The following is a 144179-nucleotide window of genomic DNA, read 5'->3' as shown; positions in this document are numbered from 1 at the left end:
GATAAGATGAATTGCAATTGATTGCAAAGTCCCTCTTTGCCATGCAAATGAACTGAATCCCTAAAAAACATTTCCATTGCATTTCAGCCCTGCCACAAAAGGACCAGCTGACATCATGTCAGTGATTCTCTCGTTAACACAGGTGTGAGTGTTGACGAGGACAAGGCTGGAGATCACTCTGTCATGCTGATTGAGTTCGAATAACAGACTGGAAGCTTCAAAAGGAGGGTCATCGAGAACTTCAAGGAGAGCGGTTCAATTGTTGTGAAGAAGGCTTCAGGGCACCCAAGAAAGTCCAGCAAGCGCCAGGACCGTCTCCAAAAGTTGATTCAGCTGCAGGATCGGGGCCCACCAGAACAGAGCTTGCTCAGGAATGGCAGCAGGCAGGTGTGAGTGCATCTGCACGCACAGTGAGGCAAATACTTTTGGAGGATGGCCTGGTCTCAAGAAGGGCAGCAAAGAAGCCACTTCTCTCCAGGAAAAACATCAGGGACAGACTGATATTCTACAAAAGGTACAGGGTTTGGACTGCTGAGGACTGGGGTAAAGTCATTTTCTCTGATGAATCCCCTTTCCGATTGTTTGGGGCATCCGGAAAAAAGCTTGTTCGGAGAAGACAAGGTGAGCGCTACCTTCAGTCCTGTGTCATGCCAACAGTAAAGCATCCTGAGACCATTCATGTGTGGGGTTGCTTCTCAGCCAAGGGAGTGGGCTCACTCACAATTTTGCTTAAGAACACAGCAATGAATAAAGAATGGTACCAACACATCCTCCGAGAGCAACCTCTCCCCCATCCAGGTACAGTTTGGTGACGAACAATGCCTTTTCCAGCATGATGGAGCACCTTGCCATAAGGCAAAAGTGATAACTAAGTGGCTCGGGGAACAACACATCGATATTTTGGGTCCATGGCCAGGAAACTCCCCAGACCTTAATCCCATTGAGAACGTGTGGTCAATCCTCAAGAGGCGGGTGGACAAACAAAACCCCACATATTCTGACAAACTCCAAGCATCGATTATGCAAGAATGGGCTGCCATCAGTCAGGATGTGGCCCAGAAGTTAATTGACAGCATGCCAGGGCAGATTGCAGAGATCTTGAAAAAGAAGGGTCAACACTGCAAATATTGACTATATGCATCAACTTCATGTAATTGTCAATAAAAGCCTTTGACAATTATCAAATGCTTGTAATTATACTTCAGGATTCCATAGTAACATCTGACAAAAATATCTAAAGACACTGAAGCAGCAAACTTTGTGAAAATTAATATTTGTGTCATTCTCAAATCTTTTGGCCACGACTGTATTGTTAACCTGGACCAGTATCGCTGGACACAATTCGTAACATATTGTATGTTTAGCAAATAGGCAACATTTAATACTAATTGTAATTTGGAACATATCATACTAAATGGGTGATGGATATCCACAAATGAATACATACCATACAAAACATAACATATTATACTACTTGTAGTGCCTCGGCTTTATGTACAGAATAATACTAAATTATTTGAGAGCAGTCTGCAGCCCTCCACATTCTCACCCCTACTCTCCCCCCATTTTATGCACGTGATGGAGTGATAGCAACCGCACAGCGCGAATTCTCGGAGACTTTACTCGCGCATGGCATCTCAATCCGTATAAAAAGCGCAGACTAGACGAGTGATGCAACTCTTTCAGAAACAAGTCGGACTTGAACAAGCACATTCAAATGAAACGAAAAAACGGTGAATATTTACGAACAATGACTGTTTCCTAAAACACAAAATGTGTATTCTTACAAAAACGGTGCGGTTGGAATTTGGATATGTTGAGTTTACTCAACTCGAAATCTTTGTACCATTACTTCACACTTTGGGTGATGTGAGACCCTGTTTTCATGCGTTGTGTTCTGCTGAATGTTAGAGAAGAACCATGCATCAGAATAACAGCAGTTTGCGCCACCTGGGTCTGAGTGGGCGTGTAGGGGATCAGGAGGACGTGGAGAACCCAGAGCAGGCTAACCTGTCCGGAGAATCGCTCCACAACCTCTCGCTGGACTGCTGGCTCCATCTCCTCTCCAGAGACTCTGCTCCGGAGCTGTATGGGGACAGCGCGAACATGACGGTGGGTGTGTGTTCTGAATATCCTCCAAAAGTCCTAACCATTAGGGTGACAAACGCAAAACTAAGTTTAGATCAGGTGTAACTTCATCCTACTTCATAGTAGCCCTGCTAGCCCATAGAGAAGTGATGCTCAGGGATCTGCAACTCTGGACCTAGAGAGCTACTACTGGTTGTGCAGGCTTTTCTTCCAGACTAGCACTAACTAATCTTTTGCAAGAAGTCTGACCAAGACACATTATTTTACCTCATTGGCATGGGGAAATGGTGCCACTGGCCGCCCCACCGAACTGAGGAGTGTAGCTCAGCATGTTAGTTGTTTTCAGTGACTTCTTTGTTGTTGTAATATCGCGAATGGACATGTCAGTTTCCCCATTAAAGATGCACTCTGCATAAATTGCTCAATTTCCTGGTTGCTAAAATTCGAATAATTTGCTTAAGTTTTGTTTGTGACAAAACACGCAAGTATAGTGTAGAGAATCGTTGTACCAGCTAAACCTCTGAAATATATTTTTCATAACCACTAATATTGTATTTAGATTGAAGCTGGTGTACAAAACTGAAAATAAAAGATGCAAAAACGAAATTTAAGAACTGGAAGCATATAAATAGCACACCTACAACAGATCTACCGCTTCTTAGACTTGCTTTCAATGAGAATGACAGATTGAACTCACTTTCAATGAGAATGATATATTGAACTCACTTTCAATGAGAATGACAGATTGAACTCACTTTCAATGAGAATGACAGACTATAACTCACATCTATTTTAATTTAGCGGGGTCACCCAAAAAGTTACATATTTTAAGTTTAAAGATCCCAGCTTTAAAGTCCTAAAGGTAGATTATCTTGATATAAAATATATTTTTGTTGTTGTGGGTTAGGATAAATCAATTTAAGATGAACTTTATTAGTTTAATTTTTGATTATTATTAATTAATGACTGTACCAAACCATTATGTATCAGGATTTGACTCTTGACTGTGTTTCCTTCTTCCAGATGCGTGTGGTCATTGCTCTGGTCTACCTGGTGGTGTGTGCTCTGGGGCTGGTGGGAAACCTCCTGGCGCTGTTCCTTCTCCACTCCCGCCACCAGTTGCACCACTCATCTATTGACTTCTTTGTGAGGAGCCTGGCCGTGACTGACCTCCAGTTCGTCCTCACCCTGCCCTTCTGGGCTGTGGACACTGCCCTGGACTTCCGCTGGCCCTTCGGCAGGGTCATGTGTAAGATTGTCAGCTCTGTGACCACCATGAACATGTACGCTAGCGTCTTCTTCTTGACAGCCATGAGCGTGGCTCGCTACTGCTCCCTCGCCTCCTCACTGAGGATAAGCAGCCCCAACATGGCTGCGGCTCGTGCCAAGTGGGCCAGTTTAGCCATCTGGGTGGTGTCACTGGCGGTCACGATGCCCCACGCCATCTACTCCACCACAGTCCAGGTTTGTTTGACTGATTTTATTTGCCAATTTAAGAATGCATGTAAGGCTGTTGGTGTGTACATCGAGACAAAACGCATCAGTTGATGTCAAACATTTAATTCCATTGTAGTGTTTTTGATGTTTCTAGGTGTCTGCGGATGATGAGCTGTGTCTCGTCCGGTTTTCTGGATCTGCCTCGGGTCACTGGGACTCTCAGGTTCTACTGGGCCTCTACCAGACACAGAAGGTACTGCTGGGATTTGTGGTTCCCTTGGTAGTGATCAGCGTGTGCTACCTCCTCCTGAGCCGGCGAGTCAGTGGCGTAGTTGGCAGCGTTGGGGTCATGGAGAGTTCAGAGAGGTCCCATCAACGGCGCCGCTCCAAAGTGACCCGCTCGGTGACCATCTTGGTGCTCTCCTTCTTCCTCTGCTGGCTGCCCAACCAGGCTCTGACACTATGGGGAGTGCTGATAAAATTTGACCTGGTGCCCTTTAGTAAGGCCTTCTACAATGCCCAGGCCTATGCTTTCCCTCTGACTGTTTGCTTGGCTCACACCAACAGCTGCCTGAACCCCGTGCTGTACTGCCTGATGCGACAGGAGTACAGGGCCGGACTCAAGAAGCTGCTGCTCCGAGTCTCGCTGTCCATCAGGAACTTTCTCACCCTGGCTCTGAGGGGGAAGAGAGTGGAGGAGGCACCGCCTAGCAGGGTGGTTACACACAGGGATGTCAACGTGTGACTGACTGGAGGGCCATAAGGATGTTAAGGATGCATTTCATTTACAAGTGTCTCATAGTGGAGGCTGCTGTACAGGTCAGGAACAGTCAAGTTGGAAAGTAGCCTACATGAGTAATTGATTAAATGTTTTCAGCTCGAGACCCAAATGAGAAATATACCGTCCTCCGGCGACTCAAATTAAGAAGAAACAGTGTGTGAATATAGATGTATTCTCTTAACTAGCGACCCACATGCCCAGGGCCCACTTTGGGTCCTGACCGATAGTTTAAGAAACCCCAATTAATATACTGACATATGCATTTTCTTGATTCATTGGACACACACATTAGTAAGGTATTGTTGGAATGGAGTGGAGATATCAGTGTGAGACTACTAAATGGGCAGTGCAGTTAAAATGTGATTTCCGTGTTTTTTGTGTAAGAGCTGTTTGAAAATTCTCCTGAAATGTCATCCTGTTCAGGTGGGATGGGACTTTGGGCCCCACATCATGACTTCACAATAAGATCTGACTATAATAGACCAATAACTGTTCATCTGGGCAAGGGGGTGGGCTCAAGAACATCCTATCAGCTAATCAGGGCTGTGTATGTCAATATTTTCACATTTGTTTCCTAACGCCCACATGATCAGACTGAGCATTTTAAGGGCCAAAGAAGGCTCAGGTAAATTAATCTAAAAAATATTTATTTTGGAGTTATTTTCATTAAATGAACACATACAATGATTTATTAGACATACAGTGATAACCAGTGGAAGCAAAATAACCCCATAACATCAAAGATCCACCACTATATTTTACAGTAGGTACAGTGCCTTGCAAAAGTATTCACCCCCTTGACGTTTATCCTATTTTGTTGCATTACAACCTGTAATTTAAATGTATTTTTATTTAGAGTTCATGTAATGGATATGCACAAAATAGTCCAAATTGGTGAAGTGAAATTTAAAAAATGATTTGTTTAAAATAAATTCTAAAAAAAATCACAAAGGGAAAAGTGGTGCGTACATAAGTATTCACCCCTTTGCTATGAAACCCCAAATAAGATCTGGTGCAACCAATTACCTTCAGAAGTCACATAATTAGTTAAATAAAGTCCACTTGTGTGTAATCTAAGTGTCACATGATCTGTCACAGGCTCTCAGTATATCTGTTCTGAAAGGCCCCAGAGTCTGCAACACCAGTTAGCAAGGGGCACCACCAAGCAACCAGCTCTATGAAGACCAAGGAACTCTCCAAACAGCTCAGGGACAAAGTTGTGGAAAAGTACAGACCAGGGTTGGGTTATAAAAAAATATCAGAAACTTTGAACATCCCATGGAGCACCATTAAATCCATTATTAAAAAATGGAAAGAATATGGCACCACAACAAACCTGCCAAGAGAGGGCCAGTAACCAAAACTCACTTACCAGGCAAGGAGGGCAGTAATCAGAGAGGCAACAAAAAGACCAAAGATAACCCTGAAGGAGCTGCAAAGCTCCACAGCGGAGATTGGAGTATCTCCATAGGACCACTTTAAGCTGTACATTCCACAGAGTTTTACGAAAGAGTGGCAAGAAAAAATAAGCAAACATGTTTGGTGTTCACCAAAAGGCATGTGGGAGACTCCCCAAACATAAAAAAACTGGAAGAAGGTACTCTGGTCAGATGAAACTAAAATTGAGCTTTTTGGCCATCAAGGAAAACGCTATGTCTGGCACAAACCCAATACCTCTCATCACCCCGAGAACAACATCCCCATGCTGTGGGGATATTTTTCATCAGCAGGGACTGGGAAACTGGTCAGAATTGAAGGAATGATGGATGGCGCTAAATACAGGGAAATTCTTGAAGGAAAGCTGTTTCAGTCTTCCAGAGATTTGAGACTGTGATGGAGGTTCACCTTCCAGCAGGACCATGACCCTAAGCATGCTGCTAAAGCAACACTCGAGTGGTTTATGGGGAAACTTGTAAATGTCTTGGAATGGCCTAATCAAAGCCCAGACCTCAATCAAATTGAGAATCTGTGGTATGACTTAAAGATTGCTGTACATCAGTGGAACCCATCCAACTTGATGGAGCTGGAGCAGTTTTGCCTTGAAGAATGGGCAAAAATCCCAGTGGCTAGATGTGCCAAGCTTATAGAGACATACCCCAAGAGACTTGCAGCTGTAATTGCTGCAAAAGGTAGCTCTACAAAGTATTGACTTTGGGGGGGGTGAATAGTTATGCACGCTCAAGTTTTCTAATTTCTTGTTTGTTTCACAAGAAAAACAAATTTGCATCTTCAAAGTGGTAGGCATGTTGTGTAAATCAAATGATACAAACCTCCCAAAAATGCATTTTAATTCCAGGTTGTAAGGCAACAAAATAGGAAAAATGCCAAAGGAGGTGAATTACAAGCCATTGTATGGGGTTATTTTCTGCGTGTGGCCAAAGAGCTTTTCATGTCATCTGACCAAAGCACTGATCCTAAGATGAGTCTGCTAAAGGGCTTGGCACTTGGATTGGAACCAGTGCTTTGGTCACATGTCATGAAAATCAAACTCTTTTCCCACGCACACCAGTGGTGGGTTTGTCGTCGAAATGAGAACGCAGAAAGGAACCACATACCTACTGTAAAATATGGTGGTGTATCTTTGATGTTATGGGGCTATTTTGCTTCCATTGGTCCTGGGGCCCGTGTTAAGGTCAACGGCATCATGAACTTTACCCAGTACCAGGACATTTTAGCCAAAAACCTAATTGCCTCTGCCAGGAGGTTGAAACTTGGCTGCAAGTGTATCTTCCAGCAAGACAATAACCCCAAGCACACACGAATACCCACAATCAAACGGTTAATTCAACGGGTATCTCCGTCTCCGGACTTGAAACCCATTGAAAACCTGGGGTTTGAATTTCAAAGGGAAGTCCATAAGTGCAGATTAAGGATATCAAGGATTTGGAAGGATTCTGTGTGGAGGAATAGTCTAAGATCCCTCCCAATGTGTTCTAAAACATTTTAGAAAAAGTCTCAGTGCCATTATTCTCCCAATGTCAGGTATTGAAAACAAGGGTGCCAATAATTTTGACCCCTACCTTTTTGAGAAAAAAATGTATTATATTATTTTATACTAATACAATAGCTCAGAGAAAAATATTTAGTTTAACAAATAATTTCAACCAAAAAATGGCATATTTTATATAGTAATTTTTGCTCGTATTTATCAAGGGTGTCGATCATTTCAGACCCCACTGTATATTCAGGATCAAAGTTTGTCATCTGCGGTAACTGAGCTGGCATAGTCTGTGATATTTTGAAGTGGGTCAGGGGAAGGGGGCAGAGATGAAAAGTTATGTGATGAGTGAGTTACCCCCATGCAATGTAAAGCGCTTTCAGTTTTAGAAAAACACCATAAATGATCATATAACCACAGATGGTTCATCATCAATACATCCTCATTATGCTTGTTTGATTCAATAAATTTTCATCACATCATTTTGAATGTACATTTTTATCTTTTAAAATGAACCTTATTTGTTTATTTTTCTGCTCCAGGAATAGCAGCAAATCACAAACATATTGATGAGATTGTTGTGGGTTGTCAGGTCATCTTAGCCAAAAATGCTAAAATACCTCCAGTAACTATGAATGTGAAACAATTATTTGAAAACTATTTTTAAAGTATAAAGTAAACTATACAGTTAAACAACTATTCACCTACAAAATTGCCATCAGGCTTGCAAAATAACCCATTGACATCTTAATGAAGGGGCATCAGTTGATGTTGGTGATCTGTTTTGCTGTACATACAATGCTTTGATGTATGTTAAGGACTGTGAATGTAAATAAAGAGTGGCAAACTGATTTTCACATGCTAGAATAGTCTTTATATACACCATCTATCTATACACCATACACCATCTATCTATACACCATACACAATCTATACACCTTACACAATCTATACACCATGCACCATCTATCTATACACCATGCACCATCTATCTATACACCATACACAATCTATACACCATACACCATCTATCTATACACCATACACCATCTATCTATACACCATACACCATCTATCTGTACACCATACACAATCTATACACCTTACACAATCTATACACCATACACCATCTATCTATACACCATACACAATCTATACACCATACACCATCTATCTATACACCATACACAATCTATACACCATGCACCGTCTATCTATACACCTTACACAATCTATACACCATGCACAATCTATACACCATACACCATTTATCTATACACCATACACCATCTATCTATACACCATACACAATCTATACACCATGCACCATCTATACACCATACACCATTTATCTATACACCATACACCATCTATCTATACACCATACACAATCTATACATCATACATAATCTATACACCATCCAATGAAATTCTTACTTGCAGGTTCCTTCTGGACAATGCAACAGCAATAAGAAATAATAAAAGATAAGAATAGGAACACAAAGTAAATAGATCAGTAGAAAATAAACATTTTAGCGTAACCATAATACAGGAAGGCACAATTTATAGTCCAATATTTACACATTTTGGGGATTGGGGGGGCAAGTGTTTAAATTGTGCAGTATTTAGTAATCATAATAAGAGTCTGGTAGCATAAGTTGTGAAGTGTGTGTAGCATGAATGTGTGTGTGTGTGTGTATGTGTGTGTATATATCTGGGTAGGTGAGTCAGTGCACCTGGTCAGTCCAGTTCAAGTGTTTAGAAGTCTGATGCCTTGTAGATAGAAACAGTCTCTGAGCCTGTTGGTATCAGACCTCATGCTCCGATACCATCTGCCTGACGGTAACAGGGTGAACAGCTCGTGGCTGCGGTGTTTGGGGTCCTTGATGATGCTGCAGGCCTTCCTCAGGCACCGTTTCCAGTAGATATCCTGGATGTATGGGAGCACGGTCCCAGTGATGTACTGAGCCGTCTTCACCAGTCGCTGGAGGGCTTTGCGGTCGTGGATGGAGCAATTCCTGTACCAGGCCGTGATGCAACTGGTCAGATCGCTCTCGATGGTGCAACGGGAGAATTTGGAGGGGACCCGGGGTGGCATGCTGAATTTCTTCAGCCATCTTAGGAAGAAAAGAAGCTGTTGCGTCCTCTTGACACGAGTGGTGGTGTTGTTGGTCCATGTCAAGTCCTCGTGGTGTGGACGAGGAGGAACTTAAAATGGCTGACTCCTTGGGGACCCTTTCTCTGAGTCAAGGCTCTGTACATGGAAATGACAAAGAGTAGGAAATTGAGACCCAGTCTTGACAGACGTTTGCCTCCATAGTTCCTCTATGACCTTTTATTCACAATAACAACATGGCCAGGGTCTGAATACCCAACACCACACACATCCAGGCTCTGTATCGGCAAGCTCATGGCTCTAGGGCTAATTAACAGTCAGATAACATCAGCCCAGCTCCAGCTAGATTATATTTCCACATAACCCCTGTGTCTGTCAGAGTCCACACCTGCTGCCAGAGACTAGGTCAAAAATGTAAGATAGTGTCAATGTAATATTATAATATATTATATTATTATCTCGGGACCAGAACAAAAACAGATACTCTATTTACTGTTCAGGCTTTCACAAGACTTTAGTTGTAACAATCGAAAGAAAGTGGTGAAAAAGCTGTGATTTGATTCTAAACAGGTTATCTGCTTGCCAAGTCACATAACCCATATTTTCTATTCCATTATTACTATTATCCATGTATCATTTCTGCCTGTGTGTATCATTACTGCCTGTGTGTATCATTACTGCCTGCGTGTATCATTTCTGCCTGTGTGTATCATTACTGCCTGTGTGTATCATTGCTACCTGTGTGTATCATTTCTGCCTGTGTGTATCATTACTGCCTGTGTGTATCATTACTGCCTGTGTGTATCATTACTGCCTGTGTGTATCATTTCTGCCTGTGTGTATCATTACTGCCTGTGTGTATCATTTCTGCCTGTGTGTATCATTACTACCTGTGTGTATCATTACTGCCTGTGTGTATCATTACTGCCTGCGTGTATCATTACTACCTGTGTGTATCATTACTGACTGTGTGTATCATTACTGCCTGTGTGTATCATTACTGCTTGTGTGTATCATTGCTACCTGTGTGTATCATTGCTACCTGTGTGTATCATTACTACCTGTGTGTATCATTACTACCTGTATGTATCATTACTGCCTGTGTGTATCATTACTGCCTGTGTGGCCCTACTTTCTTACTTACCACTTTGCTACCTGCTGAGCATTCAGACACAACAAGACTGTATTATGTTGGATGGTAACAGGCTATCCTATTTCCCCCACCTTATCTCAGGTTGAGCACCTAGGCCAATAACAAGGTGGTGAAGCTGTATGACTAACCACTAGTGTGTGTGTGTGTGTGTTCACTTCCGTGTTCATGCTCTGTTCTTTGACTCTTCTTTTGATTATTCATTGTATTTAACAATGTAAAATATGTTAATATAAATATGTTCATATAATATGTTTATATATACAGGATTGTGAAGCACGCTCTATCCCTAAACTGTGTGTCTGTGTGTTTGTTCAGTGTACTTAACAATGGAAATGAGGGTTTCAGGACCCTAAGGAAAACATGTTTTAGAGAAAATAATAGGACATTAGCTGAATATCATCCATGGGCTGCATGTACATATAAAGTGAGGAGAACAAGTATTTGATACACTGCCGATTTTGCAGGTTTTCCTACTTACAAAGCATGTAGAGGTCTGTAATTTTTATCATAGGTACACTTTAACTGTGAGAGACGGAATCTAAAAACAAAAATCCAGAAAATCACATTGTATGATTTTTAAGTAATTCATTTGCAGTTTATTGCATGACATAAGTATTTCATCACCTACCAACCAGTAAGAATTCCGGCTCTCACAGACCCGTTAGTTTTTCTTTATGAAGCCCTCCTGTTCTCCACTCATTACCTGTATTAACTGCACCTGTTTGAACTCGTTACCTGTATAAAAGACACCTGTCCACACACTCAATCAAACAGACTCCAACCTCTCCACAATAACCAAGACCAGAGAGCTGTGTAAGGACATCAGGAATAAAATTGTAGAACTGCACAAGCTGGGACGGGCTACAGGACAATAGGCAAGCAGCTTGGTGAGTAGGCAACAACTGTTGGCGCAATTATTAGAAAATGGAAGAAGTTCAAGATGACGGTCAATCACCCTAGGTCTGGGGCTCGATGCAAGATCTCACCTCGTGGGGCATCAATGAACATGAGGAAGGTGAGGGATCAGCCCAGAACTACCTGGTCAATGACCTGAAGAGAGCTGGGACCACAGTCTCAAAGAAAACCATTGGTAACACACATGGATTAAAATCCTGCAGCGCACGCAAGGTCCCCCTGCTCAAGCCAGCGCATGTCCAGGCCCGTCTGAAGTTTGCCAATGACCATCTGGATGATCCAGAGGAGGAATGGGAGAAGGTCATGTGGTCTGATGAGACAAAAATTGAGATTTTTGGTCTAAACTCCACTCGCTGTGTTTGGAGGAAGAAGAAGGATGAGTACAACCCCAAGAACACCATCCCCACCGTGAAGCATGGAGGTGGGAACCTCATTCTTTGGGGATGCTTTTCTGCAAAGGGGACAGGACGACTGCACCGTATTGAGGGGAGGATGGATGGGGCCATGTATCGCGAGATCTTGGCCAACAACCTCCTTCCCTCAGTAAGAGCATTGAAGATGGGTCGTGGCTGGGTCTTCCAGCATGACAACAACCCGAGACACACAGCCAGGGCAACTAAGGAGTGGCTCCGTAAGAAGCATCTCAAGGTCCTGGAGTGGCCTAGCCAGTCTCCAGACCTGAACCCAATAGAAAATCTTTGGAGGGAGCTGAAAGTCCGTATTGCCCAGCGACAGCCCCGAAACCTGAAGGATCTGGAGAAGGTCTGTATGGAGGAGTGGGCCAAAATCCCTGCTGCAGTGTGTGCAAATCTGGTCAAGAACTACAGGAAACGTATGATCTCTGTAATTGCAAACAAAGGTTTCTGTACCAAATATTAAGTTCTGCTTTTCTGATGTATCAAATACTTATGTCATGCAATAAATTGCAAATTAATTACTTAAAAATCATACAATGTGATTTTCTGGATTTTTTTCGTCTCTCACAGTTGAAGTGTACCTATGATAAAAATTACAGGCCTCTACATGCTTTGTAAGTAGGAAAACCTGCAACATTGGCAGTGTATCAAATACTTGTTCTCCCCACTGTTTAGTAGCCTAACAAAAAGTCATTAAAGAGGCTGTTGTTGGTGTAAAATGGTTGGCATTCAAAGGCCATTCAAAAGCCATTTGAATGCAATGAAAATTCTAAATGTATTATGTACAGTATATGTAAATGTACAAGTCAATTATTCATGTAATGTAAATGTTATGCAATATAAATATTTATGTAATGTGAATGTTATTTACAAGTAATGGAGAGCGGAGCTGTCCATTCAGCACCATGCCCAGCTCCTTCTCCCTAATGCCTGCAGAGAGCACTCCACTGGTTATCACTGCCCTGAAGAACTACAGAGGGCAGACTTTTGTTCCAGCCCAGCACTAACACACCTGACATAACTTGGTATTTATAAATAAGCTGAGTCAACAAGATAAGTTGAATCAGGTTTGGGGCAATACTTCCAAGACAAAGGATAAATGGAAACCGTATGATATATCTATTATGTCCTCTGAAGATGCATGCACAGAGGACTCTTGTATTGTGATGATGTGCAGTCAAGTAAACACTACTCTAAACTCTAATTCCACAACACATCTCATCTTGAGGTTACCGTGACGCTTGCAGGGAGGGCCAGTATTGACTTGGGCCTAATTGTGTAGTGCTGCCACCTGTGACTAATGTTTATCAACTATGAATCATACATAATAACACACAATGGAAGCAGAGCGGTAGTGGGAGAGTCACACCTTCGCTGGTATTTCATGCATGAGAAAGCTCAATTCAAAAGCAGATAATTAAAACATGATTTGACTGGTAGTGTTTGTGTGATGATTACATGTCAGTGCTTTCACCACATGGCCCCCTCCCAGTTAGGGGGAGTGATGAGCTCTACAGCAGAGTCTCACAACTCAATCGCTGGTTGAAAACTGTTTTCTGCCCCTCCCAAAAGATAGAATTTGTAGATAATTGGCCCTCTTTCTGGGACTCACCCACAAACAGGACCAAGCCTGACCTGCTGAGGAGTGACGGACTCCATCCTAGCTGGAGGGGTGCTCTCATTTTATCTACCAACATAGACAGGGCTCTAACTCCTCTAGCTCCACAATGAAATAGGGTGCAGGCCAGGCAGCAGGCTGTTAGCCAGCCTGCCAGCATAGTGGAGTCTGCCACTAGCACAGTCAGTGTAGTCAGCTCAGCTATCACCATTGAGACCGTGTCTGTGCCTCGACCTGGGTTGGGCAAAACTAAACATGGCGGTGTTCGCCTTAGCAATCTCACTAGGATAAAGACCACCTCCATTCCTGTCATTATTGAAAGAGATCATGATACCTCACATCTCAAAATAGGGCTACTTAATGTTAGATCCCTTACTTCAAAGGCAATTATAGTCAATGAACTAATCACTGATCATAATCTTGATGTGATTGGCCTGACTGAAACATGGCTTAAGCCTGATGAATTTACTGTGTTAAATGAGGCCTCACCTCCTGGCTACACTAGTGACCATATCCCCCGTGCATCCCGCAAAGGCGGAGGTGTTGCTAACATTTACGATAGCAAATTTCAATTTACAAAAAAAAAATGACGTTTTCGTCTTTTGAGCTTCTAGTCATGAAATCTATGCAGCCTACTCAATCACTTTTTATAGCTACTGTTTACAGGCCTCCTGGGCCATATACAGCGTTCCTCACTGAGTTCCCTGAATTCCTATCGGACCTTGTAGTCGTAGCGGATAATATTCTAATCTTTGGTGACTTTAATATTCACATGGAAAAGTCCACAGACCCACTCCAAAAGGCTTTCGGAGCCATCATCGACTCAGTGGGTTTTGTCCAACATGTCTCTGGACCCACTCACTGTCACAGTCATACGCTGGACCTAGTTTTGTCCCATGGAATAAATGTTGTGGATCTTAATGTTTTTCCTCATAATCCTGGACTATCGGACCACCATTTTATTACGTTTGCAATTGCAACAAATAATCTGCTCAGACCCCAACCAAGGATCATCAAAAGTCGTGCTATAAATTCACAGACAACACAAAGATTCCTTGATGTCCTTCCAGATTCCCTCTGTCTACCCAAGGACGCCAGAGGACAAAAATCAGTTAACCACCTAACTGAGGAACTCAACTTAACCTTGCGCAATACCCTAGATGCAGTTGCACCCCTAAAAACTAAAAACATTTCTCATAAGAAACTAGCTCCCTGGTACACAGAAAATACCCGAGCTCTGAAGCAAGCTTCCAGAAAATTGGAACGGAAATGGCGCCACACCAAACTGGAAGTCTTCCGACTAGCTTGGAAAGACAGTACTGTGCAGTACCGAAGAGCCCTTACTGCTGCTCGATCATCCTATTTTTCTAACTTAATTGAGGAAAATAAGAACAATCCGAAATTCCTTTTTGATACTGTCGCAAAGCTAACTAAAAAGCAGCATTCCCCAAGAGAGGATGACTTTCACTTTAGCAGTGATAAATTCATGAACTTCTTTGAGGAAAAGATTATGATTATTAGAAAGCAAATTACGGACTCCTCCTTAAATCTGCGTATTCCTTCAAAGCTCAGTTGTCCTGAGTCTGCACAACTCTGCCAGGACCTAGGATCAAGAGAGACGCTCAAGTGTTTTAGTACTATATCTCTTGACACAATGATGAAAATAATCATGGCTTCTAAACCTTCAAGCTGCATACTGGACCCTATTCCAACTAAACTACTGAAAGAGCTGCTTCCTGTGCTTGGCCCTCCTATGTTGAACATAATAAACGGCTCTCTATCCACCGGATGTGTACCAAACTCACTAAAAGTGGCAGTAATAAAGCCTCTCTTGAAAAAGCCAAACCTTGACCCAGAAAATATAAAAAACTATCGGCCTATATCGAATCTTCCATTCCTCTCAAAAATTTTAGAAAAGGCTGTTGCGCAACAACTCACTGCCTTCCTGAAGACAAACAATGTATACGAAATGCTTCAGTCTGGTTTTAGACCCCATCATAGCACTGAGACGGCACTTGTGAAGGTGGTAAATTACATTTTAATGGCATCGGACCGAGGCTCTGCATCTGTCCTCGTGCTCCTAGACCTTAGTGCTGCTTTTGATACCATCGATCACCACATTCTTTTGGAGAGATTGGAAACCCAAATTGGTCTACACGGACAAGTTCTGGCCTGGTTTAGATCTTATCTGTCGGAAAGATATCAGTTTGTCTCTGTGAATGGTTTGTCCTCTGACAAATCAACTGTAAATTTCGGTGTTCCTCAAGGTTCCGTTTTAGGACCACTATTGTTTTCACTATATATTTTACCTCTTGGGGATGTTATTCGAAAACATAATGTTAACTTTCACTGCTATGCGGATGACACACAGCTGTACATTTCAATTAAACATGGTGAAGCCCCAAAATTGCCCTTGCTAGAAGAATGTGTTTCAGACATAAGGAAGTGGATGGCTGCAAACTTTCTACTTTTAAACTCGGACAAAACAGAGATGCTTGTTCTAGGTCCCAAGAAACAAAGAGATCTTCTGTTGAATCTGACAATTAATCTTAATGGTTGTACAGTCGTCTCAAATAAAACTGTGAAGGACCTCGGCGTTACTCTGGACCCCGATCTCTCTTTTGAAGAACATATCAAGACCATTTCAAGGACAGCTTTTTTCCATCTACGTAACATTGCAAAAATCAGAAACTTTCTGTCCAAAAATGATGCAGAAAAATTAATCCATGCTTTTGTCACTTCCAGGTTAGACTACTGCAATGCTCTACTTTCCGGCTACCCGGATAAAGCACTAAATAAACTTCAGTTAGTGCTAAATACGGCTGCTAGAATCCTGACTAGAACCAAAAAATTTGATCATATTACTCCAGTGCTAGCCTCTCTACACTGGCTTCCTGTCAAAGCAAGGGCTGATTTCAAGGTTTTACTGCTAACCTACAAAGCATTACATGGGCTTGCTCCTACCTATCTCTCTGATTTGGTCCTGCCGTACATACCTACACGTACGCTACGGTCACAAGACGCAGGCCTCCTAATTGTCCCTAGAATTTTTAAGCAAACAGCTGGAGGCAGGGCTTTCTCCTATAGAGCTCCATTTTTATGGAACGGTCTGCCTACCCATGTCAGAGACGCAAACTCGGTCTCAACCTTTAAGTCTCTACTGAAGACTCATCTCTTCAGTGGGTCATATGATTGAGTGTAGTCTGGCCCAGGAGTGGGAGGGTGAACGGAAAGGCTCTGGAGCAACGAACCGCCCTTGCTGTCTCTGCCTGGCCGGTTCCCCTCTTTCCACTGGGATTCTCTGCATCTAACCCTATTACAGGGGCTGAGTCACTGGCTTTACTGGGGCTCTCTCATGCCGTCCCTGGAGGGGGTGCGTCACCTGAGTGGGTTGAGTCACTGATGTGGTCATCCTGTCTGGGTTGGCGCCCCCCCCTTGGGTTGTGCCGTGGCGGAGGTCTTTGTGGGCTATACTCAGCCTTGTCTCAGGATGGTAAGTTGGTGGTTGAAGATATCCCTCTAGTGGTGTGGGGGCTGTGCTTTGGCAAAGTGGGTGGGGTTATATCCTTCCTGTTTGGCCCTGTCCGGGGGTGTCCTCGGAGTGGGCCACAGTGTCTCCTGACCCCTCCTGTCTCAGCCTCCAGTATTTATGCTGCAGTAGTTTATGTGTCGGGGGGCTAGGGTCAGTTTGTTATATCTGGAGTACTTCTCCTGTCCTATTCGGTGTCCTGTGTGAATCTAAGTGTGCGTTCTCTAATTCTCTCCTTCTCTCTTTCTCTCTCTCGGAGGACCTGAGCCCTAGGACCATGCCCCAGGAATACCTGACATGATGACTCCTTGCTGTCCCCAGTCCACCTGACTGTGCTGCTGCTCCAGTTTCAACTGTTCTGCCTTATTATTATTCGACCATGCTGGTCATTTATGAACATTTAAACATCTTGGCCATGTTCTGTTATAATCTCCACCCGGCACAGCCAGAAGAGGACTGGCCATCCCACATATGCTCTCTCTAATTCTCTCTTTCTTTCTCTCTCTCGGAGGACCTGAGCCCTAGGACCATGCCCCAGGAATACCTGACATGATGACTCCTTGCTGTCCCCAGTCCACCTGACTGTGCTGCTGCTCCAGTTTCAACTATTCTGCCTTATTATTATTATTCGACCATGCTGGTCATCTATGAACATTTGAACATCTTGACCATGTTTTGTTATAATCTCCACCCGGCACAGCCAGAAGAGGACTGGCCACCCCACATAGCCTGGTTCCTCTCTAGGTTTCTTCCTAGGTTTTGGCCTTTCTAGGGAGTTTTTCCTAGCCACCGTGCTTCTACACCTGCATTGCTTGCTGTTTGGGGTTTTAGGCTGGGTTTCTGTACAGCACTTTGAGATATCAGCTGATGTACGAAGGGCTATATAAATAAATTTGATTTGATTTGATCTCAGTCAGACCGTAAATTGATTTGTGTCTGAAATCCCCAAAATGTCTCCCTAAAAGCAACCTTGGATATCTAACAGACAGCCACTCTACGTCTCTGCACTGTTCTCACCTGAAAACAACAACCACTGTGTGGAAATATGTCCCATATCCACACTGCTCTAGACAATGGCATAGTCCCTGTATAATCACTACCGAGTCACAATGACACAAAGCCATATTTCCTGGAACAGAATAGGCAGAAGTGCATGTGTCCTTATAAGGTGAATAAAAGTGCAGTAACATCTATAACCTACATGGTGATCCTTCCTACTAAAGAGGCTTTCAGAACCTCTATCCTTTATTCCAGAGAGGGAGAAAATATGGAGTATGGTTTTTGCTTGTGGTAAATATTGAAGGCTTATCAACTCCTGTTCTTGAGGGCCACAAATTCTGTTGGTTTGGATTCATCCCTGGCACTAAATTGATCAACGAATGGTAAGTCAAGGATAAAGCAGACGCCGCACCCCTCAGGAATCAGAGCTAAGACCCCATGCTTTATCCCTGAATCTGGTGTAACAATATTCTTGCCATATAACAAGCCAACTCAATTGTGTAAACCTCTCTCCTTTTCTAGATCACAGCAGCAGCCTTATACAGTCAACTGATTGTACCTCCACTCACAGTGGGCCATTGTCAGTCTGGCAGATTTGAGTCTGGGCTTACGTTCATTAATGGGGTCGGATGTGAATGACATTTGTATGAGCACCAGCGGACGGACGTATTAGAGGGGACAGGATATGGACCTGTGGTGGCTAAGGCTTATTCAGCATTTTCTATTTGTTCTCTTTGTTGTGAAAACCCCATTAGACATACATCCATAGACAGATAATGCATTTCCTTTAGAGGAAAAACAATTATGTTGATGACACTGTATAAAGATTTTTAAAAACAATGCCATGCTCAGAGAGGTAATCTTACAGATCCGTGCACATGAATTATAAACAGGTGATTATTATCGTTTTAAGATAGCAACTATGGACGCTACATCAATTTTACTTGACTAATAAATGAATGATATACAGTACCAGTCAAAAGTTGACACCTACTAATGCAAGGGTTTGTCTTTATTTTGACTATTTTCTACATTGTAGAATAATAGTGAATACATCACAACTATGAAATAACACACATGGACTCATGTAGTAAACAAAAAAGGTTAAACAAATCAAAATACATTTTAGATTTGAGATTCTTCAAAGTAGCCGTCCTTTGCCTTGATGACAGCTTTGCACACTCTTGGCATGTGTCCAAACGTTTGACTGATATGGTGGACCCATTGATTCTTGAAGAATATCATTTATAAATACCTCATGATCTTAGTTCAACTGTCCTACCCCAATAGAACCCCAAATATCAGCTTGTTTTACTGCAATGTTTGTAAACAACATAAATGTAAACAAACACGGTATAGCATCAAAACATGGTTATAACTATACATTTGATATTATGGATGGTCTGTCCTTGCATCCATAGCTCTGTCTATTATTTTCAGCCCCATCCCTTAGCTTTTTAGTGAACCAGGGGTGTGGAGATGCACAGAAAACAATCACTCAATCATAGTAGTGTCGTGTCTTTGGCTATGCCGGATTAAGTGATATGACATGCTATTCTATAAAATAATTTCCCCGTAATTAATATTACCTGATTGAGCTAATCATGTAAATGTAATTAACTAGAGAGTCGGGGCACCACGAAATAATATTTATAGAGCTGTTATCTTCCGAATAAACTCTCAAAGACCTAGTAATATTTTACATCAATAGCAGTCAATATTAATCGTCATCTTAATTCAGTCTCATCTGAAAATTGTAAATTCTTGGTTATCTGCACGAACCCTGGCTAACAAGTTGAATCAGCAATACAAAATTGGGTTTAAACTGTAGAGTTTATGTCATCTTATCAGTGATGAGAATGTCTCAGATGACAACCGAACTGACATCATATTAATTAAGTACCACCGCATATGTTCAATTGGTCGGATTACCAGAATATAGTTCATTTCCCCCCCACCTTCTGATGTTCCTAGAATCTCTATGTTAACCAAGGGGTTTTGCAAATGTAACCTCAGTAGGGTAGAGAGAGGAAAAAGGGGGGAAGAGGTATTTATGACTGTCATAAACTTACCCCCCAGGCCAACTTCATGACAGTAGTGATTGATATTCCATTGTTATTAAACATTGTTTTGGCTGAGATGTTACCATTTCAATGCATGGACAAAAACAAAATTCATTGAAATGAACGTTTGTGTCTCATTAATGAATTGTCATGTAAGAACAACAGAAACAATGGCCCGTGCAGTGACAATTGTATATCCATTTGAGTTTGAATGAAAACAGCATCCGGAAATCTTACGGCCAAAAGACATGGCAGCAGTTATTGTAGTAGAATGTCCTTTGACTAACGGTACTTTAACTTGAGTACCGCACATACTCTAATCTCCTCAGCTCTCATAGAAGCCTTATGTTCCACATAGGAATGAAGAGGCCTGAGAAAGTTAGGACAAAAATGGTTTACAGGTGCTCTTTACAATGTACCCTAGTGAACGGTAAGTGGGGTCGACCTGCTTTCACAAGCTACCACTTCTGCTAACTATCATTGATTATCATCACTCAAAGACAGAAACTTCCAAAGTAGTCTAATAAAAAACTGTTCTGATTCAGATTACAATTACCTATAGTGAGATGTCAATCACTTCCAAATTGAGTACTTAGAATATGGCAGGAGCAATGCACTACAAAGAAACAGGTGTAGGATCTTCATTTGATCACAATTTTTCAGGAAATGCAAATTTGTAGTGTATTTGAGGATTAAGAAGGCTTCTAAAGTTTGCAATTTACACTTTAAAATGTCAGACTTGATTTGCCCTAACTGAAAATGTATCAACCCCTACAAAAAATGTCCATTAATTATAATCCACATAATTCACATTTCCTGTTGCGGCCAGATTATTTTCCTGCTGTGAAAAACTGGCTCAAATAAAGATTCCTACAACTGTAGCTCAATTATAGGTCCTTTGTTCCCTTCCTTACGAAATTATACAGAACAAAATACGTAATTGTAATTTAAGTACACCTGTAGAGGAAATCTATTTAACATGTAAGTCTCTCTACCTCTCTCCCACTCCCTTGTCCTCCATCTCTACCATTCTCTGTGCATGAATACACCTGCATGAGTACTAACCACAACAGAATAATCAACACACTGAAGCCCAGGCTTTAGTTGCGCAGCGAGTCTAGCACTCGTCTCTGCACAGCAGGATAGTTGGATCAGGGTGCCTTCAGCTGCTCACCCTTTTCCTTCCTACAGTTACACAGAAACTGTTCCTTCGCAGATGTCTCTTTAAACTGGTTAGAGTATCTCTGGGAAGCAGTCTGGGAAACCGCTATATACCATTAGTCATCTAAACAACAGCAAGAACTGCAAGAGGAGCTCTGGAAAGGACACAAGTGTGGAGAGGCATCTCATCTCTCCTCCACCCACTAAATGAGTTGAGGAGTCAGAGCACACGCTTCCCATCAATGTACCTGCTTATACAATTGTCTTGAGAGATGGACAGAGAGCTGCTTATAATTAGTCTTTCATCCCTTAAAGTTTCAAGTTATTATCATGTGCACAAGTACAGTGAAAATTGGTGTGTGTGTGTGAACACAGTGAAATCATAGCATTCTTAATAGATGATTGCTTTGGAGCTCCCTGGGGGAGCCCCGACTCCCTACCCAATATGGTGTATCTAGTCCCCAACCCCTACCACATAGACCAGGCCTGGTCAATTATTTTCCATGGAGGGCCACATTAGAATATATTTTTTGCCATCACGGGCCAGAATCTTATTACAGGATTATACATCATGTGTATGACTGTGTTGACATATATACAGTGCCTTGCGAAAGTATTCGGCCCCCTTGAACTTTGCGACCTTTTGCCACATTTCAGGCTTCAAACATAAAGATATAAAACTGTATTTTTTTGTGAAGAATCAACAACAAGTGGGACACAATCATGAAGTGGAACAACATTTATTGGATATTTCAAACTTTTTTAACAAATCAAAAACTGAAAAATTGTGCGTGCAAAATTATTCAGCCCCTTTACTTTCAGTGCAGCAAACTCTCTCCAGAAGTTCAGTGAGGATCTCTGAATGATCCAATGTTGACCTAAATGACTAATGATGATAAATACAATCCACCTGTGTGTAATCAAGTCTCCGTATAAATGCGCCTGCACTGTGATAGTCTCAGAGGTCCGTTAAAAGCGCAGAGAGCATCATGAAGAACAAGGAACACACCAGGCAGGTCCGAGATACTGTTGTGAAGAAGTTTAAAGCCGGATTTGGATACAAAAAGATTTCCCAAGCTTTAAACATCCCAAGGAGCACTGTGCAAGCGATAATATTGAAATGGAAGGAGTATCAGACCACTGCAAATCTACCAAGATCTGGCCGTCCCTCTAAACTTTCAGCTCATACAAGGAGAAGACTGATCAGAGATGCAGCCAAGAGGCCCATGATCACTCTGGATGAACTGCAGAGATCTACAGCTGAGGTGGGAGACTCTGTCCATAGGACAACAATCAGTCGTATATTGCACAAATCTGGCCTTTATGGAAGAGTGGCAAGAAGAAAGCCATTTCTTAAAGATATCCATAAAAAGTGTCATTTAAAGTTTGCCACAAGCCACCTGGGAGACACACCAAACATGTGGAAGAAGGTGCTCTGGTCAGATGAAACCAAAATTTAACTTTTTGGCAACAATGCAAAACGTTATGTTTGGCGTAAAAGCAACACAGCTCATCACCCTGAACACACCATGCCCACTGTCAAACATGGTGGTGGCAGCATCATGGTTTGGGCCTGCTTTTCTTCAGCAGGGACAGGGAAGATGGTTAAAATTGATGGGAAGATGGATGGAGCCAAATACAGGACCATTCTGGAAGAAAACCTGATGGAGTCTGCAAAAGACCTGAGACTGGGACAGAGATTTGTCTTCCAACAAGACAATGATCCAAAACATAAAGCAAAATCTACAATGGAATGGTTCAAAAATAAACATATCCAGGTGTTAGAATGGCCAAGTCAAAGTCCAGACCTGAATCCAATCGAGAATCTGTGGAAAGAACTGAAAACTGCTGTTCACAAATGCTCTCCATCCAACCTCACTGAGCTTGAGCTGTTTTGCAAGGAGGAATGGGAAAAAATGTCAGTCTCTCGATGTGCAAAACCGATAGAGACATACCCCAAGCGACTTACAGCTGTAATCGCAGCAAAAGGTGGCGCTACAAAGTATTAACTTAAGGGGGCTGAATAATTTTGCACGCCCAATTTTTCAGTTTTTGATTTGTTAAAAAAGTTTGAAATATCCAATAAATGTCGTTCCACTTCATGATTGTGTCCCACTTGTTGTTTATTCTTCACAAAAAAATACAGTTTTATATCTTTATGTTTGAAGCCTGAAATGTGGCAAAAGGTCGCAAAGTTCAAGGGGGCCGAATACTTTCGCAAGGCACTGTATCTACTGTAAATCATGTCCAGATATGCTACTTATTTTACTTTTTAACATGCACAGAAATAAACCACATCCATATTCTCCTTTTGGTAGGTATTTTCATTATTAAACATGCACGGAGGGAAAGGTACACTGTGCATTCAGCACCACTGACAGAACTCTGGTTAACGGGGTAGTTATGCACAAAAAACACAAGAAAGAGAGAGAGCTCAACATTACATTTAAACTACTCAATCAGTGTGAGGAGTGAAGTCTGATGGGCATTGACTAGAGCAGTGAAGTCAGATATAGTTACTGACGTCGCTATGCACACGATTGCCTAGAGTCAGTAAGAGATGATCTGTGCCTTGACTTGTAATATTTCATCACTGAAAATGTCTGTTCACATACATAGGTTGACCCAAACAGTACAAAACATCTTCTGAGCATGACTCCTAATCTTTGGAAAGTTTTGATCATTGAGAGATGCACGGAACCTCTTCAGTGACATTGTTTTGAATCGTTCTCCAATCACTGCATCAGACTGAAGATCGATAAGTTGCAGGTCAGTGAGAGTGCAATCTACATTGAAGGTGAACGGAGAGGAAACCAACAGCATGTCATTTTCCAACACTTTGAAATCCTCAAAATGACAAGAAAACACACCATTCAAAGCAGCAGTGATGTATACTTCTCCCGTTGGTCATCTGATAGGGAACAGACTAGTAGTGTCATCTGATAGGGAACAGACTGGTAGTGTCATCTGATAGGGAACAGACTAGTAGTGTCATCTGATAGGGAACAGACTAGTAGTGTCATCTGATAGGGAACAGACTAGTAGTGTCATCTGATAGGGAACAGACTAGTAGTGTCATCTGATAGGGAACAGACTAGTAGTGTCATCTGATAGGGAACAGACTGGTAGTGTCATCTGATAGGGAACAGACTGGTAGTGTCATCTGATAGGGAACAGACTAGTAGTGTCATCTGATAGGGAACAGACTGGTAGTGTCATCTGATAGGGAACAGACTAGTAGTGTCATCTGATAGGGAACAGACTAGTAGTGTCATCTGATAGGGAACAGACTAGTAGTGTCATCTGATAGGGAACAGACTAGTAGTGTCATCTGATAGGGAACAGACTAGTAGTGTCATCTGATAGGGAACAGACTAGTAGTGTCATCTGATAGGGAACAGACTAGTAGTGTCATCTGATAGGGAACAGACTAGTAGTGTCATCTGATAGGGAACAGACTAGTAGTGTCATCTGATAGGGAACAGACTGGTAGTGTCATCTGATAGGGAACAGACTAGTAGTGTCATCTGATAGGGAACAGACTAGTAGTGTCATCTGATAGGGAACAGACTAGTAGTGTCATCTGATAGGGAACAGACTAGTAGTGTCATCTGATAGGGAACAGACTAGTAGTGTCATCTGATAGGGAACAGACTAGTAGTGTCATCTGATAGGGAACAGACTAGTAGTGTCATCTGATAGGGAACAGACTAGTAGTGTCATCTGATAGGGAACAGACTAGTAGTGTCATCTGATAGGGAACAGACTAGTAGTGTCATCTGATAGGGAACAGACTAGTAGTGTCATCTGATAGGGAACAGACTAGTAGTGTCATCTGATAGGGAACAGACTAGTAGTGTCATCTGATAGGGAACAGACTAGTAGTGTCATCTGATAGGGAACAGACTAGTAGTGTCATCTGATAGGGAACAGACTAGTAGTGTCATCTGATAGGGAACAGACTAGTAGTGTCATCTGATAGGGAACAGACTAGTAGTGTCATCTGATAGGGAACAGACTAGTGGTGTCATCTGATAGGGAACAGACTAGTAGTGTCATCTGATAGGGAACAGACTAGTAGTGTCATCTGATAGGGAACAGACTAGTAGTGTCATCTGATAGGGAACAGACTAGTAGTGTCATCTGATAGGGAACAGACTAGTAGTGTCATCTGATAGGGAACAGACTAGTAGTGTCATCTGATAGGGAACAGACTAGTAGTGTCATCTGATAGGGAACAGACTAGTAGTGTCATCTGATAGGGAACAGACTAGTAGTGTCATCTGATAGGGAACAGACTAGTAGTGTCATCTGATAGGGAACAGACTAGTAGTGTCATCTGATAGGGAACAGACTAGTAGTGTTGGAAGGTCATCTGATAGGGAACAGACTAGTAGTGTCATCTGATAGGGAACAGACTAGTAGTGTTGGAAGGTCATCTGATAGGGAACAGACTGGTAGTGTCATCTGATAGGGAACAGACTAGTAGTGTCATCTGATAGGGAACAGACTAGTAGTGTCATCTGATAGGGAACAGACTAGTAGTGTCATCTGATAGGGAACAGACTAGTAGTGTCATCTGATATGGAACAGACTAGTAGTGTCATCTGATAGGGAACAGACTAGTAGTGTCATCTGATAGGGAACAGACTAGTAGTGTCATCTGATAGGGAACAGACTAGTAGTGTCATCTGATAGGGAACAGACTAGTAGTGTCATCTGATAGGGAACAGACTAGTAGTGTCATCTGATAGGGAACAGACTAGTAGTGTCATCTGATAGGGAACAGACTAGTAGTGTTGGAAGGTCATCTGATAGGGAACAGACTAGTAGTGTCATCTGATAGGGAACAGACTAGTAGTGTTGGAAGGTCATCTGATAGGGAACAGACTGGTAGTGTCATCTGATATGGAACAGACTAGTAGTGTCATCTGATAGGGAACAGACTAGTAGTGTCATCTGATAGGGAACAGACTAGTAGTGTCATCTGATAGGGAACAGACTAGTAGTGTCATCTGATAGGGAACAGACTGGTAGTGTCATCTGATAGGGAACAGACTAGTAGTGTCATCTGATAGGGAACAGACTAGTAGTGTCATCTGATAGGGAACAGACTGGTAGTGTCATCTGATAGGGAACAGACTAGTAGTGTCATCTGATAGGGAACAGACTGGTAGTGTCATCTGATAGGGAACAGACTAGTAGTGTTGGAAGGTCATCTGATAGGGAACAGACTAGTAGTGTCATCTGATAGGGAACAGACTAGTAGTGTCATCTGATAGGGAACAGACTAGTAGTGTCATCTGATAGGGAACAGACTAGTAGTGTCATCTGATAGGGAACAGACTAGTAGTGTCATCTGATAGGGAACAGACTAGTAGTGTCATCTGATAGGGAACAGACTAGTAGTGTCATCTGATAGGGAACAGACTGGTAGTGTCATCTGATAGGGAACAGACTGGTAGTGTCATCTGATAGGGAACAGACTAGTAGTGTCATCTGATAGGGAACAGACTAGTAGTGTCATCTGATAGGGAACAGACTAGTAGTGTCATCTGATAGGGAACAGACTGGTAGTGTCATCTGATAGGGAACAGACTAGTAGTGTCATCTGATAGGGAACAGACTGGTAGTGTCATCTGATAGGGAACAGACTAGTAGTGTTGGAAGGTCATCTGATAGGGAACAGACTAGTAGTGTCATCTGATAGGGAACAGACTGGTAGTGTCATCTGATAGGGAACAGACTAGTAGTGTCATCTGATAGGGAACAGACTAGTAGTGTCATCTGATAGGGAACAGACTGGTAGTGTCATCTGATAGGGAACAGACTAGTAGTGTCATCTGATAGGGAACAGACTAGTAGTGTCATCTGATAGGGAACAGACTGGTAGTGTCATCTGATAGGGAACAGACTAGTAGTGTCATCTGATAGGGAACAGACTAGTAGTGTCATCTGATAGGGAACAGACTAGTAGTGTCATCTGATAGGGAACAGACTAGTAGTGTCATCTGATAGGGAACAGACTAGTAGTGTCATCTGATAGGGAACAGACTAGTAGTGTCATCTGATAGGGAACAGACTAGTAGTGTCATCTGATAGGGAACAGACTAGTAGTGTCATCTGATAGGGAACAGACTAGTAGTGTCATCTGATAGGGAACAGACTAGTAGTGTCATCTGATAGGGAACAGACTAGTAGTGTCATCTGATAGGGAACAGACTAGTAGTGTCATCTGATAGGGAACAGACTGGTAGTGTCATCTGATAGGGAACAGACTAGTAGTGTCATCTGATAGGGAACAGACTAGTAGTGTCATCTGATAGGGAACAGACTGGTAGTGTCATCTGATAGGGAACAGACTAGTAGTGTCATCTGATAGGGAACAGACTAGTAGTGTCATCTGATAGGGAACAGACTGGTAGTGTCATCTGATAGGGAACAGACTAGTAGTGTCATCTGATAGGGAACAGACTAGTAGTGTCATCTGATAGGGAACAGACTAGTAGTGTCATCTGATAGGGAACAGACTAGTAGTGTCATCTGATAGGGAACAGACTAGTAGTGTCATCTGATAGGGAACAGACTAGTAGTGTCATCTGATAGGGAACAGACTTGTAGTGTCATCTGATAGGGAACAGACTAGTAGTGTCATCTGATAGGGAACAGACTAGTAGTGTCATCTGATAGGGAACAGACTAGTAGTGTCATCTGATAGGGAACAGACTAGTAGTGTCAGAAGGTCATCTGATAGGGAACAGACTAGTAGTGTCAGAAGGTCATCTGATAGGGAACAGACTAGTAGTGTTGGAAGGTGGGTTGAGATTTTTGGCTTCTACTTGGTGGGTCAGGAGGAATAATTTCCCTTGAAGGCTTTAACAAGGCTTTACATCTGATGTGCAAAAAGGTCCTTCCCTTGTAGTTTGGAATTCAGTTAATTCATGAGGGCCATGATGTCCACGGTGAAGGTAAAATCAGACAACCATTCTTTATCTTGCAGTTCAGGGAAATCCACATATTTTCCTTCCATTTACAAAAACTCAGCCATCTCCGACTTCAGGTCCCACAACCTTTTAAGCACCTTCCCCAAACTCAGCCATCTGTGTGGTAGGGGAGATCTGCATGACCCAACTCTGTCTCTTTCAGTAGTGAGACAAACTGCCTGTGCTTTAAAGATTTTTGCTCTTATGACGTTTACCACTTTAATAACTGTATCCACCTCATGGCTCATTTTCAGAAACACATTTACAGAGCACCTCCTGATGAATAATGCAATGCAGGAAAATACTTTTCGGATCTGGGTTCAGCTCAGCTACTTGATCTTGTATCCTTTTCAAAAGGCCAAGGTTTTTTCTGTCAAGTTTGGTCACCCATCAGTGGTCACACTAGATAACTTTTCAAAACTCAGTCCCAGCTTTGCCACACACTTATTAACCTCCTCCAATAAATATTTCCCTGTGGTTGTGCCCTTCGTTGACTGCACTGAAGCAAGCTCCTATGTAATTTAAAAGTTTGGGGTTATGCCTCATAAGAATATCAACAACTGTGCCGTGTCACGTTCATCACTGTTCTCATCCAGGGCCAAGGAGAAATAGGTGAAATCCTTTACCTTGTCTTTCAACTGTTGTTCCATATTCTCTGTGATGTCCTCAACACGCCGTGTCACTGTTCATCTTGACAGGGAAACATTTTCAAACAGCTCTTCCTTGTCAATTAAACATTCTTCAATGAATTCGCCCTCAGCGAATGGCTTGCTATGTTTAGCAATTTTATGGGACAGTACATAGCTAGCTCTCACAATTCTGTTGTTCGCTGAATGCAGTTTTGTGAAAAGTCATTGCTGCTTTTGCAACTGAGAAAGCAACTCTTTCGATGCACTTTCCCTCTGCTCAGAAGACATATTCCTATATTTCTCTGCATGCTTCATCTGCAAGTGTCGGGACAAGTTGTAGTCTTTGAAGACAGCGATGCTCTCTTTGCACGTTAAGCACACATCACTCTCTGATACCTCAATAAAGACATGTCGATGTCCACTCTCACTGGAACACCCTACATTCACTGTCTACTTTCCGTTTCTTTGAAAACTTTGAAAAGCACATTTTTGCGCAATTTGTAACTGTGATTTATTTATACGTGCCTTAAAAATAAATGTCCCACAAGCGGTGGGAGTTAAATCATTACACAAAGGCGAGTATTCATTGGGCTTTTAATTTGAATAACTTTAAAACTTTACTATGGCAAATTCTTAATGTGACCTGAGCATGATTCCGCGGGCCGTGTTGAATCAGGTCGCGGGCCACATACGGCCCGGGACCTTTGCCCAGGCCTGCTCTAGACACTACTCCTAAATTTGGGGTGGCAGGTAGCCTAGTGGTTAAGAGCATTGGTCCAGTAACCGAAAGGTCGCTGGTTCAAATCTCCTAGATGACTAGGTGAAAAACCAGTCGTTGTGCCCTTGAGCAAGGCACTTGACCCTAATTGCTCCTGTAAGTGGCTCTGGATAAGAGTGTCTGCTAAATGACTAAAATGTAAATCTGAACATGCATTTACAACAAGGGTACTGGGCTTGTAGAACACTTGAACATAATGGACCAAGCACAGACGTAGTGTCTTATGCCCCCAAAAAACTGGCAGAGATAAAGAAACTTGCAACAACCATGGGCACTGTTAGATTTAGTGTTAATTTAAAACATGTACAGGTTACAACAAACATCATTCTTAAAAATAAATAAGAAGTTCAAGAGAAAGTAAACTAGGACAGTGGGCTTGACAGGGAGCAGAGAATATGCAATGATGACAGAACATTTTGATTTACTTACTGGCAAAGAAAGGAGTTACCCATTTGCAAGGCAAAGAAAAATTCTAGAATGTCTGCAAAATTAGGCTGCATTAGAAATCCCAGTGTTATGACCGTCACCCCAATGAAGTGTCATTACTCTCAATAATATTATATTTGTCATTTAGTAGACACTTTTGTCTATAGAGACTTATAGTCATGCATGTACACCTTTTCAGTATTGTTGATGTGTGGTGTTGGGTTGCCTTGCTCTGGCTCGTGAACTGGTCTTTCCTGGTCAGATTCCTATTATATTAAAGGTGCTTCTTTCCCTTTCCTAGATCTGTATTTCTGAGAAATGTCCACTAGAGAGCCATGGTTGTGCTGGTTCTAGTCTCTTCCTGGTACTTAATCGTCCATCCCTACTGTATGTTCTGTCAGAGGTAAACATTCTCACCTAAACATAGGTCTTTGCATTGGTCCCAGGCAGCCGGCTACTGTAACCACTGTTCTGGATCAGTATGTATAACAACTGAGGGGTTGCGGGACACTAGTAAGATACTAATGGTTGTATCTTTGCTATAGGGGGCTGTCTGCACTGTTAGAGGTAGAGGGATGGGGAGCTGGCCCTCTCACTCTGGTCTCCTCCCCCTCTGGGTGGATCCTGGTTCTGTGTTGAGACTGGACCAGTGTTTATTACAGGCCTGGAGGTCATTCTCATCCTCCTTCTTCTTTGGTTCTGCCAGTCTTTTCCTCCCCTCCCTTTTAACCCTATTTCTTCACCCCCCCCCCCCCCCCCCCCCCCCCTTCACCCCCTCCCCTTTTGGAATGTCCATTCCCAGCAGCTCCATCAGCTGATTCATGACCTCGTCCATGTAACCATTAATACGCAGGTGCACGTGCTTGTCCTGCCAGACAGAAACAAACATGAGAATGAGACCTCGAACAGAAACAGCAAACTAGTTCCTACCACCTCAGAGTTTGCAGAACTGAAAGAACAGGCTAGATGTGAGCAATATGGCTGAAGCCTCCCCAGACGGATTGGACTGGCATCACAAATGATAGAAAAGCCAGGAGTTTATACTTACCATGTAAACCCAGAAAAACTACTGGCTTCAAAATAAGATCATTCACCTGTGAAACTGGTGAAACCACCCAGACATGGGCAGGATTAGACATCAAGATGATACTGCCTCTGCAGACGTTCAGTATGTAAACATTCTAAAGAGTATGTAAACATTCTAAAGAGTATGTAAACATTCTAAAGAGTATGTAAACATTCTAAACGTACTACTTACTTAGGCCTTTGTATTCCTTATGGATTCGCCTTCAAACGTTCTAAAGGTCCTGCCATGGGATTAGCTGTGAGAATGTGTAAAGTCATTAATCATGTGCAGGTCTATCCATCTCTCAGTGAGTCACTGACCACTGTGGCTGAATTATTCATGCAGCTGGTTTCTAATTCTATCACGGTTCCTACAGCCCTTCTCTTGAACACCAGACCCTAGAATTACACAGTTCTATGTGACAATAGGAGAGTTCTGAAGATAATAGGCTCTAAACTATCATGGTCCAAACCCACCAAGACAGTCGTGAAGAGGGCACGACAAAGCCTATTCCCCCTCAGGAGACTGAAAAGATTTGGCATGTGTCCTCAGATCCGCAAAAGGTTCTACAGCTGCACCATCGAGAGCATCCTAACCGGTTGCATCACTGCCTGGTACGGCAACTGCTCGGCCTCCGATTGCAACGCAATACAGAGAGTAGTGGGTACGGCCCAGTACATCAGTGGGGTCAAGCTTCCTGCCATCCAGGACCTCTATACCAGGCGGTGTCAGAGGAAGGCCCTAAAAATTGTTAAAGACTCCTGCCACCCCAGTCATAGACGGTTCTCTCTGCTTCCGCATGGCAAGCGTTACGGAGCGCCAAGTCTAGGTCCAAAACTCTTCTTAACAGCTTCTACCTCCAAGCCATAAGACTCCTGAACAGCTAATCAAAGGGCTACCCAAACCCCTCTTTTACACTGCTGCTACTCTCTGTTTATAATCTATGCATAGTCACTTTAACTCCACCCACATGTACATATTACCTAAATTACCTCGACTAACCAGTGCCCCCGCACATGAACTCTGTTCCCTGGTACCCCCTGTATATAGCCTCCACATTGACTCTGTCCCGGTACCCCCTGTATATAGTCTCCACATTGACTCTGTCCTGGTACCCCTGTATATAGCCTCCACATTAACTCTGTTCCCTGGTACCCCCTGTATATAGCCTCCACATTGACTCTGTTCCCTGGTACCCCCTGTATATAGCCTCCACATTGACTCTGTTCCCTGGTACACCCTGTATATAGCCTTCACATTGACTCTGTTCCCTGGTACACCCTGTATATAGCCTCCACATTGACTCTGTTCCCTGGTACATCCTGTATATAGCCTCCACATTGACTCTGTTCCCTGGTACACCCTGTATATAGCCTTCACATTGACTTTGTTCCCTGGTACACCCTGTATATAGCCTTCACATTGACTCTGTTCCCTGGTACCCCCTGTATATAGCCTCCACATTGACTCTGTTCCCTGGTACACCCTGTATATAGCCTTCACATTGACTCTGTTCCCTGGTACACCCTGTATATAGCCTTCACATTGACTCTGTCCCGGTACCCCCTGTATATAGCCTTCACATTGACTCTGTTCCCTGGTACACCCTGTATATAGCCTCCACATTGACTCTGTTCCCTGGTACACCCTGTATATAGCCTCCACATTGACTCTGTCCCGGTACCCCCTGTATATAGCCTTCACATTGACTCTGTTCCCTGGTACACCCTGTATATAGCCTCCACATTGACTCTGTCCCGGTACCCCCTGTATATAGCCTCACTATTGTTATACTGCTGCTGTTTAATGATTTGATACTTTTATTTTCTATTTAACTCCTTAAAGCATGGTTGGTTACGGGCTTGTAAGTAAGCGTTTCACTGTAAGGTCTATACCGGTTGTATTCGGCTCATGTGACAAATACAATTTGATTTGATTAGAAACATCTGGGGGTTAATTGGGTCGAACTGTGGAAACAATTTACATCTCATTCTCTTTCAACCACATTCGCAGAAAATGGAAGCTATTGTGTTCATGTTTACAGCTCATGTTTTGTATGTTTGTGTTAATCACGTATGATTAAGTATTCAGTATATGAGTGTGTGACTCGTGTTTTGTAAGTTGGAGGTTTTGTGAAGGAGTGTGTGTGTGTGTGTGTATGTGTGTGTGAGCAAGCACATGTGTCTGTGACTCACTTGTTTGGTGGGCTGCAGGTTGACAATGACCACCTTGCCCCCCTTGCGTTTGGTGAGGAGGGGTAGGTCCCCTCTGGGCTTGACCTGTATCACAACCGGCCATGATTGGGAGTACCATAGGGCAGCGCACAATTGGCCCAGTATCGCCCGGGATAGGGTTTGGCCAGGGTAGGCCGTCATTGTAAATAAGAATTTGTTCTTAACTGACTTGCCAGGTTAAATAAAGGTTCAATTTAAAACATAAAATCGGTAGAGAGGTAGCCAGAGACAGCGCTAGGTCTGCCCGCCTTCACAGACAGAGAAACACAAAACGTCATTACCCATAATCATTACCTGCAACCAACCAGCCCATATCCATGATAGTATTTCTGTGTGTGTGTTACCTGCAGGTCACGAGTCCTCTTGAGCAGACCTCTCAGTATTTTACAGTTGGTTTCAGCCCCATCACACCAGTCACTTTTTTTCCCTCAGATACGGCCTGAACCCATCAGAACCTGTGATGCCTTTCACTTCAAGCTACTGATCAAGGACATTCAGTGAGGCAGTGCCACAGAATTCAATATTCGAACTCTGATGGGTGGAGTCACCTAACAGGTGACTTATTAAAACAGATCTCTGAACAAACATTTCAGAGAGTTTAAAGGGTGTGTGAGTTGGTTGCTGTAAATGTTTGATGGTGCTCCGCTGATGTTGTTATGCCCGCTAGATAAGTCATCCCTATTAACAGATGGTTTCTGAAGGCTAGATAAGTCATCCCTATTAACAGATAGTTTCTGAAGGCTAGATAAGTCATCCCTATTAACAGATGGTTTCTGAAGGCTAGATAAGTCATCCCTATTAACAGGTGGTTTCTGAAGGCTAGATAAGTCACCCCTATTAACAGATGGTTTCTGAATGCTAGATAAGTCATCCCTATTAACAGATGGTTTCTGAAGGCTAGATAAGTCATCCCTATTAACAGATGGTTTCTGAAGGCTAGATAAGTCATCCCTATTAACAGGTGGTTTCTGAAGGCTAGATAAGTCATCCCTATTAACAGATGGTTTCTGAAGGCTAGATAAGTCATCCCTATTAACAGATGGTTTCTGAAGGCTAGATAAGTCATCCCTATTAACAGGTGGTTTCTGAAGGCTAGATAAGTCATCCCTATTAACAGATGGTTTCTGAAGGCTAGATAAGTCATCCCTATTAACAGGTGGTTTCTGAAGGCTAGATAAGTCATCCATCCCTATTAACAGATGGTTTCTGAAGGCTAGATAAGTCATCCCTACTACTTTATTAGTATGCTGCTGGAATGGCGGCCCCTCTTTCAAGTCAGCCGTCGTTGCCCGAGTTGCCTCAGGTTGTTAACATATGGAAAGACAGAAGTTCTTTCTTTTTATCAGATTGACAGATGAGTTTGGGAAACCGTGTTGGGAGAATTAGCATAAATTAAAAGACAGAGGGTTATGAATGAATTTACCATGAGAGAGCACACAAAATATTCATTTTTGTTCAATTAACCGTGGACATATTTAAAAGAGCTCTTAAAAGCACACCTTTTTAGCTTTGCTTTTCCTTCGGGTACTTTTTATTTTTTTATCCTCTTATGTTGTGTAGTAAATATTTGCGTGAAGCACATTGTGTTGCATTCCATGTCTGAAATGTGCTGTTTAAATAAAGCTCCCAGAGAGAGAGAGAGAGAGAGAGAGAGAGAGAGAGAGAGAGAGAGAGAGAGAGAGAGAGAGAGATTACCTCCCACCCCCCTACTGTATTACCTCCCACCCCCCTACTGTATTACCTCCCACTCCCCCTACTGTATTACCTCCCACCCCCCTACTGTATTACCTCCCAACCCCCTACTGTATTACCTCCCACCCCCCTACTGTATTACCTCCCAACCCCCTACTGTATTATCTCCCACTCCCTCTCCCCCTACTGTATTACCTCCCACTCCCCCTACTGTATTACCTCCCACCCCCCTACTGTATTACCTCCCACCCCCCTACTGTATTACCTCCCAACCCCCTACTGTATTATCTCCCACTCCCTCTCCCCCTACTGTATTACCTCCCACTCCCCCTACTGTATTACCTCCCACCCCCCTACTGTATTACCTCCCACCCCCCTACTGTATTACCCCCCCCCCCCCCCTACTGTATTACCTCCCACCTCCCTACTGTATTACCTTCCACCCCCTACTGTATTACCTCCCCCCACTGTATTACCTCCCCCCACTGTATTACTGCAAACTCCCCCCACTGTATTACCTCCCCCTACTGTATTACCTCCCACCCCCCTACTGTATTACCTCCCACTCCCCCTACTGTATTACCTCCCCCCATTGTATTACCTCCCCCCACTGTATTACCTCCCACTCCCCCTACTGTATTACCACCCACTCCCCCTACTGTATTACCTCCCCCCACTGTATTACCTCCCACTCCCCCTACTGTATTACTTCCCACTCCCCCTACTGTATTACCCCCCCCCCCCCCCACTGTATTACCTCCCCCTACTGTATTACCTCCCACTCCACCTACTGTATTACCTCCCCCTCCCCCTACTGTATTACCTCCCCCACTGTATTACCTCCCACTCCCCCTACTATATTACCTCCCCCTACTGTATTACTTCCCACTTCCCCTACTGTATTACCTCCCACTCCCCCTACTGTATTACCTCCCACTTCCCCTAATGTATTACCTCCCACTTCCCCTAATGTATTACCTCCCACTCCCCTACTGTATTACCTCCCACTCCCCTACTGTATTACCTCCCACTACTGTATTACCCCCCACTCCCCCTACTGTATTACCTCCCACTCCCCTACTGTATTACCTCCCACTCCCCCTACTGTATTACCTCCCCCTACTGTATTACCTCCCCCTACTGTATTACCTCCCACTTCCCCTAATGTATTACCTCCCACTTCCCCTAATGTATTACCTCCCACTCCCCTACTGTATTACCTCCCAATACTGTATTACCTCCCCCCACTGTATCACCCCCCACTGTATTACCTCCCCCCACTGTATCACCCCCCACTCCCCCTACTGTATTACTTCCCACTCCCCATACTCTATTACCTCCCCATACTGTATTACCTCCCCCACTGTATTACCTCCCACTCCCCGTACTCTATTACCTCCCACTCCCCGTACTCTATTACCTCCCCATACTGTATTACCTCCCCTACTGTATTACCTCCCACTCCCCGTACTCTATTACCTCCCCCTACTGTATTACCTCCCCCTCCCACTACTGTATTACCTCCCACTCCCCCTACTGTATTACCTCCCCCTATTGTATTACCCCCCCCCCCCTGTATTACCTCCCACTCCCACTACTGTATTACCTCCCCCTACTGTATTACCTCCCACTCCCCCTACTGTTTTACCTCCCACTCCCACTACTGTATTACCTCCCCCTACTGTATTACCTCCCACTCCCCCTACTGTATTACCTCCCCCCACTGTATTACCTCCCACTCTCACTACTGTATTACCTCCCCCTACTGTATTACCTCCCACTCCCACTACTGTATTACCTCCCCTTACTGTATTACCTCCTACTCCCCCTACTGTATTACATCCCTCTACTGTATTACCTCCCACTCCCCCTACTGTATTACCTCCCCCTCCCACTACTGTATTACCTCCCACTCCCCCTACTGTATTACCTCCCCCTATTGTATTACCCCCCCCCCCCTGTATTACCTCCCACTCCCACTACTGTATTACCTCCCCCTACTGTATTACCTCCCACTCCCCCTACTGTTTTACCTCCCACTCCCACTACTGTATTACCTCCCCCTACTGTATTACCTCCCACTCCCCCTACTGTATTACCTCCCCCCACTGTATTACCTCCCCCCACTGTATTACCTCCCACTCTCACTACTGTATTACCTCCCCCTACTGTATTACCTCCCACTCCCACTACTGTATTACCTCCCCTTACTGTATTACCTCCTACTCCCCCTACTGTATTACCTCCCACTCCCCCTACTGTATTACCTCCCCCCACTGTATTACCTCCCCCTACTGTATTACCTCCCACTCCCACTACTGTATTACCTCCCTCTACTGTATTACCCCCCACTCCCCCTACTGTATTACCTTCCACTCCCTCCACTGTATTACCTCCCCCCACTGTTTTCCCTTACGCTGCATCTCCCCATTCACTGAAACCTCTTCCAGCCAGGACAATGACAATAGAGACGAAACAAGATATAGACACAAAGCAAACATTTTACTTAATAATTATTAGTGAATCGTAATGATCTTACTACCACACCATTTTAACAGGCAAAAATGATCAAAAACTAATGTTATGCAAGGTAGATGTTAATTCTTTGTGGGTCGCTAGCTAACAGCTAGCTAACAGGTCGCTAGCTAACAGTTGTAGTTAGCCAGTTCGCCCTATTGACTTACTATGCACATTACATTGGGTATTGTAGGCACACAGTCTGTCCGAGGTTATAGAAGGACAAGACACAAGACAGATTGTCAAGCCATCTCTTGACATCTTTGTAGTTAGGAGCAGCATCTGGGCTTCAAAAGGAAAGAGACTCATTTCTATGCAAAAGGCTGAGCGAGAATTGCTGAGAATACTGCTGAAGTCCTAGCATTCTCCTCTCTCATTCTCTCAACTTACACAGCCCCGTCTCTCACAGTGACTCATCCTCTGCTCACCCAAGACCAAATCAAAGCTAATCACCCATTTGGAGAGACAGGCACTAGGGCAGAGGAGTACATCAGCCAGGTAGTACACACTTATCTTTTGGAGAAAAGGGCTGTGGAACATGAAAAGCAATGTAAGTCTGCAAATTGACTTTAGTGGGGGAACGTGTCCCTTTTTCACCTAGCTTTTTCAGTGATGGACCATTAATTATATTCCAGGCCATATCTCACAGACAGACTTGCAGACCAGCAAGCAGTTTGTTGAAATATTAATGTGACATCCTCTAGAATTGAGAGCTGCCGCTGAGACTCATCTTGTCCCTCATGTTGAATGTGGGAAATGTGCTCTACAAATTAAATATTATGGTTTACAACACATTCCTCACACGAGACTGGAAGAACGAGTGAATACAAGCAGACTGAGAGCGCATAAGAATGAGAGTGTTATGAACTGTAATATGAAAGAAAACGTTGGACCATTAGTGTGGAAGTCAACATCACAGAGCTCCAGCCTATAGTAGTCAGTGCTCTGGTAACAGAGCTATACTGCCCTCTGCTGAAACAGCGGTACTGCAGTCGAATAAGAGGGTGTTGACACATTTATTTCCTTACTTAAATAGTTTGAAAATGCATCCTTCCATCTCGAAAACATAAAGTAAAAATCACTGATCCAATTCCAAGTCGGATATTTGAACAGACTGGGGCCCTTTACTGGTATAATAATATACTTGTAAAGGCAAACTCCAAGGATAGGAGGGGGTGTTCTTTAGCCTGTTGAGGTGCACTCAGTGGTGGAGCGGTACAGGGTCACGATCTTACTAACCAACTAAACTCACTAGTGTGGGTGGACTGGAGCTCCGATGTCACATAGAATTTGATTTTTTATCAAAAACTACAGATTTCAGTATCCGTTGAAGAGTATGTAATTACACAGCACAATTGGGTGCTTACGTCAGAGCTCCAGTCCAACCCACTAGTTGCAGCTGGAGTCGAGTTTAATTAGCTATGGTCTTTCCTGAAGTCAGGTATATTAAAGGGAAATTCCACTCAAAATTCAACATGGACTATGGTCTCCCTTTGCCTTGGCTGTTGTCAATCCATCCTGTTCCTACTTTACAGTAAACCTTTTCCTTACGTTGCATATTTATTTTGGATAAAGGCACAACACCTTAATTGTGAATGTCTAAAATGCATTCTAATTAAACAGTAGGCCTATTCAAAAAGTAGTAGCTGAACTTCAATCTGTGGTTGATGCACAATAGAAAGTACACACTATTGTTACACTATAATTAGTCTTGGTTAACGCAGAATTAAAATCTTGTGTAAATTGGTCAACAGGAGATTTGTACTGTTGTGATGCATGCTGTATATTTCACATGGGGGTAGAAGGGACAAAATAAAACTTGTTTCCAATAAAGAGCTTTATTTTTCCAGTTTTAAATTGGCCAAAAACAACAAAAAATGAAAAAGTGATGGTCCATATAGCCACAGGTGCAGATCAGTAAAGGTACATGTCACTGTAAACTACAGAAGTATGTGGACACCTGCTCGTCGAACATCTCATTCCAAAATCATGGGCATTAATATGGAGTTGGTCCCCCCCTTTGATGCTAAAACAGCCTCCACTCTTCCGGGAAGGTGTTCCACTGGATGTTCGATCATTGCTGTGGGGTACTTGCTTCCATTCAGCCACAAGACCATGACTGAGGTCAGACACTGATTTTGGCCGATTAGGTCTGGCTCGCAGTCAATGTTCCAATTCATCCCAAAGGTGTTTGATGGGGTTGAGGTCAGAGCTCTGTGCAGGCCAGTCAAGTTCTTCCACACCGATCTCGACAAACCATTTCTGTTTGGACCTTGCTTTGTGCACGGGGACATTGTCATGCTGAAACAGAAAAGGGCGTTCCCCAAACTGTTGCCACAAAGTTGGAAGCACAGAATCGTCTAGAATGTCATTGTATGATGTAGCGCTAAGATTTCCCTTCACTGGAACTAAGGGTCCTAGCCTGAACCATGAAACTTAGCCCGAGACCACTATTCCTCATCCACCAAACTTTACAGTTGGCACTATGCATTGGGGCAGGTAGCGTTCTCCTAGCATCTGCAAACCAGAATCGTCCGTCGGATTGCCAGATGGTGAAGCGCGATTCATCACTCCAGAGAACACGTTTTCACTGCTCCAGAGTCCAATGGCGGCGAGCTTCACACCACTCCAGCCGAAGCTTGGCTTTGCGCATAATCTTAGGCAATGGCTGCTCGGCCATGAAAACCCATTTTATGAAGCTCCCAACGAAGAGTTATTGTGCTGACGTTGCTTCCAGATGCAGTTTGGAACTCGGTAGTGAGTGTTGTAACCGAGAGGACAGGTGATTGTTATGCGCTTCAGCACTCTGCTGTCCCGTTCTGTGAGCTTGTGTGGACTACGACTTCGCGGCTGAGCCGTTGTTGCTCCTAGACAGTTCCAGTTCACAATAACAGCACTTACAGTTGACCAGGGCAGCTCTAGCAGGTCAGAAATGTGACAAATTGACTTGTTGGAAAGGTGGCATCCTATGACAGTGCCACGTTGAAAGTTACTGAGCTCTTCAGTAAGGCCATTCTACTGCCAGTGTTTGTCTATGAAAATTGCATGGCTATGTGCTCGATTTCATACACTTGTCAGCAACGGGCGTGGCTGAAATAGCCAAATCCACTAATTTGAAGGAGTGTCCACATACTTTTGTATATATAGTATATCTCTGAAGCCCACCAGGAAAGAGACCACTTTATCTTAAAAATTCTCAATTTTTTCTCATTCTTAAATATCCTGAGAGTTAAAGTTAAATTAAGCCAAATTAGAATAAATGCAACATCCAATATTGCTGATTAACACACGCAAACACATCTCTACTTGGAGATTCATGATAGCACCCTCCACGTGCACACACAAAAGTAAAAACAAAAGTGGCAGCCATCTTCTTTCCCCAATTCCCGAGGCTTGCTGACTGATAGTGCCACAACATATTTTCAACAGAGATACACAATCTTCCTACAGAAAACCACAAAGATCGACTATGACCCAAGGACATTTTAAATCATTCTCTAACAAAGACTACTGGCATAATTCTCAATGAAAGGAGAATAAAAACAGGAAACAGCAAATCATTACACTAAACCCATAAGCACTTTTCCCCCTTCTCCATACAGTTGCTGGGCTACACCAAAGACTTGTCTCTGGCTCCATCATCCTTTGCAGAGGAGAACCTTGAGGAGAAAGGTATGGGTATGAGAATTCTGTCCAGATGCAGGAGAACCAGTTGCCACGACAACGTTACATTGAGTGCTTTAGAATCACTCACTCCACTCTCAAACAGAAAAACACCTCAGACAGTTACGGCTAGGCCAGCAAAATGTTGTTGAAACGCTGCTAAAACATTCAAACTGGGTTTGGCCCGCAGCTCAAGTGCATCCTGGGGTCCACAATCATCATTGGTGTCTCCATGATCAGAAAAGTATTTTTTTTCTAAATTCAATCAAACCAGTATTCTGGCATGTATGATTGTGTACAAGATGTCTGACATGCAGAAACACCATGTTGACAGTCAGTTTTCCCCTCGCACAAAAATGTAAGGGAGGAGCGAAGCCAGACAGAACCTCATCTTGGAGATACATAAGTTCTGCTGTAAGTTCAGTGGCGTGTCGCTCACACAGACACCATGACAGGTGAAGCCTTCAGTCGCCTGTTCAGGCAAAACACTTTCTGACTATAGGTGTGAGTGAACTAGGAGGCGGCCAACTCATGTGCCTGATTTACCAAGTGGTTACACCTGCTTTTTCCAGATAGTCAAACAGGGTCATAAGGTAGCATGTCGACTTTAGTTTCATTTTAGTCGATACTTCCTGCAAATAACAGGTGCAGACTTTGCACAGATGACAGTGTGCTTGGATTCTGAGGATAGAAAAAGTGAGAGGTTTAAAATATGTGAAGTAGTCCTTCCTGAAAAGTCTCTCCTACGGGAGGAGAGTTCAGGGAACGCACGCGTCGGCCATCCAGGTTCCCAGGTAGGACGTGTCACGACTCCTCCGTCCCAGAGTCGTCTTCATCATAGCAGCAGTCGTCCTCGTCTTCGTCCTCCAGATCCTCGTCGTCATAGTAATCGTCGTAGAAGAGGTCGGAGCCCTCGTCAGGGGGCGGGGCGCGTGTGCGGACACAGTATTCAGCCAGTGTTGTGGGGACCTTCACCCCGTCGCGCTCCGCTTCAGCCTTAGTGGCCAACACCTGCTTCCTGAGACACACACAGAGATAGAGGGTCTGAAGAAGTGTGTGTGCTGTACTCTCTGTCCTTGTGCATATGTTTACCGACCTGATTATCTTGCTGTACTCTGTCCTTGTGCATATGTTTACCGAACTGATTATCTCGCTGTACTCTCTGTCCTTGTGCATATGTTTACCGACCTGATTATCTCGCTGTACTCTCTGTCCTTGTGCATATGTTTACCGACCTGATTATCTTGCTGTACTCTGTCCTTGTGCATATGTTTACCGAACTGATTATCTCGCTGTACTCTCTGTCCTTGTGCATATGTTTACCGACCTGATTATCTCGCTGTACTCTCTGTCCTTGTGCATATGTTTACCGAACTGATTATCTCGCTGTACTCTCTGTCCTTGTGCATATGTTTACCGACCTGATTATCTCGCTGTACTCTCTGTCCTTGTGCATATGTTTACAGACCTGATTATCTCGCTGTACTCTCTGTCCTTGTGCATATGTTTACAGACCTGATTATCTCGCTGTACTCTCTGTCCTTGTGCATATGTTTACCGACCTGATTATCTCGCTGTACTCTCTGTCCTTGCGCATATGTTTACCAACCTGATTATCTCGCTGTACTCTCTGTCCTTGCTGTCCCTCCACTTGCGGTACATGACGGAGGCGTCCACGTTGGCCGGGGAGGAGGTGTTGGGCTCGTTCAGCAGAGAGATCACACTCAGAAGGATGGTCCTACAGAATACACAAACCGGGTTGGGTTTCAGAAAGTAGCACAAGGCTTTGTCTATCAGAGTTAGCTGGTTGGCTCATAGATCCTGCTTTGTGGGATGCAGGCTAGGATATTTCTGCAAAGTAAGACTTCTGAAATGTGTCAACCCATCGATATAAACCTAAAACAGTGCTGATAAAAATAAGACCTACAAATGACCTCGACTAACCTTTACCCCCGCACATTGACTCAGTACCGGTACCCCCTGTATATAGCCGCATCATTGTCATTTTGTGTTACTAAATAAACTAAAGTAAATATTTTCTTAAAACGGCATTGTTGGTTAATGGCTAGTAAGTAAGCATTTCACGGGAAGGTCTACACCGGCGCATATGTCAAATGAAATATGGATTTGATTTACTACTTCTAATTTAAGAACTCAAATAAATAAATGTTTGTCAACTTGACTTATAGTAAACTTGTAACTGGGTAAACCACAGTGTAACAGGAGTGCTTGTCCTCTGATAGGCTAGGTGGACGTGTCACCACACTGCTTATAACAAATTAAATTTCTCTGATCTGCATAGGTTCTACAGGTTGACTTGGGGTTTGGCTAGTATGATTCCTATTCACTTCCAGGAAGTCATGGAGAGGTTCAACATGTCATGTTATCTGGGTATGCGTGACACAGCACAACAGGAGAGAGAGCGCGAAGGGGAGGAGAAAGAGAGAGCGAATAGGGGAGGAGAAAGAGAGAGAGAAGGGGAGGAGAGAGAGAGACGAGAGAGAGAGATTGTAGGAGAGAGACACGTCGAGACGAGAGAGAGAGACGGGGAGATGAGAGAACATACTGAGAGGGCGTGTACCTGACGTTCTGGGTAGGGTTCCACCTCTCAGATGGCAGCTCCCCACTCTGAGGGTCATCAACTGGAGGGTGCAGAATGGATATACATACATCCCCATTCTAACACAAGGGAGATGCTAAAATTAACATACACAAACACTGTACTTATGCCCACAAATGACAGGTGTGACTAGGATTAAGCCACCTATAGAGAGCAATAAAAATTCAGATTAGGACCATGACATTTGTTTGAAAATGAATTACCTTAAGTTTGACTATTTTTCTAGAATTGGGTCAGTGATCCCTTACCTCATAGATGTTGGGGTGCCACATCTTGGTGAGGAAACGAAAGGCAGGTGGCGAGTAGGGGTAGTCAACGGGGAACTTGATACGAGCCTGTGGGACACACAGAGAGAAAGTCATATATCAACATGTCAGCAATATGTCCTAACATGCGTCTGTGGGACCTAACCCGATTCAATGGTAAACCTGATGTTGAGTAGAACATATCCGAGAACAACAACAGCCTGACCCAGAAATAGGTTTGACAGTGCCACTGTAGGCTGGAAGTACAGCAATAGAAAACAGATGCGATGTTACGTTTACGGGCCTACTACTAACGGAATCCAACCATGTAGTTGACCATAGCGCATGTTAGCTAACAAGCTAACAAAACAAGCTAGGATTAGTGTATCTAAGACAGTTAACAAAACAAGTGAATTTAGTTAGCTATACCTCGGCCTTACCTTGAAATAGCCCCCTTCATAGTGAGTGTTAGGAGGTCCAAAAATTGCCACTTCCCAATTGTAGAGATCTGCTTCATCGACCAATGTTATTTTGAAGCCCTCGACTGGCTCCTCTTGAAGGCTCTTCATTTCTAGCATTAATGCTTTTTGTGAGCTTGCTACGTGAACAGGACCATGTTGCGCCATGGCAAGATAGCCAACTAGTTAATATTGCTAACGTTTGGCGGGGAACGTCGTCGTTTACAACACAGCTAGCAACCTAGCGAGCCAGCTGATCCAGCAAAACTAAAAACGTTTTCTTTGTTTCGATTTCCTCGATGCGCACAATGGCTAGTTAGTTAACCTCTCTTTTGATTCAAGTAGTTTGTTTTGTTTTGAAATCGCGCAATATCTGTTATCTAGCTAGTTATCAGTATCAAATAACTAATTAAAAAAACCTCATACCTAAAACAATGTGTTGGTATTTTAGTAACTAACTAGACTCACCGACCTAGCTAAACCGTGAAGCAAGCTAGTTAGCACAAGCTGCTAGTTATTGGTGCAGTGACAATGAATATATATTTTTTAAATGTTACTTTGAAACTGATAGTTATACAAAAAATCGTTATGGACCAGCTAAAGACGATACAAACATAAATTTAAAAAATGCCCAACGATGTGTTCCTGCTGGCTATAAATTATGAGAGTTGAAAGCAGTCTCCTCTCCTCTCAAAACAGTCAATAAGATTGTAGTACCCTCTGGGAAATGTAGTTCCGATGTAACCATTAGCATAAAATTCTCATGTCAGCGGTGCAAAAAGTATCCATTGTAATCACCATGTTTATTGTAAAACTATTTCAATGAATTGAGAATAGCATGTTTTTTACTACTTGTTTTTGTTCGGGTGGGTTTTAAGAACTACACAAGACATTTCTGGAGTATAGCCAATAGTGTGACACGTACAACGTCACGGACCTTGTTTTGCCTTTTCGATGCCAATTTACGTGGAAACTAAAACATGCCTTGACGACATACCTATAGATGGGGTGTAGTGGTCAGATTTAATTCATCATGATAAAATATTTGGGAAAGGCACATTGACGTTCTATGCCACCATTCTCCAAATGATCAATTAGATTAGAATATGACGTTTACAAACTGCGCCGGGGCTCAATGCAAGTCCCAGCGGTTGGCTTTAAATATGCCTGAGAATTAAAACAACAAATGCGAACAAAATCATTATAAACGTTAGTATGAGAGGGGATCCCTTCGTGTTTTTTAAGTTAATATTTAGGTTTGTAATCGTCCTAACGATTCTTCACGTCAAATACATTACAGTTGTGTGCTGCGAACAAAAATCATTATACAGCTCCGATTTACGCGACGTAGAACGGACCACAACGTTTTGGAAACCCATTTGCCATGGGTCCGAAAAAGTATCATCGGTCCCGTTCTGGCTCTCGTAGTCGGAACCGAAACAGGTCCAAAATAAGTAGATCACGATCACCCGAAGAGAAGAGATGCCGGAGTCGGTCCGTGGGTCGGAATCAAAATCCCCGGAGACTTGCGCGTTCTGAGAGCGGAAGCTCGGACAGCAGTGGTGGATCTGCGGGGCGACAATGGCCGCCTAGCAGAGGCCATCCCGGGTCGAGAAGCGACTCAGACAACGACAAGAGACGTAAACTGAAGGGCAAGTCAAAAGACCGATCCAGGTAAACATGACAGGTTAAGTTATATTAAGTAAAAATGCATGTATTCTACATGGCCAAAGGTATGTGGACTCTTCAAATGAGTGGATTCGGCTATTTTATCCACACGCGTTGTTGACAGGCGTATAAAATCGAACACACAGCCATACAATCTCCATAGACAAACACTCAGTGACTTTCAACGTTGTACCGTGGTAGGATTCCACCTTTCCAACAAGTTAGTTCATCAAATGTGTGCCCTGCTAGAACTGCCCCGGTCAGCTGTTAGTGCTGTTATTGTGACGTGGAAAATTCTAGGCGCTACAATGGGTCATCTGCGAAGTGGTAGGTCACACAAACACACAGAATGGGACCGCTGAAGCGCATAGCCCATAAAAATCGTCTGTCCTCGGTTGCAACACTCACTACTGAGTTCCAAACTGCCTCTGGAAGCAACGTCAGCACAATAACTCTTCGTTGGGAGCTTCATGAAATGGGTTTCCATGGCCGAGCAGCCGCACACAAGCCTAAGACCATGCGCAATGACAAGCTTCGGCTGGAGTGGTGTGAAGCTCGCTGCCATTGGACTCTGGAGCAGTGGAAACGTGTTCTCCTGAGTAATGACTCATGCTTCACCATCTAGCAGTCTGACGAATGAATCTGGGTTTGGCAGATGCATAGTGCCAACTATAAAGTTTGGTGGAGGAGGAATAACGGTCTGGGGCTGTTTTTCATGGTTCGGGGTAGGCCCCTTATTTCTAGTGAAGGGAAATCTTAATGCTAATACAATACTGTGCTTCCAACTTTGCATGTTTTACTAGCGCATAACAGTGCAGCAAAATGTCAAACAAGTACAATATTAATCAAGAAATCACATGTCTGCAACTACATTTTTCTATCCATCAGCTCTGACTCAGATGATCCAAAGGAGAGGAAGGAAAGAGAGAAAAAGAAAGGCAGAAGAGAAGACAAAGGAGAGAAGAGGAGGGGCTGGAGCCAGTCCCAGTCCGATTTAGGGTCCAGTGCAGACCGGAAGAGAGTGAGGGATGGGGGGAGCATTGACCGGGAGAGGAGATGGCAGAGGAGTGCAGACAGAGGGAGCAGAAGCCCTAGCAGAGAGAGGGAACGACAGATCAGGGAGAGGATGAAAAGCAGAGAGAGGGACCCAAGCCGAGGTGAGGAGAGTAGTCAAGACAGAGAGAGAAGCAGCCGGAGGAGTGAAAACCGTGGGAGGAGAGAGGGAAGCAGAGGTAGGGACAAAGATAGGAAAAGACGTCGCTCTGGCTCCTCTGACTCGTCTAAGAGCTCTGGGTCGGAGGGCGGGGCCCGTGGAGGCAGCCCGGGGTCTGGAGAGGCTGGACCCTCGGTCCGAGATGAGAAGAAGAACCAGAGAGAGATGCTGAAGGCCCTGGAGACCCCAGAGGAGAAGAGGGCCAGACGACTGGCCAAGAAGGAGGCCAAGGAGAGGAAGAAGAGGGAGAAGATGGGCTGGAGTGAGGAGTACATGGGCTATACCAATGCAGACAACCCCTTTGGAGACAACAACCTGCTGGGCACCTTCAAATGGCAGAAGGTAAGAGAGGGAGTGGAGAGTGGGCACTTGAGAAATGGATGTATGTGGGACTATCAACACCCTCCTTTTAGAAATACAGTGGTTACATCTGACCAGGCTCTGAATAATCTGTGTTTCTGTGGTGGTGGTGGTGTGGTCAGGCTCTAGACAGGAAGGGCATTGGCCATCTGGGTGAGAAGGACCTGAAAGACAGAAACAAACACATCCAGGAGGAGAATCGTAGAGAACTGCAGAAGGTATGCTTCTATGCAAAAACGAGCTGATGTGTGTTTAATAGGTTCAGGAATGTATGTGCTTATGGAGAATGCAATGCAAGAGCAGGAACTGTGTATAAGTGTGTCTGTCTGTGTTTAGGTGAAGCAGCTGCGACTGGAGAGGGAGAGAGAGAAGGCCATGAGAGAGACGGAGCTAGAGATGCTGCAGAGAGAGAAAGAGGCAGAGCATTTCAAAACCTGGGCAGAACAAGAGGATAACTTCCACCTGCACCAGGCCAAGCTACGGTGAGTGGTGATACCTTCATTACTGTCCCCCTGTAACCCTAACCCTCAACCTCACATGGTTCCATATACTCACTTGAAAACAGCCTGGTACATAAACAACATCTCACTGCTCTGGTGTTTGCTGTTGTGGATTTGTGTGGAGACCTCTAACTAATATATGTTTGTGTGTTTAGGTCTAAGATCCGTATCCGTGACGGCCGTGCTAAGCCCATAGACCTGTTAGCTAAGTACATCAGTGCTGAGGATGACGACCTGGCTGTGGAGATGCACGAACCTTACACCTTCCTCAATGGACTCACCGTCACTGACATGGACGACCTGCTTGAAGACATCAAGGTGTGTGTGTGTGTGTCAGGGTTTCCGTTAGACGGTAAATTCCGACATTTGGTAAAATAAGAAAAGCGGATAAATAAAATTGTTACTGGCCAAATTGTAAAAAAGCACACAAAAAACATCCATTGTGAAAAAATGCTTTTATTTATTCATTGATGGAAATACCGGTGGATATTCTCCAACTTCTAAGGCAAACAAATATACTTCATAATAAATCCGCAAGCTGCTGGGACATTAGTGTAGGGTGTGTGCCAACTATTCACATCAGTTAAAATGTTTCAATCACTAGGCAGCCAACGGTCTATAGTAGGAAACAGAGTAGTTATCAATAAGCCACGTATATCACACATGACGTGAGTCACGACCCCAAGATAGGTCAAATTATAATAAACATCATTTATTATCATCCAGTATAACTGTAAAGAGAGATATCATTTGATCTCTGGAAACAAGCACTTTCATAAATGCATGGCGCGGGCCTCGCTTCACTGGAGCGTTGTAAAATAAGATTTCTATCAATGAACCAGCCTTAATGAAGTTATTTACTTATCCAACATCAGGCTGATAATTGTTTTATTTTGTGGCCTCTTTCCCCTGCTGTGGTGCTGAATGGCAGTGGGACTGGGGCAGACTGGCCCTGGTGTTCCTCCAACACCTCTCCCCAGTTGTTATTTATTAGGCCTTTTTCCCCTGCTGTGGTGCTGAATGGCAGTGGGACTGGGGCAGACCGGCCCTGGTGTTCCTCCAACACCTCTCCCCAGTTGTTATTTATTAGGCCTCTTTCCCCTGCTGTGGTGCTGAATGGCAGTGGGACTGGGGCAGACCGGCCCTGGTGTTCCTCCAACACCTCTCCCCAGTTGTTATTTATTAGGCCTCTTTCCCCTGCTGTGGTGCTGAATGGCAGCGGGACTGGGGCAGACCGGCCCTGGTGTTCCTCCAACACCTCTCCCCAGTTGTTATTTATTAGGCCTCTTTCCCCTGCTGTGGTGCTGAATGGCAGTGGGACTGGGGCAGACCGGCCCTGGTGTTCCTCCAACACCTCTCCCCAGTTGTTATTTATTAGGCCTCTTTCCCCTGCTGTGGTGCTGAATGGCAGTGGGACTGGGGCAGACTGGCCCTGGTGTTCCTCCAACACCTCTCCCCAGTTGTTATTTATTAGGCCTCTTTCCCCTGCTGTGGTGCTGAATGGCAGTGGGACTGGGGCAGACTGGCCCTGGTGTTCCTCCAACACCTCTCCCCAGTTGTTATTTATTAGGCCTCTTTCCCCTGCTGTGGTGCTGAATGGCAGTGGGACTGGGGCAGACCGGCCCTGGTTTTCCTCCAACACCTCTCCCCAGTTGTTATTTATTAGGCCTCTTTCCCCTGCTGTGGTGCTGAATGGCAGTGGGACTGGGGCAGACTGGCCCTGGTGTTCCTCCAACACCTCTCCCCAGTTGTTATTTATTAGGCCTCTTTCCCCTGCTGTGGTGCTGAATGGCAGTGGGACTGGGGCAGACTGGCCCTGGTGTTCCTCCAACACCTCTCCCCAGTTGTTATTTATTAGGCCTCTTTCCCCTGCTGTGGTGCTGAATGGCAGTGGGACTGGGGCAGACCGGCCCTGGTGTTCCTCCAACACCTCTCCCCAGTTGTTATTTATTAGGCCTCTTTCCCCTGCTGTGGTGCTGAATGGCAGTGGGACTGGTGCAGACCGGCCCTGGTGTAACTCCAACACCTCTCCCCAGTTATTTATTAGGCCTCTTTCCCCTGCTGTGGTGCTGAATGGCAGTGGGACTGGTGCAGACCGGCCCTGGTGTTCCTCCAACACCTCTCCCCAGTTGTTATTTATTAGGCCTCTTTCCCCTGCTGTGGTGCTGAATGGCAGTGGGACTGGTGCAGACCGGCCCTGGTGTTCCTCCAACACCTCTCCCCAGTTATTTATTAGGCCTCTTTCCCCTGCTGTGGTGCTGAATGGCAGTGGGACTGGTGCAGACCGGCCCTGGTGTTCCTCCAACACCTCTCCCCAGTTGTTATTTATTAGGCCTCTTTCCCCTGCTGTGGTGCTGAATGGCAGTGGGACTGGGGCAGACCGGCCCTGGTGTTCCTCCAACACCTCTCCCCAGTTGTTATTTATTAGGCCTCTTTCCCCTGCTGTGGTGCTGAATGGCAGTGGGACTGGTGCAGACCGGCCCTGGTGTTCCTCCAACACCTCTCCCCAGTTATTTATTAGGCCTCTTTCCCCTGCTGTGGTGCTGAATGGCAGTGGGACTGGTGCAGACCGGCCCTGGTGTTCCTCCAACACCTCTCCCCAGTTGTTATTTATTAGGCCTCTTTCCCCTGCTGTGGTGCTGAATGGCAGTGGGACTGGTGCAGACCGGCCCTGGTGTTCCTCCAACACCTCTCCCCAGTTGTTATTTATTAGGCCTCTTTCCCCTGCTGTGGTGCTGAATGGCAGTGGGACTGGTGCAGACTGGCCCTGGTGTTCCTCCAACACCTCTCCCCAGTTGTTATTTATTAGGCCTCTTTCCCCTGCTGTGGTGCTGAATGGCAGTGGGACTGGGGCAGACCGGCCCTGGTGTTCCTCCAACACCTCTCCCCAGTTGTTATTTATTAGGCCTCTTTCCCCTGCTGTGGTGCTGAATGGCAGTGGGACTGGGGCAGACCGGCCCTGGTGTTCCTCCAACACCTCTCCCCAGTTATTTATTAGGCCTCTTTCAAATTAAAAGTTCAATTAGAGAGGCCTAGATTTTATTTGAAAACAGCTCTTTTTCTTTTTTCTTTATTAATAAAAATGTTCATACAAATAGCCTATAGGACAGGTTGTTCACAAATTACATTATATTTAAGTTTTATTACTGTGTAGGTGACTTGTTCTAGGCTAAATGTCTTTTTCGTCTTAAAAAAAATCTATATTCATTTCTGATTTCTAGAAGGGGTAAAGATGCAACGGGAAATGTTTTGCTTGTCATTTTGGTATAAGAACATTGTTATATTTTTGTTCTATATTTTTGTACAACTTTACAGGCTCATTTCTATTCTGTTAAGATGAATTGGGTGGCCGCTCTAATGCGTCACACAGACAACGCATTAGGATGTCTGGTAAATACCGGTACATGTTTTGCCTGTCAGTTTGTCCGGCACCACATTTTCCTAACTGAAACCCTGGTGTGTGTGTTTGTGTGATGCTTTGTTCAATGTTCTTAGAACTGTTTCTATCAGTTGTGGTTTGTAGCGGAAGAGAAACTGTGTGACATGTCTGTGTGTGACGTGTGTGTGTGTGCTTTTTCCCTGTAGGTGTACATGGAGCTGGAGCAGGGCAAGAATGTGGACTACTGGAGGGACATGACCACCATCACAGAGGACGAGATCAGCAAGCTCCGGAAACTGGAGGCATCTGGAAAAGGCCCAGGTACAGCAGCACCACCACCTCCGATAGGCCAAACTACAGTCACATCTCAGTATCGCTCTCTCTCATTGGCCCATATTCTGTCTTGGCATTCCACCATCAACCTCTATCCTCTGTGCCTACACCTAGGCATTTCTCCCCTTGTCCCTCTCCTAGGATGTGTCCAAAATGGTCCCCTGGTCAAAAGTAGTGTAGTCTATGGGGAATATGGGGCCATTTCTTGCGCAGCCCCACTCTGAGTTTGTCTCCCTCGTCCCCAGGTGACCGTCGTGATGGCATTAACACGTCAGTGAGCACCGATGTTCAGATAGTGTTTAAGGGAAAGACGTACAGCCAGCTCCAGGCGCTGAACCTCAACATGGAGACTAAGATCCGAGCTGGGGGATCCAACCTGGACATAGGCTACTGGGAGAGTCTGATGCAGCAAGTCAGGGTCTACATGGGCCGAGCACGGTGAGGACCGGTGTGTGTGTGGGTATGCACGCTTACCCTACCGGTCTCTGGCATTTCTGTGTGTGTGTGTTAACCATCCCTATCTGTGTTATAGGTTGAGAGAGAGGCACCAGGATGTGTTGCGTCAGAAGCTGTTCAAGCTGAAACAGGAGCAGGGAGTGGAGAGTGTGCCTCTCTTCCCCATTATCAAAGAGGAGCCTGAGGAAGAGGATATGTGAGTACATGGGCGAACACACACACACACACACACACACAGAGGTTCCACCTTCAACCTCTTCCTTTACATGCTCATGTACACAAGGTTTGACCTTTGCCTCCTCTGTTTCTTCTCCACAGGACCGAGAAAGAAGACTTTCCCTCAAAGGAGCCTGTCGCCGCCTCTTCCTCCCCTTCTGCCAATCAGAAGAGCGCTACAGAGAAGGATGACCAAGTGGCAGGCCCATCCACAGAGGGAGACGGTGAGAAGGAGGGAGAAGAGGGAGAGGAGAAGGGTGAGGTGGTAGAGGCCGTTCTGACCGAGGAGGATTTGATCCAGCAGAGCCAGGCAGAGTATGACTCTGGCCGCTACAGTCCCACCCTGCTGCTGCCCTCAGAGCTACCGCTGGACACACACACCATCACACCTGACGAAGACACACAAAAACTACACCTCTCACGCAGACAGCTCGCCGTCACAGGTAAGTGGCTTTGCATCAACACACCCATATACGCACACACAGAAACACTCGGACATCTCTACCTATCGTCATGTTCATCTCTCTCTCTCCTCTTGTTCTCCAGGTGATGCCAATGAGAATGCGGAGGATGAGTTTGTGCGTCGTGCCAAACAGGGCATGGGCGGGGACGAGGCTCAGTTTAGCGTGGAGCTTCCCCTAACGGGCAAGATGTACCTGTGGGCCGACAAATACCGTCCCCGGAAACCACGCTTCTTCAACAGGGTCCACACAGGCTTTGAGTGGAACAAATATAACCAGACGCATTACGACTTCGACAACCCTCCGCCTAAGATCGTCCAGGGCTACAAGTTCAACATCTTCTACCCGGATCTGATCAACAAACGTTCCACGCCGCAGTACTTCCTAGAACCCAGTCCTGACAACAAGGACTTTGGGGTTCTGCGGTTCCACGCGGGCCCGCCGTACGAGGACATTGCCTTTAAGATCGTGAACCGCGAGTGGGAGTACTCTCACCGTCATGGGTTCCGCTGTCAGTTCGCCAATGGGATTTTCCAGCTGTGGTTCCACTTCAAGAGGTACCGCTACAGGAGATAGAACTGGCTAACTGTCCAACACCAACCCAGACTGGGAACCTCTGACTGCCCGGTTTTAACCATAGATATGCAATGTTAATGTACTTTGTATCTATTGTGTTTTTATTGGTGTAACCTTTCTCTTTGTTATCACTACGGCAACCCAGACCATTCCGTTGTCACAAAGAATGGTTTTCATTTTTGTTTGATCAGCTACTGCTTTTCAATGTACAGTTGAAGTCAGAAGTTTACATTCACCTCAGCCAAATACATTTAAACTCAGTTTTTCACAATTCCTGACATTTAATCATCCTAGTAAAAATTCCCTGTCTTCGGTCAGTTAGGATCACCACTTTATTTTAAGAATGTGAAATGTCAGAATAATAGTAGAGAATAATTTATTTCAGCTTTTATTTCTTTCATCACATTCCCAGTGGGTCAGAAGTTTACATACACTCAATTAGTATTTGGTAGCATTGACTTTAAATTGTTTAACTTGGGTCAAACGTTTCAGGTAGCCTTCCACAAGCTTCCTATAATAAGTTGGGTGAGTTTTGGCCCATTCCTCCTGACAGAGCTGGTGTAACTGAGTCAGGTTTGTAGGCCTCCTTGCTCGCACACACTTTTTCAGTTTTGCCCGCACATTTTCTATGGGATTGAGGTCAGGGCTTTGTGATGGCCACTACAATACCTTGACTTTGTTGTCCTTAAGCGATTTTGCAACCAAGCTTAACTTCCTGACTGATGTCTAGAGATGTTCAATATATCCACATCATTTTCCTTCTTTCCTCATGAAGCCATCTATTTTGGGAAGTGCACCAGTCCCTCCTGCAGCAAGCACACCCATAACATGATGCTGCCACCCCCGTGCTTCACTGTTGGGATGGTGTTCTTCGGCTTGCAAGCCTCCCCCTTTTCCCTCCAAACATAACGATGGTCATTATGGCCAAACAGTTCTATTTTGGTTTCATCAGACCAGAGGACATTCCTCCAAAAAGTACGATCTTTGTCCCCATGTGCAGTTGCAAACTGTAGTCTGGCTTTTTTATGGCGGTTTTGGAGCAGTGGCTTCTTCCTTGCTGAGCGGCCTTTCAGGTTATGAGGATATAGATACTTTTGTACCTGTTTCCTCCAGCATCTTCACAAGGTCCTTTACTGTTGTTCTGGGATTGATTTGCACTTTTCGCACCGGAGTATGTCCATCTCTAGGAGCCAGAATGCGTCTCCTTCCTGAGTGGTATGACGGCTGCGTGGTCCCATGGTGTTTATACTTGTGTACTATTGTTTGTACAGATGAACGTGGTACCTTCAGGCGTTTGGAAATTGCTCCCAAGGATGAATCAGACTTGTGGAGGTCTATAATTATTATAATTTTTTTTGTGTGATTTCTTTTGATTTTCCCATGATGTCAAGCAAAGAGGCACTGAGTTTGATGGTAGGCCTTGAAATACATCCACAGGTACAGCTCCAATTGACTCAAATGATGTCAATTAGCCTATCAGAAGCTTCTAAAGCCATGACATCGTTTTCTGGAATTTTCCTACCTGTTTAAAGGCACAGTCAATTTAGTGTATGTAAACTTCTGACCCACTGGAATTGTGATACAGTGAATTATAAGTGAAATAATCTGTCTGTAAACAATTGTTGGAAAAATTACTTGTCATGCACAAAGTAGATATCCTAACCGACTTGCCAAAACTATAGTTTGTTAACAAGAAATTTGTTGAGTTTTAATGACTCAAACCTAAGTGTATATATAAACTTATATAAACTTCTGACTTCAACTGTACCTGTCTCTGAAATGACATATTAAAGATTATTTTCCTAGCTGGCTTCCATTTGATGCAATCAGAGCTGTGAGGTAAAACTGTCTAATAAATCATTCAATCAAAGAAACATCTTAACTTACATTTTCCTCAGTGGCATTAAGTATGCCTCAGTCAGGATGTCAACAAATCACTGAGTAAAGTATCTCCTTTACCATTGGCTACGGGCAGGATTCCATCTGTAATCTCATTCACCATAAACTCTGCATATGTTTTCTCAATTGAAGATTTGGCCACTATAGCGCTGAACTTCAGCGATACAGATTGAATCCATCCCTAACTGTAACGTTGACCTATCCACAGCTGTTCCATTTAAGACTAATTAACCCCCAATGTTAGCAAGTCCACTCCTGCCCCAGGTGGAAACCTGTCAAGCCTATTGGCTATTCTATATACACACATTGGTGACACCAAAAACAATGAAAGTAGAAAGAGTTTTAATAAAGACAACACTGACACGATACAGTTAACAGGATCCTGAGAAGGCACGTACTTCGACAGGTTAGAAATGGCACGAGAGAGAGGGACCACATAACAAAACATTCTGGAATAAAGTGGAAGAGAAAAATAAGAGTAAAACATTGTCATATCAATCCTATTAATTTAATTAGGATAATTCCTACCTATCCTTGTAGTTCTCTCTCAGTGCTTGTTAGAGGTGGGTCCTGGATACCCGGCAGAGATGGTTGTTCATTTGAGTGGGTCACACAAGTTTCTAATGCTTTAGGTGCTCGTAAATCTAAAACAAGTTTGATAACCAGTCCCCACCACCACAGTTCAACTTGACCAATCCAGCACTAGAGCAGGAAAAGCTGGGTCTGATTGGCTGGTAACAGAATCATAGGGTGTGTTCCTCTGCTCAGGCGTTGCTGACGCCTGTCAGATCTTACAACGCTCGGATAGGTATTTAACATATCAGCTAACCATATATGTTATAGCAATCTGTCAGTCGATGACCCAGTCAATGATGTCACGTCAGCAGAACGCAAACATAGTTTCACAAACAATACAGTTCTCTTCCAAGCGCTTTGTACAAAACATTACAGGTGTGTTGGTCCGATCTAGTCACAGTTTATCTGCTGCATACTGTTCAGTCCCGTTGAATACTGACTGCGTACAGTCAAAAAATAAAGCAAACTGAAATACCATTGGCGGTAAGATCATATCTCTGATTCATCATCAATAAACTGCAATGAGGGGAAAGTAACTCTGGCTTCCCCCTCCCCCTCCTCATCCCCTCCTAATGCCACTTCCCCAGTAGAGTGGTTGTTATTACTGGTGCAATTTCCTTCTCCAGACACCAGGGCCTTGCTCTCCGCCTCCCCAGGCTCTGAGACCTCTAGGTGGGCGACGGCAATGTGAGCAGCCCCCTCCTCTGGGGCACCTTGGTTCTGCCCTCTCCCTGCTCCTATCACTCTCCCACAGGGCCCAGGCAGGGGCAGGTGTCCCTTGTACAGGTTCCACCACAGCAGGACAGCCAGCAGAATCGCTAGGAAGGCCACTGACACCTGCAGCACTGCCAGGGAAGGGCCCTCGGTCCGGGCTTCAGGTCTGAGTGAGAGCCCTTCTAGACCTACTCTAAGCTGGTACTCAGCCACGGTGGTGGTGTACTTCCCGCTGTGGGAACGCTCCAAGGACAGACAGCGGTAGCGGCCAGTGTCAGAGGCAGAGGCGTTGAGGATAAGGAGGCTGTCTCGGAGGATCTGGTTGCGAGGCGAGGAGGGCAGGGGCAGGGAGTCTTTCACCCAGTGGGTCTCTGCCAGGTTGGAAGTGGGGGGGCACTGGAGCTTCACGTTGCCACCCAGCCACATGGTCTGATTAACAGTCTTCACAGGGTCTGGAAGAGAATGTATTGGTTAGAAAACACACAGACAGACACACACAGAAAAGATAGAATAGACACACATGCACTCACCTGAGGTGGGGCAGAGAGAGAAGTCTCCAACCCATAAACTTTGGATCAGTTCACTGAGACAGAAACGGGAAGGTGTTCAGGGACAGAGTTAGCCAACAGTACATCAGATCTCTGTACAATTGGTTTATGCAGCACCATACCTGTCTGTGTTAGCTGTAGACAGGGAGATACACTGGGCTGTAGTTCTGTCCCAGACACAGTAAGGGTCTCTGGCCAGGACACAGTCCACACAGGTGCGAGAACGACCACAGCTACTAAACGGCATCTGAACAGCACCGTACTCAGAGCCTGCGTACAGCTGACCCTACACACACACACACACACACACACACACACACACACACACACACACACACACACACACACACACACACACGTACGTTACACACACCCTTTACACTGCCATACATACTGTACAGCAGATTTCAGCTGCCGACAGACAAGAAATAGAGCTTTACGTTACCGTTGTGTTGGAGAAACGGAGGACTTTGATTGGCTCACGGGGCTGGAAGAGCTGCACTTCCTCGATGATGAACATCTCCTTATCGTAGTTAAGCGCTTTCAACACGCTGCCAACCTCTGAGACACGAAACACACATCAGTGCTGATACTGTATGTGGGCAACTAAGCCATACACAGCGATTCAGAGTTATTAAACACACATCAGTGCTGATACTGTATGTGGGCAACTAAGCCATACACAGCGATTCAGAGTTATTAAACACACATCAGTGCTGATACTGTATGTGGGCAACTAAGCCATACACAGCGATTCAGAGTTATTAAACACACATCAGTGCTGATACTGTATGTGGGCAACTAAGCCATACACAGCGATTCAGAGTTATTAAACACACATCAGTGCTGATACTGTATGTGGGCAACTAAGCCATACACAGCGATTCAGAGTTATTAAACACACATCAGTGCTGATACTGTATGTGGGCAACTAAGCCATACACAGCGATTCAGAGTTATTAAACACACATCAGTGCTGATACTGTATGTGGGCAACTAAGCCATACACAGCGATTCAGAGTTATTAAACACACATCAGTGCTGATACTGTATGTGGGCAACTAAGCCATACACAGCGGTTCAGAGTTATTAAACACACACCTGTGCCTATGAACATGACATGGTATTTCTTCCCGTCCAGGGCCTGTGTTCTGTGTACTATGATGCGTGTGAAGGCAGTGCCTCTCCTGACCAGCAAGGGGCGCTCTCCCATGGGCAGAACAGCCTGGTCCATGAGGGGCCGGTCTCTAATGAACTGCAGGGTCCGGTCTGGCAGGTCCAGAGTTTGACTGATTCCCTGGTTACGAGCCTCGTCATCTATACACTGGAAAGGGGAGTGGGAGAGGAGGGAGGGTTTATTCAAGCCTGGAAGAACGTACAACTTTAATCAGGAAACTTTCAAGGTTAGGTTGGTCTGTTGAAAATCTATAGATAATCTGAAGGGATAGACTGTGAATAAAAATCATAATGAAAGAAATGTTACAGGAAGAGAGAGAGAGAGAAGACAAAAGGAAAAGAAGAGTCAGTCTGACTCACAGCTCCAGGTCTGGGGGAGGGCACGGCACCACTGTACATCACCCACTTCACAAAGGACGTTTCCACGGTTACCGGGGTCTTGTACTTCCCCTCGGAGAACACCCTGCCGATGTCCAACACCCTGTATGCACACACTGCAGAGAGGTCCACCCTGTCCCTGGAATACAACCACACAGAGCATTAGAGACACACACTGCAGAGAGGTCCACCCTTTCCCTGGAATACAACCACACAGAGCATTAGAGACACACACTGCAGAGAGGTCCACCCTGTCCCTGGAATACAACCACACAGAGCATTAGAGACACACACTGCAGAGAGGTCCACCCTGTCCCTGGAATACAACCACACAGAGCATTAGAGACACACACTGCAGAGAGGTCCACCCTGTCCCTGGAATACAACCACACAGAGCATTAGAGACACACACTGCAGAGAGGTCCACACACACAAACTAAAACAGTCAGGTCCATCCGTGGTGGTGCTCAACATAAGCAAAACACACACACTCATACACACACTTCAGAGTTCAACTTACGACTGTGATGTGAATACAGCATAGAACACACAGCTTCTCCAGTCTCCCTCCTCACACCAGCGGTAGGTGTCCTGTATGATGTAGGGTAGCTGGGATTCCAGAACAGGACAGTCCACACGGGCCTTTAGAAACGACGTCCACTTCTTCTGCAGGGTCCTCTGGCCCCCAAGGTCCCCCTGAGACACAGAGACAGAGATTTACATGAAGCTGCAATTAGACAATAAGGGTATATCTTCATAGAATACAAGCACCCAAAACCCCTTTAAGGAGAGAAGTAATTCTCAATGCCACCGTGGGACACACACCTTGCAGACACGTGCTACGCGGGACACCACCAGTTTGCTGTAGAAGTCGTACTCCACAGCGGTCTCAGTGAAGAACAGGTAGACCTTGTCATCGTCACCAGTTAAGCTGTTCCTACTCTCTGGCATCTGGGCCATGGAGATGAAGTTGGGCTCTGACAAAGACAAATGTAGTAGACATCAACCTAAAGACTTCAACCTGTTCTAGGATCTGTTTGTGCTGTCTTGCCAACTCCTTATGTTTCCATTATAAGAGTTGGCAAGACGGCACAGACAGATTGGGGACCAGGCTATAAAGACTTAACCTCTTGTTGAAAAATAAAGAAAAGGGAGTTGAAAGAAGACTGTCTTACCGTGTAGCCAGGAGCTCTTGAACTCTGTGCGTATGGAGGAGGGAGAGCTGCGCATCACCACAGGCTCAGAACCCAGGAAGTTCATTGATGTGGCTGAATAGAGGGTTTTGTCTAGAAGAGATATAGCTTTTGTCAAAAACATACTTTTTGTAGCAGGTTGGGAGAACTTATGCAGCAGGTAAGAATAATTCACATAGCAGGTTTGAGGAGAAGGTTAAGTTTAGGAAAAGGGTTTGGGTTAGCTAACAAAGTGAGAACACTTTTAACGTCAAATTGACAAAAGCTGTATCCCATCTAGACATGACCTGAGCACAGGTCCTCACCTGAGAGCATTGTGGGTCTAGAGGGTTCAACTCAAACAAGCCATCAGATCAGGAATATCAGACCTGCATCACTTAACCTAGCCTTTTCTGACTTTAAGGAGATTGATATTCCCGGATTCCTGACAGAATTCCGGAGTAGTTACTCACCGATCATGATGGAAGAGAATCTCTGGAATGGATCGAAGGGACACTTCCCTTTGCCATCCTCTGCCTTGTTTTCCAGAGTCAACTCTCCGTCTTTGTACGACTGAAACGACAGAGATGAGCGGTACACTTGTGAATGATATCTACTATTACAGGTTATGACCGGAGTTGATCATAAGGAGTGTTGTGTGTTCCATTGACTCACCATGTAGTCACACTCTGGGTTGAAGGCCTTAGTCCCACACACATACATCCTACCATCCTCCATCGTATGCAGGACCCTGATGTAATTCTGACACTCTATCTGCAACACAGTATCTACTTATTTAGCTATCTGCATAGAATGCACATATGTATATACAAATGAAACGGGAAAGCACCATGAAATGTGCAGAGAAAGCATCAGTTCACTGACTGGTCTGGACCGACCTGATTTTTCCCCTTGGAGCTGCACTCCTTCTGCTGCTTCTCTGTCACTTTCCAACTTACCTGAAAAATACATGGAAGATAAAGTTGGAAGATTAACACTTTACGAGAGGTATTGACATGTTGAATGCACCGAGCTGTCTGTTTGAACTACTGGTGCATAGCTCGGCCACCCATGCATACCCCACAAGAAGTCTCTTCACAGTCCCCAAGTCCAGAACAGACTATGAGAGGCGCACAGTACTACATAGAGCCATGACTACATGGAACTCTATTCCACATCAAGTAACTGACGCAAGCAGTACAATTAGATTTTAAAAAACAGATAAAAATACACCTTATAGAACAGCTGTGACTGTGAAGCCACACAAACATAGGCACAGACACATTTATACACACTTTGTACTGTAGATATATGGTAGTGGTGGAGTAGGGGCCTGAGGGCACACAGTGTGTTGTGAAATCTGTGACTGTATTGTAATGTTTTTAAAAGTGTTTAAACTGTCAGAATATGTTATTGTTAGACACCGGGGCTCCTATGGAAAGGAGAAGGGCCACAATCTGGTACAAGTCAAAAGGACAGCCGACAGTTGGGGAAGAGTGAGGAATTTGGGTCGAGGTCAGATCAGATGAAGTGAGGAAGAACATATATCACTAAAGTTCTGTCTAGCAACAGAGATGCATTGGCTGTTCAGATGTTTATCAGGAGACTCAGCATAGGAGGAAGGGTTAAATACCAATGCTCGTGTGAATGTCTTGGTCTTATGCAGCTGTGTGACCCATTGGGTGAATAAACTTGGTTTGAGATTTTCTAATCGTCCAAGAGTTTTTACTCTTCATTTAGAACCCAACACCAGGAAGAGTCGCTGCTGCAAAGGCATGTTGAACATGAGACATGAGTCTTCCAGGACATCATTTCATAGCTGTCAGTGTAAGAGCCAAAACAATCTGTTAAACTGTAATACTTCAGTGTTCTTACGGAGGACTTCTTGTTGGAGATGTTGTTGATGTCCAGGGCGTAGATGTTCTCCCTGGCTCCCAGCAGCAACAGACCCAGGTCCTCTCTCAGCAGCATGGTGGAGTAGTTCCACACACCCTCTTCACCGAACATACGACCATTCTCTCCTAGTACAGCAGAATGAGTGACATTGAATGATACAGGAAGTCGTACGGAGTGACACCAATAGTTACTCACAAAGACACCTGCAGTTACACCGGATGATAGTTATGTAAACTAGTTTTTGACACATATGACAGTTACATAAACCTTCCCCTAATCCAAATGACACCTGGTTGTAGCTGTAGCAGTAATATAATATGTAGATATATTCACAAACAGTATAGACAGAAGCAGTGAATAAATATTGATGGATGCACTTAAATGCAAGAGCAGTACTTACTATGATAGGGTACAGTTTTACGTGGAACGCAGTCCAGTGGCGAATGGGCGTCCAGCGTCAGAGCGAGAGGGAGGAGCCAAAATAAACTTATGACCACTAGAGGATACATGGCTTATTCCTTGTCAAAATGTTATTTAGTTCCTTAAATGGCTCTTAAAAGGAAATCCAGTCCAGTCTGTGTTAAATCCAGTCCAGTTTGTGTTAAATCCAGTCCGGTAGAGAGAAGGCAGGAGACACTCATAGACCCAGTCCGGTAGAGAGAAGGCAGGAGGCACTCATAGACCCAGTCCGGTAGAGAGAAGGCAGGAGACACTCATAGACCCAGTCCGGTAGAGAGAAGGCAGGAGGCACTCATAGACCCAGTCCGGTAGAGAGAAGGCAGGAGACACTCATAGACCCAGTCCGGTAGAGAGAAGGCAGGAGACACTCATAGACCCAGTCCGGTAGAGAGAAGGCAGGAGGCACTCATAGACCCAGTCCGGTAGAGAGAAGGCAGGAGGCACTCATAGACCCAGTCCGGTAGAGAGAAGGCAGGAGGCACTCATAGACCCAGGCTACGTGTTAGGCCTACTTTGTGTTCAGAGGATAGATGGCTGTGTGATTGAGCCAGTCTCCAGCACAGGCTTCTGATCTCTCTACAGGCCTCTGTCAGCAGGGAGTCCATGGTAAGATGGATGGCACGGACCTGAGAGAGAGAGAGAGAGAGGGAGGAGAGAGAAAGAGAGCGAGAGAGAGTGAGGAGGGTGGTCTATGGTAAGATGGATGGCACGGACCTGAGAGAGAGAGAGAGAGGGGCGGGGGGGGGGGTCTATGGTAAGATGGATAGCATGGGGAAAAGGCGCAGGCACTGGCCCGCTGACTGCTTTGGCCCATCTGAGAGAGAGAGAGAGAGAGAGAGAGAGAGAGAGAGCAAGAGAGAAAGCGAGAGAAACACTGGAGAGGGGGGACATATTTTGAGGGAGAGAAAGAAAGAGAAGAGCTAGAGAAAGGTATGTTTAAAGAGCGTGATGTGAGCTACGGTCTGCGCAGCAGTAACTCTGTCACAGCCATAGTGATGGTAATGTGAGGGCATGAAAGGCTTTCAGTGGGGTGCAGGAGTGTCGACTTCAGCTCGTCTGGACCTAACAAAACCACACAAAAAGAGATCCTCACAGAATACCAAATCCTGTGTGGACAGGGGAAATAGCGGTACAAATTGTGAAAAACACATATTGTTCAATTCACACAAACAGTCTTGTTTTACTAACACAATTGATTCCATTCAAAATCCTACTTTCCCTAACCTCTAAACCTAACCCGAACATAATCTTTAACCCTCAACTCTAATTCTAACCCTAAAACCCTTAGAAATAGCCTTTTTCCTTGTAGGGGGTGGAAAAATGTCCACCGTTGGTCAAATGTTGGTTTGTGTGCTACTGTTGTGGGGACTTCTGGTCCCCACACGTGTAGTTAAACATGTCCACACACACAAATACAACTAACCCAGGTCTACCATCACAAGAACATTGGCAGTTGTACAATCTTGTTCTGTAAATGTTGCAATGTTGCTAGTCAATTCTTTTGAGGATCGGATTTCCCCACTACGGTGGGTGTGTCCAGGAGTGTCATTAGTCAGAGTGCTGGTTGTGTAGCAGATTAGTCACAGCATGTCACATAATGCATGTCACAGATGTTTCACATATCTACCCCCTGAGGCAAGAGGCTCCATTGGTTAACACATCTGCACATGCTGCGGCTACACCAATGGCATTCATATTTAGACACATCTCTAATAAGAGACATGTCTGTTTGCATGTCTGTGAGTGGTGCAACTGCAGAAAAAACCTTCCTGTGTAGTTTAATGCATTTCTTTGTCCAAATAGTTTATACCCTGACATATTGACAAACTTCAGTAGTGAAGGGTGTAACGTTGTGGACTGTGTCACATCCGGCCGTGATTGGGAGTCCCATAGGGCCGAGCACAAATGGCCCGAGCGTCGTCCGGGTTTGGCCGTGATTGTAAATAATAATTTGTTCTTACTGGCTTGCCTAGTTAAATAAAAGTTGCATTTAAAACACATTTAAAAAACGAATTATTATAAAATGTCATACCTAATACCTCAACTGTTGGCAAACAAGTTAAAGTTATAAACTATTGCGTAACTCGAAACAGGAAACAGCTACTCTACTTCTGTCCCCTATCAGTCACCTGTCTGGTGCATATGGGCAGAAATAAATGCACGCAGTAGTTTAGCATTTGTGAGAGTTTATAATTTGTTCACACGTATCAAGGCTCAAATTCATTATGCCCATTATACATTTATGACAAATGTAACAAAAATATACCTTAAAAAATATATTAATCAGAGACTAAACCTACCTTTAAAGGTGAAAGGTGTTCTTTCTCGAGTGTGTACAAGAGACTGCCCAGGTCTGGTTGCTCTTTGGTTCAAACACAGTACAAACCCACAGCCAAGCGCTTTCCACAAAGAGGCAGTGGCTAAACGGCTGTCCTTGTTCCCCCTTCTGTCTCTGTCGGATCCGTTGAAAGGGACTGTTGTTGTTGGATATATTGTTGGGAAAAGTTAAGGCGCTCAGATCCCGCGGTGAAGGACCTGAATAGATACCGCTGCTGCTATGGCTCCGTCAGCATGCCAGATTATTCTCCCTGATTGAGCAACCTGGTCTCTGAGCATTTCGTATTATTCTGTACATATATTCCGAGCAATTCCTTTTAGTATAATATCTTACATTTTGTATGGTATGTATTAATTTGTGGATGTCCATCACCCATTTTGTATATTATGCTATGAATTACAATTTCGTTTATATGTTACTATTTGCAAAGTGTACAATATGTAGCAAATTTGTAAAACGTGCTTTAAAACTGGTGGGAGGAGCTATAGGAGGATGGGATCATTGTAATGGCTGGAATAGAAGACATTGAATGGAGTCAAAGGTGGATTCCATATGTATGATGTTTGAGATACCGTTCCATTTATTCCATTTGAAACATTACAATGAGCTCGTCCTCCTATAGCTCCTCTCACCAGCCTCCACTGTGCAAAACATGTGATATGTTGGCTAGGGGTTAGGGTTAAGGTTAGGGTAAAGTTCAGGAGTTAGGTTAAGGGTTAAAGTTAGGGGTTAGCTAACATGTTAAGTAGTTGCAAAGTAGCAAGAAAGTAGTAAGTAGTTAAAGTTGCTAATTAGCTAAAATGCTAAGGTTGTCCATGATGAGATTTGAACTCTCAACCTTTGGGTTATAGGCCCACCCATCAACCCTAACCAACCAACCTACTTACGTTTTTGCCTTAACTTCGGGATCGGTGTCCCTTCTACAGGACGGTTGAGCTAACATAGGCTAATGCGATTAGCATAAGGCTGTAAGTAACAAGAAAATGTCCCAGGACATAGACATATCTGAGATTGCCAGAAAGCTTAAATTCTTGTTAATCTAACTGCACTTTCTAATTTACAGTAGCTATTACAGTGAAATAATACCATGCTATTTTTTGAGGAGAGTGCACAATTTTGAACATAGTTTTTAATAAACAAATTAGGCATTTTTTGGACAGTCTTGATACAACATTTTGAACAGAAATGCAATGGCTCATTGGATTAGTCTAAAACTTTGCACATATACTGCTGCCATCTAGTGGCCAAAATGTATATTGCACCTGGGCTGGAATAATACATTATGGCCTTTCTCTTGCATTTCAAAGATGATGGTGCAAAAAAATACAAAAGAACGATTGTTTTTTTCTTTGTATTATCTTTTACCAGATCTATTGTGTTATATTCTCCTACATTCCTTTCATGTACAAACTTCAAAGTGTTTCCTTTCAAATGGCCCCAAGAATATGTATAGCCTTGCTTCAGGGCCTGAGCTACAGGCAGTTAGATTTGAGTATGTCATTTCAGGTGAAAAAAAAAGAAGCAGATCCTTAAGAGGTTTTAAGTAACCATCTGTCTTTTGGAACCATACCAAACGTAACATATCATACTAATTTTAGCGCCTCGGATTTACATTTACTATGTTATGTCTAGTCTATGAGACCAGGCTGTGAGCGAGGTAGAAAAGATGAGCGCGCTCTCTCGTGAAAAACAGGCGAGTCCCGACAGGTCTGACATAAAAATGACTGAAATATCACGCTCCCCTTGAACAACACAATACTACAAATGCTAATGAAGACAGTTCCTACAACAATACTTATATTTTTCGTGTAGTTTAGTGTAGTGCTCAAGTCAAATGTGGACAGTACAGCAGTTGGGTAAAGTACTTAAGTAACAATACTTTAAAGTACTACTTAAGTATTTTTTTTTGTGGTAGCTGTACTTTACTTTACTATTTATATTTTAACAACTTTTACTTCACTACATTCCTAAAGAAAATCATGTACTTTTTACTCCATATATTTTTCCTGACACCCAAAAGTACTCCTTGCATGTTGAGTGCTTAGCAGGAGCGGGACATCGTCCAATTCAAGCACTTATCAAGTGAACACATGGTCATCCCTACTGCCTCTGATCTGGCAGACTCACTAAACACACATGTAAATTATGTCTGAGTGTTGGAGTGTACCCCTGGCTATTTGTACATTTAAAAAACAAGAAAATGGTGCCATCCACTTTGCTTAATATAAGGAATTTGAAATGATTTATACTTTTACTGTTGGTACTTAAGTATATTTTACCAATTCCATTTACGTTTGATACTTAAGAATATTTAGAAGCAAATACTTTTAGACTTTCACTTTTACTTGAGTAACTTTCTATTAAGGTATCTGTACTTTTACTCAAGTATGGCAATTGGACACTTTTTCCAACACTGTAAAAGTGGGGACAGTGGGTTTTAGGGACCTATCTCGTTGGAAAGAAAATATGAAATAATTTAATGCTCCATCATTGATCCAAAACATTTAGCCTAACTACATCTTGAAGCAACTAACAATCATATCTGTCCTGCTAACTGTTTGCTTATCTCATGCTTGAGTGCATAACTTGTTTTCCCATAAAGTTCTTGTGGCCCTTACAAAAACCAGGGCAGCTTAAGATGCAGTCCAGAGTCCAGACGGAGTCATTCCCTCCGCAGAAGAATGTTCCATTAATTATTAACACAGTGAATGACCATCATACTCTAATATCACGGAATCCATCACCGCAAACATGATCTTAATACAGTACCTATAATGGATTTCCTCCCATTGCAGTGGTGAAACACTATGCACAGTGGTCTGTATTGTACACACCTGCTCACTGCATGGGTGAACTGTGCATTGATTATGTGGTATAACCTGCCATGCTTTCATTACTCAGCCTTTCTCTCTTCCATTTCCTCATTGTCCTTTCTTTAAGGTAACACTTTCCCTCAACTTAAACTTGCACTTAGTCAGTGTAGTTGTCTCCAACCAGACAGTTATGAGTTGGAATAAAATGTAAATGCACAAACCCTGCACACTAATACTCCTAACAAAATAAACAGACAATTAGCTAAATGTTAAGAGAGGGTCGAAAACAGCAGGTCTGGGACAAGGTAGCACCTCCGGTGAACTGGTCAGGGTTTCATCGCCGCAGGCAGAACAGTTTAAACTGGAGCAGGAGCATAACAACGTAGCACGGCTGGTGAACAGGTGAGGATTCCATAGCCACAGGCAAAACAGCAGAAACTGCATCAGCAGCACGACCAGGTGGACTGGGGACGGGGACAGCAAGGAGTCATCAGGCCGGGTAGTCCTGAGGCATGGTCGTCCTGAGGCATGGTCGTCCTGAGGTCCTGAGGCAGACTACCTCATGAGGCTGGTTGAGAGAATGCCAAGAGTGTGCAAAGCTGTCATCAAGGCAAAGTGTGGCTATTTGAAGAATCTCAAATATAAAATATATTTTGATTTGTTTAACACTTTTTTGGTTACTACATGATGCCATGTGTTATTTCATAGTTTTGATGTCTTCACTATTATTCTACAATGTAGAAAGTAGTTAAAGAAGAAGAAAAACCTTGAATGAGTGGGTATTTTAAAACCTTGAATGAGTGGGTATTTTAAAACCTTGAATGAGTGGGTATTTTAAAACCTTGAATGAGTGGGTATTTTAAAACCTTGAATGAGTGGGTATTTTAAAACCTTGAATGAGTGGGTATTTTAAAACTTTTGACTGGTGGTGTATCAACAGGCTACTACTTACTTACTCTGAGACAAGGCTGAGTATAGCCCACAAATATCTCCTTCACTGCACACGGCCATTTATGAATGTTATAAATGTTCCTTTTAAGATGGAGACATAACATGCCCAGTTTGAGCTACTCCAAGAAGTGACGATGCAGGCTAGCTCAGTGCTGCCCCTCTTATTGAGTAACTTAAGTTGAAGACCGACTGGGGTCTAGTATCAACTACACCTGCATTGCTTGCTGTTTGGGGTTTTAGGATGGGTTTCTGTACAGCACTTTGTGACTGATGTAAGAAGGGCTTCATAAATACATGTATTGATTGATTGATCGACTAAATTATCCTTCTGTGAAAATAATCAGTTCAAGGACATAAATCTGGTATATTAGAAGCAATTATTGGTTACCATGATTGTCTTAGATTTTTTAATTATATATGCATTGCCATTTTCCTATTCACTATAATGGGGGATCCTGTTTTCTGCTAACAATGCCTGCAGTACTTTGGTCAGCGATGAACTTCTGTAGCTTCTAGAGATGATTGATTATAATGCTCAGACCAGTCGATACTCGCCAAGAGGAAGAACTTTGCCGGTGTTTCTGATTAATAAACAATGCCATGCTGGTGGGTGGTAACATTCAAGTAAAATCCAGCCCTGAAAGAAACATAGACTGAAAAATGGCAGTTTTACAGCTAATCAGTCAATAAGTTATCGTTTTAGTCAAGGTATGATATATTTGGGGTTGAAGTGTGAAATCCGAAGTGATACATTCAGATATTTTCTGTGTCAATGGCGTGTTTCCCCTATGATGGGAGGAGTCCGAAGTGAAATCCGAAGTGAATTTATCACTTCGGATTTACCACTTCAACCCCAAATATATCATATCTTTACTAAAACGACAACTTATTGACTTAAATTGTTGTGCAACATCATGGGTAAGCTATGAGCATTGTCTTTCAGCTGAAAAAAAGTGAATTTTTGCTAAAACTGGGTATTTAAAACTGCTAAAAATGTCTCTCCGCAAAATTGCAGGAAATTAGCTGTAAAACTGCAATTTTGTATCTCTGCCTTATGGCAAAATGAGTAGAATTGTACTCCATTTGTTATAAAATTTCAAAATGTTCCCTCCGCCCCATGGCAAAATGAGTAGAATTGCATTCCATTTGTTATAAAATTTCAAAATGTTCTCTCAGCCCCATGGTAAAATGTGTACAATTGCATTCCATTTGTTATAAAATTTCAAAATGTTCTCTCAGCCCCATGGTAAAATGTGTACAATTGCATTCCATTTGTTATAACATTTCAAAATGTTCTCTAAGCCCCATGGTAAAATGTGTACAATTGCATTCCATTTGTTATAAAATTTCAAAATGTTCTCTCTGCCCCGTGGCAAAATGAGTAGAATTGCATTCCATTTGTTATAAAATGTCTAAATGTTCTCCCCGCCCCATGGCAAAATGAGTAGAATTGCATTCCATTTGTTATAAAATGTCAAAATGTTCCCTCCGCCCCATGGTAAAATGTGTAGAATTGCATTCCATTTGTTATAAAATGTCAAAATGTTCCCTCCGCCCCATGGCAAAATGAGTAGAATTGTACTCCATTTGTTATAAAATTTCAAAATGTTCCCTCCGCCCCATGGTAAAATGTGTAGAATTGTACTCCATTTGTTATAAAATGTCAAAATGTTCCCTCCGCCCCATGGTAAAATGTGTAGAATTGTACTCCATTTGTTATAAAATGTCAAAATGTTCCCTCCGCCCCATGGTAAAATGTGTAGAATTGTACTCCATTTGTTATAAAATGTCAAAATGTTCCCTCCGCCCCATGGTAAAATGTGTAGAATTGCATTCCATTTGTTATAAAATTTCAAAATGTTCCCTCCGCCCCATGGTAAAATGTGTAGAATTGTACTCCATTTGTTATAAAATGTCAAAATGTTCCCTCCGCCCCATGGTAAAATGTGTAGAATTGCATTCCATTTGTTATAAAATTTCAAAATGTTCCCTCCGCCCCATGGCAAAATGCGTAGAATTGTACTCCATTTGTTATAAAATGTCAAAATGTTCCCTCCGCCCCATGGTAAAATGTGTAGAATTGTACTCCATTTGTTATAAAATGTCAAAATGTTCCCTCCGCCCCATGGTAAAATGTGTAGAATTGCATTCCATTTGTTATAAAATTTCAAAATGTTCCCTCCGCCCCATGGTAAAATGTGTAGAATTGTACTCCATTTGTTATAAAATGTCAAAATGTTCCCTCCGCCCCATGGTAAAATGTGTAGAATTGCATTCCATTTGTTATAAAATTTCAAAATGTTCCCTCCGCCCCATGGCAAAATGCGTAGAATTGTACTCCATTTGTTATAAAATGTCAAAATGTTCCCTCCGCCCCATGGTAAAATGTGTAGAATTGCATTCCATTTGTTATAAAATTTCAAAATGTTCCCTCCGCCCCATGGTAAAATGTGTAGAATTGTACTCCATTTGTTATAAAATGTCAAAATGTTCCCTCCGCCCCATGGTAAAATGTGTAGAATTGTACTCCATTTGTTATAAAATGTCAAAATGTTCCCTCCGCCCCATGGTAAAATGTGTAGAATTGTACTCCATTTGTTATACAATTTCAAAATGTTCTTTCTGCCCCATGGCAAAATGTGTAGAATTGCAGGAAATGAACTTGAAAACTAAAATGTTCTCTCCGCCTTCAAAAGAGAGGCCACTAAATGTTTTGCCGTGAGATGGGGGGACCCCCCCCAACAAAATCTCACTTAGGGCCCCAAAAGGGCTAGAGCCGGCCCTGCCAGAGACAGAATGCAAAGCAGGGACAGCTGTTTAGGTGGTGGACAGAGAGAGAAACAAAGGCAGAGCACACACATCCCGTGCAATTGGAATTGCTGTAGCATAGCCAAATAGCCTACCAGCAGTTTACCAAAGGTTGCGCCGTGTCCATCACAATGTAGAAAAACGCATCTCTTGTCCAAACCGTTCAATAGTTAGACTATCCATATTACCGGAGCTTCATCTCATTCTTTCTATTTCTATGGCAGATTCGTGGCCGCAATTTATGCAACATGCCAAAGTTGAGATAACAATAGATGGCAAAGTCAAAGATACTGGTTTCCCCTATCCATCTGTGGTGAAGTTTCCCCCAAATGCTTATGACAAATCCAGCTCCAGAACCAGCCATAGCTTAGTCAGCCGACTAATCTTTTGAATACGGTGTAGCAACAACAGATAACATTAGCTAGATAAGGTTAGTATGCTAGCTAGCAGCAGTCAGCAGCACTTGTTATTTCTCCAATCCATGTGGAAATCACCACAACATTCCCAGTCCCACCCCCAATTTGTGAATATGTATTAGCATCCCGCATCATACTTCGGAGGTGGAACCTAACGTCAAAAAAAAGTGTGGCATTGCCCTTTTGTGAAAAATTCCCCAAATTCTACACATTTTGCAATGACTTATGCCATGTTAATACATCCTAGTAAATGTAAATCCGGGACACTCCAATTAGTAAGATATGTTACGTTTCCTATGGGATGTATTCGTTTGTGGATGTCCATCATTCATTCATCATTCAATTGAAATTCATACAATATGTTACAAATTTGTAAAATGTATGATATGTTTCAAATTCCAATTAGCTAGGTGGCTAACGTTAGCTAGGCTAGGGTTAGGAGACCTGCAACAAACACTTAAACTGGGCAGTTTTATCTCAATCTCTTCATTCAAAGACTCAATCATGGACACTCTTACTGACAGTTGTGGCTGCTTGCGTGATGTATTGTTGTCTCTGCCTTCTTGCCCTTTGTGCTGTTGTCTGTGACCAAATGTTTGTACCATGTTTTGTGCTGGTACCATGTTGTGCTGCTGCCATGTTGTGTTGCTACCATGTTGTTGTCATGTGTTGCTACCATTCTGTGTTGTCATGTGTTGCTGCCTTGCTATGTCGAGATGTATCACCGCCTGGTATGGCAACTGCACTGCCCACAACTCAGGGCTTTCCAGAGGGTGGTGCGGTCTGCACAACGCATCACTGAGGGCAAACTACCTGCCCTCCAGGACACCTACAGCACCCGATGTCACAGGAAGGCCAAAAAGATCATCAAGGACAACAACCACCCGAGCCACTGCCTGTTCACCCCTCTATCATCCAGAAGGTGAGGTCAGTACAGGTGCATCAAAGCTGGAACTGAGAGACTGAAAACCAGTTTCTGTCTCAAGGCCTCAGACTGTTAAATAGCCATTACGAACACAGAGAGGCTGCAGCCTACAAATACAGACTTGAAATCTTTGGCCACTTTAATAAATGGGACACTAGTCACTTTAATAATGTTTACAATGTTTAATGTTTAATAATGTTTACTCATCTCATATGTATATACTGTATTCTATCTACTGTATCATAGTCTATGCTGCTCTGACATTGCTCATCCATATATTCTTAATTCCATTCCTTTACTTAGATTTGTGAGCATTAGGTATTTGTTGTGAAATTGTAAGATATTACTTGTTAGATATTGCTGTACTGTCGGAACTAGAAGCACAAGCATTTCGCTACACCTGCAATAACATCTGATAAACATGCGTATGTGACAAATACAATTTGATGTTGTTGTCTTAGATCTCTCTGTATGTAGTGTTGTCTCTCTGTATGTAGTGTAGTGTTGTCTCTCTTTATGTAGTGTTGTGGTGTCTCTCTGTATGTAGTGTTGTGGTGTCTCTCTGTATGTAGTGTTGTGGTGTCTCTCTGTATGTAGTGTTGTGGTGTCTCTCTGTATGTAGTGTTGTGGTGTCTCTCTTTATGTAGTGTTGTGGTGTCTCTGTATGTAGTCTTGTCTCTCTCTATGTAGTGTTGTCTCTCTGTATGTAGTCTTGTGGTGTCTCTGTATGTAGTGTTGTGGTGTCTCTGTATGTAGTGTTGTGGTGTCTCTCTGTATGTAGTGTTGTGGTGTCTCTCTGTATGTAGTGTTGTGGTGTCTCTGTGTGTAGTGTTGTGGTGTCTCTGTATGTAGTGTTGTGGTGTCTCTCTGTATGTAGTGTTGTGGTGTCTCTCTGTATGTAGTGTTGTGGTGTCTCTCTGTATGTAGTGTTGTGGTGTCTCTCTTTATGTAGTGTTGTGGTGTCTCTGTATGTAGTCTTGTCTCTCTCTATGTAGTGTTGTCTCTCTGTATGTAGTGTTGTGGTGTCTCTGTATGTAGTGTTGTGGTGTCTCTCTGTATGTAGTGTTGTGGTGTCGCTGTGTGTAGTGTTGTGGTGTCTCTGTATGTAGTGTTGTGGTGTCTCTCTGTATGTAGTGTTGTGGTGTCTCTCTGTATGTAGTGTTGTGGTGTCTCTCTGTATGTAGTGTTGTGGTGTCTCTCTGTATGTAGTGTTGTGGTGTCTCTCTGTATGTAGTGTTGTGGTGTCTCTCTGTATGTAGTGTTGTGGTGTCTCTCTGTATGTAGTGTTGTGGTGTCTCTCTGTATGTAGTGTTGTGGTGTCTCTCTGTATGTAGTGTTGTGGTGTCTCTCTGTATGTAGTGTTGTGGTGTCTCTCTGTATGTAGTGTTGTGGTGTCTCTCTGTATGTAGTGTTGTGGTGTCTCTGTATGTAGTGTTGTGGTGTCTCTCTGTATGTAGTGTTGTGGTGTCTCTCTGTATGTAGTGTTGTGGTGTCTCTCTGTATGTAGTGTTGTGGTGTCTCTCTGTATGTAGTGTTGTGGTGTCTCTCTGTATGTAGTGTTGTGGTGTCTCTCTGTATGTAGTGTTGTGGTGTTTCTCTGTATGTAGTGTTGTGGTGTTTCTCTGTATGTAGTGTTGTGGTGTCTCTCTGTATGTAGTGTTGTGGTGTCTCTCTGTATGTAGTGTTGTGGTGTCTCTCTGTATGTAGTGTTGTGGTGTCTCTCTGTATGTAGTGTTGTGGTGTCTCTCTGTATGTAGTGTTGTGGTGTCTCTCTGTATGTAGTGTTGTGGTGTCTCTCTGTATGTAGTGTTGTGGTGTTTCTCTGTATGTAGTGTTGTGGTGTTTCTCTGTATGTAGTGTTGTGGTGTCTCTCTGTATGTAGTGTTGTGGTGTCTCTCTGTATGTAGTGTTGTGGTGTCTCTCTGTATGTAGTGTTGTGGTGTCTCTCTGTATGTAGTGTTGTGTTGTGTCTCTGTATGTAGTGTTGTGGTGTCTCTCTGTATGTAGTGTTGTGGTGTCTCTCTGTATGTAGTGTTGTGGTGTCTCTGTATGTAGTGTTGTGGTGTCTCTCTGTATGTAGTGTTGTGTTGTGTCTCTGTATGTAGTGTTGTGGTGTCTCTCTGTATGTAGTGTTGTGGTGTCTCTCTGTATGTAGTGTTGTGGTGTCTCTGTATGTAGTGTTGTGGTGTCTCTCTGTATGTAGTGTTGTGGTGTCTCTCTGTATGTAGTGTTGTGGTGTCTCTCTGTATGTAGTGTTGTGTTGTGTCTCTGTATGTAGTGTTGTGGTGTCTCTCTGTATGTAGTGTTGTGGTGTCTCTCTGTATGTAGTGTTGTGGTGTCTCTGTATGTAGTGTTGTGGTGTCTCTCTGTATGTAGTGTTGTGGTGTCTCTCTGTATGTAGTGTTGTGGTGTCTCTCTGTATGTAGTGTTGTGGTGTCTCTCTGTATGTAGTGTTGTGGTGTCTCTCTGTATGTAGTGTTGTGGTGTCTCTCTGTATGTAGTGTTGTGGTGTCTCTCTGTATGTAGTGTTGTGGTGTCTCTCTGTATGTAGTGTTGTGGTGTCTCTCTGTATGTAGTGTTGTGGTGTCTCTCTGTATGTAGTGTTGTGGTGTCTCTCTTTATGTAGTGTTGTGGTGTCTCTCTGTATGTAGTGTTGTGGTGTCTCTCTGTATGTAGTGTTGTGGTGTCTCTCTGTATGTAGTGTTGTGGTGTTTCTCTGTATGTAGTGTTGTGGTGTCTCTCTGTATGTAGTGTTGTGGTGTCTCTCTGTATGTAGTGTTGTGGTGTCTCTCTGTATGTAGTGTTGTGGTGTCTCTCTGTATGTAGTGTTGTGGTGTTTCTCTGTATGTAGTGTTGTGGTGTCTCTCTGTATGTAGTGTTGTGGTGTCTCTCTGTATGTAGTGTTGTGGTGTCTCTCTGTATGTAGTGTTGTGGTGTCTCTCTTTATGTAGTGTTGTGTTGTGTCTCTGTATGTAGTGTTGTGGTGTCTCTCTGTATGTAGTGTTGTGGTGTCTCTCTGTATGTAGTGTTGTGGTGTCTCTCTGTATGTAGTGTTGTGGTGTCTCTCTGTATGTAGTGTTGTGGTGTCTCTCTGTATGTAGTGTTGTGGTGTCTCTCTGTATGTAGTGTTGTGGTGTCTCTCTGTATGTAGTGTTGTGGTGTCTCTCTGTATGTAGTGTTGTGGTGTCTCTCTGTATGTAGTGTTGTGGTGTCTCTCTGTATGTAGTGTTGTGGTGTCTCTCTGTATGTAGTGTTGTGGTGTCTCTCTGTATGTAGTGTTGTGGTGTCTCTCTGTATGTAGTGTTGTGGTGTCTCTCTGTATGTAGTGTTGTGGTGTCTCTCTGTGTGTAGTGTTGTGGTGTCTCTCTGTGTGTAGTGTTGTGGTGTCTCTCTGTATGTAGTGTTGTGGTGTCTCTCTGTATGTAGTGTTGTGGTGTCTCTCTGTATGTAGTGTTGTGGTGTCTCTCTGTATGTAGTGTTGTGGTGTCTCTCTGTATGTAGTGTTGTGGTGTCTCTCTGTATGTAGTGTTGTGGTGTCTCTCTGTATGTAGTGTTGTGGTGTCTCTCTGTATGTAGTGTTGTGGTGTCTCTCTGTATGTAGTGTTGTGGTGTCTCTCTGTATGTAGTGTTGTGGTGTCTCTCTGTATGTAGTGTTGTGGTGTCTCTCTGTATGTAGTGTTGTGGTGTCTCTCTGTATGTAGTGTTGTGGTGTCTCTCTGTATGTAGTGTTGTGGTGTCTCTCTGTATGTAGTGTTGTGGTGTCTCTCTGTATGTAGTGTTGTGGTGTATCTCTGTATGTAGTGTTGTGGTGTCTCTCTGTGTGTAGTGTTGTGGTGTCTCTCTGTGTGTAGTGTTGTGGTGTCTCTCTGTATGTAGTGTTGTGGTGTCTCTCTGTATGTAGTGTTGTGGTGTCTCTCTGTATGTAGTGTTGTGGTGTCTCTCTGTATGTAGTGTTGTGGTGTCTCTCTGTATGTAGTGTTGTGGTGTCTCTCTGTATGTAGTGTTGTGGTGTCTCTCTGTATGTAGTGTTGTGGTGTCTCTCTGTATGTAGTGTTGTGGTGTCTCTCTGTATGTAGTGTTGTGGTGTCTCTCTGTATGTAGTGTTGTGGTGTCTCTCTGTATGTAGTGTTGTGGTGTCTCTCTGTATGTAGTGTTGTGGTGTCTCTCTGTATGTAGTGTTGTGGTGTTTCTCTCGTCATGATGTGTATTTTGTCTTATATGTTCTATATTTTTTATTTATTTTTAATCCCAGCCCTGTCCCCGCAGGAGACCTTTTCGTAGGCAGTCCTTGTAAATAAGAATTTGTTCTTAACTGACTAGCCTAGTTAAATAAAGGTTAAATAAAAAGGAGTTAGGTTAAGGTTAGTGTTAGCTAACATGCCAAGTAGGTGCAAAGTTGTTAATTAGCTAAAATTGTCCATTAATGAGATTCAAACACACAACCTTTTGGTTGCTAGACGTTTGCATTATACACACAGCCATTTTTTGTGTGTAGTTTAGTGGCCCTTACAAAAACCAGGGCAGCTTAAGATGCAGTCCAGAGTCCAGACGGAGTCATTCCCTCCGTAGAAGAATGTTCCATTAATTATTAACACAGTGAATGACCATCTACTCTAATATCACGGAATCCATCACCGTAAACATGATCTTAGTACAGTACCTATAATGGATTTCCTCCCATTGCAGTGGTGAAACACTATGCACAGTGGTCTGTATTGTACTCACCACTGGATGAAGTGTGCATTGATTATGGTACATATTCTGGTACCAATTTCTCTCCTCCATTTTCCTAATTCTCTTCTTTTCACTATAAGGTGACATTTTCCCCTCAATTTACACTTAAGATTAGTCAATTTAGTTGGTTAGTCCCAGGTAAGGAATGTAACATGGCAGTCATTATTGTTTGAAATGTGATATTATAGCCTAACTATGGCACAACAAACAAAACAGACTGACAATATGTTTTGAAGCCAGTAGATTATGACTCTCCCATTCATGTTTGCTTTTGCTTCTAGCTGCTGGTATACATTGGAACACCCACAGCTGAGAGAGGGCAAGAACATTATGATGCATCTGAGCAACCTACAGGAAGTATTTTTATTACCACAAATAAACAGTAGCAGTGTGTGGGTCAAATCACTGGGGAAGCCAGGCCAGTAAAAAAAGCCATATTACAACCTATGTTGTAATAATTGCATTGTTTGCTCTATGACCCATTCGTTGATATGCCACCGTGATATACAATAAGGTGTGACAACAAAAACACAACAGTCACACAGTGGCAGAATAAATTCAACTACACATAATGTTTGTTTCGTCACAAAACCGGAGAGCAGCATCTGTCAGATGAAGTCCACAAAGCAAATATTGCATGTAGCAAACAGTTATAGTTATCACGCAAGTCAGTGTTTCTGACAGTTTACTAAACAACTACTGACTTAGAACCCCAGAGTTACCGCAAGTCAGTACAAAGACAACAGGAGCACTGTCTCCACTATTTCAGCACAATTTCAACTTAAACATTTGAACATCAAGTCGACAAGGCTTAATGCTTAGTTTATTACACTGAAAATAAACTTAAAAGATACCAAAAACAATTTAGTCCAATCAATGTTGCTAAATGTCTATGGTACTGATTTGTGTGTGTGTGTACAAATTGAAATAAAAAACATAAGTTTTTACATTCTGGAACATTCAATTGAACGGAAATGTTGCTGTACTGAACAACCAGTTAAACTGTGAGGGGTTGGGTTGGGTTGTGGAAAGCTGTCAGTATGGCCACTGCAAGTCACTCATTGCTTCAAGCCACACCTCACTACACCCACCAAACAGGAGAAAACGTACCTCAAAGTCAATTCAAGAATGTACAAGAACGTCTTAGGAAAACATTCTGCAAAGTAGGAAGAGGAAGAGTAGGAAGAGTTCAAGCAAAATGAATGCACCCCTGTCTACGTACAGTTGAGCTCAGCTCTACGCGGATTGGCTAATTATTTTATACTTTTTATTTTATTTTCAAGGGTGGCCAAATGCTTGCTGGCATCAATCAATGAAATGCTACAGCGGCAACATGTCATACTCTTTCTGTCCAGACAGCATCAGATACATGGGCTACACATACTGAGACAGAGGGGCACTGTTTCCCTCGCTTGGATGATTTCTCCGGTGAGATAGATTCAGGGAATTTAAGGAAAATTATGAAAACACAGTAAAAAAAACTGCTAGCTGGAGCTCATCTGAGCAGTCAGTTGTGAATGCCCTCACCTGCTAGTACTTAATGCTGATTGGTTTTGCTGTCCGGTCAGAACATAATGTAGAGGCACACTTAATTGTAACCATTACCAAACACACACACACACACACACACAGCTGCTTCCATTGAAGGGTTTATATAGGTGTTGTAGTTACTGTATGATGGACACACAACCCTTCAAGATAGAAAACAGCATGTGAGAGCCCGTCACTACACAACTTGCATCTTCTCGAGGCGGCAGGTGAACATGCTCTGATTGGAGGTGTGTGGGCTGAGCTCTGGAATGCACCCATGCACCCTGATTGAAGGTCAGAGGGCCAGCCTTTTTTTACACACAGAGACGAAAAAAAAATGGTAAATAAACAATATAATTGTTATTGGTCAAATGTTTGTGGAAGCCAGGCTTCTCTTGGCATCTATGAATACACACACCACTGCAAATAAATAAATAAATAAATAAAGTCAATTCTTTTCATAACCACACATAAGAACAAATGAAGCAAGATGAGGGTACAACATTTGTAACATTTATTACGTGATGAAAACTGCTAGCTGGAGCTCGTCTGAGCGTTCTGACTCACCACAGGCTGTCTGAAAAGAACATTGTGCAATCTTCTGTCCAGGACTTTTATGTTCATCATCACCATACACTAAAGTATTCACACACACAGTCTTGTACAGCTAACCTTGTTTGGGGACACAATTCAGTCCCATTCAAAATCCTATTTTCCCTAACCCAAAAACCTTACTTTAACCCTAAAACTAACCCTAACCCATAACCTAATTCTAACCTTAACCCTAAACCCCCTAGAAATAGCATTTGACCTCATGGGGACTAACTAAATGTCCCTAATTGGTCAAATGTTTGTTTGTTTTTTAAAACACACACTTCCACTGAAGGGTTTATATAAGTGTGGTATATACATCTTTAGCTTACAAAAGGATGGACTTTTTGTTTGTTTGTTGATGCACGCACAATCTTCCCATTTAATTGAACGTTCCAGAATGTGAAAATGTACTGAACGCAGCCCTGAGACAGACACCCTAATGGGACAGACATGGCTTTTTTAACATTATGTATATACATATTTTCCTCATACCCATTTGTATGTGGTGGGTAGTAAGGCCAGCAAGGAAACACATGACAGTGAAATAGAGATATGTCCTACTATGAGATCCTAACTCACATAATGTGACTATCACAATAAGCAATGACTTATTAGGAAAATAGAGTTCACCCTTGTGTGGTGTGTCACGCCTTCTCCCGCTCCGGCGCTTGACGTTGCCTGTTTACTAACCACCTGTCCTGGTGACCCATCATTACGCTCACCAGGACTTCATCACTACCTTGATTACTTCCCCTTTATCTAGCACTCTGTAGCCTCACGAATCAGCCATTATTAGTTCTGTTTTCATGTCCAGACGCTTCGCTTGTTACCTCCTCTGCCAATTGGCCTGGACCCTTTATTGTCGACACGATCCATCACGACTGGACTGCCGACTTGATCACCCGATGTGGTCTCAACAGGCTATTCTGTTACGATATCGCCGCAGAACCATCTACTAGCTCCGGCCCGCTAGCTTTTCTGAACGCCGTGTTCCCTGCTTGCCCAGCTAGTGTCCTGTTCGCCCAGCTACTAATGACAACCGAACAGCATCCTGACTCACCTATTGCTGCTCTTTTGACCCTATGATCACTCGGCTACACAGCTGATGCCCCCTGGACTGTTTCAACACGATACCTAACTTTGTTTACCTGTCGGCTCCAGCCTCGAACTCAGGTCCTGTATGTACCTAACTGACCCGCTCTGCCCATTCATCTCCATTTACCTGTCGGCTCCAGCCTCGAACTCAGGTCCTGTATGTACCTAACTGACCCGCTCTGCCCATTCATCTCCATTTACCTGTTGGCTCCAGCCTCGAACTCAGGTCCTGTATGTACCTAACTGACCCGCTCTGCCCATTCATCTCCATTTACCTGTCGGCTCCAGCCTCGAACTCAGGTCCTGTATGTACCTAACTGACCCGCTCTGCCCATTCATCTCCATTTACCTGTCGGCTCCAGCCTCGAACTCAGGTCCTGTATGTACTTAACTGACCAGCTCTGCACATTCATCTCCATTTACCTGTCGACTCCAGCCTCGAACTCAGGTCCTGTATGTACCTAACTGACCCGCTCTGCCCATTCATCTCCATTTACCTGTCGGCTCCAGCCTCGAACTCAGGTCCTGAATGTACCTAACTGACCCGCTCTGCACATTCATCTCCATTTACCCGTGTCTTAGCTCTCCTGATCAACACCTGTGATTGCTTCATGACTCTGTCAATATGCCTTGTCTACTGCTGTCTTGGCGAGTCCCACTCAAAAAGCCTTAGCTCTTTCGTCCCACCCCACACACATGCTGAGACCTCAGATGAATTGATGCCCCCAGAGACGAAACCTCTCTCATCGTCACGCAATGCATAGGTTTACTTCCACTGTACTCCCATCCTACCACACCCTTGTCTGTACATTATGCCTACATTATGCCTTTACACCCCAGGACTAGTAGGGCAAAGAAATACATGCTTCTTTGCTAAATTGTACTTTGTCCTACAGTGATGCATTACAATATGTCTGGCATGTAGTAAGAGAAAATGTCTAAAATGAGTTTGACCATATATAATACACTGCTCAAAAAAATAAAGGGAACACTAAAACAACACATCCTAGATCTGAATGAACTAAATATTCTTATTAAATACTTTTTTCTTTACACAGTTGAATGTGCTGACAACAAAATCACACACAAAATTATCAATGGAAATCAAATTTATCAACCCATGGAGGTCTGGATTTGGAGTCACACTCAAAATTAAAGTGGAAAACCACACTACAGGCTGATCCAACTTTGATGTAATGTCCTTAAAACAAGTCAAAATGAGGCTCAGTAGTGTGTGTGACCTCCACGTGCCTGTATGACCTCCCTACAATGCCTGGGCATGCTCCTGATGAGGTGGCGGATGGTCTCCTGAGGGATCTCCTCCCAGACCTGGACTAAAGCATCCGCCAACTCCTGGACAGTCTATGGTGCAACGTGGCGTTGGTGGATGGAGCGAGACATGATGTCCCAGATGTGCTTAATTGGATTCAGGTCTGGAGAATGTGTGGGCCAGTCCATAGCATCAATGCCTTCCTCTTGCATGAACTGCTGACACACTCCAGCCACATGAGGTCTAGCATTGTCTTGCATTAGGAGGAACCCAGGGCCAACCGCACCAGCATATGGTCTCACAAGGGTCTGAGGATCTCATCTCGGTACCTAATGGCAGTCAGGCTACCTCTGGCGAGCACATGGAGGGCTGTGCGGCCACCCAAAGAAATGCCACCCCACACCATGACTGACCCGGTCATGCTGGAGGATGTTGCAGGCAGCAGAACGTTCTCCACGGCGTCTCCAGACTCTGTCACGTCTGTCACATGTGCTCAGTGTGAACCTGCTTTCATCTGTGAAGAGCACAGGGCGCCAGTGGCGAATTTGCCAATCTTGGTGTTCTCTGGCAAATGCCAAACGTCCTGCACGTTGTTGGGCTGTAAGCACAACCCCCACCTGTGGACGTCGGGCCCTCATACCACCCTCATGGAGTCTGTTTCTGATCGTTTGAGCAGACACATGCACATTTGTGGCCTGCTGGAGGTCATTTTACAGGGCTCTGGCAGTGCTCCTCCTGCTGGGTTGTTGCCCTCCTACGGCCTCCTCCACATCTTCTGATGTACTGACCTGTCTCCTGGTAGTGCCTCCATGCTCTGGACACTATGCTGACAGACACAGCAAACCTTCTTGCCACAGCTCGCATTGATGTGCCATCCTGGATGAGCTGCACTACCTGAGCCACTTGTGTGTGTTGTAGACTCTGTCTCATGCAACCACTAGAGTGAAAGCACCGCCAGCATTCAAAAGTGACCAAAACATCAGCCAGGAAGCATAGGAACAGAAGTGGTCTGTGGTCACCACCTGCAGAACCACTCCTTTATTGGGGGTGTCTTGCTAATTGCCTATAATTTCCACCTGTTGTCTATTCCATTTGCACAACAGCATGTGAAATGTATTGTCAATCAGTGTTGCTTCGTAAGTGGACAGTTTGATTTCACAGAAGTGTGATTGACTTGGAGTTACATTGTGTTGTTTAAGCGTTCCCTTTATTTTTTTGAGCAGTGTATTTAACCCTACATAAAGTTTTGAAAGTATGTAATTGTTAGAAAAACATTGCAGGTTTTCACGACCTGACAAAGCTTCCAGTGGGCTGATTACATTGTCTACGGTGGGAGCATATCAGAATTACTTTTTGTCAAATTCTTAATATAACTATAAATATAATATAACTATATGGAATATAGTACTATAGTATATATATAGTACTTAACACTGAACAAAATATAACATGCAACAATTTAAAAGATTTTACTAAGTGTAAATAAATTAGGCCTAACATGCTCACTAACAGGGATGTAAACAAATTTGTGCACAACATTTTAGAGAAATACACTTTGTTTATATGAAACATTTCTGTGATCTTTTATTCCAGCTCATGAAAAATGTGACCTACGTGTTGCGTTTATATTTTTGTTCAGTATATGTTTTCACCTCTAACAGTGAGATATGGGACTACAGTATCAATCATGTTTGTGTACTTATTAGTGTAGTACAGTTATTTTTTTGAGGTTATTCCAGGTTACACAGGGATGCTTATGTGTCAAACCACCAAACCCAAAACTCTGGATAGAGAATGTGGTGTGGAATGTGTGCAGGTGGGTCAGTGTGTCTGATGAGACACTGTAAAAGGACACTGTAAAAGGCCAATCTAGGAGTGTTTTTATTCTGTGGGACTGAAGGGAGGGAGCAGGCATGGCAGTACTCATTATTGTGCCATGCAGTGTAACTATTATCAAAGCACTTAGGACTTTGTATTGTATCTAAGCAAACAATAAAACTTCCTCTCCTGCTGATTCCTTTATATGCCACTCCTATACCAGCCCAAACACTATACTCTGCCTCCTAGTAACACTGCCCAGTTAGGCCCTCTTTACACAGCACCTGATACCAGTCTTCAAATCTCTCTGGGTGATCAGGATGAGGCTGCTTCTCTCTCATAATTGTTACTTTCCTGTTGCCTTCAGACAGACGCAGCTCTCTGCTTGCTGTAATTGGGTCCAATGTGAGCTCACAGGCATCTGGTTACATGAGAGAAATGAATAATAATTCTTTTTTTTTAAAGAGACAAACTTTCACATTCACGTTGAGTGTATTGATTGTAGTGTAGCACAATCTCCAGATGTTTGTTCTTATGTTTTATATAATTAGAACAAATGTTTACCTTAAAAAATTATAGCTCTGCCTCCAGAAAGTATTCATACCACTTAACTTATTCCACATTTTGTTGTGTTACAGCCTATTTTCAAAATGGATTACATTCTCTCACCCATCTACACACAATACCCCATAATGACAAAGTTAAAATATGTTTTTAGACATTTTTTACAAATGTATTAAACATGAAATATAGAAATATCAAATTTACATAAGTATTCACACAATCCTTACTGATTAAAAGCATACCCATAACATGATACAGCCACCCACAAGGCCTGAAAATATGAAAAGTGGTACTCATTAATGTGTTGTATTGGATTTGCCCCAAACAAAAACTTTGTATCCAGGACAAAAAGGGATTTTTTTTGGCAGTTTTACTTTAGTGCCTTGTTGTAAACAGGATGCAGGATTTGGAATATTTGAGTTGTGCATACTTCCATTTCACTCTGTCAATTAGGTTAGTATTTTGGAGTAACTACAATGTTGTTGGTTCATCCTCAGTTTGCGCCTATCACAGCCATTAAACTCTGTAACTGTTTTAAAACATTGGCCTCATGGTGAAATCCCTGAACAGTTTCCTTCCTCTCTGGCAACTGAGTTAGGAAGGACGCTTGTATCTTTGTATTGACTGGGTGTATTGATACACCATCCAAAGTGTAACTAATAACTTTATCATGTTTAAAGGAATGTCTGCTTTTTAAAAATGTTTACCCATCTACCAATAGGTGCCCTTCTTTGTGAGGCATTGGAAAACCTCCCTGTACTGAATCTGTGTTTTAAATTCACTGCTTGACTGTGAGACCTTACAGATAATTGTATATTTAGGGTACAGAGACGAGGTAGTCATTTAAAAATCTGGCTAAACACTATTATTGCACACAGAGTGAGTCCATGAAACTTATTGTAACTTGATAAGCAACATTTTAATCCTGAACTTATTTAGGCTTGTCATAACAAAGGGGTTAAATAGTTATTGACAAGACATTTCAGCTTTTTAATGAACTTGTAAAAATGTCTAAAAACATAAGTCCACTTAAACAATATGGGGTATTGTGTGTTGGCCAGTGACAAATCCATTTTTTATCCATTTTACATTCAAGCTGTAACACAACAACATTTGGTAAAAGTCAAGGGGTGTGAATAGTTTCTGAAGGCACTGTATATGTGAGATATATTTCCTCAGCCCAGACTTTAACCAACACTCTTCACTGTGAACAACTCTGTGGAAGAAACAGATAAGTTGCAAGGCTTTCAATTGACTGTTTTAGATTATTTTCCTGCTGTTTAGAGGTCTACTGAAGGTTCAGAGACCCTCATGTTTTCTCATAGTGGGGGGCATGTTACTCTGCGTCTGTTCCGCTCTCTGTCCACCACCTCTCTCAGTATCTGGACCTGCCCCGGCAGCAACATCAGACAGCTGGGCACACTCAGCTACAATAACCAATCACGCAGGGGGTTACTGTGAGGTCAGGGAGCAACCGCCAATCAGACAGGGTTATACTGTGATGTAGGGTGTCTGACTTACATCTATGACAGAGTAGATGAAACCTTTCCACAGCTCTCGAGCCTCCAGATTGGCACCCTGGAAAAGAGAACAGAGGAGAGGTTATTACTTTCCGCCAGTACAATGCCTACGAAAAGTATTCAGATCCCTTGACTTTTTCCAAATGTTACGTTACAGCCTTATTCCAAAATGCATTACATTTTTAAAAATCCTCAATCTACACACAATACCCCATAATGACAAAGCGAAATCAGTTGTAGAAATGTTTGCTAACTTATACAACCTAAAAAGCAGAAATACCTTATACCATGCTCTTCTACTCACAGAATATACAAACATCAAGCAAACCTGTGCTCATTCAATTATTTTTATTCTGTTCTCCCTTAACTGCAATGAATGACTTTTTTATTTGTATTGTTTTTGAACAGAAATTGGACCCTTTGCTATGAAACTCAAAATTGAGCTCAGGTGCATCCTGTTTCCAATGATCATCCTTGAGATGTTTCTACAACTTGATTGGAGTCCACCTGTGGTAAATTAAATTCATTGGACATGATTTGGAAAGGCACACACCTGTCTATATAAGATCCCATTGTTGACAGTGCATGTCAGAGCAAAAACCAAGCCATGAGATCGAAGAATTGTGTCAAGGAACAGATCTGGGGAAGAGTACCAAAACATTTCTGCAGCATTGAAGGTCCCCAAGAACACAGTGCCCTCCATCAGTCTTAAATGGAAGGAGTTTGGAACCACCAAGACTCTTCCTAGAGCTGGACACCCAGCCAAACTGAACAATCGGGGAAGAAGGGCCTTGGTCAGGGAGGTGACCAAGAACCCGATGGTCACTCTAACAGAGCTCTAGAGTTCCTCTTTTGAGATTGGAGAACCTTCCAGAAGGACAACCATCTCTGCAGCACTCCACCAATCAGGCCTTTATGGTAGAGTGGCCAGACAGAAGCCACTCCTCAGTAAAAGGCACATGACAGCCCACTTGGAGTTTGCCAAAAGGCACCTAAAGGACTCTCAGAACATGATAAACAAGATTCTCTGGTCTGACGAAAGCAAGATTGAATTATTTGACCTGAATGCCAAGCGTCACGTCTGGAGGAAACCTGGCACCATCCCTACGGTGAAGCATGTTGGTGACAGCATCATGCTGTGGGGATGTTTTTCAGCAGCAGGGACTGTGAGATTAGCCAGAATCAAAGCAAAGATGAACGGAGCAAAGTATAGAGAGAGCCTTGATGAAAACCTGCTCCAGAGCGCTCAGGACCTCAGACTGGGGCAAAGGTTCACCTTCTAACAGGACAACAACCGTAAGCACACAGCCAAGACAATGCAGGAGTGGCTTTGTGACAAGTCTCTGAATGTCCTTAAGTTGCCCAGCCAGAGCCCGGACTTGAACCCGATCTAACATTTATGGAGAGACCTGAAAATAGCTGTGCAGCAACGCTCCCCATCCAACCTGACAGAGTTTGAACTTCAGAGAAAAATGGGAAAAACTCCCCAAATACAGATACGCAGAGAGATTCAGAGGAAATCAGAGACATATTGGAGCTGCATACCAGTTTTTCACTGAAAAATCTTAACATTATCGTACATTGTTACCTCATACTCAATCTCTCTCACCCATAAAACCTTGTTTTTCTGCCATAGGGGATTTTAGAAACCCTTCAAATCAGAGCGGTCTTTCGTGTAGGCGTATCCTGGTGTGACGTTTTGATAGCCGTGTAAATCTCTCTCGTACAAGGTGACTTATCAATATATTTGCATGTATTTACCACCAACAAATGAAATGCTAATTGGCTGCTAATGTGGCTATCATAAAGAACTACAAACACCATGATTTTCTGGACGAGACCGTCGAATCAAGGCAAAGGTAAGAATCTCTTGATTTAACTACCTAATGTTAGCTAAATGTAGTAATTAATAAATAGGCTACATTTCTTAAATGTAACTGTTAGCAAAGGAGTCAGCTAGAGATGACATGCAGGAGCTTGCAGGGATTTATGGTCTTGCATGATGTCTTCTTTGGTGCTAATTAGCATTTTCATATCTGAGAGTAAATAGAGCTGAACATATTAATGAAAGCCATCTTGTCCGCGAGAGATTTACATCGTTATCAAAACGTCACGCCAGGGTAAGCCTACACAAAACACAGCCCGTATTTTAAGTGTTTCTTTAATCCCCTATTGGAAAAATGAATGGCGGAAAAACGATTTGAACCATTCCCTGTTTGACCGCTAGGTTTTATGGGTATTATGACACCTCCAATATGGGGATCTATAATGATCCCAGGGGATGATTCTGCACCACAGCTGTTGTCAATCCGTGGGCATGTGATCCTCCATTCGATAAAGTGCACCTGAACCCCAGTCCCAAACATCTGGCGTTACCTCCCTCCAAGCTGTGGCCAGGCAGTGTTATTAAACCGCAGCCACTGACAACACCATGCTTCGCTCATCTCCAAAACACCATAGAACAGTGGCACCATCTCTCAGAGATGGCCATATTAAAAGCATTTCTACAATCAATTCACTAGTAAGGTCATATAGACTCGCTACTGTGTAAAGGAAAAGGCTCTTGGATTCTAGGAAAAAAGGATGAATAGACTAAAAATGACAATGCCTCAGGGACAGTTATATTCAAGCATAGGCAACAAGAAGTGACAAATCCTCCTCTTACAGGCACATGTTCATTGCATTTTCAATGACAGTTCAAAGGTTAGGAATGCTTGTGACATTCAGTCAGAATTGTGAGCTGAACATTGACAGCTGTCTTTTTTTTTTTAGATTGGTAAGTTATCTGGCCGCTAGACTAAGTTAGTAATCATGGTTAATTACCCGCCTGGGGAACCCCATTGATCTTGTTAGCAGTTTTTAATATATCTGAGTGAGACTGACTAACATTTCTTTACACCCTAAGGCAAAATGTGTACAATTGAAGGAAATTATCTGTAAAACAGCTCAATAACCTCTCCGACCCATGGCAAAATGAGTATAATTGCAGGAAATGAGTTATAAAATGGCATAATCTTCTCGCCGCCCCATGGCAAAATGTGTTGAATTGCAGCAAACTTGCTTTAAAAACAGCAACATTTTCTCTAGCCCCATGGCAAAAAAATGTAATTGCACGAAAAGAACTCTAAAATTTAAAAAAGTAATGTGGGTACATAGGCCGGCGAGCAAATGCGCCCCCTCCTGATGAGTTAACATTTTTTGTGGCCCCCACCCCCATCAAAGTTGCCCATCCCTGGTCTATAAAATAGGCCTGCCTGTACATTCTTTGTTGTTATTGACATAATGACAGATTCTGCCTTGACTCGGCTACAATCACTGGGCCATTTCTGCAGTGTTATCCAATCTAGTTCAGTGTCCAACTGTACAGTCATTGGTCCAACCCTAGGGTAATAGTGGTATGCTTAGGCGCTTAATTAATTTGGACTCCAGTTCAGTCTACTTTAATAACAATCACTTCTGAGTAAGAAGCAAGTGAAGTACACCACAGTATGTGGACACCCCTTCAAATGAATGGATTTGGCTATTTCAGCCACACCCGTTGCTGACAGGTGTAGAAAATTGAGCACAGTCATGCAATTTCCATAGACAAACATTGGCAGTAGAATGGCCTTACTGAAGAGCTCAGTAACTTTCAACGTGGCACCGACATAGGATGCCACCTTCCCGAGAAGTCAGTTCATTGAATTTCTGCCCAGCTAGAGCTGCCCCGGTCAACTGTAAGTGCTGTTATTGTGAACGGGACAGCCGAGTGCTGAATCTGTCCTCAGTTGCAACACTCAGTACGGATTTCCAAACTGCCGCTGGAAGCAATGTCAGTACAGGAACTCTTCGTCAGTAGCATCAAGAAATGGGTTTCCATGGCCAAGCAGCCGCACACAAGCCTAAGATCACCATGAGTAATGCTAAGTGTTGGCTGGAGTGGTGTAAAGCTCACCGCCATTGGACTCTGGAAACGCGTTCTCTGGAGTGATGAATCATGCTTCACCATTTGGCAGTCCGATAGACAAATCTGGGTTTGGTGTATACCAGGAGAACGCTACCTGCCGCAATGCACAGTACCAACTGTAAAGTTTGGAGGAGGAGGAGTAATAGTCTGGGGCTGTTTGTCATGGTTCTGGCCCCTTAGTTCCAGTGAAGGGAAATCTTAATGTTACAGCATACAATTGCATTCTAGACGATTCTATGCTTCCAACTTTGTGGCAACAGTTTGGGGAATGCCCTTTCCTGTTTCAGCATGTCAATGCCCCCGTGCACAAAGCGAGGTCCATAAAGAATGGTTTGTCGAGGTTGGTGTGGAAGAACTTGACTGGCCCGTACAGAGCCCAGACCTCAACCCCATTGAACACCTTTGGGGTGAATTGGAACACCAACTGCTAGCTAGGCCTAATCTCCCAACATCAGTGCCGACCTCACTAATGGGTGACACTTTATCACAGCATGCAATGCAACGCACCAACCTTTAAAGTTCGGGTCCGTTTTTCCAAGTATCCTTTGTAGTAGCAAGGCGGGAGCTGCTCCCTGGTTCCAGCCGACCCCTAGCGCGGTTTCTTAGGTGTAGCAGCCATGAGTATAGCTGACTGGCTGGGCAAACCGAAAAGGGCACGCCTTCCTTTTATGAGAATGCCATGGATATTCGCCAAAAACTGTCTGTCGTGCATGTCCTTATAATGGACGTGTCAGTCAGAATAGGACGTGTCAGTCAGTATAGGAGATGTCATGTGGTTTATTGTGCAGTTTGCATTGATTGATTAGGTTAGGCTTCTTCAGTAGGTTGAGCGATTGGTTGTGACATCTATTGCTTGAATATTATAACACACCTGCTTGGAAATGTATTTCAAAGCCTGACAGATCAATGTATTTTTCACAACTGACTTGTTTTTTTAAACCACTGATTAGATTGTCCTATTAATTTTAGCTACCTACAGGAGCATGTAAATGAAAATGGGTGTACAATAGACAACTACAATGAAAGAATGAATATGAAAGAGACTTCTCTGGAAATTGTAATTTATATGTAAATGAAGGTATCATTCACATCCCCCTGAAGACACATCCAGCAGACTGAGGGCCACTTCACTTTCCTTCATATTTATTTAAGAAGCGATCGGACAACATTCCCCAAAAATATACAATAAATGACAATACAAAGATAAAAGAATCCACATAAAGATAATCCTGCCTTGGTTCAAACCTCCATCCACAGAGAGCGTAAATTACCAAAAACACGAAGCCTCAAAATAAGGCATCATCGCTGAAGCAAGACACATAACCTATAGACACATGCTGGCAACGAGCAATTTACAATGGACACTTCACAAAATGATTCTGTATATTAAAATAAAGCTGCTATTAAGATAATACTCGTAATATCAAAATAATATGATACTCTTGTGGGATTTGGTAGAAATACCCATCTTCGAATGTAGTGTGAAAAACATAAATAGATTGTCACCAACAGCATTAGAATAGTTGAAGACAACGACACCAGTCCGCAAAAACGGACATGCTTGATCTGAGCCCTTTGTTACATTACTCATAGACACCGGTAAACAAGGTACTTAGACAACTGGAGCTCCTCCCCCCCACCTGCCTTGTTCCTTTTATTTAGGCTAATGGGATGTGGTAACCCACACCTGAACATTAATCACCTACAGAGGCACTAAAACCCATGTTAACACAACAAATATAGCCCAAGAGACATGTAAACATTAAGTTAGGAGGAACGTGTTTAGTTTATGCACATAGGTTAGTCATTTTTTTTGGTAGAGCTGCATGTTCTAGGGAAGGAGTGGAGGGTAGTAGTGGAGAGGGAGATGGGGGGGGGGGGGGGGGGGGTATGTAGTGACCTTTGAGAAACAGTGTTTGAGGGGGAGGATTAAGAGATGTCAGAAGGGGGTTTAGGGATAAAAATGGGAGAACAGGGGCAGGTGTGAGAGGGGTAGGAGGCGAGGGGGCAGCGGAATGGGGGCAGATAGCCAGTGAGTGGGGGTAGGGTATAAGCTGTCCTGTGCCTATTTCGACATAAAAACAATGCGTCTGTTCCGGTTACAATTCCACGGGTGCCGTGAAGGAGTGTAGTAACTAGATAACGAGGGTAGACAGTTATCGGCTGTGGGTAGGGCTCATCACAGTTCTGAGGCTCTGGGTAAAAAAAGGCGTAGCTTGAATTGAAACACCCAGAAAGACTAATAAAGTCCATGGTCATATACAGTACTATTTCCTGTCTCTCCCACCCACCCACACCATGGGGTGACACGTGTAAATACAAAAACAACCCTTCTTTCAAATCCCCTTTTGGCAGCGGGTTGGATGGAACAGTCCCTGCGGTTATATCCTCTGAAGGGATGGGTTTAGGGCCATTAAATATTGTGTGGATGAAGGGCAGGTTGTAGGCGGGTGGGTTGAATAAAGAGAAAATAATACCTTAAAAAAAATCCATAAATGTATCATTCTGTGCAATTTATATCTTTAGGCTACATTGAGGTATTTCTTTCATTATCTTAGGCTATCTGGCATTAGTGCATAAGCCTAAACTTTAGGGCCTACCTGTACGCACGACAACTAGCATATACACCAATCACTTTTAGGAACAGGCAGAACATTTTTCGATCCACGGAGGCAAAAAGGACAATGTTGGAGTTTCAATAAGAGAAAAGCTACAAAAGGAGGGTTGAAAATAAAGAGAAGGGAGGGCCAGAAAAGTAGTGTTTGGGAAAGATGTGGTGAAGTGGTAAAAGAGCACTATGCTATGTGATGACTGTGAATTAAAAATGGGTATTTACCAACGTTTTGGCATCACTGTGCCTTCCTCAGGGTAGGAGGAAGGCACAGTGATTCCTGAAACGTTGGTAAATACCCATTCAATTGCTGGGAGTTTATACATGTGATGATTGTGAGGCACTAAAAAAAATGTCAGCCAAGACGGCCTTCAAATAGGCCTATGGCATGTCAAGGGAACTGTAGCCTGCTGTTCAGATGGGTTAGATGGAAACTGAAATCTGGACACTGACTGTGTGCAGGTCTATAATCTCATACTTAATATGAACTCCTGCAGAATTAAGCATGTCTTGCAGTAAAATTATACACTAAATGTAGGAAATATGTGGACTTGGGAACAGGACTGGAGAAATGATTTTTTCCCCCAGCATCTTGAGAGAATGTGAATGCTACAATTTCAAACCACATAATTTGCATCCAAGCCGAACTGAAACCTTATCAAAAACATGTTAGGTCGTTCACAGCTTTCTATTTCCTAGTCAAACTGATGTAATTTGGGAATCTTGCACATAAAACTGTAAAAAATATAAAATGTTTTGTTATTGCATTCTCTCTCCAATCGCTAAACGTCTTTGCTCCGTGAAACTTTACCGATGTTAACTAGATTGAAGCATTCATTCTATTGATTTATGACATTCTAGAAAGCAAGGGTTTAGTTAGTATTCTAGGGCAACATATGACAGAAGAGAAGCTGTATATATATAATTATAGACAAGTTGACTAACAAATAGCCTTCCAAAATGTCAGAAATCATAAGCAGAAACATGTCTAAATAAGGCAAAACCAAGTCCCTGCACCCTCGGTCCAAAACCAAGTCCCTGCACCCTCGGTCCAAAACCAAGTCCCTGCACCCTCGGTCCCAAAACAAGTCCCTGCACCCTCGGTCCAAAACCAAGTCCCTGCACCCTCGGTCCAAAACCAAGACCCTGCACCCTCGGTCCCAAAACCAAGTCCCTGCACCCTCGGTCCCAAAACCAAGTCCCTGCACCCTCGGTCCAAAACCAAGACCCTGCACCCTCGGTCCAAAACCAAGACCCTGCACCCTCGGTCCAAAACCAAGTCCCTGCACCCTCGGTCCAAAACCAAGTCCCTGCACCCTCGGTCCAAAACCAAGTCCCTGCACCCTCGGTCCAAAACCAAGTCCCTGCACCCTCGGTCCAAAACCAAGTCCCTGCACCCTCGGTCCCAAAACAAGTCCCTGCACCCTCGGTCCCAAAACAAGTCCCTGCACCCTCGGTCCAAAACCAAGACCCTGCACCCTCGGTCCCAAAACAAGTCCCTGCACCCTCGGTCCCAAAACAAGTCCCTGCACCCTCGGTCCCAAAACAAGTCCCTGCACCCTCGGTCCAAAACCAAGACCCTGCACCCTCGGTCCCAAAACAAGTCCCTGCACCCTCGGTCCCAAAACAAGTCCCTGCACCCTCGGTCCCAAAACAAGTCCCTGCACTCTCGGTCCCAAAAAATATTCCTGTAGTCTGACTAGCCTATAGTGCATTTTCTATATTTGCGGTTTAGGGTCGGGCCTCGGACGTTCACTTTATCATCGTCAGGCGGTTGCGGATGGGTTATTAGCAATTGCGGGTGTTAAAACAGCTGATCCAAGCACCACTAACACACTGTCTGCAAACTGACTGTAGCAAGTGAATAATAGGAGGTCACTCTACACTGTTACTTTGGCTTCAGCCCTCAGGCACACAGGGTTAAGCCAGAAGGAGCAGATGGCTTCAAATCTAAGTTAGAACAACACAAACAGAACAAAGCACTTGGATGGGCAATGGAACGTTTCCCTTTTTCATCTTTTGACCATATAAGAGTTAGCAAAAATAAGAGACAGAAGAGGGAGGCAAAGGGGTATAGCAGACAAAAGGAAGACCTCAATTGCATACTCCTTTTTCTCGAAAACCCATTGGAAGAAAAGGCCAGAGGGGACAGACCGGCTGGCTTTCTCATCCAATGGGTTTGAGCAGGAGACGAGGAGAAAGCAATTGAGATCTTCCCAGTCAATGAAAGGCAGCCTTGCAGCCGTAACAGTACTAAACGGAGATAGTGTTATAGTGTTTAGAGACATAGTATACCTGGCCTACAGTTATTTACTAGCCTAGGTGCCCAACTGTTTCCAACAACACCATATATTTGCCTTGCCAAGGAAATGGCGACGTTGGCTTTAGTAGAAATAGGTAAGCAAACAGGCCAACTCTTCACGTAAGTTTAGACCCAGAGAAAAGCTGAACAATCACATTTACCAGGTATGGGATGAATTAGAAAAAGAACCATAAAATAAACAAAAATCAGCACTGAGGTCCATGCAGGACTAGCCCCTGGGCACAGTTCTAGGATCAGCTTACAGTTCGTACATCCTAACCTTAACCATAAGTGGGAAACATACTAAACTGATCTTACATCAGTCTCAGGGCAACTTTATCCTACTCCTGAAGGTATAACAGGCTTAAACCACCAGAGGGCAGCATAGGACAGCTAAAGCCAAGATCTAACTCTCCATGCCAGGGAGGAAAATAATTGGTGTATGGATTTTGTGTTTTTATATAAGAAAAAGAGTGTGCATTAAAATTAACCAGATTTTCATGCAAAGATTCCCAATTGTGGAAGAACAAAACATATTTAACCATTTTCCCTAGAACTAAGGGGCTAAAATAGGTGTAAATAGGTGATTAAAGGTAACAATTTCAAGGCAATTTTGTTGCAGGTTTTTTTCTAGGTCTGCTTAAAGCACACTTCTGGTAGTGTTCATGGGTACAGGTCACCCATAATGACAAACATCTCCTCTAGTAACCCCATCTCCATATGTCCCGGTAAGAGAGGTGTAGTGTACAGAGAATGAAAACAAAGATACACATTCCTTGTGCTAACCTTTCTCTCCATCAACATTTTCCTCACACTTTTTCTATCCATCCATCATTAGGTGAATCTCAATCTAAGGTGACCTCTCATTTATTTTCTTACACCGATATTTCCTTGTCCTGCTTTATTTAACAGGAAGAAGTCATTTTAGACTTTTGAGATGCCCCCCCCGTCATCTACCGCTGTCCTCCCTCATCTCCTCAGCCCCCCCCCCCCCCCCCCCCTCCCTCCCTCATCTTCCCCCTCCCTCCCACTCCTCATCCCTCCCCTTGTTCTGTCAGTGTTACAGGGGCACCACCACTTCCACATAGTTGTTGGGGAAGAATCCTGATTGGCCGCGGATAGTGCCCTCCAACCAGTTCTCGTCGATGCGGTTGGTCAGCGTGATGATGTCGCCCTCGCAAAAGCCCAGCTCACCCTCGTTCTCTGGCTCGAAGTCATAAAGGGCCTTAGCGCACGGCTCAGAGGCTGGGGAGAAGGAAAGGGGAGGAATGTGTTGAAGAGGGAAAGAGAGAAAATAAACTTTAATTTGACATTCTTCTGAAACGGATTCAGCAGCTTTGCTTTTCAAAGTGAGAGGCAGGAAAGGGACCAGAACACTTCATAAACGTCCAAACCGCTGCGCTCACAGGGTTGAAGGGAGACGTTACCCGTTACCAGATCCAGTGTGCGGGGTTAGTTTAGTCCCTCCAGGATTCTGTTGTCCAATCACTGCACTAGTTCCGCAATTAAACAGTCAAACCACAGCAATATTTTCACACAAAACTGACCCATCATCACAGTACAAAAAGAGGGCTTGCATAAATCAACCAATTACTGCACATTTACTGCATAATATGGTTCAATCAAGCCACAAGTCAAACTTTTTCGCTCGTCAGCGTATTTTCGCAAGTCATTTGAAAAACATATTTGCATTTTGCCATGCAAAATGTCAGAATTTCCTCCTGTGGGGCGCAGCGGTCTAAGGTACTGCATCGCAGTGCTAGAAGCGTCACTACAGACCCAAGTTTGATCCCAGGCTGTGTCGCAGCCGGCTGCGACCGGGAGACCCATGAGGCGGCACACAATTGGCCCAGCGTCGTCCGGGTTAGGGGAGGGTTTGTCCTTGTCCCATCGCGCTCTAGCAACTCCTGTGGCAGGCCGGGCGCCTGCATGTTGACACGGTCGCCAGGTGTACAGTGTTTCCTCCGACACATTGGTGCGGCTGGCTTCCGGGCATTGTGTCAAGAAGCAGTGCGGCTTGGCAGGTTCGTGTTTTGGAGGACTCGTGGATCTCGATCGTCAACCTCTCCCGAGTCGTACGGGAGTTGCAGCGATGGGACAAGACTAACTACCAATTGGATACCATGAAATTGGGGAGAAAAAAATGTCAGAATTTCTGCAACAGTGAAGTGAGTTGGCTGCAGTAAGGGGTTAAAGCTTCCCACACACACCATTCCATGTTAGTAAAACTCTCCTGAAATAGAGTCGATTAAGTACCATGTTAATTGCCACTCTTTTAACCTCAATCAGACTCCCTCACACTCACAGTGTTGACTGTTCTTCATGGACCGTGTTCTGTGGAAGGATGTGACGTCTATGGGGAGGGGGGGGTTTATACATAGAGAAAGATCAGTTTTGGGCTGGTGAGACAAGACTACAATAGAGAGATACATACAGAAACACACAGAGGCACACACACAGCTAAGTGCCAGTCTTACCTGAGGAGTATGAAGGGGGGTTGGCAGAGGGGGAGTACTCTCCATTTGAATGCTCCTGCTCTTCGTAGTCAAAGGAGGCTTTGGGTTTTGGAGTGTACTCACGCCTGGGGCGAGACTGGGCCTCGTTCACCCTGATACACACAGCAGAGGGGATGAATCAGTCACATGTAAATACACACAGATACACACAACACAAACAGCTTCAACTGAATTGTAGAAGTCCACACACACAGCTGACCTACCTGTCTCGGAGTTTGTCAGTCAGCTCCTCCAGAATCTGCACAGCCTGTTTATGATACTGCAGTTGTGACTCGACCAGAGAAGCCATCTGACTCACCTGCTCTACCTAGAGACAAGCACAGAGACCAGTCAGATTCATCAAAACAGGAGACTGGACTAGAAACGCCATTACCGGGAGGATGGACTAGAAACGCCATTACCAGGGGGGCTGGACAAGAAACGCCATTACCGGGAGGATGGACTAGAAACGCCATTACCAGGGGGGCTGGACTAGAAACGCCATTACCAGGGGGGCTGGACTAGAAACGCCATTACCAGGGGGGCTGGACTAGAAACGCCATTACCAGGGAGGCTCGACTAGAAACGCCATTACCAGGGAGGCTGGACTAGAAACGCCATTACCAGGGGGGCTAGACTAGAAACGCCATTACCGGGGGGGCTGGACTAGAAACGCCATTACCGGGGGGGCTGGACTAGAAACGCCATTACCGGGGGGGTTGGACTAGAAACGCCATTACCGGGGAGGCTGGACTAGAAACGCCATTACCGGGGAGGCTAGACTAGAAACGCCATTACCGGGGAGGCTGGACTAGAAACGCCATTACCGGGGGGGCTAGACTAGAAACGCCATTACCGGGGAGGCTGGACTAGAAACGCCATTACCGGGGGGCTAGACTAGAAACGCCATTACCAGGGAGGCTGGACTAGAAACGCCATTACCAGGGAGGCTGGACTAGAAACGCCATTACCAGGGAGGCTGGACTAGAAACGCCATTACCAGGGAGGCTGGACTAGAAACGCCATTACCAGGGAGGCTGGAATAGAAACGCCATTACCAGAGAGGCTGGACTAGAAACACCATTACCAGAGAGGCTGGACTAGAAACGCCATTACCTGGGGGGCTGGCCAAGAAACGCCATTACCAGGGGGCTGGCCTAGAAACGCCATTACCTGGGGGGCTGGCCTAGAAACGCCATTACCTGGGGGGCTGGCCTAGAAACGCCATTACCAGGGAGGCTGGACTAGAAACGCCATTACCAGGGAGGCTGGACTAGAAACGCCATTACCAGGGAGGCTGGAATAGAAACGCCATTAGCAGAGAGGCTGGACTAGAAACGCCATTACCAGAGAGGCTGGACTAGAAACGCCATTACCTGGGGGGCTAGACTAGAAACGCCAATACCTGGGAGGCTGGACTAGAAATGCCATTACCTGGGGGGCTGGCCTAGAAACGCCATTACCTGGGGGGCTGGCCTAGAAACGCCATTACCTGGGGGGCTGGCCTAGAAACGCCATTACCGGGGGGGGCTGGACTAGAAACGCCATTACCGGGGGGGCTGGACTAGAAACGCCATTACCAGGGGGGCTGGACTAGAAACGCCATTACCAGGGGGGCTGGACTAGAAACGCCATTACCTGGGGGGCTGGACTAGAAACGCCATTACCTGGGGGGCTGGACTAGAAACACCATTACCTGGGGGGCTGGACTAGAAACGCCATTACCTGGGGGGCTGGACTAGAAACGCCATTACCGGGGGGGGGCTGGACTAGAAACGCCATTACCGGGGGGCTGGACTAGAAACGCCATTACCGGGGGGCTGGACTAGAAACGCCATTACCAGGGGGCTGGACTAGAAACGCCATTACCAGGGGGCTGGACTAGAAATGCTATTACCAGGGGGCTGGACTAGAAACGCCATTACCGGGAGAGCTGGACTAGAAACGCCATTACCGGGGGGGCTGGACTAGAAACGCCATTACCGGGGGGCTGGACTAGAAACGCCATTACCAGGGGGGCTGGACTAGAAACGCCATTACCTGGGGGGCTGGACTAGAAACGCCATTACCTGGGGGGCTGGACTAGAAACGCCATTACCAGGGGGGCTGGACTAGAAACGCCATTACCAGGGGGGCTGGACTAGAAACGCCATTACCTGGGGGGCTGGACTAGAAACGCCATTACTTGGGGGGCTGGACTAGAAACGCCATTACCTGGGGGGCTGGACTAGAAACGCCATTACCGGGGGGGCTGGACTAGAAACGCCACTACCGGGGGGGATGGACTAGAAACGCCATTACCGGGGGGGCTGGACTAGAAACGCCATTACCGGGGGGGCTGGACTAGAAACGCCATTACCTGGGGGGCTGGACTAGAAACGCCATTACCAGGGGGGCTGGACTAGAAACGCCATTACCAGGGGGGCTGGACTAGAAACGCCATTACCAGGGGGCTGGACTAGAAACGCCATTACCAGGGGGCTGGACTAGAAACGCCATTACCAGGGTGCTGGACTAGAAACGCCATTACCAGGGGGCTGGACTAGAAACGCCATTACCGGGGGGGCTGGACTAGAAACGCCATTACTGGGAGGGCTGGACTAGAAACACCATTACCGGGGGGGCTGGACTAGAAACGCCATTACCGGGGGGGCTGGACTAGAAACGCCATTACCTGGGGGGCTGGACTAGAAACGCCATTACCAGGGGGGCTGGACTAGAAACGCCATTACCAGGGGGCTGGACTAGAAACGCCATTACCAGGGGGCTGGACTAGAAACACCATTACCAGGGGGCTGGACTAGAAACACCATTACCAGGGGGCTGGACTAGAAACGCCATTACCGGGGGGGCTGGACTAGAAACGCCATTACCGGGAGGGCTGGACTAGAAACGCCATTACCGGGGGGGCTGGACTAGAAACGCCATTACCGGGGGGGCTGGACTAGAAACGCCATTACCAGGGGGGCTGGACTAGAAACGCCATTACCTGGGGGGCTGGACTAGAAACGCCATTACCAGGGGGCTGGACTAGAAACGCCATTACCAGGGGGCTGGACTAGAAACGCCATTACCAGGGGGCTGGACTAGAAACGCCATTACCAGGGGGCTGGACTAGAAACGCCATTACTATGGTTAATTTACACTTTTGTTCTCCCCCCTCACCACCCCGAGGTCAATTTCCCGACTCTCGAAACTGCTTTGTTTCAGATTGACACGCCACTTACATGGCACTAACACATGTTGTACTCAGTCTCCTCATCTGATGAAATAAAAGGTCATTACCAGAGACAGGCCATCTAAGACAGGTTTGGCACGTTCTTAGGTTGCAGAGTCAAAGTGGAAAACTAGAATCGTCACCTAATACGCATTGCTGTGACATTACATAACTGTTCCACTCACTAGCTATGGAGTCGTGGCAAGCTGACTGCATATTGGTCCTGAAATACTCATCAACGCTAATGCTAACATTGTTGCCAATGCTAGCGCCAGTGCTACTGCTAATGCCAATGCCAGATGTTGAAGCCCCTACTGGGTATTATGGTTTGGGAGAATGAAGCCTGAATTCTGAACTTCTACCCAGCCAACCAATGGAAAATAGCCTCTTTCTTCTTAACTAAACAGATTTTCCTTGCTTCTGTTGTTTCTACTTGCTTTCGATGAGTTTAAGCCCATTTGTTGCTGTGAAAGTAAGCACTTTGCGACTAACTAATTTGCAAGAAGCACCATACGAATAAAATGAGATTGATTGTTGCTGTCCATCTCTGGCATTATTCCCCAGATCCCTCAACTCTAACCCTTGACTCCTGAGATAAGTCTCACATCAGTCTCCAGCAGGTTGTGCATGGAGCTCTCTGCCATCTCTTTGGACTCGTGGAACTTCTCCAGGGCTGATCTCAGCTCCTCGTCTGGGATCTTCCCCTGGCGTTTCTTCTTATAATCGTAGTCCAGACGCCTGCCTTCCAACTTCTTCAGATGGTGCTGAGGAGGGAGGAGAGAGTCCTCAATTAGTTGATTGTGAAGGGTTAGAAAATAAAATGTGTAACGTTGAGGGAGAGTTGAGAATCCCTTATTCATCTCATTCTAGGTCTCTACCTGGATGTCTTTGATGTCCTTGTCGACGACGGCCTGCAGTGGATCGATAAAGTTCTGTTTGACATCGATGTCCAGGGAATCTTTGACCTCAGCAAGCCTCTTCATGGACTCACCCACGTCCACCAGGGCGCCACCTACAGGACAAAGACAGTTACATGAGTGAGCACACAATCCCCTCACCGGCCACAATAAAGGACAAGGTTCTTCTGTTGAGTACGTGGTCCCTACTTCACACACAAACACACCTGGAATTCAATATTCTGAGAGCCAAAGGCTAGGGCACAAAGGTAAAATAAGCTTATGGTAGTTTATGAAATCACTCTCTTTCTTACCAAAGTTGGTGTCCTCTCCCATCTCTCGTCCGAACTTGGCCATGCTCTCCCCCAGCAGCCCCTCAGCCTGGGGATAGCCAGGGCTCTTCACCTGGCCCCGCATCTTAGACACTGTGTTCAGCATGGTCAGCTTGGCCCTGGACGCTGGGTTGGGCTGCAGGTACTCCGATGTTTTAGAGATGACATCCACCACCGCTTTACTGGTCACATCTGCCCTCTGTGAGGAAGGGAAGAAGGAGAGACAGCGAATGCACAATCTACTCTGACAAAATGGAGCGATAGGAAAATCCAATCTTAAGTTAATAGGAGTGTATGTTTTTTTGTGTTGGGGAGAGATCACTTACCTTCTCCAGATCTTTGAAGTCTTCATCCAGCTTGGTTCCCTCTGCACCTCCAACCTTCTCACTGACCATCTACAAAAGGAGAATAATAAGTTCAAGTCTTTTACATGCATTCTGCACAGGACAACAAAGCCGTTCCTAATTCAAACAGAACAGTAGCATATAGAAGTGAAATGATGCACGGACCTCGTGATGGAGAACGATTTTATTTTATTGCGATTTTGTTAGGGCTGACCCCAATTAGTCGGCAGGTCGATTGTTCGGTCGATAGGCTTTTGGTCGACCAAGATTTTTTTTTTGTAGTCGAGCATTAGAATAAACTCATCAAAAAAATAAATAAACATCCCTTTTTCAGGACCCTGTCTTTCAAAGATACCTCATATAAATCCAAATAACTTCACAGATCTTCATTGTAAAGGATTTAAACACCATTTTCCCATGCTTGTTCAATGAACCACAAATAGTTAATGAACATGCACCTGTGGAACAGTCGTTAAGACACTAACAGGTTACAGACAGTAGGCAATTAAGGTCACAGTTATGAAAACTTAGGACACTAGAGGCCTTTCTACTGACTCTGAAAAACACCAAAAGAGAGAAGACCAGGGTCCCTGCTCATCCCCGTGAAAGTGCCTTAGGCATGCTGCAAGGAGGCATGAGGACTGCAGATGTGGCCAGGGCAAAAAATTGCAATGTTCGTACTGTGAGACGCATAAGACCGCACTACAGGGAGACAGGACGGACAGCTGATCGTCCTCGCATTGGCAGACCACGTGTAACAACACCTGCACAGGATCGGTACATCTGAACTCCACACCTGCGGGACCGGTACAGGATAGCAACAACAACTGCCCGAGATACACCTGGAACGCACAATCCCTCCATCAGTGCTCAGACTGTCTGCAATTGGCTGAGAGAGGCTGAACTGAGGGCTTGTAGGCATGTTGTAAGGCAGGTCCTCATCAGACATCACCGGCAACAACGTCGCCTATTGGCACAAACCCACCGTCGCTGGACCAGACAGGACTGGCAAAAATGCTCTTCACTGACGAGTCGCGGTTTTGTCTCACCAGGGGTGCTGATCGGATTCGCGTTTATCGCGTTACTCTGGAGCAGGATCGATTTGGAGGTGGGAGGTCAGTCATGGTCTGGGGCGGTGTGTCACAGTATGATCGGACTGAGCTTGTTATCATTGCAGGCAATCACAACGTTGTGCGTTACAGGAAAGACATCTTCCTCCCTCATGTGGTACCCTTCCTGCAGGCTCATCCTGACATGACCCTCCAGCATGACAATGCAACCAGCCATACTGCTCGTTCTGTGCATGATTTTCTGCAATACAGGAATGTTAGTGTTATGCCATGGCCAGTGAAGAGACCGGATCTCAATCCCATTGAGCACATCTGGGACATGTTGGATTGGAGGATGAGGGCTAGGGCCATTCCCCTTAGAAATGTCCGGGAACTTGCAGGTGCCTTGGTGGAAGTGGGGTAACATCTCACAGCAAGAACTGGCAAATCTAGTGCAGTCCATGAGGAGATGCACTGCAGTACTTAATGCAGCTGATGGCCACACCAGGGGGACACATTATTCCATTTCTGTTAGTCACATGTCTGTGGAACTTGTTCAGTTTATGTCTCAGTTGTTGAATCTTATGTTCATACAAATATGTGCACGTTACGTTTGCTGAAAATAAACCCAGTTGACTGTGTGGACGGTTCTTTTTTTTGCAGCATTAATATTAATTACCGTTCAAACGTTTGGGGTCACTTAGAAATGTCAGTTTTTGAAAGAAAAATCACATTTTTTACCATTAAAATAACATCAAATTGATCAGAAATACAGTGTAGACATTGTTAACGTTGTAAATGACGATTGTAGCTGGAAACGGCTGATTTTTAATGGAATATCTACATAGGCGTACAGAGTCCCATTATCAGCAACCGTCACTCCTGTGTTCCAAGGGCACGTTGTGTTAGCTAATTCAAGTTTATTACTTTAAAATGGCTAATTGATCATTAGAAAACCCTTTTGCAATTGTTAGCACAGCTGAAAACTGTTGTGCTGTTTAAAGCGATAAAACTGGCCTTCTTCAGACTAGTTGAGTTTCTGGAGCAACAGCATTTGTGGGTTCGATTACAGGCTCAAAATGGCCAGAAACACAGAAATGTCTACTGAAACTCGTCAGTCTACTCTTGTTCGGAGAAATTAAGGTTATTCCATGCGAGAAATTGCCAAGAAACTGAAGATCTCGTACAACGCTGTGTACTACTCCCTCACTGAACAGTGCAAACTGGCTCTAACCAGAATAGAAAGAGTGGGAGGCCCCGGTGCACAACTGAGCAAGAGGACAAGTACATTAGTATCTAGTTTAAGAAACAGACACCTCACAAGTCGTCAACTGGCAGCTTCATTAAATAGTACCCCGCAAAACACCAGTCTCAATGTAAAACAGTGAAGAGGGGACTCTGGGATGCTGGTCTTCTAATGTACTTGTCCCTTTGCTCAGTTGTGCACCAGGGCCTCCCTCCCTTTCCATTCTCGCTAGAGCCAGTTTGCACTGTTCTGTGAAGGGAGTGGGACAAGGGACAAAAACAACAACAATTTTCTTTAAAAAACAAGGACATTTCTAAGTGACCCCAAACTTTTGAACGGTAGTGTGTGAGAGATATATACATACACACACACACCTATCTCAGTGAACTAATCCATTGCGGAGTCCTAGACTAAAAGCCAATTTATGCTTGATGTGAAAATGTGGCCAGTGGATCCATATTGAGGGTATGACCAATTGTGGAGCCTCCGGAGGCATGCAGAGGCCAAATCATCCTGTATAAATACAAATTAATTTCCATGAAAACTTCCTTCACAACAGCTCTGCGCTGCGTGGAGCACAAGAAGTATGAATGCCCTAACTTCTACAGAGGCCGTATCACCATAAATGCTGCATGGCCAATGCAGATGTCGGATTGACCATGCAGCGCCCAGATTCACAGTGCACTTCTCTCTCCAGAATGCCTTCTCTCCCGCCAATTGGTGCACATTCATTGTTTCATAACTTCATTGTGTGAATTGTTTGCGTTTGATTGTTAGTGTAGATCAACTCCCCATTACATATATCACCAGTAGTACATTTACCGTTAAATCTTATAATTTGTAATCTACAATGTTTGTTTGGTTAAGGTATTTTTTGTTAATGCATTCAATATATTATTATTCCTTTTACCGTTCTCATTGTGCATAGCGCACAACCAAATGCAACACTTGTGAGAAACAAGTTTTAGTTTATTTCATACCATTTAGGAGTTTTGTCAATTCAATTTAGTCATTGTCTTTTGTTTGGAGCGCTCCTGTCAATATTGATTAAGCTTATAGGCTACCTGGTCTGCTCTCTAATGTAGGCATATAAATGTGCCCATTTGGGGATCTGATAGTATTTCTGATTGGCTTAACACACCACCACTAATGACATGTGGAGCGTCTCAAAATAATGTTTTCACCTCAAAACAGGAAACAAAAAAGTCTGTTTTTAACTTCCATTGAAAAAGATAAATAGTTCCTCAATGTATTTGAAAAATCTTTCCAGCGCTTTCCCTTTCAATAACCACACACATGAAAGGGAGAAATGTCATGCTCTGATCTTGTGGAAACATAAAATAGGCCTACCTGATTACTTCTTGTCAGTGCTAGACTTGGACTCAAATAAGTTCCGGCAATCATTTTGGGTGCTGGTACTATTTATATTTTAGGTGCAGGAGACATTCTATAAAGAGGTACATGATGAGGACCAGCTACTGACAGCTGTCGTCCTCATTATGCTACATGACATAACTAGGCGGTGGGCCTGCCTGGGAGTGGGAATATATTTGTGGTGTTTGTGTTCATGTAATCAACATGTCTTTCTGGTGTGTGTGTTCATACGACTCAGTTCAGCGGCTTCACAGTTTTTCCTTTCTGTGCATTAAAATGTGGCCGTATCCCATCAGCGGTTCATTAAAATGTGGCCGTATCCCCTCAGCGGTTCATTAAAATGTGTCCGTATCCCCTCAGCGGTTCATTAAAATGTGGCCGTATCCCCTCAGCGGTTCATTAAAATGTGGCCGTATCCCCTCAGCGGTTCATTAAAATGTGGCCGTATCCCATCAGCGGTTCATTAAAATGTGGCCGTATCCCCTCAGCGGTTCATTAAAATGTGGCCGTATCCCATCAGCGGTTCATTAAAATGTGGCCGTATACCCTCAGCGGTTCATTAAAATGTGGCCGTATCCCCTCAGCGGTTCATTAAAATGTGGCCGTATCCCCTCAGCGGTTCATTAAAATGTGGCCGTATCCCCTCAGCGGTTCATTAAAATGTGGCCGTATCCCCTCAGCGGTTCATTAAAATGTGGCCGTATCCCATCAGCGGTTCATTAAAATGTGGCCGTATCCCCTCAGCGGTTCATTAAAATGTGGCCGTATCCCATCAGCGGTTCATTAAAATGTGGCCGTATACCCTCAGCGGTTCATTAAAATGTGGCCGTATCCCCTCAGCGGTTCATTAAAATGTGGCCGTATCCCCTCAGCGGTTCATTAAAATGTGGCCGTATCCCCTCAGCGGTTCATTAAAATGTGGCCGTATCCCATCAGCGGTTCATTAAAATGTGGCCGTATCCCATCAGCAGTCCTCATGCCTCCTTTTCCCACCAGAGATGAGTTTATCAAATTGACTTGTTTGTGGATAAAACGCAGAGCATGATGACGTGGTGCACATAAAAATACGTTTTGCGGTTAAATTCACATGTACCGAATCATTGAATACAAGTTAAATGGGTTTTTAAACGCGTTTTCAACTTGTTTTGTCACGTACAAATTATTCATTTTATGTATAGCGAATGAGCCCACTCTGGTCTTTGCGCGTGCGCTCTTACCAACAGCTGGCAGATACAGTGCTAGCTACCTAGGCTACATGATGAGATTCCTATTACAGACAAAAGAGCAAGATCCTTTTTATTTGTCAAACAGCAGCCAAGCATCGCTCATCATGTCACCAGAAAAATACCCTCAATATTTAATGTAAAGCAGCATCAAGCTCATCACCGTGCACTTTCAGCACGCTGTGAAGTTCATCATAACATTTCATCTGTAGCCTAATAAACTGCATGGTTTACCGAGTCGTAGTGGGAGGACCACACAACATATGGTTATTATAAAAAAGATTTACTCATAAAAGGCATTTTAAACATAATTCCTTGCATAATTAAATTTTACAAACAAAAAGATCCTACCTTGTCTAGCGTGATGTTGTGTCAACATTTGGAAAGTTTACCGACAAATTTGCTGTTCCCATCAGGGCTGTCATGTATTTTACTCACATAAAAAGGTTGGATGGAAACCTGGTTACTGTAAAGTCCTAGTTATTTTGTTGCTTTGACAGTGATTTCTGAAGATTTCTCTTTTATTTCATGTGATTAGTGATTCATTTGACATCTGTCCCTCATTTTAAGGTCAACCCTGTTACGTCAACTGAACTTGTTTCAATATGTTAAAACTATTCCTTATGATAAAATTTGAAAAAAAAAAAAAAAAAGCCAAATCAGAGTAAAAGCAGTTCAGATGGTTCTACTCTTTTTGGCAATTTTCTGGTGGAAAACTGAGTGGGTCAAACATAACACTGTTAGACAGGCTCGAAATGTTAATTTCATTTTTTGGGTGAAGCTTGCATTCAATTGCCACTCCCGGCTGCACACAACATGCTTCCATTCCCCCTGTTACAAGGGGATTCATGGCTGATTTAAGAATAAATCTTCAACACTCTTTATTTGGCAATTACGACAGTCATTTATTTTTTTGTGGTGCACCAATACTACATTTTTAGCAGATACCAATATTTTCCTTGCCCAAAAAAAACCAATACCGATATTTAAAATTTTAGCTGCCTTTTAAGCATTCTAGTACAGTTAAAGTGTTCACACACACACGCGGGCGCAGGTCTAAGGTACTGCATCTCAGCGCAAAAGGCATCACTACAGTCCCTGGTTTCAATCCAGGCTGCATCACACCTGGCGGTGATTGGGAGTCCCATAGGGCGGCGCACAATTGGCCCAGTGTCGTCTGGGTTTGGCCGTCATTGGAAATAAGAATTTGTTCTTAACTGACTTGCCTAGTTAAAGTTACACACACACACACACACACAATAAGTTATTTTGTTGGCATTTATGCATGTCCCCATTACCAGTAAAACATTATCAAAACCTATTCCTTTCACTTACCTGTTGTGCTGTTTAATTGTTCATTTGTTCAGTCGTCTCAACCAGGATTTCTATGGAACACAGTTTGGGCCTTTGCGTGTCAAAAAAGATACATGTCAAATAACACAATTTGACATGTCAAATAAGCTTGTTGACCAATCAGGACCTGAATATGACTGCACGTCTCATAATAATTTAACACGTTCATACATTTGTTTTGTGTAGTTATTACACATTGATTACACTCACTCGTATTTCATATGTCATAATGATTTGTTGATACGTATGCTATAACGCTGGTAAAGTTGTCCGGCGCACCTACAGTCCCGGTCATAAAAAAAAAGCTAGCTAGCTCATGGATGCAAACACTGTTCTTCCCCCAAAACATGGCAAAACAATCTGTTTCAGTAGCTATAGTTAGCTAGCTAACTGTCATCTAAAATAACCCTCATTTATAAGGCAGTTCTTATTTGATTAATGCTGGTCGGACCCATCTATGTGAAGCTTGCCACAATAAGGATTAGCCACAATAGCGGACTTTGCAGTTAGCCTTCAAAATAAAAGTATGTAATTGACAGTGATGCAAATGAATACAAATAGTATAATTATGGCACAATTGAATAGATTATGCTAAACAAGGTTGGAATGTTATATAAAATCAACAAAATACTATTTATTAATCTGTTATAATACATCCAGTGTGATTTCACTTTAGAATTGCATTGGGGGCATGCTTATTTCACTCTACAGCCTTACCTATGGATTGTGGATCAATGACACGGGGTATCAGTCTACTCAGTGACACCCAGATAGCATTAGCGTTGAAGCTATTATTGCGGGACTCTGAAACAACTGAATTGAGCCACATTTACTGTCAACCTATGTGTATTGAACAGTATTCCCGAGGAAAAACAATACTGCATGGATGTTTTGGAGTCTGATAACTGAGGAGGACGTTGGAAAAAAATTGCTTGGGTATTGAGTAGACCAATACCCCATTTCATTGATCCCCAGGGCAAGCTGTACAGTGCAACATGAACGTCAATACACACAATAGGCTGACTGGAGAGGTGATTTCACACAGTCACAGTCCCGTGATAAAAACTACAACACAGATATTTGTGTAAACTCTTCACAGTTGTGTTCTGTGGGTGTCACCGAGTAGACTGATACCCCAGTTCATTGCTTCGCATTCCAACCTTGTTTAACATGATCTAGTCTAAATATGATTCTACCAATTGTAACCTTCTACATTACTTTAAGAGGTACTTTTATTTTGAAGACAAAACTCAAATTCCACTAGTGTGTTTAATCCTTATTGTGGATAGCTTCACAACACATAACCCGTTCTGGTCGAGCCTCACAAGCCAGATGACGCTAGCTGGCTGCTTATAACGTTAGCTTTGGGCAACAGGGTTAAGTAGCTGCATAGCTATTTATTTTCATGAACTGAAGTTCAAATTTCAATAGGCGAACAACAAGTGACTAACTAAAACACAAGGATTCCTAAATCATTGCTAAGAATAATGAAAATGACTGCAATTTCTACTGGTCATTGTTTTCAGGCTGATTGTATTGGTGCTAGCTAAGTAACAATCTAAAGCTAGCTAGCTAGCTACCCCAGAAGTGCGGCCGAACAAATAATGCTTTATTACCAACGCTGTATTGTAAACACATTGTTCGTGGCCAGTGTTTGCAGACTTTTGTACAGCTTTGATAGAGCTACTGATAGTAGTGGTGGCACTTGGCTTACAAGAGCAAATTTAGAACACAACATTCTATAATAGAACTGTTATTTAACGTGTGGAATAGTGTTATTTGACATGCATCTTTGACACGACCTAAACAGCGTTCCATAGAATGTCGTGAAGCCAATAGCAGTGACGCTATTACTGTGTAAGTCTAGTAGGGCAACATCTGAAAAATAGCACACTTGGTAACGTTAGTGTGTACCGGTGCTCGATCAGTCGCGAAAGCCAACATCGCCCACGACAGAGAACGGTTGATTGTCAAGGGCAATGAATTCCATTATTCTGGCGTTAATGGTTTTTCGCCTTTTGAGTTGTCTCGCTGAAATGTTCTTACTTTTTCAAATGACTGCTTGATCCACACAGCAGACATTGTGGGCTAGGTTAGGAATACTGTGTTGCAAGTGTAGTGCAAAATTTTACGTTGCGTCATGTAGACTGGTATGCATGTCAGCTTTGACATCGATTTTGCAAATCGGCGTTAAACTATACATCAAGCCGATACCGGTGTAGGCATTTTTAAGCTAATATCGGCCGATTCCGATATGTTCACCGATATATATCGTGCATCCCTATTTTTTAACCCCGAGATGGGAAAATGTGTTTATGAAGTTGAACATGTGCTCTTTTTTTTAACACTTCTCAAAAAAGGCCCCAAATTAGTGGAACATCCCATTAGATAATCCCATGTGAGCAAGTGAGTGTGTGTTTACCGGCAGGCTGTTGACCGAGTCTGTTCTCCTGGCTTAATAACAACCCAGGAATCCGGTTTGGGCACTACTGCAACATTGCCAGGATTCCAAAGCACACCGGAGCCAGGAGAACAACTCACCCAACAATCACTCACAGCTGTGTGAGCAACACACCAATAGACTGACCTATTTCCAAAACAGGCCCCTATAACATAACAGATGGCCTCATAATAAGGGTCAGTACACTCAGACACCCACGCCCTGATTTCTCCCAGAGATATTTAATGACAGGGGTTTGAGAGTGACTAGGCCTTGCCTACTAAGGTGCCTTCGTGCTCATTTACCCAAAAACCAGTCAGACTATTTTATAGTAGTGAGGTGAGTGGGACAGTCAGGCCATTCCAGTTCACACACAACAAATTGTGTTACATCACTAATTATGGAGGCCTCGAGAGTATTTACTACTAAAGATCAAATAGAAACGGTTCAAATTGGCCTCTCAAAGCTGTCAGATGACTTCCTTAGGACTACTTACAACCTGTTCTGTAACTACTTCACTTGTGGCCAAATGCAGCTTGTAGTAGTATCTGCAAAGGCTATAATGTATCTCAGATCCATCCAATGCAATAACAACCCTTTTATTTGTGTTACACCACTAGTACTTCCTAGCCTCCGGTTTTCAGGGGATATGAAAAAAATTGAGCCTGTGACGCAACATCCGCTTTTGGACGTTAACAAGGCGACACTTATCTTAACTCCTCCTTGACATTTACTGGATTGGTTGAACATTGCAGAAGAGAACCTCCCAACAGTTTTCTTCCCCCCAAGACCAGTATGTAATGAATCTAGTTTCAGGTGTTTCCTTTGCACATGTTAAGTACTTCTGAAACAGGCGATACATTCCACATAAAGGTAATAAGCATGTTTGTATCTGGCGAGTAGGTGCTAATCAGTGTGTGAGTGAGGAAGACAACCTGCCATGGCTGGTAGGCCTAGCTATGGAACCATCAATCATGGACTCATCTGCAAATTGGCACAATCACTCCAAACACATATCACTTCTCATGAAGATGGACAGGTGAAGGGAAAGGGAGAGGGGGAAAGGAAGAGACCAGTGTGGTGGCACTGGAGGGAATGGAATGTCCATCTCCCTTCCAGAAACACCAAACATTCCCTGCATCCCTCCTAATAAACGGACAAGTGAGAGTAACTTCAGAGGTGCATTCTATGTTGTTATTCATGACATTGTTGAGCACTTGTTGGCTGCTTTTCCTTCACTCTGTGGTCAAACTCATCCCAAACCAACTCAATTGGGTTGAGGTCAGGGGATTGTGGAAGCCAGTTTAGGTCATCTGATGCAGCACTCCATCCCTATCCTTCTTGGTCAAATAGCACTTACAGACTGGAGGCGTATTGGGTCATTGTACTGTTGAAAAACAAAATTATAGTGGGACTAAGCACAAATCAGATGGGATGGTGTATCACTGCAGAATGCTGTGGTAGCCATGCTGGTTAAGTGTGCCTTGAATTCTAAAGAAATCCCTGAGAGCATCTCCAGCAAAGCACCCCCACACCTCCTCCTCCATGCTTCACGTTGGGAACTAGACATGCGGAGATAATCCATTCACCTACTCTGCGTCTCACAAAGACACAGCGATTGGAACCAAAAATCCCAATTTGGACTCATCAGACCAAGAGTGAGATTTCCACCGGTCTAATGTCCATTGCTCATGTTTCTTGGCCCAAGAAAGTCTCTTCTTATTGGTGTCCTTTAGTAGTGGTTTCTTTGCAGCAATTCGACCATGAAGGCCTAATTAATGCAGTCGATAATTGAGATGTGTCTGTTACTTAAACTCTGTGAAGCATTTATTTGGACAACAATTTCTGAGGCTGGTAACTCTAATGAACGTATCCTCTGCAGCAGATGTAACTCTGGGTCTTCCTTTTCTGTGGCGGTCCTCATGAGAGACAGTTTCATCATAGTGCTTGATAGTTTTTGCGACTGCACTTGAAGAAACTTCCAAAGTTCTTAATTTTCCAGATTGATTTACTTTCATGTCTTAAAGTAATGATGGACTGTCGTTTCTCTTTGCTTATTTGACCCGTTCTTACCATAATATGGACTTGGTCTTTTACCAAATAGGGCTATCTTCTGTATACCACCCCTACCATGTCACAACACAACTGATTAGCTCAAACACATTGAGGAAAGAAATTCCACAAATTAATTTAACAAGGCACACCTGTTAATTGACATCTATTCCAGGAGACTCTCTCATGAAGCTGGTTGAGAGAATGCCAAGAGTGTGCAAAGCTGTCATCAAGGCAAAGGGTGACTACTTTGAAGAATCAGAACTATATTTTGATTTGTTTAATACTTTTCTGGTTACTACATGATTCCATGTGTGTTTTTTTCATAGTTTTGATGTCTTCACTGTTATTCTACAATGTTAAAATACAAAAATAAAAATAAACCCTGGAAAGAGTAGTTGTCCAAACTTTTGACTGGTACTGTGTTATCGTAATACAATGTCCATGAAATGAGATCATCCTGAGCTCAAATGAAAAGGGTTTATCACATACAGCTAGATTAATTCCCCTCTAGTCTACACCGATTTATCCGTTCCTCCAATGAAGAAAATGTTTTGCTAAACTCAGAAAGGGGGGGGGGGAGTATTTAAAGTGAATCATGTAAACGTTCTGATACGAAACTCACTAACGTTAGTTTGTTTATGTTTGCATAGAAAAAGTTGCTATGACACACCGAAACAATGGTGCTGTTTTCAAACACTGTTTTTATAGTAAATTGAAACAATGTGTCAATCTCATTACGACACGACAAAGTAACGTTATGTGCTGAACTGACAGCTACTAGCATAGCCAACTCACTGGAGCTATGCAGATTTAACTTTACGAGGACTTTTCAGACCACTGGAGTTAGCCATTAGACAAATGTAAACGTTAAATAATTTAGCTAATAAATAAAACATTTGGGTCAGATATTTCCTTGTCGAAAGGCACATTTAACTAGTTAGCTATATTGCACAAGTAATGCTAACGTCGCTAGCTTTCTAGCGAACTTAGCTAGCTAACATACAACAACGTTTGCCGAAGTAAAAAGTTGTTCACTGACCTGGCTTGCTTTGTAAAATTGTTTCTTGAAGCCTGCGACTGACATTTTTGATGCAGGATATCAGCTTCTTTCTTTACGTGCAAGTTGCTTTTAAATAATTGCTGAAAGTTTGATTATAGGAATAGCTCGCTGAAGTTTCTCTTCTGTGTCGTTTTCTCCGCAGCGAACTAAACTTCCTTCACCGTGGAGTTTAGTCCTCAACAGTGGGTCATACTCTCCTTCAAGCTAGTTTTCCTTTGCGAGTGGAACTTGCCTGGCAATCAGTCTACTTCCTGCAAGGCATAGTAGCTTCTGCTATACTGAACAAAAATATAAACGCAAAGATTTTACTGAGTTACAGTTCATATAAGGAAATCAGTCAATTGAGATAAATTCATAAGGCCCTAATCTATCGAATTCACGTGGCTGGGCAGGGGTGCAACCATAAATTGGCCTGGGAGGGCATAGGCCCACCCACTGGGGAGCCAGGCCCAGCCAATCAGATAGAGTTTTTTCCCACAAAAGGGCTTTATTATAGACAAAAAATACTCCTCAGCACCCCCCCATGAACTGGCGTGGTTACAAGTGGTCTGTGGTTGTGAAGCTGGAGGTACTGCCAAATTCTCTAAAACGATGTTGGAAGCAGTTTATTGTACAGAAATTAACATTAAATTCACTGGCAACAGCTCTGGTGGACATTCCTGCAGTCAGCATGCCAACTGCACGCTCCCTCAAAACTTGTGACATTGTGTTGTGCTACAAAACTGCACATTTTAAAGTGGCCTTTTATTGTCCCCAGCACAAGATGCACCTGTGTAATAATTATTATGCTGTTTAATCAGCTTCTTGATATGCAACACCTCAGGTGAAGTATTATCTTAGCAAAGGAGAAATGCTCATTAACAGGGATATGAACAATTGTGTGCACAAAAGTTGAGAGAAAGAAGCTTTTTGTATGTATGGAAAGTTTTTGCTATTTTTTATTTCAGCTCATGAAACAAGTGACCAACACTTTACATTTTGCATTTATATTATTGTTCAGTGTATATAAACTGGATTTGCAGTTCCTGCTATTTTTCAAGCAGATTAAGTGAGGCATAATGGGGAAAACAAGTAATAGATTGGAAACAGATTTTGTAGGCCTGCCTGCCTGCCTGCCTGCCTGCCTGCCTGCTTGCCTATAGACACTCAGGGGATAAGGTATTCCATCCGAATTTATTTGCTCTGATTGATTTTCAGTGATGTCCCCATGTGATGACTAGCCATTTATTTTTGAAGACATCTGGACAGTTTCCCAGACACAGATGAGGCTAAACCTAGTCATGGACTGAAAATCTCTATTGAAATTGCATTTTTAGTCCAGGACTATCTGTGTCCAGGAAACTGGACCTTATTGTATTTCAGAAGCATTCGATTTCTCTCCTAATCTCATCTTCTTTATCTGCAGATCTGTGAGAGGACCGATATTTTCAAATAAAAGGTGGATGCCACCAGGAATCTTCTTTCACCTTTACCCAGTCCCCTCCCCCTACAGCATTGCCGGAGAAGGAAAGGAGACGCTGGGGAAGGGACTAGCTGTGGGTCACAGGGGTGGCAGTCAGTGACAGCTCTGCTGAAGACAATGGCTTTTTCCCAGTCGGCTCCTTTTTCTTTCCCAAGGCGTGAATGTTTTTGGCAACATTAGAGCCTTATTCAGAGAGGTACAATATTTACAATGCTGCAGAATATATACAAAAATGTATGGTGCTGATGTCATACCTTTTCTAATTGCAGAGAATCATGTCTGTTCAGCGCGATACATTTTACAATGTGGTGCCATCCTGAATGATCCAGGTCCCACTCTGCAGTTCGGAGTGTGGCGTGTTGTTATCCTGGTCCCAGTCTGACTCTGCTCTCTAGCCAACTCCTTATGGAAATGTCATGCCAAAACAATGACAATGGAGTTTGAAAAAACACAAACAGATCTGGGACCAGGCTAATGTGTTATACATGAGACTCTCAACTCTTTTCATTGTTATTATTGATTGTTGATTATTGATTAGCGTACTGCATTGTTGAGAGAGCTAGCACATAACCATTTGGCTGCACCTTTTATACTTGCTGTAAACTGTGTATGTGACAAATACATTTGATTCGATTTTAGGCACGGTTCCATTTGGTCCCTATCCCTATCATCCAGCTCCTACCACTTCAGTGGTGTTCACAGATCTGGATGGACTGGATCCGTGAGAGAAATATGGCAGAAACTCCACTTAGCTTATTGGAAAGCTAGGGGGAGCCATCACGATAATACTGCCGTCTATCTGTTCCTTTCAGATATTGTTCTTGTAGCTATGGTTACGCACAATGTACTGTACATTTGGAAGGTATTCAGACCCCTTGACTTTTTCCACATTTTGTTACATTGCAGCCTTATTCTAAAATGGATTACATTTGGGAAACTCACCAAATACAGGTGTGCCAAGCTTGTAGGGGCATACCCATGAATAGTACAATTTTTTTTTTTAAACTAGGCAAGTCAGTTAAGAACAAATTATTATTTACAATGACGGCCTACCAGGCAGAACAACAGATTCAAGGATTTGATCCAGCAACCCTTTGGTTACTGGCCCAACTACTAGACTACCTGCCACCCTGACTTGATGCTGTAATCGCTACCAAAGGTGCTTCAACACAGTACTGAGTAAAGGATCTGAATACTTATGTAAATGTGATATTTCAGTTTTTTATTTTTAATACATTTACAAAAGATTCTAAACCTGTTTTTGCTTTGTCATTATGGGGTATTGTGTGCAGATTGATGAGGCGATTATATTTTAAATCCATTTTAGAATAAGGCTGTAACATAACAAAATGTGGGAAAATTAAGGGTTCTGAATAATTTCCGAATGCACTGTATGTAGTGTATTACCCAGAAACAAGTATATGATTATGAAATGAAGGGGTATCTAGGTATCTAGGTATCTAGGTATTTAGGTATCTAGGTATCTAGGTATCTAGGTATCTAGGTATTTAGGTATCTAGGTATCTAGGCATCTAGGTATCTAGGCATCTAGGCATCTAGGTATCTAGGCATCTAGGTATCTAGGCAAATAATGTTTCCATACTATTACCACTATTCTGTAAGTGGTATTATCCTTTTTTTATGGAAATAAACCAAGTGTGTGATGAGAGAGTTAACATTTTTAAGACAGACACTTCACATATTCAAAAGAAAAAGACATACTTTTATTATATTCTTTAAAGCACATGTAAAGTATCCCAACATACAAGAATGTACATTGAGCTGAGTAACTTATTTACTCTTTGACTGACAATATACCTATTGTACATTTTGTCTTAAGGGGAATAGAGAGGAAAAAAAGTTTCTGTTTTTTTTAAAGGTTTTCTTTAAAAAAATAGATCACTTATTTTACAAGACAAAAATGTGATGACATAACAGGAGGAAAAAGATCAAAGACCAACAGAAATAACACTCACAACAAAAGCAACATTAAATCCCAAGAATAACATGTTCTAAAAATATGTATATTTTTTAGATTGTGTCTTGTAAAATTCAGATTGTGTTATAATATTGAGAATAAAGGGGAAAGATCTCTGACACTGTGTGAGTAACATTCCCAAACAAAGATTACGAACACAGTGATCAAGGTTATAGGTCTTGTCTTAGCTGCAAGGTGAGAGGAAAACACTGCTAGTAGAAGACACTGCTAGTAGAGAGAGAATGACAGAGCAGAGCTAGCTCCCTGAGTGGCTACGAGTCACTTTTAGCCCTTTGTGGAGTGAGTTCATAGAACCTTATTCTCAGTATTCTGTTGTGGAACTTTACAGTTCAATAAGAACAAATAGAATCAGGATATGTTGTCTGTCCATGCTCCTCAAAGGGTTAAGAGATGCCCTGTCTGACTCATAAACCTTATACAAATGATGTCTAACTCAGGCGGGTAGCTGGTAGCTGGGTCCAGCCTTAGACTTGTGCTCGCCCAGTGGGATCCTGGATAGGAAAGATCTTTGACATTTGGTGAGGAGTAGATGACACGGAAACAGCAATGTACAAAAATAATACAGTTGATCCAACCAGTAAAGAGAGTTTACACACAGACAATTTAACTGTAACCCAAAGACAAGGCATTAGTGAATGGGAGACTATTCCTATTGGCTGGAGGTTGCTGGTTAGGGACTCTCACAGAGGAGCTGTTCTCCTCAAGTCTCTTTGTTATTCAGAGTTCATAAAGTATCCTCGTCTCTTCTTATGTTCTGTCTTCTGCTGTTTCTTTCACCCAGCGTGGTCTCATGAGGCAAGAATCCGTTTCATTGACAATGTTGGGCCATTCTACTAGAGACCCTCCTTTGCCTTCGTGTGATTGGGCTGCCTACCTTGGCAGTGTTCACTATGCAAAGAGTGTTCAGCCTCCCGAATGGTCAAATGACATACATTGCGTAACCCCATTGGGTTGCTATGGGGGTGGGTGTTGCCATGGAAACCCAACTCTCTCTCTCTCATGGGAAGAAGATGAGCGGCTGAGGTTTCTCATTGCATTTTTTTAAGTCTACAAAGGGCAGCACCAAACACTGTCAGAAGTGCCTATGTCTGTAAGTGTGTGACCATTCTGTGAGTTTGCTATAAATCAATAAAGAATAATTGACCAATAAGGCCATGACCAAGTAGTGTGGCATGTCATACCTGTTTATATCCTCATTTGTAACAGAGGAATAACTGAATGATAATCTTGGTCTCTTAGGGCTGGTGAGTACATACATGTCCAACATACATGCAGTCTACATATGGGTACCACTGAGAACTGTGTCTTTGGGACTATAAATGAAAGAACCCTGGGTCTGTTGAGTAGAACCATAGCATTACAATGATTCTAATTCAACCAGTCAAACTGTCCCAGAGTGTTAATACGTACAGTGGGGCAAAAAAGTATTTAGTCAGCCACCAATTGTGCAAGTTCTCCCACTTAAAAAGATGAGAGAGGCCTGTAATTTTAATCATAGGTACACTTCAACTATGACAGACAAAATGAGAAAAAAAATCCAGAAAATCACATTGTAGGATTTTTTTATGAATTTATTTACAAATTATGGTGGAAAATAAGTATTTGGTCACCTACAAACAAGCAAGATTTCTGGCTCTCACAGACCTGTAACTTCTTCTTTAAGAGGCTCCTCTGTCCTCCACTCGTTACCTGTATTATTGGCACATGTTTGAACTTGTTATCAGTATAAAAGACACCTGTCCACAACCTCAAACAGTCACACTCCAAACTCCACTATGGCCAAGACCAAAGAGCTGTCAAAGGACACCAGAAACAAAATTGTAGACCTGCACCAGGCTGGGAAGACTGAATCTGCAATAGGTAAGCAGCTTATTATTATTATTATTAGGAAATGGAAGACATACAAGACCACTGATAATCTCCCTCGATCTGGGGCTCCACGCAAGATCTCACCCCGTGGGGTCAAAATGATCACAAGAACGGTGAGCAAAAATCCCAGAACCACACGGGGGGACCAAGTGAATGACCTGCAGAGAGCTGGGACCAAAGTAACAAAGCCTACCGTCAGTAACTTATGACTTTTTGGTAAAAACTCAACTTGTCGTGTTTGGAGGAAAAAGAATGCTGAGTTGCATCCAAAGAACACCATACCGACTGTGAAGCATGGGGGTGGAAACATTATGCTTTGGGGCTGTTTTTCTTCAAAGGGACCAGGACGACTGATCCGTGTAAAGGAAAGAATGAATGGGGCCATGTATCATGAGATTTTGAGTGAAAACCTCCTTCCATCAGCAAGGGCATTGAAGATGAAACGTGGCTGGGTCTTTCAGCATGACAATGACCCCAAACACACCGCCCGGGCAACGAAGGAGTGGCTTCGTAAGAAGCATTTCAAGGTCCTGGAGTGGCCTAGCCAGTCTCCAGATCTCAACCCCATAGAAAATCTTTGGAGGGAGTTGAATGTCCGTGTTGCCCAGCAACAGCCCCAAAACATCACTGCTCTAGAGGAGATCTGCATGGAGGAATGGGCCAAAATACCAGCAACAGTGTGCGAAAACCTTGTGAAGACTTTTGACCTCTGTCATTGCCAACAAAGGGTATATAACAAAGTATTGAGATAAACTTTTGTTTATTGACCAAATACTTATTTTCCACCATAATTTGCAAATAAATTCATTAAAAATCCTACAATGTGATTTTCTGGATTTTTTTCCCTCATTTTGTCTGTCATAGTTGAAGTGTACCTATGATGAAAATTACAGGCCTCTCTCATCTTTTTAAATGGGAGAACTTGCACAATTGGTGGCTGACTAAATACTTTTTTGCCCCACTGTACATTCGGTGTGTGGTTCTGGCTGGTGCATTGGTGGTTGTCAGTGAGGTACATTCATGACGGGGTTGGGGAGCATCGATGTTCTAAAGGTAAATGATCTATGTTCACACTGTAGAATATGCATATTGCCCATTAGTTTGTCCAAAGTGCTACTATACAAAAGGACCCTGAAGGTGAAGTCTGTAGTGTAAGGTGCATGGCCTGCTAGGATAGTGGAGGAATAACGCCACAGCATGCTGGGAAACTGAGTATTTTAAGTCCTGGATTGTCTAGTTAACTGCTGGTTATTTCTGAGTTCAATATTTATATCCCTCGCTCAATCTCCCCTTTCGCTTCTATATCTCCACACTTTTCTTAACCTGCCTCTAACACATTCACTCCATATTTCTCTCTAGGAGCTGTTTGTAGAGTCGGGTAGAGAGATCTCACTCCCGAACACTTCCCGATAGAGTGGTGGGAAGCTGTATGCGGTCTCGGGGTGAACCAGACGGAAGAACTCCAGCTTGTTGACGTGGAGATTACAGATGGACTTCATCATCAGCAGCTTGGACACCATCTACAGGAGAAGAGGACACCGGGACAAGTCAGGAAAATACACTCAATATCTATGGACATGGTGGGATGGAAGAAATCCAGAGAACGCATGAAATGTGTATGGACGTAAGCTAAGTTGCATGGGATAGATCCGGCTTACAACACTAGACTGTTTAACTGTTTGTTTTAGTTTGATTTAAAGAATGTCTACAGCAGCGTTTCCCAGCTCCAGTCCTCTAGAACCCTCAACAATACACATTTTAGTTGCAGCCCTGGACAAACACCTGATTCAACTTGTCGAGGGCTCGATGATTAGTTGACAAGTTGAATCAGGTGTGCTTGTCCGGCTCTACAACAAAAATGTGCACTGTTGGGGTTACTGGAGGACTGGAGTTGGGGAACCACTGGTTTACTCTACAGCACAGGGCCTTAAGGCCCCATAAAATATGCTTATGCAGCTGTTTGGAATATTCTGTAGAGGACCGTATCATAAAGTGCTTGGAGAGGAGACGTATGCTACACCAGTGATTCCCATATGGTGGATCTCAGCCAATGACAACTGGGTCATGGCTAGAGGCTGTGGGCTGTGTTTTGTCATCGTGCCGTTTGCTGAGTATTCCCGCTTATGGCTAGAAGGGATCTAGCTTTTATCAAACTAACCTCAAAAGTAGAATTTTGGGGCATTTTGGCTAACCCTAACCCTTTTCATAAACGTAACCCAATTCTCTTAGCCTGCTAAATTTGTTCCTTAAACCTGCTACAAAAAGTAAAATCTGACGTTAATTTGACAAAATCTGGATCCCTTCTACCTGGTCTAGTTTCTCGTCGGAGGCCCCGCTCATGTGCAGACTGTGTTGCAGAGCCAAGAAGAGCTTCTCCTGCAGCTTCCGGACCTTCTGGCTGTCGGTCAGCCATGGTCGCTCTGGTGACAGAAGGACAGCGGCGCTGAACAGAGCCATTTCCTCATCGGTTAGCTGCAGGCGGCAGAGACCTTTAGCCAAGTCAAACACGGCACTGACCAGGTCATCGCAACCTGCAGAGAAAAATCCCAATATTAGATATGCACACATCATATTCCACTGAATTGTATTTGGAGTAGTTAACAGTATCAGCTCTATACATTCTAAATACTGTATCAGACAAGGGGTAGGCTAACCTATCTGAGGTGCTTACCGAGGGCTTTGAAGAGCTGGGCGGAGGCAAACTTGCCATCAAAGAACATGGTGTTGGTGTTAGCGTTAAACGCCCTGCACATCCTGATCAACAGCACCTCCAGACAGCCTGCAAAGGCAACCATCGAGAGCCACAGAAATGGAGAAAGAGGAGTGAGTGGAAGAGGGGGATGTTAGAGCACAGAAGATGTTACGACATGCAGAAGAAAAAACACCCAAAGGAAAGTAAAACATTCCAGATTGGAGGATAGCAGATGTAAGTCATTTCAACTATTTGAAAGTCAGCAGGGCAATAAGGATTATCAAGAATTTATCAAAAGGGGGTTTCAAACATTAATTGAGTTATCGTCAAATCAATGTGTGTGTGTGCAGATATAATGGTTGTTGAATAATAGAAATATGTTTCAGAGACGGTTTAGTGAAATGGATGTTTCAGAGACGGTTTAGATAAATGGATGTTTCAGAGACGGTTTAGTTAAATGGATGTTTCAGAGACGGTTTAGTGAAATGGATGTTTCAGAGACGGTTTAGTGAAATGGATGTCTCAGAGACGGTTTAGTGAAATGGATGTCTCAGAGACGGTTTAGTGAAATGGATGTTTCAGAGACGGTTTAGTGAAATGGATGTCTCAGAGACGGTTTAGTGAAATGGATGTTTCAGAGACGGTTTAGTGAAATGGATGTTTCAGAGACGGTTTAATGAAATGGATGTTTCAGAGACGGTTTAGTGAAATGGATGTTTCAGAGACGGTTTAGTGAAATGGATGTTTCAGAGACGGTTTAGTGAAATGGATGTTTCAGAGACGGTTTAGTGAAATGGATGTTTCAGAGACGGTTTAGTGAAATGGATGTTTCAGAGACGGTTTAGTGAAATGGATGTTTCAGAGACGGTTTAGTGAAATGGATGTTTCAGAGACGGTTTAGTGAAATGGATGTTTCAGAGACGGTTTAGTGAAATGGATGTCTCAGAGACGGTTTAGTGAAATGGATGTCTCAGAGACGGTTTAGTGAAATGGATGTTTCAGAGACGGTTTAGTGAAATGGATGTTTCAGAGACGGTTTAGTGAAATAATGTTTCAGAGACGGTTTAGTGAAATGGATGTTTCAGAGACGGTTTAGTGAAATGGATGTTTCAGAGACGGTTTAGTGAAATGGATGTTTCAGAGACGGTTTAGTGAAATGGTCGGAGCAGTGATGAGTGGTTTGTAAAAAACAAAAAGAGCACAAGGAAGAAGGTTGGAAAAAAGAAGGACAAGATAAAGGACTTCTGCAATTTCTTCACTCATTACAGGAATGTGCTTCAATGTTATCCATGTTTGTTTGTATGTGTGTGTGTAAGAAAGAGCGATCACATAACAATCAGTGTGTGCATGTCCTAAAATGGTTTGAGCGGTACGTGTAATCTGGATGTGTGCATGTATAAAGGTACGAACCTGCTTTGAGCAGAATTATCTGGTCGTTCTGACACAGGTCCATGAAGCCAGTGATGCGTTTGGCAAACTCCACCACGTACTGGATGGCATTGGTGATGTGGTGGGCACACTGCTGCCACATAAACTCTTCAGACTGGGAGAAATAGAGAAATCATAATTTAATACAACAATAATGCAAGACATTAGTGAGTAGCAGTGTGTGTGTGTGTGTGTGTGTGTGTGTGTGTGTGTGTGTGTGTGTGTGTGTGTGTGTGTGTGTGTGTGTGTGTGTGTGTGTGTGTGTGTGTCATCACCTTGCACTGGAAGTTGCGGGTCTCCTCAGGTGAGTACTGAATCCCACTGTATGTCAGCCGCTTCAGGTCGTCAGAACTGTACTGACTCGTCTCCAAGTGGGACTTGACCACACTCTGGGTGATACGCTCTGAAACAAAAACGGCACACTCTGGGTGATACACTCTGAAACAGAAACGGCACACTGTGGGTGATACGCTCTGAAACAGAAACGGCACACTCTGGGTGATACGCCCTGAAACAGAAACACACTCTGGGTGATACGCCCCGAAACAGAAATACACTCTGGGTGATACGCTCTGAAACAGAAACGGCACACTCTGGGTGATACGCCCTGAAACAGAAACACACTCTGGGTGATACGCTATGAAACAGAAACGGCACACTCTGGGTGATACGCCCTGAAACAGAAACACACTCTGGGTGATACGCTCTGAAACAGAAACGGCACACTCTGGGTGATACGCTCTGAAACAGAAACGGAACACTGTGGGTGATACGCTCTGAAACAGAAACAGCACACTCTGGGTGATACGCTCTGAAACAGACACACACTCTGGGTGATACGCCCTGAAACAGAAACACACTCTGGGTGATACGCCCCGAAACGGCACACTCTGGGTGATACGCTCTGAAACAGCCACACACTCTGGGTGATACGCCCTGAAACAGACACACACTCTGGGTGATACGCCCTGAAGCAGAAACACACTCTGGGTGATACGCCCTGAAACAGAAACACACTCTGGGTGATACGCCCTGAAACAGAAACACACTCTGGGTGATACGCCCTGAAACAGAAACACACTCTGGGTGATACACTCTGAAACAGAAACGGCACACTCTGGGTGATACGCTCTGAAACAGAAACGGCACACTCTGGGTGATACGCCCCGAAACAGAAACACACTCTGGGTGATACGTCCTGAAACAGAAACACACTCTGGGTGATACACCCTGAAACAGAAACACACTCTGGGTGATACGCTCTGAAACAGAAACGGCACACTCTGGGTGATACGCTCTGAAACAGAAACGGCACAATTTTGATGGTGATGTTAGTTGTAGAGATAGTAATAGAATTTTTACCTATATCCATTAGAGTGCAGTCATTGGCCAGTGGCTCCAGCAGCGCGGCTTGTGTGTGCGACAACATCTGGTACTCATGTTTGATTCCATTGGCGTCTGTGACATCCAGCAGATTCTGCTGCGGCGAGTTCTGATTGGACGAATTGTTAGAGGATGATGACGATGATGAAGAGTTTGAGGTGTTCCCGGTGCTTCCGTCGTGGCCTCCCAGCAGCTCCAGGCTGCAGTACTCGTGGGCCTCCTCCGGGGTCAAGGGCAGGTCAAACAGGTCGGGGATGTCATCCAGGTCACTCAGGGTGGAGCTGGAGCCGCCGCTGCTGCAGGAGTGACTGAGCTCCCTGTGCCTGTCCCCCTCGCTGTCTCCCCCTGCCACATCTTCCCTGGTCAGGGACAAACCCTGTTTCAGACACCCCTGGTTCACAACCTCCTGGTTCATAAGCTCCTGGTTCTTCTGGTGCTTCTGAACCTCAGAGTACAGGCTGTCTCGCTGCTTCTTAGACATACGGCCAAACTTCACCGCTGGAGGGAGACAAGATAAGTATCAGAATGTACATATATTGATCTATATACAGTGCATTCGGAAAGTATTCAGACCCCTTCACTTTCTCCACATTTTGTTACGTTACAGCCTTATTGTTTTTTCTCCCCTTAGCAATCTACACACAATACTCCATAATGACAAAGCAAAAACTGTTTTTTAGACATTTTTGCTAAATATCACATTTACATAAGTATTCTGACCCTTTACTCAGTACTTTGTTGAAGCACCTTTGGCAGAGATTACAGACACAAGTCTTCTTGGGTATGATGCTACAAGCTTTGCACACCTGTATTTTGGGGGTTTCTCCCATTCTTCTCTGCAGATCCTCTCAAGCTCTGTCAGGTTGGATGGGGAGCGTCGCTGCACAGCTATTTTCAGGTCTCTCCAGAGATGTTCAATCGCGTTCAAGTCCGGGCTCTGGCTGGGCCACTCAAGGACATTCAGATATTTGTCTCGAAGCCACTGCTGCGTTGTCTTGGCTGTGTGCTTAGGGTCGTTGTCCTGTTGGAAGGTGAACCTTCGCCCCAGTCTGAGGTCCTGAGTGTACTGGAGCAGGTTTTCATCAAGGATCTCTCTGTACTTTCCTCCGTTCATCTTTGCCTCGACCCTTACTAGTCTCCCAGTTCCTGCTGATGAAAAACATCCCCACAGCATGATGCTGCCACTACCATGCTTCAGCGTAGGGATGGTATCGGCCAGGTGATGAGCTTGAGATTCCTCAAGACGTGACGTTTGGCATTCAGGCCAGAGTTCAATCTTGGTTTCATCAGACCAGAGAATCTTGTTTCTCATGGTCTGAGATTCCTTTAGGTGCCTTTTGGCAAATTCCAAGTGGGCTGTCATTTGCCTTTTACTGAGGAGTTGCTTGAGTCCGGCCACTCTACCATAAAGGCCTGATTGGTGAAGTGCTGCAGAGATGGTTTTCCTTCTGGAAGGTTATCCCATCTCCACAGAGGAACTCTGGAGCTCTGTCAGAGTGACCATCAGGTTCTTGGTCACCTCCCTGACCAAGGCCCTTCTCCCCCGATTTCTCAGTTTGGCTAGGTGGCCAGCTCTAGGAGTCTTGGTTGTTACAAACTTCTTCCATTTAAGAATGCTGGAGGGCACTGTGTTCTTGAAGACCTTGAATGCTGTAGACATTTGTTGGTACCCTTCCCCAGATCTGTGCCTCGACACAATCCTGTCTCGGCGCTCTACGGACAGTTCCTTTGACCTCATGGCTTGGTTTTCGCTCTGACATGCACTGTCAAATGTGGGACCTTATATAGACATTTTTATTTAATCCATTTTAGAGTAAGGCTGTAACGTAACAAAATGTGGGAAAAGTCAAGGGGTCTAAATACTTTCCGAATGCACTGTATATACAATACAGTATGTCTGTGTGGAAATAAGTGTTGACTACCTGTCATGAGTTTTCCTCTGGGCTCCACGCACGTCTGTGTGTGTGTGTGACTCACCGTCCCGGCTCATGCCCAAAGCCAGACACTTCTGCAGTCTGCAGTGTTGGCAGCGGTTGCGGTTGGTTCGGTCAATAAGACAGTTTCTCTGGCGGGAACACGAGTACATGGCGTTGTTCTGCTGGCTGCGGCGGAAGAACCCCTACACAAAGGATGAGTCAAATGATTACATAATGTATAGAATTCCAGTATCATAAACCTACATGTTACAAAATGGAAGAATTATTTCATTGATCACAACTAAGGATATTTTCAATTGCAGCTTGTCTTTGTTTCATATTGTTAAAGAACACATGAAGAAGGTAAAGAAGAAACCCAACTACTACTAGCTCACCTTGCAACCTTCGCAGGTAATGACCCCATAGTGGATACCTGAGGACTTGTCCCCACAGATCTTGCAGGGTATTACTTCTATTTGAGCTGGAGAGAGAGAGAGAGAGAGAGAGAGAGAGAGAGAGAGAGAGAGAGAGAGAGAGAGAGAGAGAGAGAGAGATTACAAAAGCTGTGAAGCTCAACCCATCAAGTGAGTTATTAAACCTGTATTAAAAGCTAATGAGAATCCATAAAAATATTACCGCCCTGCCAAGTCTACAGCTAGTAGATCTCAAAATAAGGATATGAGTTGGGACTAATATGGCCGCACACAAACAACTCTCACTATTGAGTAACACCCTGGCTGAGGCCAATCTCTCTCTTGGGGCACGGCCAAAAGCTCAGATCATGACCAGATTTCATTGCATAATGTGTTGCAACGTTCACACATACATTATATAGACAAACTGCAGGGCTAGCACTGGAAGATTCTGATACGACGGAGGGAGGACTTTTTTCATTTGTCTCGTTTAGAAAACCTTTTGCGTTATCTTTCTCACCTTCTCTATTTTATTTTTTAAGCAGTTTGAAATGCATCCCCTGTAAGAAATGTGCTCTATAAATACAGTTTGATTGATTGAATATTGGCATTTGCAACAGGTTTACAGGTTTCCACCTGGCATGTGGCTATGATCAACATCTTGTGAAGTGAGAGGCAGGCTGTCAGTTTGGCTCTGCCTTGCATGCTCTGAGTGTCATAGCAGCAGAATGAAAGGTATTCAAATGGACAAATATTGACTTTAATCATGCCTTATCTATGTGCCATATTTCATACTAACACAGATTGCCGCAGCACAGAGAATAATACAAGTAAACATAGTATGCAATAAAAAAAGAGTGGGGAAATTATTTGATTAAAGTGACTTTGAAACTGAACCTGGCCGTGTGTCTCTCATGCTGTCAGTCTGTCTGTGGACCCAGTGAGGTGAAAGCCAGAAATAGACAAGAGTCATGTGTCAGAAACCCAGTCTCCTCACACACTATCTTTCCCTCTCACATACAAGGGGCCCATATAAGGGCCTAAAATGGAGGGCAGTCGTATGTGAAGAAAAACTTGTTTTAGTTTAAACAGATGTAGCCGGTTGGCTATTTTACTTCACAGCAGCCATAGTACTACACAGAGATAGAAACAACCAACTCATTCGTGTGATATGCTATCACTGCTCAATCTGCCAGTCTATTTAATGTTTGTGCCAAAGACAGAGATAACGAATCTGTGTAATTTATGAAGTATGGGATATGTAGTCCCGCATGGGAGCTGTAGAGCTCTGAGAGACAGACATATGAACCATGGGATCTGTCGTCCTCTGAGAGGCAGACATATGAACCATGGGATCTGTAGTCCTCTGAGAGGCAGACATATTAACCATGGGATCTGTAGTCCTCTGAGAGGCAGACATATGAACCATGGGATCTGTCGTCCTCTGAGAGACAGACATATGAACCATGGGATCTGTCATCCTCTGAGAGGCAGACATATGAACCATGGGATCTGTAGTCCTCTGAGAGGCAGACATATAGAAACTCATTTACCTCTCAGAGATTTAATGCATTGTTGTTGTGGCATTACATGTTGGCGAACGTCACTTTAAATGCGTTTGTTTTTCCCACTCTCTCTATGAAAAAAAGGGTAAAAGTCTGCTGTTCTCTCCTCTAAGTAATGAAGAAAAGACACAGAGCAACTGGGCCAGCTGCATGTAGGGCTGGGCGATATATTTAATTAATTAGAATGTATGTTTTTGCGCGATATTCAAAATACTTGTATTGCAAGAATCCAGGTTTTAAAACACAATTATCTACGGTATTGTCATAGACTATTCTCTCTGCTACCGCAAGGCAAGCGGTACAGAAGTGCCAAGTCTAGGTCCAAAAGACTTCTTAACAGCTTCTACCCCCAAGCCATAAGATTCCTGAACAGCTAATCAAATGGCTACCCCCCCTCCCCCCCACCCCATTTTTACGCTGCTGCTACTCTCTGTTTATTATGCCTAGTCACTTTACCTCTACCCACATGTACATATTACCACAATTACCTCAACTAAACTGTGCCTCCGCACATTGACTCTGTACTGGTAACCCCTGTATATTGTCTCACAACTGTTATTTCATTGTTGCTCTTTAATAAATTAATTTTTTTTTTTTACTTCAGTTTATTTTAGTAAATACTTCCTTAACACTTATTTTTCTTAAAACTGCATTGTTGGTTAAGGGCTTGTAAGTAAACATTTCACTGTAAGGTCTACACCGGTTGTATGTGACAAATACAATTTGATTTGGCATTCTGAGAAATAAGGTAGGGCATTTGATTTCAACATCTGAACAAAGTGGACAGGCTAGCATGCTACTCAAACAGTTGGAGACAGGTAGAAAGGGTGTGTTCATAACAATTAAAAGGCCTAGTTAGCTACTTCTGCCAAGTTAGCTAGCAAATAAATCCAATTTGACTAAACTTTTCATATAAATATTAGCTGGCTACTCACTAGCACGTGGGCTTGTGTTTGAGAGATTATTCATGACACCTGTGTTCATTTTCTATAATGCCTGCATAATGCATGGTTCTGGTTAAACTTGTAACAAAAATGGCATTATCATAGACTGACTTTAAAGCCAGATGAACGATTATTGCAAAAAAAAGCAGGTTAAACTATGTTGATAAAATAATAGCATTATCAGTGGGTCTTATGGTTGTGAAAGGTTTATAATTTAGCCTATGTATAATTTCACAAGTCCTGTATTCATTAGATTATTACTGACTGTTTGAAATGCAGTGTATTTGACCTTTAATTGTACAACAAAGCTTATTTGGAGAAAAATTAAACAATATAATATATATATATATATATATATATATATATATATATATATATATAAAAAACGTAAATCGTCCGACATGATTTTTAGGCCATATCGCCCAGCCCTAGCTGCAGGCATGTCATGGAATAGCATGTCCTGTCTTCTGCCCCCTCTTTTCTCTCCAATCTTCCGCTCGGTTATATAACTCGTCTGCAAGCATTTCACAAACACACTCGCTCAGTTATATAACCCTCATCTGCGAGCATTTCATAAACACTCCGCTCAGTTGTATAACTCTCGTCTGCGACCATTTCATAAACATACTCATTCAGGGAGGTCACTCTAGCTACCACCCCGCCTCCTCTCTGCCGCTGCAGCTCCCATTGGCTGGGGTCGGGCAGGGCCTGTCGGGGGTTGGTTGTGTGGGATATCGGTCAGGCGCGGTAGCCTGTCATGCAGTTCTGTCCTACTGACACACTTTCTCACCGAGGGGAGGGTAGGCAGGGGGTAGTCAGGCGCTTTCCCATTGTGTGAATACGGCTCTCTACCCCAGGTTTTAAGGTGGAACTCAACTAGACTTTGAGCCTCCGAAATGCACAGCTGTCTACTTAATATCCAGCAAATAAATAAGTAAATAATGATACAATAAAAATCTTAATTCTAAACAGTTGTTTGAAAGTGCTCTAATGAAAATTATTCTTATTACTGTAGTTCCCACTGATATTCTTCAGCTCGATAAGCGTGAGTGAAAGAGTGAAGACTTGATAAACACTACGTAATGGATGAAATGAAAGACAACCGAAGGACACACCCATAAAGCCACTAGGTACGGTAGCTGGCTTGGTGCCAGTAGGACTTGCACTATCAGCTCTATGGCAGTATCATATCTGCTATCTAATCTGACTACTCTCTTTGAAATTGAGCTTCTGCTTCAACTAATTATGTTCTTGACCCCAGTTTAAGGCAAGTCAGAAGATCAGAATAACACAGACCTCCATTTGTAACAGTTCTGCCATAACAAATATTTGCATATGTATTCAGACTCTTCTGCTTTGCTAAAACAAGAGATCAAATAAGATGGCCATCTGAAGCCTTATCTACAGAATCTTGTTTTAAAGCATGCCATGTTCTGCAAAAATAATTTATAATCAATTTTGCATTATAAAGCAACGAGAAATGCTGTGGTAAACACTACAAGATCAAATCAAATGTATTTGTCACATGCACCGAATATAACAGGTGTAACCTTACTGTGAAATGCTTACTTACAAGCCCTTAACCAACAATGCAGTTCAAGAAAGAGTTCAAATAAACTAAAGTAAAAAAATAAATAAAAAGTAACACAATAAAATAACAATAATCAGGGGGTACCGGTACCGAGTCAATGTGCTGGGGTACAGGTTAGTCGAGGTCATTTGTACATAGGTAGGTAGGGGTAAAGTGACTATGCATAGATAATAAACAGCGAGTAGCAGCAGAGTAAAAACAAATGGGGGGGGGGGGGGGGGGGTTCGTATACACTACCCTCCGTAACGCGCTATGGTCAGATGCTGAGCAGTTGTCATACCAGGCGGTGATGCAACCGGTCAGGATTATTTTGATGGTGCAGCTGTAGAACTTTTATAGGATCTGGTGACCCATGCCAAATATTTTCAGTCTCCTGAGAGGGATAAAGTGTTGTCGTGCCCTCTTCACAACTGTCTTGGTGTGTTTTTAATATGATAGTTCGTTGGTGATTTGGACACCAAGGAACTTGAAACTCTCGAACAGCTCCAGTAGAGCCCTGTCAATGTTAATGGGGGCCTGTTCGGCCCTCCTTTTCCTGTAGTCCACGATCAGCTCCTTTGTCTTGCTCACATTGAGGGAGAGGTTGTTGTCCTGGCACCATACTGCCAGGTCTCTGACGTCCTCCCTATAGGCTTGCTCATCATTGTCGGTAATCAGGCCTACCACTGTTGTGTCGTCAGCAAACTTAATGATGGTGTTGGAGTCGTGTTTGGCCACACAGTCGTGGGTGAACAGGGAGTACAGGAGGGGACTAAGCACGCACCCCTGAGGGGCCCTTACTACCTGGGGACGACCCGTCAGAAAGTCCAGGATTCAGTTGCAGAGGGAGGTGTTTAGCCCCAGGGTCCTTAGTGATTAGTGATGAGCTTTGTGGGCACTATGGTGTTGAACGCGGAGCTGGATGACTGGTGAGAGTTGGGTGTCATCAGGGACTGACAGACTGGTGACATCATCACTCAACTTTGGCTGCCAGACCAATTCCCTTTTACTGTTGACTGATCCTCCTGACTGACCCAGCCAGCCACATTTCACTTTGTTTTTCATAGTAACACGCAAGTGCACACACAGAGACAGAGTGAGGGAGATAATACAATCTATGTCGACCAAAGGTCTACTCTGAGAAGATGACGTACTCATTGACTCTTAACACTCACACATTTAACTTAGGCTTATGAGTACAATACACACAGGCAACTGAGACAGGCTGAGTGCGCTCAATAAACCTTTTAAACTCCAGTAACAAACTTGAACCACTTTTGTGCTTTTCATTCTTTCTTTTTACAGTTCTGGGCAGGGCATGTTACAGTAAATGTTATGTAATGCCTGTGAAAAGCTTTGATCTGAGGGAAGTGGAATTCTATTGCAAATTAATCATTCAACATTAGGGTGTGTCCCAATTGTCTGAAGTGGCTTCCTTCCCTTTCTCCTCTCCATTTCCCTCAACCAACACTGATGGGAAAGAACTGGACTTGTGAAAGCCAACTCCCAGTAGGTATTCATATTGCTTGCATATTTCCTGTGTTTTCAAATCAGTGCAGGAGGCCATAGAAAACAGAGATAGTGTTGCCTACTAGACCACCCCTCTGTAGGCAAACCAAACAGTATCACATTACACGAAACATAATGAGCAGTTATTGCTGCATACAAGGCCCCTCTAGTCAAGTCCCTAGGAGGTTGTTGCCTGTTGTGTCACACAAGGTGAAGGACAGTGTAACAGATCCTTTCCTAACGGAGGTCAGTTTACCACTCACTCTCCACTCACAAAACAAATTATTATTTGCACTTTGGCTGTGCAATAAGTATTTAAATCAACTCTGATCTGACATGGAATGCAAATATTACCACGTAGTACTAAAATCCATTAGAGGGGGGTTACTGCACAGGTGTGAAGCTGTGTGAAGCTGTGCTGGTGATAGATTGTTAATGACATGTAAAAGAGTGAAAAACTAGTCACTAATCACAAAAAGAGGAAGAGCAACACGCAATAAAACTATTAACAATAAAAAAAGGTGCAAAATAAATTCTTTGCCAAAATGATTCCATAGACAAACAAAAGGTTAAAAAAACTATACAAACAAAAAACAAAAAGGAATTCTCTTTAGGTCTCAGCAAACGAGAGACTTCTTAAAATTGTATTTTCAGTCCAGTGAGCCAAAGAACTGGGGTTGTTTACATTTCAATATCCTGCCAGCCAGTGAAACTACCCTCTATAAGCCCAAAAAATATCCCTCCCTCCCTCCCTCCCTCCCTCCCTCCCTCCCTCCCTCCCTCCCTCCCTCCCTCCCTCTACAAACAGATTAGGAACAGAGTACCCTCACTATGCCAAAAGCCCTCAATCCAAACAAACACTAAATACTATAATTCATGAAAGAAAATATACATTTTATATGCTACAATAGCAATATGTCTATCAGTTACTATGTTGTTACATTGTTGTGACAGCCGCAGACTGTAACTGTAACAAGTCTTGGTATGCCTTTTGATTGCAGTAATATTGTTGCAATTTTAGAGGCGGCATCGTGAGAAGACAATCAGCAACAAAAGTAGCAGTAGCTGAACATTGCCGCAATTCAGAACCTTTAATCACAATCTTTCTGTTTGTTCATTTTTTTCAATCATGTCTACTATTTTGGCTGAGTCTCTCTCTCTCTCTCTCTCTCCCTCCCTCTCTTGTTGCAATTTTAGAGGCGGCATCGTGAGAAGACAATCAGCAACAAAAGTAGCAATAGCTGAACATTGCCGCAAATCAGAACTTTTTAATCACAATCTTTCTGTTTGTGAATTATTTTCAATCATGTCAACTATTTTGGCTGTCTCTCTCCCTACCTCTCGCTCTCATCCCTCCTTCTTTCCCTCCTTCTCTCCCTCCCCTCCCCCACTCCCGAGCTGCCCAGTGACACGATCCTACCGGACAAGCTAAATGCCTCGAGCCAAGAAACACTGAACCATGCATAAGATCACCAGCTGTTCTGGAAGTCTGTGTGATCACGCTCTCCATAGCCGCTGTGAGTAAGACCTTTAACATCTCTGCGGACCGAACCGGGATTAAATTCGACAACATACGGTGATCGCTACATAAATAGTCATATTAAACATTAATTAAAATACAAGTGTCTCACATGTTTCGAAAGCCTAGAATCTTGCTAATCCAACTGCGTTGTCAGATTTAAAAAAGTATTTACTGCGAAAGAATACGATGCGATTATCTGAGGACAGGTGCGGCAGGGTAGCCTAGTGGTTAGAGTGTTGGACTAGTAACCGGAAGGTTGTAAGTTCAAATCCCCGAGCTGACAAGGTACAAATCTGTCGTTCTTCCCCTGAACAGGCAGTTGTCCCACTAGGCATTGAAAATAAGAATTTGTTCTTAACTGTAAAGGTTAACCTTAAAGGTAAAACAAAATCACAAATTGCAATAAAATAAATTGTTTACCTTTGACGATCTTCCTCTGTTTGCAATCCCAATGCTCGTCTTTTGTTTGATAAAATCAATTTTTATAGCCTAACACGAAACATTTTGTGAACCGCTTGTGTCGTGAATTCCGTCTCATTCAATTTTCGACGACACATTCAATGTAAATACACACACTAAACGTGACTTTTCCAGTCATGTTTGTTTTCATTGCAATCAACTGGTTGTTTGTAACACAACCAAACGTGATGGGTCATTTCGCGGGACGTATTGACTGAAAGAAATCGATTTGAAGACAACAAGTAATGACATCATTGTGCACCAATGATATGACCGCTGTTTCGTTGATTGACTGTATTTTAACCCAATGACCACTGATTGTCTTGAAATCTAGCTGGGTAGATAGCCAATGAGCTGAGGTAAATGGCAATATGTAATGGTTATGTGTTGGAAGACCAACCCATGTAGTAAACTCCGGTGTAAAGAGGGTCATTCACCATTGAAGATTCATTCTGGAAGGAGCGCATGTTACGCACAGCACTATTTTGGTAAAGCGCATCTTCAGCTGTTTATATATCAATCAGTATGGCGACTAAGTCAGGGAAAGCTACATCTAAGTCTAGATATACAGATGTACACACAATTTTAAAATAAATTGATCTGGAAAGTGAGACAGAGATTGTTGGAGGACTATTCATTTAGCTAGCATAGCTTTGATTCCCAAATGGAGGAATATTTTTTTGAACGGAGAGGACATCGGTTTGGACTGGTAAGTTCTTCTCATGCTAATGCCGTTGTTTGAAATTAATAATATAAAATATGATTTGTGATTTTTTTGTAAATTTTAGTAGCAATATATAATTTTTTAATGAAATGTGTAAAGTACATGTTGGCTATACATTGTGGGTGGGGGTATGTTTGTATGTATGTGTATGACCCATTGCCTATGTTTGTGTGTGTATATATACATATTGTGGATTAGAGGGAGCATGGCCGAGATGCGTGTGTCTGCCGCTCCACCCCACCCCACCCGAACATGAAATAGCCTATTTGAGGCTGTTGAGGGGAGGGCAGGCCCACAACAATGGCCAAAGTGAAATGGAGACAGTAGATACAGCTGGTCTGTTGTAATATAATAAAGACAGTAGATCTAGCTGGTCTGTCATAATATAAATGAGACAGTGGATCTAGCAGGTCTATAATAATATATTCAACCTTATGTTCCCTGTACTCTATATACAGTGGGGCAAAAAAGTATTTAGTCAGCCACCAATTGTGCAAGTTCTCCCACTTAAAAAGATGAGAGAGGCCTGTAATTTTCATCATAGGTACACTACAACTATGACAGACAAAATGAGAAAAAAAATACAGAAAATCACATTGTAGGATTTTTTATGAATTTATTTGCAAATTATGGTGGAAAATAACTATTTGGTCACCTACAAACAAGCAAGATTTCTGGCTCTCACAGACCTGTAACTTCTTCTTTAAGAGGCTCCTCTGTCCTCCACCTGTTACCTGTATTAATGGCACCTGTTTGAACTTGTTATCAGTATAAAAGACACCTGTCCACAACCTCAAACAGTCACACTCCAAACTCCACTATGGCCAAGACCAAAGAGCTGTCAAAGGACACCAGAAACAACATTGTAGACCTGCACCAGGCTGGGAAGACTGAATCTGCAATAGGTAAGCAGCTTGGTTTGAAGAAATCAACTGTGGGAGCAATTATTAGGAAATGGAAGACATACAAGACCACTGATAATCTCCCTCGATCTGGGGCTCCACGCAAGATCTCACCCAGTGGGGTCAAAATGATCACAAGAACGGTGAGCAAAAATCCCAGAACCACACGGGGGGGACCTAGTGAATGACCTGCAGAGAGCTGGGACCAAAGTAACAAAGCATACCGTCAGTAACACACTACGCCGCCAGGGACTCAAATCCTGCAGTGCCAGACGTGTCCCCCTGCTTAAGCCAGTACTGGGGCATGGACCAACTGCAATAAAGGACTACAACAAGAGCATGGGACGTGTGGACCTGTCAGATGCGCTGATAGGCTATTATAATGTTCTCCATAAGACGATCAAATGGTACAAGACCTTCTTCTATCATTTCATCGACATTGCTGTGGTGAATGCATTCATCCTACACAAGGAAATGGCTAAGAGCTGTGGAAAGCCCCCCATCTCACAGCTAGCCTTCAGAGAACTGCTCATCAAGGAGCTTGCTGGCTACAGCACCACTGCACCACGTTCTGGCCCCTCTACCTCTGTCCCTTCTGCTCCTGCCACAAGTGGTGTTCATCTGCCCAAATTTATTATGGATGTGCCAAAAGGGCACAGCATGGAGGCGTCGATGTGTTCTTTGCTAAATGAAGTCCCCCATCACCTGCACCACATGCTTGGTGACCCTCTGCTTTACAGCAGAAAGAGACTGCTATGGCACCTGGCATCAGCAGCACAATATTGTGTAGAGGACTGATGGTCTTCCAAATATTGAAAGTGTTATTTTGTAAATGTATATATATATTTTTTCATGTTTTTTCTCCATTTTTTTTTTGGGGGGGGGGTGTGTTTGAATACCATTTTGGTATTTTGTATATAGTTATTCCATTCAAAATGTATAACTTCACCAATTTGGCCACTTAGGTACATTTGGCATACTTGTGTGGGACACCTGGGTGACTTCATGATAAATGTCATGTAGCACACACATTTTGTAAGTTATCATTCTAAAACTTTGCACAAGTACTGTTGCCCTCTTGCGTTTTTCACTGAAATTGTCCCCATCATCCTATCTGAATGTTTGTTTTGTCTTGTTCATTTTAAAGATGATGATACAACAATAAAAAAAAACGTATGTTTTTTTCATTGTATTATCTAAACCAGATCTATTGTGTTTTATTCTCCTACAATTCAATTCACATTTACACAAACTTCAGAGTGTTTTCTTTCAAATGAAACCAAGAATATGCATATCCTTGGTTCTGGGCCTGAGCTACAGGCAGTTAGATTTGGGTATGTCTTCAGGCGGAAATTGAAAAAAGTAGGGGGTTAAACAGGTTATCATTCACAAGGCCGCAGAGCCAGACAGATTACCAGGGTGCATACTCAGAGCATGCACTGACCAGCCAACAAGTGTCTTCACTGACATTTTCAACCTCTCCCGAACCCAGTCTGTAATGCCCACATGTTTCAAGCAAACCATCATAGTCCCTGTGCCCAAGAACGCCAATGTAACCTGTCTTAAATGACTATCACCCTGTAGCACTCACATATGTAGCCAAGAAATGCTTTAAAAGGATAGTCATGGCTCACATCAACACCATCCTCCCAGACACCCTGGACCCACTTGATTTTGTCTACCGCCCCAATAGATCCACAGATGACGCAATCTCGATTGCATCCACACTGCTCCTTCCCGTGTGGACAAAAGGAACACCTACGCGAGAATGCTGTCCATTGACTGCATCTCAGCGTTCAACACCATGGTGCACTCCAAGCTCATCACTAAGCTATGGGTCCTGGGACTGAACACCTCCCTCTGCAACTGGATCCTTGACTTCCCAGGTGGTGAGGGTAGGCAACAACACATCCGTCACGCTGACCCTTAACACAGGGGCCCCTCATGGGTGTGCGTTTAGTCCCCTCCTGTACTCCCTGTTCACCCACAACTCCACAACTCCAACACTATCATAAATTTTGCCAACGACATAACGGTGGTCTGATCAAATTTGGGGTGGCAGGTAGCCTAGTGGTTAGAGCATTGGGACAGTAACCGAAAGGTTGCTAGATCAAATCCCAGAGCTGACAAGGTAAAAATATTTAGTTCTGCCCCTGAACAAGGCAGTTAGCCCACTGTTCCTAGTCCATCATTGTAAATAAGTTATTTGTTCTGAACTGACTTGCCTAGTTAAATACAAGTTTAATACAAAAAAAAAGTATCACTGATAACAATGAGACAGCAATATGGGTGATTCATGATATATACAGTATCAGTCAAAAGTTCTGACACACCTACTCATTCCAGGGTTTTTCATCATTTTGACTATTTTCTACATTGTACAATAATAGTGAAGACATCAAAACTATGAAATAACACATACGGAATCATGTTGTAACCAAAAAAGTGTTAAACAAATCAAAATATACTTCATATTTCAGATTCTTCAAAGTAGCCACCCTTTGCCTTGATGACAGCTTCGCAAGCGGTACCGATGCACCAAGTCTAGAACCAACAGGACCCTGAACAGCTTCTGCCCCAAGCCATAAGACTGCTAGTTAGTTAAATAGCTAACCAAATAGCTTCCAGGATCTGCCTTGACCCTTTGCAATAAAGTTTTTAACTCATCACATACGCTGCTGCTGCCGTTTACGATCTGTCACTTCACTTCTAGTTATATAAATGGTACCCCTTGTGTATAGCCAAGTTATCGTTACTCATTGTGTATCTATTATTACGTGTTTCACTTTTCTATTATTTCTTTCTCTTTTTGCATTTTTGGGAAGGGCCCCTATGTAAGCATTTCATTGTTAGTCCACACCTGTTGTTTACAAAGCATGTGAAGAATAAAATTACATTGAACTTACTTTACCAGTTGTATGTGCGGCTTGTCCTTCAGCTGCTCAAAAGTTGAGACAAAATATCAACAGAAAAGTATTGTTAACCTGACTTTTTAGTGAGCTGGTAGGTATTTGGTTGGTTAGGCACTAAGGTAAAGTTAGTTTTTTATTGGGTATTCGGTTTTCTCTTGTTAACAGCTATTGAATCAAGCATTCTATGATAATGAAAATGGTATATTCTGAATCAGAGGGAGGATGGAGAGCATTTTTTGTTAGTGTTAAAAAAAATTTATTCAGATTTCAATCTTTAAAAAAAAGTAAGAATTTAAAAAAAAAAAATCCTTCCCTGATTCAGAATATTCCATTTTCATTGTCATGGTATGCTTGGTTCAATTGCTATTGATGAAATAACCAAATATCCCCCCAAAAAGTCAAGTAAACAATACTTTCCTGTGGATATTTTGTCTCAAATTTCGAGCAGCTGAAAGACAGCCCGCATAGACAACCAGTATAGTTTATTTACCTTTATTTCAACAGAGAAGTCATATTGAGACTAAGGTCTCTTTGTGCAGGGTTCATTTGTAAATCTGCTTCCTGTTGACTAGAGAGGTAAACTTTGCTTCTGTAAAAGAAAAAAAGCTCAATTGAAATCTTAGCTTCTTAACAAGCTCATTCATATGTTTTTTAAATATTAAATCATCGTCAATCCAAATACCAAGGTATTTGTATGCAGGGCCGGTTCAATTATATAACTATCCAATGAGTGAAATTGTAATCAATTTGAGACAATTTTATGACAATTTGAAAACAACATATATTTAGTTTTGCCCGTATTAAGCATGAGATGTAAGTTCAAATGTAATTTTATTCAACATTCAGGCTTGTAAGGAACATGTAAATGATTTTGCACAAACATGTTCAGCCTGTATACCAATAAATTGTGTATAACAGCCTAATTAATCAGACTTTACAACCCTTTCCAACATTGTTCACACATTTAACCTAAACATTATTTTATTATGAATATATATATATATTATAAGCATTTTCATTAGTTACAGAAAACTCTCCAGCCTACAGCCAAGGAATTCCTATAATATTCGGAGGCAGTGGTGCACCTGGTAAGAGTAGCCAGATTATCCAGACAGGCTGAAGCAACATGAGAGATTAAGGTGAGAGCCTACGCACTTGAAAAGGAAAGCAGTTGCACTTTTAGCTAAAGTAATTTACATTTCAATAGCTTTCGATGCATTGTTTCTCGGCAAAATGAACACAGGATATATGTGACATTGAAAAGTCTACAAAGTATGGTCATTTGAATATGAATGATAATAATTCATTTACCTCTCATGTTGAATATTTATCGTTTCTGGATCAATGAATTTGACTTCATGTGGGTTGTAAATTGAATACAAATATCTGTAAAACTGTTGAAAGACCAGCATTTGCTGGCACGTAAAAAAAAACCTTCTTTAGCCTAATGAACTAGAAAATATTTTTTCAGAAAATAAGGCAAAAATCAGCGAGGAGAGTCTTGCGACAGTTAATTAAATGCAAAGAAATTCGACAGTTCAAGTTGCATGTTTTCCTGTTTGTCTCGATGCACTATTTCGGTAACTTCTTGACAGAATACTCCCACGGTGGTTTAGCTTGGCTTGCAAGGTTCCAAGGTTCTTGCAAGGTTCCCAGTCTACCCTGCTAACCTACTTCTCAAAGCGTGGACGAACTCACTCCGGAGGTCCCCTTGTAGTTCTCGCGGCCGCGCGCACGCGGGATCGAGTTTTAAGGAGGATTGGAGATGGGAACTTTTCAGAATGGTGCGAACATAACGATGTATATATGATCCACTGTAAAGAACAACAACAATTAACACTTTAACTCATTTAGTCATGTTGGGTTTTAAAAATAGTTTTTTTTGCTTTCGTTTTTCATAAATCAGCATTTGTTTTTGCAAGGCAGTTTGTTCTGCACGTGTATCACACGCACAACATTACGGTAAAATGGGCAGCGTTATGGTAAGAAAAACATTATATTGTGATGATGGGTGGGGAGTGGGGATTGTGCTATGTGATGCAAGGTTCTGGCAGCTTAGTTATGAAACAGGGAAAAGGCAGATAAATCAAAGTAGGTTAGAGGAGCAACACTGGAGTGGTGGAGCCTGCAGCCACACAACCCTATCTATACCTGTGTCTTTCTCTCGTCCTTTTCCCACTCTCTCTATGTGAGTCTCTATGTGACTTTCTCCTCCACTCTCTCGGTTTTCCCTACACCAACAGGTAGTTATTTTCCACCTCCCTCTATTTCCTTCCTCTATGTATCCCTTCTGCGTTTAAAAATGTTTATTTAATATCTCTGATCTTCTCTTCTATGCAACTCTTGTCCTTATCTCCTCTTTCGGTCATCTATCTCCTTTAGATGTTTCATTTCAGTTACTGATATTACATCATGTATATTGTTCCAACTTTTATAGCATAATCATACATCTCTCTTTTCGCTCATCTGTATCCTTCATTCGTTTCTCTCTATCCTCCAGCTCTCATTCTCTCTCTCCCTTCTCTCCTGACCCTCTTCCACAGCCCCTCTGTTCTCTGTCTCCCTTGACAACCATGGTGACACACTGATCTGAAGACTTACATAACCACAGAACAACTCAGTTAGAGGGGGGGGGGGGGGGGGGGGGGGGGGGGGAGGGAGGGAGGGAGAGAGATGTCTCCAACATGGCTGGGAGGCATACAAGCAGACATGTTTTTCTAGTCTCTTGAAAAGGAGAGAAAGAGAGTGAAATACACAGGGAGAAATATGCAAAGAGAGAGAAAATATATAAAATAAGAGAGAGTGAACCAGAAGGACAGAGAGAGAGAGGGAGAGAGAGAGAGAGAGAGAGTGAACCAGAAGGACAGAGAGAGAGAGAGAGAGAGAGAGAGAGAGAGAGAGAGAGAGAGAGTGAACCAGAAGGACAGAGAGAGAGAGAGAGAGAGAGACCACAAATACAAGAGAGAGGGACCACAAATACAAATTCCATCTAGACACTGTTGCCCTAGAGCACACAAAAAACTATACATACCTTGGCCTAAACATCACGCCAATCTCTCCCACTTCTCTCTCAATCTGTTAATCTCTCTCCCATTTCTCTCTCATTCTGTTAATCTCTCCCACTTCTCTCTCATTCTGTTAATCTCTCTCCCATTTCTCTCTCATTCTGTTAATCTCTCTCCCATTTCTCTCTCATTCTGTTAATCTCTCCCACTTCTCTCTCATTCTGTTAATCTCTCTCCCAGTTATTTCTCATTCTGTTAATCCCTCTCCCATTTCTCTCTCATTCTGTTAATCTCTCCCAATTCTCTCTCATTCTGTTAATCTCTCTCCCAGTTCTTTCTCATTCTGTTAATCTCTCTCCCAGTTCTTTCTCATTCTGTTAATCTCTCCCACTTCTCTCTCATTCTGTTAATCTCTCTCCCATTTCTCTCTCATTCTGTTAATCTCTCTCCCATTTCTCTCTCATTCTGTTAATCTCTCCCACTTCTCTCTCATTCTGTTAATCTCTCTCCCATTTCTCTCTCATTCTGTTAATCTCTCTCCCACTTCTCTCCCATTCTGTTAACCTCTCTACCACTTCTCTCTCATCCTGTTAATCTCTCCCCCACTTCTCTCTCATTCTGTTAATCTCTCTCCCATTTCTCTCTCATTCTGTTAATCTCTCTCCCATTCCTCTCTCATTCTGTTAATCTCTCCCACTTCTCTCTTATTCTGTTAATCTCTCTCCCATTTCTCTCTCATTCTGTTAATCTCTCTCCCATTTCTCTCTCATTCTGTTAATCTCTCTCCCATTTCTCTCTCATTATGTTAATCTCTCTCCCACTTCTCTCTCATTCTGTTAATCTCTCCCATTTCTCTCTCCTTCTGCGAATCCCTCTCCCACTTCTCTCTCATTCTGTTAATCTCTCTCCAATTTCTCTCTCATTCTGTGAATCCCTCTCCCACTTCTCTCTCATTCTGTTAATCTCTCTCCCATTCCTCTCTCATTCTGTTAATCCCTCTCACACTTCTCTCACATTCTGTTAATCTCTCTCCCATTTCTCTCTCGTTCTGTTAACCTCTCTACCACTTCTCTCTCTTTCTGTTAATCTCTCTCCCACTCCTCTCACATTCTGTTAATCCCTCTCCCAGTTCTCTCTCATTCTGTTAATCCCTCTCCCAGTTCTTTCTCATTCTGTTAATCCCTCTCCCAGTTCTTTCACATTCTGTTAATCCCTCTCCCAGTTCTTTCACATTCTGTTAATCCCTCTCCCAGTTCTTTCACATTCTGTTAATCTCTCTCCCAGTTCTTTCTCATTCTGTTAATCTCTCTCCCAGTTCTTTCTCATTCTGTTAATCCCTCTCCCAGTTCTTTCTCATTCTGTTAATCTCTCTCCCATTTCTCTCTCATCCTGTTAATCTCTCTCCCACTTCTCTCACATTCTGTTAATCTCTCTCCCATTTCTCTCTCATCCTGTTAATCTCTCTCCCACTTCTCTCACATTCTGTTAATCCCTCTCCCAGTTCTTTCTCATTCTGTTAATCCCTCTCCCAGTTCTTTCTCATTCTGTTAATCTCTCTCCCAGTTCTTTCTCATTCTGTTAATCCCTCTCCCAGTTCTTTCTCATTCTGTTAATCTCTCTCCCATTTCTCTCTCATCCTGTTAATCTCTCTCCCACTTCTCTCACATTCTGTTAATCCCTCTCCCAGTTCTTTCTCATTCTGTTAATCCCTCTCCCATTTTTTCTCTTCTCTTCTTCTTCATCTCTCACGTATGCACTCCACTCCTCCTTCCTTTCCTCAGCTGCTCTTACTTTTCAGTCCTTCTCCTCTTGTCCTCCTTCTCTTTCATATATCCCTCCTCTCTTTCCTCTTTTCCTCTCTCTTTCCTCAGTGACTCAGTGTTCCATTGTAAAGATTTAGGCCCTAGATTGTGGTTACCAATGTATTCTATAGTTTTACAGCATTTATATGGTAATGAACCCCCTTCAAGCACGTAACCTACAGCCCTCTAGTCAGACGTAAACAAAGCAACACCATATAGAACAACACACCCTTATTTTCTCCCCTCTGTCCAGACTACCTTGAAACGATAACATGGAGA

General features: G+C 43.4%; 6 protein-coding genes across 17 annotated transcripts; 2 read left to right on the top strand and 4 right to left on the bottom strand.

The window, feature by feature from the left end:
- The first annotated feature begins 1920 nt into the window (after positions 1 to 1920).
- On the top strand, positions 1921 to 4270 carry LOC139387227 (relaxin-3 receptor 1-like). The gene is made up of 3 exons (XM_071133325.1): positions 1921 to 2112; positions 3112 to 3552; positions 3680 to 4270. Exons 1-3 carry the CDS (start codon positions 1921 to 1923, stop codon positions 4268 to 4270), a joined length of 1224 nt encoding a protein of 407 aa, XP_070989426.1.
- Positions 4271 to 39361: 35091 nt separating this feature from the next.
- LOC139387493 (ubiquitin-conjugating enzyme E2 R1-like) lies at positions 39362 to 46009 on the bottom strand. 4 transcript variants are annotated; one of them, XR_011629175.1, is made up of 6 exons: positions 44508 to 45237; positions 44071 to 44157; positions 43784 to 43881; positions 42812 to 42940; positions 41553 to 42220; positions 39362 to 41508 (listed from the first exon to the last, which is right to left on the bottom strand). XR_011629175.1 is itself a non-coding variant. In XM_071133741.1 (5 exons), exons 1-5 carry the CDS (start codon positions 44691 to 44693, stop codon positions 42007 to 42009), a joined length of 714 nt encoding a protein of 237 aa, XP_070989842.1. In that variant the 5' UTR covers positions 44694 to 46009; the 3' UTR covers positions 39362 to 42006. The 4 variants fall into 4 exon arrangements, 2 of the variants coding, with proteins under 2 accessions (XP_070989842.1, XP_070989841.1); XR_011629174.1 differs by having other exon boundaries at positions 39362 to 39479; positions 40669 to 42220; positions 44508 to 45235; XM_071133741.1 differs by having other exon boundaries at positions 39362 to 42220; positions 44508 to 46009.
- LOC139387491 (splicing factor Cactin-like) lies at positions 45731 to 55959 on the top strand. 3 transcript variants are annotated; one of them, XM_071133737.1, is made up of 11 exons: positions 45731 to 46199; positions 47082 to 47748; positions 47889 to 47984; positions 48103 to 48248; positions 48422 to 48584; positions 51582 to 51656; positions 51852 to 51966; positions 52224 to 52416; positions 52511 to 52630; positions 52753 to 53093; positions 53197 to 55561. In XM_071133737.1, the coding sequence occupies exons 1-11, from the start codon at positions 45910 to 45912 to the stop codon at positions 53685 to 53687; spliced, it is 2697 nt and encodes an 898-aa protein (XP_070989838.1). In that variant the 5' UTR covers positions 45731 to 45909; the 3' UTR covers positions 53688 to 55561. The 3 variants fall into 3 exon arrangements, 2 of the variants coding, with proteins under 2 accessions (XP_070989838.1, XP_070989839.1); XR_011629173.1 differs by lacking the exon at positions 51582 to 51656 and having other exon boundaries at positions 45732 to 46199; positions 53197 to 54071; positions 54701 to 55492; XM_071133738.1 differs by lacking the exon at positions 51582 to 51656 and having other exon boundaries at positions 45732 to 46199; positions 53197 to 55959.
- LOC139387492 (semaphorin-4E-like) lies at positions 55912 to 65103 on the bottom strand. Its single transcript, XM_071133739.1, has 15 exons — positions 64806 to 65103; positions 62447 to 63131; positions 62026 to 62171; positions 61050 to 61109; positions 60826 to 60924; positions 60624 to 60723; positions 60154 to 60264; positions 59804 to 59955; positions 59499 to 59674; positions 58961 to 59117; positions 58526 to 58748; positions 57870 to 57985; positions 57547 to 57710; positions 57407 to 57459; positions 55912 to 57328 (listed from the first exon to the last, which is right to left on the bottom strand). Exons 2-15 carry the CDS (start codon positions 62553 to 62555, stop codon positions 56652 to 56654), a joined length of 2343 nt encoding a protein of 780 aa, XP_070989840.1. The 5' UTR covers positions 62556 to 63131; positions 64806 to 65103; the 3' UTR covers positions 55912 to 56651.
- Positions 65104 to 90876: 25773 nt separating this feature from the next.
- LOC139386985 (endophilin-A2-like) lies at positions 90877 to 114004 on the bottom strand. 2 transcript variants are annotated; one of them, XR_011629112.1, is made up of 9 exons: positions 113804 to 114004; positions 102007 to 102075; positions 101663 to 101879; positions 101331 to 101464; positions 101058 to 101216; positions 97460 to 97563; positions 97218 to 97348; positions 94025 to 95985; positions 90877 to 93564 (listed from the first exon to the last, which is right to left on the bottom strand). XR_011629112.1 is itself a non-coding variant. In XM_071132910.1 (9 exons), the coding sequence occupies exons 1-9, from the start codon at positions 113846 to 113848 to the stop codon at positions 95801 to 95803; spliced, it is 1092 nt and encodes a 363-aa protein (XP_070989011.1). In that variant the 5' UTR covers positions 113849 to 113993; the 3' UTR covers positions 95789 to 95800. The 2 variants fall into 2 exon arrangements, 1 of the variants encoding a protein (XP_070989011.1); XM_071132910.1 differs by lacking the exon at positions 90877 to 93564 and adding an exon at positions 97046 to 97093 and having other exon boundaries at positions 95789 to 95985; positions 113804 to 113993.
- Positions 114005 to 116988: 2984 nt separating this feature from the next.
- Positions 116989 to 140816, bottom strand: LOC139386705 (nuclear receptor ROR-beta-like). 6 transcript variants are annotated; one of them, XM_071132538.1, is made up of 11 exons: positions 140405 to 140816; positions 139584 to 139682; positions 126969 to 127054; positions 126635 to 126776; positions 124637 to 125155; positions 123550 to 123677; positions 123257 to 123389; positions 121826 to 121933; positions 121462 to 121685; positions 120030 to 120674; positions 116989 to 118794 (listed from the first exon to the last, which is right to left on the bottom strand). In XM_071132538.1, the coding sequence occupies exons 4-10, from the start codon at positions 126741 to 126743 to the stop codon at positions 120510 to 120512; spliced, it is 1386 nt and encodes a 461-aa protein (XP_070988639.1). In that variant the 5' UTR covers positions 126744 to 126776; positions 126969 to 127054; positions 139584 to 139682; positions 140405 to 140816; the 3' UTR covers positions 116989 to 118794; positions 120030 to 120509. The 6 variants fall into 6 exon arrangements, with proteins under 6 accessions (XP_070988639.1, XP_070988640.1, XP_070988638.1 ...); XM_071132539.1 differs by having other exon boundaries at positions 116989 to 118765; positions 120077 to 120674; positions 140405 to 140752; XM_071132537.1 differs by lacking the exon at positions 139584 to 139682 and having other exon boundaries at positions 140405 to 140806.
- Between the last annotated feature and the right edge of the window lie 3363 nt (positions 140817 to 144179).

This window comes from Oncorhynchus clarkii, chromosome 28 (genome assembly GCF_045791955.1).
Source record: "Oncorhynchus clarkii lewisi isolate Uvic-CL-2024 chromosome 28, UVic_Ocla_1.0, whole genome shotgun sequence".
Classification (NCBI taxonomy): Eukaryota; Metazoa; Chordata; class Actinopteri; order Salmoniformes; family Salmonidae; genus Oncorhynchus; species Oncorhynchus clarkii.
Note: the sequence above shows the minus strand (reverse complement) of the source record. Positions and strands in the feature narration are given on the sequence as shown.

Coding starts and splice junctions, on each gene's coding strand:
- LOC139387227 (XM_071133325.1), top strand. CDS start 1,921: ATGCATCAGAATAACAGCAGTTTGCGCCACCTGGGTCTGAGTGGGCGT. Junction 2,113..3,111: donor GGGACAGCGCGAACATGACG/GTGGGTGTGTGT, acceptor TCCTTCTTCCAG/ATGCGTGTGGTCATTGCTCT. Junction 3,553..3,679: donor TCTACTCCACCACAGTCCAG/GTTTGTTTGACT, acceptor TGATGTTTCTAG/GTGTCTGCGGATGATGAGCT.
- LOC139387493 (XM_071133740.1), bottom strand. CDS start 44,693: ATGGCGCAACATGGTCCTGTTCACGTAGCAAGCTCACAAAAAGCATTA. Junction 44,158..44,507: donor ATGAAGGGGGCTATTTCAAG/GTAAGGCCGAGG, acceptor TGTGTCCCACAG/GCTCGTATCAAGTTCCCCGT. Junction 42,221..42,811: donor GAGTACAGCGAGATAATCAG/GTTGGTAAACAT, acceptor TGTGTGTCTCAG/GAAGCAGGTGTTGGCCACTA.
- LOC139387491 (XM_071133737.1), top strand. CDS start 45,910: ATGGGTCCGAAAAAGTATCATCGGTCCCGTTCTGGCTCTCGTAGTCGG. Junction 46,200..47,081: donor AAGTCAAAAGACCGATCCAG/GTAAACATGACA, acceptor TCTATCCATCAG/CTCTGACTCAGATGATCCAA. Junction 47,985..48,102: donor ATCGTAGAGAACTGCAGAAG/GTATGCTTCTAT, acceptor GTCTGTGTTTAG/GTGAAGCAGCTGCGACTGGA.
- LOC139387492 (XM_071133739.1), bottom strand. CDS start 62,555: ATGTATCCTCTAGTGGTCATAAGTTTATTTTGGCTCCTCCCTCTCGCT. Junction 61,110..62,025: donor TCTCCAACAAGAAGTCCTCC/GTAAGAACACTG, acceptor TGTATTTTTCAG/GTAAGTTGGAAAGTGACAGA. Junction 58,749..58,960: donor CCTCCCCCAGACCTGGAGCT/GTGAGTCAGACT, acceptor TCCCCTTTCCAG/TGTATAGATGACGAGGCTCG.
- LOC139386985 (XM_071132910.1), bottom strand. CDS start 113,848: ATGTCAGTCGCAGGCTTCAAGAAACAATTTTACAAAGCAAGCCAG. Junction 97,564..101,057: donor ACAACCTGCTGGAGACTGAT/GTGAGACTTATC, acceptor GCTTGTCTCTAG/GTAGAGCAGGTGAGTCAGAT. Junction 97,349..97,459: donor ACTGACAAACTCCGAGACAG/GTAGGTCAGCTG, acceptor TGTGTGTATCAG/GGTGAACGAGGCCCAGTCTC.
- LOC139386705 (XM_071132533.1), bottom strand. Junction 126,777..126,968: donor TTACCTGCGAAGGTTGCAAG/GTGAGCTAGTAG, acceptor TCCTTTGTGTAG/GGGTTCTTCCGCCGCAGCCA. Junction 121,934..123,256: donor GATAATTCTGCTCAAAGCAG/GTTCGTACCTTT, acceptor TTGCCTTTGCAG/GCTGTCTGGAGGTGCTGTTG.